The 144,179-nt window shown below is 43.4% G+C and overlaps 3 protein-coding genes across 3 annotated transcripts; 1 reads left to right on the top strand and 2 right to left on the bottom strand.

Moving 5' to 3' along the window:
- Window positions 1-16,980: 16,980 nt before the first annotated feature.
- LOC135507821 (ATP-dependent RNA helicase DHX15-like) lies at window positions 16,981-31,185 on the bottom strand. The gene is made up of 14 exons (XM_064927500.1): window positions 30,999-31,185; window positions 29,342-29,678; window positions 28,447-28,640; window positions 27,682-27,841; window positions 26,312-26,530; window positions 25,900-26,067; window positions 25,581-25,667; window positions 21,010-21,159; window positions 20,601-20,709; window positions 20,182-20,373; window positions 18,391-18,513; window positions 18,019-18,209; window positions 17,691-17,860; window positions 16,981-17,480 (listed from the first exon to the last, which is right to left on the bottom strand). The coding sequence occupies exons 1-14, from the start codon at window positions 31,058-31,060 to the stop codon at window positions 17,363-17,365; spliced, it is 2,280 nt and encodes a 759-aa protein (XP_064783572.1). The 5' UTR covers window positions 31,061-31,185; the 3' UTR covers window positions 16,981-17,362.
- Window positions 31,186-41,780: 10,595 nt separating this feature from the next.
- LOC135507331 (uncharacterized protein C4orf54-like) lies at window positions 41,781-46,418 on the top strand. Its single transcript, XM_064926891.1, has one exon. The coding sequence runs from the start codon at window positions 41,786-41,788 to the stop codon at window positions 46,412-46,414; it is 4,629 nt and encodes a 1,542-aa protein (XP_064782963.1). The 5' UTR covers window positions 41,781-41,785; the 3' UTR covers window positions 46,415-46,418.
- Window positions 46,419-87,240: 40,822 nt separating this feature from the next.
- Window positions 87,241-126,709, bottom strand: LOC135507820 (microsomal triglyceride transfer protein-like). Its single transcript, XM_064927499.1, has 17 exons — window positions 126,025-126,709; window positions 124,007-124,197; window positions 122,559-122,702; window positions 119,939-120,046; window positions 117,465-117,721; window positions 116,988-117,138; window positions 116,408-116,565; window positions 115,870-116,038; window positions 111,414-111,521; window positions 110,468-110,680; window positions 106,982-107,193; window positions 97,901-97,998; window positions 95,947-96,068; window positions 91,561-91,788; window positions 91,086-91,210; window positions 88,722-88,892; window positions 87,241-88,578 (listed from the first exon to the last, which is right to left on the bottom strand). Exons 1-17 carry the CDS (start codon window positions 126,083-126,085, stop codon window positions 88,431-88,433), a joined length of 2,664 nt encoding a protein of 887 aa, XP_064783571.1. The 5' UTR covers window positions 126,086-126,709; the 3' UTR covers window positions 87,241-88,430.
- Window positions 126,710-144,179: the final 17,470 nt, after the last annotated feature.

Here is a 144,179-nt window from a genome sequence, read left to right as displayed (position 1 = left end):
GTAATTAAATTCCTTCAACAGCTATGTAGGCTAGTGATGATGTTTACTTAGTAGGCTAGGCTACTGTAGGCTGGTGATGATGTTTACTTAGTAGGCTAGGCTACTGTAGGCCAGGCTACTGTAGACTTAGTAATTGCTTGCATATTTGAGCAGTTTTGTAGGGCTACACAAGTGAACTAAGGAATAGTAGGCATATTCCTCTTGTGGAATTACAAAACACAACTCAATTATGCAATTAAAAAGCAATTACTCAACTGAGCAAATTGATCAATATTAGTAGTGGCCGGCCATAATTAATAGCAATTCCATCTATCTGGTCTAAAGAAAAAAAGGTCAAGCCAAAATGCTGAAATATCTGCAGCACTACAGAATGAATGCCTTTGTACGTGAAGGAATTGAATTCCTTGAGAGAAAATATTGAAAAATGGAACATGTTCAAAAATGGTGTTTGAAAGTAAAGTTGCTTGTTTACTGTCAGAGTCCAGGCCAACCCAGACACTCTCCATTCAAGCAACTGCTTATTCCTGATTCACTATTGGTTATTGTCCTAGAAATTCTAAACAATATAACAATATTTCAAATCATGACCAAAGTTAGAAAGAAGTACTTGCCACTGGCATTCAGGTTGAAAGTATTCAAAAAGTATTCAAGGGGTAGGCTTTATTTCAATAGTTGAGAGTATTTAATACAGTATCTTACAGACGGCATATTTAAAAAGGGATAATTCTTACAAATGCATGAAGTAGCCTCAGGTCACCAGATACGTTTTTAATGAGTTAGGGTTGAAAAAGAAGGAAAGTGTCACTTTGTCCAAAATGTATTACTTCGTTCTAACTTTTTATGTTAGGTGTGTTCACACATCCCAAGCCTAAGAAATATTATATCTCACATTGTGTTTAGACAATACTGTGACCACAACAGCTTATTATAACTTGAAAATCAACAATACAATAGCAGTGTACTGTATAATAATGTTTATGTATTTAGATGAAACTCATAGATGATACAATTGGATTGCATTGCATTTATATAGCACTTTTCAGTAAGTTCCAAACCTTTTATTATTGTAAGAGAGGGACTCTCGTAGTGTAGGGGTCTAACGGTGTTCTAACGGTGGTCTAAAAGCGGTCTAAAGGTGGTCTAATGGTGGTCTAACGGCGGTCTAACGGTGGTCTAAAAGCGGTCTAACGGTGGTCTAACGGTGGTCTAACGGCGGTCTAACGGTGGTCTAACGGTGGTCTAAAAGCGGTCTAACTGTGGTCTAACGGTGGTCTAAAAGCGGTCTAACGGTGGTCTAACGGTATTCTAACGGTGGTCTAATGGCAGTCTAACGGTGGTCTAATAGTCTAAGCCACTGCATCCAGAACACACACTCTCTCCTCTACATTTCCTCTCTATATCTATCCTATCCAATAAACAAAACAAAGACATGTGACGAGTGCTACTTTCACTGCCAAAAAGAAGAAAAAAAGAAGGGGACTCTCATTCAAAGCAGGAATGCCATTGTGTCCTCAAAAGGAAATAGAGAATGTCAGTTGTTCAGTGTTTTGTTTGTTTAAAGTAGTGTGGAACCTGATCGTGTTCCTTTTCAGAGTGCTCCTTTTTTGGGGCCACAACAAAAACATGTACTGTTGGGGGAACACTGATATAGAGTGTTCATCTTCCTTTGTTTAGTTTTTTACGTTGATGGTCAGTAGGTCTGCCCCAGATTTTAAATCAGACACTGTAACTAAACATTTATAACTGTTGTTATTATCTGATCTAACATAATTCATCTAACAATTGGTAATGTGTGCTGTTTTGAAACAACATTTGAGGAGGGAATAATGATTTGTCAGGTATGATATACACTCAGTGGACAGTAGGATCGAGTTACCTCTGAATAAAGCTGTGGAATGTTTCTCCCTTGATGGACCTTTTTTTTACTATTATTTTTTAAGGGCTAGATTAGTTTTAATATTGCAGATATATTGTAGCTTCCATCAATGTAATTGTCTGCATCACTTCTAATCCACCATTTATTTTTTGGCAAATATATATACACTGCTCAAAAAAATAAAGGGAACACTAAAATAACACATCCTAGATCTGAATGAATGAAATATTCTTATTAAATACTTTTTTCTTTACATAGTTGAATGTGCTGACAACAAAATCACACAAAAATTATCAATGGAAATCAAATGTATCAACCCATGGAGGTCTGGATTTGGAGTCACACTCTAAATTAAAGTGGAAAACCACACTACAGGCTGATCCAACTTTGATGTAATGTCCTTAAAACAAGTCAAAATGAGGCTCAGTAGTGTGTGTGGCCTCCACGTGCCTGTATGACCTCCCTACAATGCCTGGGCATGCTCCTGATGAGGTGGCGGATGGTCTCCTGAGGGATCTCCTCCCAGACCTTGACTAAAGCATCCTCCAACTCCTGGACAGTCTGTGGTGCAACGTGGTGTTGGTGGATGGAGCGAGACATGATGTCCCAGATGTGCTCAATTGGATTCAGATCTGTGCCTTCCTCTTGCAGGAACTGCTGACACACTCCAGCCACATGAGGTCTAGCATTGTCTTGCATTAGGAGGAACCCAGGGCCAACCACACCAGCATATGGTCTCACAAGGGGTCTGAGGATCTCATCTCGGTACCTAATGGCATTCAGGCTACCTCTGGCGAGCACATGGAGGGCTGTGCGGCCCCCCAAAGAAATGCCACCCCACACCATGACTGACTCACCGCCAAACCAGTCATGCTGGAGGATGTTGCAGGCAGCAGAACGTTCTCCACGGCATCTCCAGACTGTCACGTCTGTCACATGTGCTCAGTGTGGCGAATTTGCCGATCTTGGTGTTCTCTGGCAAATGCCAAACGTCCTGCACGGTGTTGGGCTGTAAGCACAACCCCCATCTGTGGACGTCGGGCCCTCATGGAGTCTGTTTCTGACCGTTTGAGCAGACACATGCACATTTGTGGCCTGCTGGAGGTCATTTTGCAGGGCTCTGGCAGTGCTCCTCCTGCTCCTCCTTGCACTTAGGCGGTGGTAGCGGTCCTGCTGCTGGGTTGTTGCCCTCCTATGGCCTCCTCCACGTCTCTTGATGTACTGGCATGTCTCCTGGTAGCGCCTCCATGCTCTGGACACTACACTGACAGACACAGCAAACCTTCTTGCCACATCTCGCATTGATGTTCCCTCCTGGATGAGCTGCACTACCTGAGCCACTAGAGTGAAAGCACCACCAGCATTCTAGTGCTGGCGGTGTGCTACCACTAGAGTAAAATCACTGCCAGCATTCAAAAGTGACCAAAACATCAGCCAGGAAGCATAGGAACTGAGAAGTGGTCTGTGGTCCCCACCTGCAGAACCACTCCTTTATTGGGGGTGTCTTGCTAAATGCCTATAATTTCAACCTGTTGTCTATTCCATTTGCACAACAGCAAGTGAAATGTATTGTCAATCAGTGTTGCTTCCTAAGTGGACAGTTTGATTTCACAGAAGTGTAATTGACTTGGAGTTACATTGTGTTGTTTAAGTGTCCCCTTTATTTTTTTGAGCAGTGTATATATATACACTGTACATACTGTATACAGTACATGTATGTATACAGTTGAAGTCGGAAGTTTACGTACACATAGGTTGGAGTCATTAAAACTCATTTTTCAACCACTCCACAAATTTCTTGTTAACAAACTATAGTTTTGGCAAGTCGGGTTAGGACATCTACTTTGTGCATGACACAATTCATTTTTCCAACAATTATTTACAGACAGATTATTTCACTTATCATTCACTGTATCACAATTCCAGTGGGTCAGAAGATTACATAAACTAACTTGACTGTGCCTTTAAACAGCTTGGAAAATTCCAGAAAATGATGTCATGGCTTTAGAAGCTTCAGATAGGCTAATTTACATAATTTCAGTCAATTGGAGGTGTACCTGTGGATGTATTTCAAGGCCAACCTTCAAACTCAGTGCCTCTTTGCTTGACATCATGGGAAAATCAAAAGAAATCAGCCAGAAAAAAGTCTGGTTTATCCTTGGGAGCAATTTCCAAAAGCCTGAAGGTACCACGTTCATCTGTACAAACAAAAGTACACAAGTATAAACACCATGGGACCACACAGCCGTCATACTGCTCAGGAAAGAGACGTGTTCTGACTCCTAGAGATGAATGTACTTTGGTGCTAAAAGTGCAAATCAATCCCAGAACGACAGCAAAGGACCCTGGGAAGATGCTGGAGGAAACAGGTACAAAATAGTCTATATCCACAGTAAAATGAGTCCAATATCGACATAATCTGAAAGGCCTCTCAGCAAGAAATAAGCCACTGCTCCAAACCGCCATACAAAATCCAGACTACAGTTATTTTTGGAGAAATGTCCTCTGGTCTGATGAAACAAAAATAGAACTGTTTGGCCATAATGACCATCGTTATGTTTGGAGGAAAAAGGTGGAGGCTTGCAACCCGGAGAACACCATCCCAACCATGAAGCACAGGGGTGGCAGCATCCTGGTTTGGGGGTGCTCTGCTGCAGGAGGGACTCGTGCACTTAACAAAATAGATGACATCATGAGGACGGACAATTATGTGGATATATTGAAGCAACATCTCAAGACATCAGTCAGGAAAGCTTGGTCTCAAATGGGGTCTTCCAAATGGACAATGACCCCAAGCATACTTCCAAAGTTGTGGCAAAATGGCTAAAGGACAACAACGTCAAGGTATTGGAATGTCCATCACAAAGCCCTGACCTCAATCCCATAGAAAATGTGTGGGCAGAACTGAAAAAGCGTGTGCGAGCAAGGAGGCCTACAAACCTGACTCAGTTACACCAGCTCTGTCAGGAGGAATGGGCCAAAATTCACTCGACTTATTGTGGGAAGCTGGTGGAAGGCTACCCAAAACATTTGACACAAGTTAAACAATTTAAAGGCAATGCATGTAAACTTCTGTATGTAAACGTCTGACCCACTGGGAATGTGATGAAGAAATGAAAGCAGAAATAAATCATTCTCTCTACTATTACTCTGACATTTTACATTCTTAAAATAAAGTGGTGATCCTAACTGATCTAAGACAGGGAATGTTTACTCTGATTAAATGTCAGAAATTGTGAAAAACTGAGTTTAAATGTTTTTGGCTAAGGTGTATGTAAACTTCCAACTTCAACTGTACATACATGTACATACATACAGTGCCTTGCAAAAGTATTCGTCCCCCTTGGCGTTTTTCCTATTTTGTTGCATTACAACCTGTAACTTAAATTGATTTTTGTTCGGATTTCATGTAATGGACATACACAAAATAGTCAAAATTGGTGAAGAGAAATGAAAAAAATGACTTGTTTCATTAAATTCAACAAAAAATACACCGGGAAAAGTGGTGCGTGCATATGCATACACCCCCTTTGCTATGAAGCCCCAAAATAAGATCTGGTGCAACCAATTACCTTCAGAAGTCACATAATTAGTTAAATCAAATCCACCTTTGTGCAATCTAAGTGTCACATGATCTGTCACATGATCTCAGTATATTAATACCTGTTCTGAAAGGCCCCAGAGTCTGCAACACCCCGAAGCAAGGGGAACCACCAATCAAGCGGCACCATGAAGACCAAGGAGCTCTCCAAACAGGTCAGGGTAAAAGTTGTGGATAAGTACAGATTCGGGTTGGGTCATAAAAAAAATATCAGAAACTTTGAACATCCCACAGAGCACCATTAAATCCATTTTTTTTTTAATCGAACGAATATGGCACCACAACAAACCTGCCAAGAGAGGGCCACCCATCAAAACTCATTGACCAGGCAAGGAGGGCACTAATCAGAGGCAACAAAGAGACCAAAGACAACCCTGAAGAAGCTGTATAAAGCTCCACAGCGGAGATTGGAGTATCTGTCCATAGGACCACTTTAAGCCGTACACACCACAGAGCTGGGCTTTACAGAAGAGTGGCCAGAAAAAAGCCATTGCTTCAAGAGTTTTCGTCTGGTGAAGGAGAAGCGGACCAAAATGCAGCGTGGTATTTTTGAGACATGTTTAATGAGGAATGAAAAAACGAACTATACAAAACAACAAATTGAACGTGAAAACCTATACAGCCTATTTTTTTTTATTTTTATAAAAAATAATTTATTATCTTCAGTACCATTCATTCTTTACAACTCATAATTTACATACATACACAAATAATGATATTTTTAATTAAACTAATTAAATTAAACTAAACATAAACCCCAAACAAAAACCTCAGGGGAGCATCTTCCCTCCCCGTCACCCTACAAAACACCTTTCCCTATCTCCCCGTCCCTAATCTGTCCTTTTACAAATCTAAATGACACCCAGCCCTAAACCCCCCTTCCACCTCTCCCGAGCAGCATGCTGCCCCCACTTCCTCTCCTCCCTCTTCATCCTCCCCCTCAAATCTCCTTCCACTCTCCTCACTATCCCTTCCACCCCCCAATCTCTCCCTGTCTTCTCCATGTTCAGCCTTGCTTCCCACAGCCCCGTTTAAAGAGACTCATGAGAAGCCAGAGCAGAAACCTGTCCCTATCCGTCCCTCTCACTCTCCCTACACCCCTCTCTAACCTGGCCCACGTCAATACAAAATCCCCCTTTACCAAACCTAACAACCCCCGTACCCTAGCCCATACTACTCCGGCAAAGGCACAGTCCCAAAAGACATGACGCACAGTCTCCTCCCTGCCACAAGAGGATCTTGGACAGGTGGGGGATTGCACTAAACTAAACCGGTACAAGATGGAACGTACCGGCAAACACTTATGAAGGCTCAACCAATTCAGGTCCTTGAGCCTGTTGTCCAGACCCCGCACCTGCACTCCCTCCCAGACCGCTTCCGAGATGCCTACTACAGGCGCCCGACTCTCTGCCTTTCTGACCTCCTCGTACAGGTGCCTATGATCTAAACCTACTCGGGCAACTTCAACCTCAGGGTGCGCACGCAGCCACTTGGCCGCATGACCAAAGTGCCACGGCAGCTGTTCCGCCCGAGGACCCGTGTTAGACCACACCATTATGCTTCTCGCCTGATACGAGAAAAACACCCGCAGGAGGTAACCGGACGGGTGTATCACTGGCTGAGCAAGCTCCGTTAACAAGAAAGAAACAAAAATTGTGTCCAGCTTGAGGGGGAAATGTGGTACCCCCCTACCTCCCTCCCCGATGGGACAGATCATGCGTGCCCTGGCGACCCACTCATACCTGCCACTCCACATAAACTGAACCACAAGCTTCACTAGAGGCCTTCTCAGACAAGCCGGCAATGGGTAGATGTATGCCAAATACAAAAGCGACGGCAACACATCCACCTTTAAAACCAGGACTTTGCCCATAAAAGACAAATACCTAGCTTTCCACATTGCTAGCGTCCTCTGTACCACTGCAATACGCATGTTCCAGTTTAGCGTCGCAGAGCCGGAGGTCTCAAAATGGACCCCGAGAATCCTCAGGGCCCCCTCACAGAGAGATAACCCCCCAGGCACATCCGTTCTACCGCGCCATCTTCCGAAAAACTTGACGGAAGACTTTGCATGGTTCAGAACTGCTCCCGACGCTTCGAGTGAAATCCCCAAAGATGGCAAGGGACCTTGTCAGGCACGAGTCCTTGCACAACAACAAGGAAGTGTCGTCGGCGTACTGCGTCATCTTAACACGCAGTCCACCACTTCCAGGGATCAGCAGACCTTCCACCCCTGTGTCTGCCCTAATGGCAGCCCCCAGAGGCTCCATGTACAGAACGAAGAGGAGAGCCGAGAGTGGGCACCCCTGCCTGACCCCAGACGAGAGGTCAAAAACGTCACCCAAGTGACTATTTACACTAACTCGGCACCCCGCTCCGACATATAATGTACGAATCCATCCTATAAACTTCTCCCCAAATCCTAATCGACCTAACACTCTGAATAAAAAGGATCTATTCACGCGATCAAAGGCTTTCGCCTGATCTAGCGCTGCTACCATAAAAGGCAGTCCTCTATCTTCAACCCAAGCGATGGAGTCCCTGATTAACTGTAGGTTCCATCTAATAGAGCGGCCCTCTACCCCGCACGTCTGATCCTCATGAACGACATAGGGAAGGGCTGTGCGCAACCGGTCTGCTAAAACCTTTGCAAGTAGCTTGTAATCTACACACAGCATGGTCAACGGCCGCCAGTTGCCAAGGTCAGTTACTTCCCCCTTCTTATATAAAAGTGACAGCACACCAACAGCCATTGATCCCCCCGGGACCCCCGTCTCAAGGATGGCCTTCAAGACTTCGAGGACCACTGGTCCAAGTATACCCCAAAACTTGAGATAAAACTCAGCCGGCAGCCCATCCATCCCAGGCACCTTCCCTTTTCCCATCCTCCTAAGAGCGCTCTCAACCTCTTCTAGTGAAATTTGGGCCTCCATCACTTCTCTAATGTCCTCCGGCAACCGCCTGGACAAGTGTTTCTATTTCCCTTTCCTTAAATAAACCTTGGAAATGATCAGTTGTCACCCTGACCATATCCTCTGGTTCTCTAACTATACTACCATTTTCTTCCCTAACACCATGCATTACCTTCCTACTCTGTCTTGCCCTAACCAACTTAAAGAACATAGCAGAACAAGTCTCATTATGTTCTAGAAAGCCGCTATGCGCACGCTCCAGGAAAGCTCGAGCCTTCCGCTCCTGCAACTCCCTGAGCTGCGCCTTTAGGGTTGAGGATCTCTCCCAGTCAAACGACCCGCCGAGGTTGCCTGCCTCGAATTCGAGTTCAATTAACCTTTGGATACGATCCACCTCCCTCCTCTCCTCCCTTTTTTTCCTCTTGCAATACCCTATTATAAAAGCCCTAATCCTCACCTTAACTAAATCCCACCACTCTAACACCCCCTCACACATGGACCGGAGACCCTCAAGCCTCCTAAAGAAAACATAAAACCCGTCAACAAAAGCCTGCTCCTCCAGCACATCCCGATCTAGCTTCCAGTACCCCTTACCAAAGAGGCAGACCGACGACCCCACCTGCAGGAGCACCCCGTCGTGATCTGAAAAGAAAACAGGCAACAGCCGCCCAGACAACTTTCCCAAAGACCTGGGTACAAAAATATAATCGAGCCTCCGCTCAACCCCCCTGGAGTTACGCCATGTAGGACCGTCCATTTTCGGAGTAGTGTGCATACCACCATCTACCAGACCATTCGCAAGCCATTAGCCTAGCAATGGCGCCTGCACTGTTATCCCCCTCTTCCTAAATCTGTATTAAAATCCCCCCCTATCACTAATTTCCTATTTGTAACACACAGGGGCGTCAGACAGTCCACCATCTCCTTCCTGTCTGCCACCACCTGTGGCCCATACACCACCACTAATCTAAATTTACAATCCCTTATCGTGACATCCACCCCTATAACCCTCCCCTGCATTACAACAAAGGAATCTTCCACTTTTATCTCCCTGTGCCCACACAAAATCCCTACCCCAGATGAGTGCACCCCCCCTACACCCCAAACCGACTCTCCCTTGTCCCACTCCCTCTTAAATCTACTAACATCCCCTCCATCCCTTACCTCCTGTAAAAAACAAAAATCAAACCCCACACCCTCCAAATAACTAAAAACCACCCTCCTCTTAACAATATCTCTTAAACCCCTTACATTTAAACTAATAAAAGTAAAATTAGACTCCATGAAAAAAAATAAAACATGTAATACTCTCAAATACTAAACCCAGACAGAAAAAAAACAAAAACAGGAGACTCACCCAATGCTCCCCTGCTCCATATCTACCGGTGAGAACACCATCTGTAATCCCGACATCCCCCCCTCTTCCTCCATCACACCATCCCAGGATGCAGGAATAGTGTTTGGCTTCGGGGTGCCCTGCACCCTGGGTCTACCCCCATAATCCTCCCCCTCCCCAGTGTTGCAGCTGGTTTGGAAGAAAATTGGGGAGGCTGAGTCCCCAAACAAAAAACTCCCCACCTCCTCCTGTACCCAGTCTTGTTAGGTGTGTCCCCACCCAAATGAAGTTGAGAGTCTTGGGAAACCAGCAGCAACCCAGAGGTTTCTCCCACCCCCATCACTCTCTTGGCCATCCCCTCCCCCCCACTGTCGGCCAATCGCACCCTCCTCTTCATTCTCTTCTTTGGTGATGGCGGCAGTGGAGAGATACCACCCCCTCCCCCCGCCAGCTCCTCCACCATACCCCTCATCTCTTCCACCATGTTACTTTCCCCCCAGTCCACTTGCTCTTCCACCGTCTTCTTCTCTACCATTCCTCCCTCACTTTCTTCTCTCTCATTCTCCTCCACTCGGTTGCCTTCTTCCACCGCTTTTCCTGGTTCTCCTACTCCCGTGCCTTCCGTTTCCTTCTCTCTTCCATCCACCGCTTCTTGCTCCTCTTCCTTCCTTGTGGCCTTCCCCTCTGGACTTGTAGTCTTGTCATGAGGCATGTTTCCTTCCCCTCCTCTTCTTCCCCCATCCCCCGCTCCTGCTCCCCACCCAGCCGCAGACGCATATGACCTCTGATGGGCCGGGCACCCCCGCCACAGGTGTGCTGACGAGCCACACCCATGGCATGTCTTAGGCTTGTCACAATCCCTCGCCTCGTGATCCTCAGATCCACAAAATCTGCATTTTCTCATGCTGCACGAGGCGAAAATGTGTCCATAGGCCATACAGCGCCTGCAAAATGGGGGCTGACGTGCATAAAACAAAGTCCCCCTGTCAGCCCCAAGGGAGAACATAGCAGGAGGATGAAGGTATCCACCATGTCCCTTTGGGTCCTCCCTGAGGAGGGCCTGGAAACTTCTCCTCCCATTCCAAAACCCAAGGGAGTCTTTGAGGTGCCTAGCTGAGGAAATGTTATCCATGTATCTCCCCAGAAAAGCCCTCACCTCTTCATCCTTAACGTAAGGGTTGTACATGTTAACAGTTACAACCCTAAAGTTATTCTTCGCCAGACTTGATATTTCGTAGTGGCACATCGGCCTCTCACCTCCCACTGCTCTTGCCCTTCTAAGGATATCATCATGTTTTTCTTCCGTATATAGCGCGACGTCGTATGCTCCCTCCAACGAGTTGCCTTGGAAACAAAACACGTCCTTCACCGTCAGCTTTAGAATCCCCATCAATATAATTCTTTCAAAAGATTCTCGTCCTAAACGGCTCCAACTCCTTTTCCTTCCAAGCAAAACGAATCGTGTTAGCCAGCCCAATCCCAGGGATCGACCGTGATGATGTATTTAGCACCATCTCCGCAAGGAGAATGGCGCTCGTTCTTTTCTCTTCCAATACAAGAAAAAACGAAAATCCAAAAGTGACCGCAACTGTCCGGTGAAAACTAACACAGAGACAGGAACAATCACCCACGAAATACTCAAAGAATATGGCTGCCTAAATATGGTTCCCATTCAGAGACAACGATAATCACCTGACTCTGATTGAGAACCGCCTCATGCTATACACCCCCAAGACAAAACACACCACAAAAAACCCATGTCACACCCTGGCTGACTGGCAGATCTGGAAGAGTCTGGCTGACTGGCAGATCTGGAAGAGTCTGGCTGACTGGCGGGTCCTGGCAGACTGACAGATCTGGCGGCTTCTTGCAGACTGGCAGCTCCTTGCAGACTGGCAGCTCCTTGCAGACTGGCAGCTCTGGCTGCTCCATGCAGACGAACAGCTCTGGCTGCTCCATGCAGACTGGCAGCTCTGGCTGCTCCATGCAGGCTGGCAGCTCTGGCTGCTCCATGCAGACTGGCAGCTCTGGCTGCGCTGAACAGGCAGGAGACTCCAGCAGCGCAGGAGAGGAGGAAGGCTCTGGTAGCGCTGAACAGGCGGGAGACTCCGGCAGCGCTGTAGAGGAGAAAGGCTCTGGCAGCGCTAAACAGGCGAGGCGCACTGTAGGCCTGATGCGTGGTGCTGGCACTGGTGGTACTGGGCCGAGAACACGCACAGGAAGCCTGGTGCGGGGAGCTGCCATCGGAGGACTGGTGTGTGGAGGTGGCACTGGATAGACCGGACCGTGCAGGCGCACTGGAGCTCTTAAGCACCGAGCCTGCCCAACCTTACCTGGCTTGATGCCCACTCTAGCCCGGCCAATACGAGGAGCTGGTATGTACCGCACCGGGCTATGCACCCGCACTGGAGACACCGTGCGCTCTACAGCATAACACGGTGCCTGCCCGGTCTCTTTAGCCCCCGGTAAGCACAGGAAGTTTGCGCAGGTCTCCCACCTGGCGTAGCCATACTCCCTGTGAGCCCCCCCCCCAAGACATTTTTGGTGCTGACTCTCAGGCTTCCCTGCCAACTGTGTTCCCTCGTATCGCCGGCTCCTCTCTCCGGCTGCCTCTGCTCTCCTAAGTGCCTCCACCTGTTCCCATGGGAGGCGATCTCTTCCAGCCAGTATCTCCTCCCAAGTGTAACAACCCTTGCCATCCAAAACGTCTTCCCATGTCCATTCCTCCTTTCCCTGCTCCTGCTGCCGCTGCCTGTCACCACGCCGCTTGGTCCCGTTGTGGTGGGTGATTCTGCAACGGTTTTCGTCTGGTGAAGGAGAAGCGGACCAAAATGCAGTGTGGTATTTTTGAGACATGTTTAATGAGGAATGAAAAACGAACTATACAAAACAACAAACGGAACGTGAAAACCTATATAGCCTATCTGGTGACAACAAACACAGAGACAGGAACAATCACCCACGAAATACTCAAAGAATATGGCTGCCTAAATATGGTTCCCAATCAGAGACAACGATAATCACCTGACTTTGATTGAGAACCGCCTCAGGCAGCCATAGACTATGCTATACACCCCCAAGATAAAACACAACACAAAAAACCCATGTCACACCCTGGCCTGACCAAATAAATGCAGACAAACACAATATACTTCGACCAGAGCGTGACAAATAAGCAAACACGTTTGGTGTTTGCCAAAAGGCATGTGGGAGACTCCCCCAAAATATAGAAGAAGGTACTCTGGTCAGATGAGACTAAAATTGAGCTTTTTGGCCATCAAGAAAAACGCTATGTCTGGCAGAAACCCAACACCTCTCATCAACCCGAGAGCGCCATCCCAGCATCATGCTGTGGGGATGTTTTTCTCTCTGGTCACCCCCAAAGCCAATTCCTCCTTTGGCTGCCTCTCCTTCCAGTTCTCTGCTGCCAATGACTGGAACGAACTACAAAAATCTCTGAAACTGGAAACACATCTCCCTCACTAGCTTAAAGCACCAGCTGTCAGAGCAGCTTACAGATGACTGCACCTGTACATAGCCCATCTATAGCCTAAACAACTACCTCTTCCCCTACCGTATTTAGTTATTTTGCTCCTTTGCACCCCATTAATTCTATTTCTACGTTGCACATTCTTCCACTGCAAATTTACCATTCCAGTGTTTTACTTACGATATTGTATTTACTTCGCCACCATGGCCTTTTTTGCCTTTACCTCCCTTATCTCACCTCATTTGCTCACATTGTATATAGACTTATTTTTCTACTGTATTATTGACTGTATGTTTGTTTTACTCCATGTGTAACTCTGTGTTGTTGTATGCGTCAAACTGCTTTGCTTTATTTTGGCCAGATCGCAATTGTAAATGAGAACTTGTTCTCAACTTGCCTACCTGGTTAAATAAAGGTTCAATTTAAAACTAAATATAGGTTAAAGTAACTTTTGTGAAAGAACACAGTTTGAAAGATATGGCAAATAGAAAAACTGGATGGACATCAGAAATAGATGGGAGAGGTTGAGGGTAGAGGAAGGACAGGAGTAAAAACAAACATAATAGAACTATTGTAAAATAGACTGTGACCATAAAATGTATACAGTATGTATAAGCTGGAAGTAGAAGCCTAAGCATTGTTGTTCACTAGTTTACTTCAATTAGGGGAGGGGTGAGGGGTGAGGGGTGGTAGGGTTAAAAAATAATAAAGGAAAATATATATATATTTTAAAATATATGTATGTACATGTATTTATATGTGTGTATGTATGTACAATTGGCTTGCGACAGTATTCACCCCCCTTGGCATTTTTCCTATTTTGTTGCCTTACAACCTGGAATTAAAATGGATTTTGGGGGGGGGGTTGTAATCATTTGATTTGCACAACATGCCTACCACTTTGAAGTTGCAAAATATTTTTTTATTGTGAAACAAACAGGAAATAAGACAAAAAAAACAGATCTTTAGCATGCATAACTCTTCACCTCCCCAAAGTCAATACTTTGTAGAGCCACCTTTTTCAGCAATGACAGTTGCAAGTCTCTTGTTGGGGTATGTCTCTACAAGCTTGTCACATTTTTGCCCATTCTTCAGGGCAAAACTCCAGCTCCTTCAAATTGGATGGGTTCTGCTGGTGTAGTCATACCACAGAGTCTCAATTGGATTGGGGTCTGGGCCAAGAAATTTAAATGTTTCCCCTTAAACCACTCAAGTGTTGCTTTAGCAGTATTCTAAGGGTCATTGTCCTGCTGGAAGGTGAACGTCTGTCCCAGTCTCAAATCTCTGGAAGACAAACACATTTCCCTCAAGAATTTCCCTGTATTTAGAGCCATCCATCATTCCTTCAATTCTGACTAGTTTCCCAGTCCCTGCCAATTATTATTTTTATGTCACCTTTATTTAACTAGGCAAGTTAGTTAAGAACAATTCTTATTTACAATGACGGCCTAGGAAAAGGGACTCCCAATCACGGCCAGTTGTGATACAGCCTGGAATCGAACCAGGGTCTGTAGTGACACCTCGAGCACTGAGATGCAGTGCCATAGACCACTGCGCCACTTGGGAGCCTGTTCATCACCTCTAGCGTACCTACACCGTGGAAATACAATACTGCATTGTGCCTGTTCCCAGTGGAAAGAGAACCCCTCAATGGGTTTTAAAAAGGCTCAACACAGGCTATTATTTTTAAGGAAGCGCCTTTGATGTCTGCTCAAAATGTATTTTATTAGTGTTGTGGCTAGTGCACCTTTTTATTGTGTAATCTGCTGGGGGGGGGGGGCAACACCAGTCACCCCCTCCACAGTAACTGACTGGAACATCACAGTGCGATGGCAGGCAGATTTATTTTACCCAAGGCCAAAACAGAACATTTGTACAGATCCTTATTGCCATGAGGCTTTTTAACACAAACACCTAGTTTTTTAAATATCCATTGATGATGTGCTACTTTTAATGTCTGGTGTGTCCTTGTGTTTTTATGGTGTATTTACTGGTAATGTATGTATTGGCTGGTACAATTACATTTCCCCTCTGGGGGATTAATAAAGTACTATATCATCAGCTGCTGAAGCCCTATTGGGTTCATCACAGTGACGTCCACTGTAATGGACCTTCTCATGACAGTACAACGTTTCGTAATCCCAGACACTCAACAACCGGAAACGCCATGGAAAAAGGTAGCGGCATATATGTTTTATTGGAAATAATGACTTCTCCGCTAGTTGTAGGTTACTATTCAAGATACAGTGAAATAGCAAAGACACCCATAACCACATCAATGGATTACAGTACATTTTTGCAAGTGGGCGTTGAGGTCCTGGTTAAAGATAACACTCCCCAGTTCTCCGAAAGATCCATTTGCCGCAGAATGACTTCACACGTGACCAGTAGCCAATACCACACACAAAGCATCATTGAGGCCAAGAGGGCTGTAAAAGTCAAGGGACTGTTGAAAAAGAACAAGGATCCGTACAGGGCTGTTAGCTTACAGGGTCACAGGACTGCATCATGGGACGTTGCCTGCCGAGCTCCCTACTGCCTGTCTTGCCAGCTCAGCTCAAACCCTAATGGCCTAACTGGAAGGCCTTCGCTAAGAGGGTCAAACAGCTGAAACCAACACAAACTGTATACTTTAATTCGGAGACACCAGGCTGCGAGAAGGTCAACGTGTGTGGATTACAACCTCAAAGACACGAGCACCAGTGCTGCAGAAAGCAGATGCACCACGCTTCCATGTGGTGGACACAGGCTCAGAGGAGGAACTAGACACCTCTAAGCCCTTCCAGACTCAGCCAACACAGAGGGGGAAGGAGAGAGAATGCTCAGAGCCATGTGAATAGAATATACTGTTTGGGGGGACCTATACCCAGCAAAAAGAAAGACTATACAAGAGTTCAAAGTGTAATTTCATGCTTTCATACAGTTTCTGGACATGAAGTAGCATTGTTAAACACTTGTTTTCAAATTGCATTGAAGTTATTTTTCAATGTTATGAATGTTGACTTCTTGTTCATCGGAAGGAGGAAGATGTAGTAGTTATAACATGCACAGACTAAACTAAGTAAACATGCCGAAGCTAGAGCCTTGTGGTGACATTTTTTATACACAGGGAGCATCAATGTACAAGTTTAGGATTAAAATGTCATTTTCAGCAATGCTAATGTAAGGTATACTCAGGAGTGAAATTTAGGTGGTATGGTCCGGTGTCCCGGCGAAATAAATAGTGGGGGTACACCATACCAGTAAAATATAAGCCTATCACAACAATTAAAACAAAATGTTGAGAAAACTATAGTCAATTACGCCATTATTTAACATTACCGCATGTCAGCTGCATGAAAATGAGCAAATCTATTTCAAAACGTGCGATAAACTCTCCCAATTGCATGGTGGTTCTACGAGAACACTGAAGTGTTACCAAGGCGGAGATATGGAGACACGTGGCCCAGACAGAGAAGTGGACGCATCAATTCACGCTGTAAGTGGAGTGTGCCTAATGACAAATCGCTGAATGTCATTGCATGTTAATGTTTTTCTAACAGATGCCGATTTCCATTCATCAAATTGCGGGTGCACAGTGCACTGTTTGGATGTTGGAATTATTTAGTGAGTGGACAAAAGGTACACGGGTAGCCAACAGGAGTCTTTTGAAGTGATCCACTTTCACCCCTGGGTATACATAATGTATGTTATTTACAGGTTATTCATTTATAGTTAACAAACAAATATTTTAGACAATCAAAGACATCGTCAACGACCATGAGCTATTATTCATTATTTTATTCAAGTCAAAGCTCCTTTATTGAAGAAACAAGGACAACCTAGGCAAGTACACTTTTTTTTTCTCAGGGTTCACAATTTCCTAGAGGAACATCAACAATATCCACATGAATGCTCATGCTTAACATGTTAAATGTATTCCTTTTGAAAATCTCTAATCAGAATAGTCTAGTATTTGACTATTGATATCAATTTCATAAATGCTTACAAGTTATACACATTGCTATTGAATGGACAGAAAAACAACAAAAAGTTATAAAAATCATATCTTGAATCGAGAGAAACATTAAGATAGAATACAAACTTTAAAGTATGAATTGTGCCAAGCTCTTTCAAAGGATGTCTTCCTCTCTCCAGTCGCTGTTAATCAGTACTGGGAATACTCCTTTGTCTGGAGTTTGGCAACAATTCGCTCCAACTGCCTCTTGGCTTCACACTGTGGGAAGTTGCCCATTTCGTAGTACTGAGGAGCAACCTTCACCAGCCTGGGGAGACGAGATCAATTAAATCAAAGTCGCATAATACAATCAAAATATCCAATAAAAGCATTAATTAAAAGCCTATGTTTAAGTGTTAACGAGTAAGTCATAAGACATGAGTATTGAAACGTTGACGCTTATCAAAAATCCTTGTTATTCGCTAATCGTTTTATTTGTGTTGAGATTTGAGTTAAGACTTCATGACCACAAACGTACCATTCCGGTTTGATATCTGAGCAGGTGCGAATGTAGTTCTTGGTGGTGAGGACAAACTCATTGTAGAGCACCCACTCTGGCTTGTGGTCCAGGACGGTAGACGGGTGTAGCTGGACCACCTGGTTGTCCTTGACTGTGAGGTAATGGCCCGTGCGCTCCAAATGAGCCACCTAAAGCAAACAAGAAAATATGATATAATTTCAGAAAACACGCACGCAAAGTGAGATAAATCGTATTTGTTCACTTAACGATGAATATCAGGGTTAGGCTCAATTCCATTTCAATTCAGAGAGTTAATTGAAATGGAACCTGCCCTGCACAGACTGACCTGCATGAAAAAGCCTGTGACGAGCGCTCGGCGGATGTTGATGTAGTAGTCTCTGCTGGTGAATTCGGTGCTGCGCCGGGGCAGGTTGAAGCGGTCCATGATCCGGGACAGCTGCGAGCGCACGTTGTCGGCCGACATCAGCGAACGGTAGTTCACAAAGTTGTCGTAGCACCACTGTGTAGACTCGTGGTCTGAGAAACGACAACACAGATCAACCAAAGTTACAGGCAACGACAAGTAAGCCTCATGTTTCACAAAGTGACTTAAAGGGAGCCTTCTGTTGAGCCTTCTGTTGAGAAGTCCAAGACCATATCCGATTACCCATATTTTTATACCCTATCAAAATAAAATGTTCGTGGCACCCATGCTTACTTTGTTTGAAGGCGTGGTAGACGTTGAGGAGCGTCAGGTGGTCTCCGTCAATGTGGGCGAACCGCATCTTGGACTCGTCCGCCGCCTTCTTAGCCTCGGTGGGGCGGACGAAACACTGCGGGACTAGACAAGGTTGGTATGGGCCCCAACACAGACGCCCATAGGGATAAGTCAAGCATTCACAGAACAGAGGAACAAGGCCTATTGTAGCTAGAAAACTTCACAGAGAGCATAGGGGGACAGGACCAAGTGGTGTGTTTATGGAGGGGGGGCTCTTCCGACTGCATGTTGACTGGCTACTAGCTTGTCAAGGGGGTCAACACCTAACCACATCTGCAAAACAAAAGAGGTTTCACACACCTGCAGAGCGTTAAAAGAACATTGAACTTGAGAACAGTGTACTGTATATATAACATTCAAGAGAATCCAAGTCCATTTCACATTCAAGTCAATGGCTACATAAAACTGCCTTGACATTATAAATAGATGTCCTTATATGATGTCACTACCGACATACAGATGTGTGGAAGAGGAACATCAATACATCCAAATTGGGAGTTTTTGCAACACCACCGGATCATAGCTCATTCATGTTTAAAATGTGTATTTGACATTCAAGGTCGTCATTTCACATTCACAGACCAAATTCAACGGGAATTTCAGGAAACGTTACAAGAATCAAAAAATGTATGGCCTTTGTATTGAACTGGGATTTCTATGAATCTCCTAAATTGATATTGAATCGACCACCAAATCAAATCACAAATGTGTATGAGTAAAGCATGAGGGGAATGCCAATTTGAAATACTGTGAAAAGTCCAAACACTGAACATTCTATATGATAGAAACAGAAATCTCTCTTGTCATATTGAACGCAAATAGTTTCCCCCCAGTAGTAAAACCAAAACCAACATTGGCAAAGCTTAAATATAGCCTAATCAACCACCCACATGCAGATAACAAATAATCCTGTAAAATTTGAAACCTCACTTAAAACAAAAATAAAGACCAGGCCTTGATGAAAAATTATTTTGACGAGTAAGAGCATGACAACATCTTGACGATAAAAAATAACTGCCGGTGCAATTGGGCCAATAATACATCAAAAGAGACACCATTAAAGCAGCCATAGACAAATCACTAAACAAATGCAAAGAGGCAATGTTTTAGACCCATCTGAGAACAAAACATTGAGGTGCCTGCCCTGCACAATTGCACTAAGGATAAACACTCCCAGACTTCAAGCAGTTGGAAGAAACCTGGTCAACTTTTCAATTTGATACGGAATACAATTGGTTTTCAGTTTACTTTTCCATCAACCATTAAATTGCTAATGGTCATTATCAATCAAGGATCTAACCAGTAAGCCATCCAAATCCTTTGTGTAGACCCCCCCAAAAGTGTATTTTTCCCTGGGGCCCGCTAAGGCAGAAGTTTCCCACCATTGGCTTTTTGTCATCTCAAATTTTGATTTGAGAAATACTTACCAAATATTGTGACTCGTTAACTTGATCCCTCCATATAAATCGAATACTTTCTAGCATCTTTGCTAACTAGACCTGCAAGCCCCCTTAACTGGTGGCCACATCTTTACTTTTCAAAAAGAAGAATTAACTCGTCTACCATTAGGAATGAACAAATATCATTAACAAAGCACAGAGGAGACGATAAATCTAGAGATCTCCATCTTGCATTAAATTGGAACCCACAGTGTTAAGAGGGTGTCAACTGGTGCCAAGAGAGGGCACTGGGCGACTTTGGATGCCAGCCATCCCGGCCCTGGGCCATTACCTGACAGCATGGCGGTGATGGAGAGGATCTCATTGGAGCAGTTGAACTCGCAGCTGGCGATCACCATCTTGGCCAGCTGGGGGTCCAATGGGAACTCTGCCATCATGGAGCCCAGCTCTGTCAGGTCGCCGTCGTCGTTGAGCGCCGCCAAGTAGTTGAGCAGCTCCAGCGCCCGCATCAGGGTCTCTGGGGCTTGAGAGCACAAGGGAGGAAGCAAGAGGAGCAAGTGATCAGTACCGCATGTCACTTTTACTTTTCTGGCTGTTAAACAATCAATCAACAAATTATATTTTATGATAACCTGGTTGGTCAAAAGGTAAATCAAGAAAGAAGGCTGCCAGTCAGTTTCAATTGAAACAGTTTCAAACTAAAGTAGCACTTCCAACAGGCAGGTATTCCAGCCAACACTTGGCCCCCACCTGGTGGGTCCATGAAGTCAAAATGCACCAGGTCATCGATACCCAGCTTCTTCAACTGCAACACGACAGAACCCAAGTTGGACCGGAGAATCTCGGGATACGTGTTGTCCTGTAGTGGAATGGAAAACAGTCAGATCTGTAGAACATGAAGCCATTCTACTGGTATCATATCATCTGTTGTGTAACAAGGTCGGCTTATTCTGCCAAATCATGTGTTTTACAAGAGCTGAGCGTATTGGCCAAAACAGGCTTCTGTAAAATGCCCAGCACCACACGAGATACGTTAGACTATAAACATTTCCTTAATAAAGCCATTGTCCTCAACATTACCAATAAGATAACAATTTATTCAATAGTCCATTCAACCATGTACTTTGCCCCAACATTTCTACAATCCAGGACAGTTCACCTGCATCTCGGTCTTGTAGGCTTTCTCAGTGTATAGACGGAAAGTCTTCCCTGGCCGTGTCCTGCCAGCGCGGCCCGCCCTCTGCTGCGCTGAGGCTTTGCTGATCGCCGTGACCAGGAGAGACTCCACCCTTATACGAGGGTTGTACACCTGTGGGTTACAGAGTAGGCAACATTCTCACTCAAGTCTTATTTTATACAAATTGGTGGATGTGGATTCCACATTGGTTAATGTTAACTCAAAATGACAACTAGGTTCCAGTTTAACAACGTTTACTTCACCGTATGACCACAGTGCATAGTCGCCATCACACTGAAGCCACGTCCATCTCCAGTGAGACTACTGCGCAGGCGTACTAATAACAGTGATAGGAACGTAATAACAGAAATATAGGGACACCAATAATAGGGACACCAATAAAACAAAATAATAAAAATCATAAGTAGTATTTAAGTTCCCCATTACAAATGGATTGTTTGACAAAGTTTTTATTTGTATTATGCAAGCTGCCACTTTCCATTACTGAGTGCCCTTAGGAGCACAAGACCGGATGCTCCCTTTTTAGTTAGATAGTCAGCAAGCTGTTCCTTTGTGGCAGACCGGGAAAACAGCTTTGAGGTGTGGAATCACAGTTCGCTCTTAGCTTCAGGCGGAGGTCAGATGTGAATGTCCCTTGACAGCTGTTTCCCTGCAAAAATGCAGATTTGATGTCTATGGAATGAAGTTTCCATTTTTTTCTGGCAGATCACTGTCAGCAGCAATCTGAGTGACTCTGAGGCGCATGTTGTGAGTCTTTTGGGAGTTCTAGCCACTAGACATGCTTTAGGCACTATTCCATCTAAGGATTCTTTAAGGGTACACACCCACCTTGTTGAGATATTTTTGGCCAATTTCTTTGACTTCCTCAAACACACCTCCAATTACTGAGCTCATCTAGTTTAGCTGTCAAATGAAACGTCCTTTGTTTCAAGTACATCATAATTGAAAGTCATTCTGTTTTTTGGTTAAATTCTGAGATTATCTACAAGTGCCAGGTCAGCTGACCCTGTTGTACCAGAAAGTGCAGCAGGTTCAGAGTACTGCAATTTGTACCAGTTCTGGTGTTTTCTGTTGGCTTTCCCTGCTCGTCTAATGACTGTTGCTGTGTGTGGAATATCACTTTCTCTGTCCATGTATTCAACAGTTTCCCCAGTTTAAGATTGGAATAACCATGTTGTCTTAACATGCGGCTGTTGAATGTTTTCCTCATTTGAACACAACATTATTACCTTTGTCATGGTTGAAGGTCTCTGCTCCATTTCCTGTGTCAGTTTCAGTGTTCACATCATTGGATGTGACATCTGGTAGGTTTGGGTCTGTTAATGTGTCCTTTTTGTCATTTTTCAGTAGGAGGCTGATTCTTAGCAACAGCCCGTCAAGCTTGTTGATCAATTACATTTTGCAATTGAGTGATGCACCCTGACGATTGTGCCTCTCAAATATCACCACACCATCTTGGCCAATGACTACTCCCGGTCCTTTCTACTCTTGACAGGCAACTCGTTTGTGGTACACTTTGTTTCCAGTCTCGTATTTCTCATCTGTGGGTCGAAGCTGTTTACACAGAGCCCTACGAATTCTATCTGAACTCTGCTTCTGTGAATGCTTTTCTCACTGCATGTGGTGCTGTCCCACCCATGCACTCAAACTGGTCCCTTCTAGTGCTGGCGGCTTGTCAACCTGTACAGAGGGAAGATTAGGGTTTTGCCCCAACACTAGTTGTCATGGGCTGTAGCCATTAATATTGTGCATTGAGTTTATTGCCATCAAAAGCCCAATCTAGGGCCGTTTTCCAGTCACATCCATTGTCTTGCTTCTCTTTCAGCATAATCTCTGAGAGTGTCTGATTAGGTCTCTCCAGAAGTCCATTTCTCCATGGACTGTACGCAGCAGTTGTCTTTACTTCCATGTTGGATTTCTCTGCCATTTCATTATTATTGAATTCTCCTCCATTGTCTGTACAATTTCTGGGACGGGTCATGCACACTTATCCAGGAATGAATGAAGTGCTTGACGATTTCACTGGGTTTCTTTGTATTCACAATGCTTCCAGAACTGACGCGTGTGAAGTGGTCAATTATGTGAAGGTACCACACACTTGGTCCTAGCTCAAGTAGATCTACAGCCACCGTTTCATTGTACTTGGAAGCCAGTGGCAAACCAACAGCTGGTCCATTCAAGCTACCATTGAATGGAAATACTCTCATCAACATTATTCCCAGAACTGCCTAGTCATTTCTTAAGTCTGTCAACTGTAGCATGTCCAAACTATTTGTAAAGGTTTAACAATTTGTGTTTTTCCTCTGTGGTCATGTTCTCTGTGTCCTTCAGAATCTCATTTTTACATGGACTCTGTGTGTTGTCTTTGTCTAAAATGTTTACACAATTGTGGCCTGAGGTAGTAAGTTCAAGGGTCACTGGTTGTTTAAACATCACTGCCTTGTCATTTTTTATGTCTAGTACAGCCCCTGCCTTCTTGAGGGAAGCTTTGCTTAATAATAAGGGGATATCTGCAGAGATCACCTCGGTTTCAATGTGACACTGGGGTCTGACCAATTTTTGCTGGTATCTTGACTCTTGGTAGAATGGACGACTCTTCCCATCTCCAAATTTGAAAGTTCTGTTGCTTGGTGTGTCAATCATATTTTGTACTTATTTCATATTTAGTCCACTGACATAGCGATTCAAGCCATTTCGCGCCACAAATGGTGCGTATACATGCAGTATCAAATCACAGCAGATCATAAGGATTCAACCTATTCAACCTCAGAAGCAGATTAATTTTAAAAGTGTAATGTTACACTGCTCCATCTCTGTGTTTACATTTTCCTCTGTTAGGTTTAAACTTGTTCATTCTTATGGAGGACAGTTTTTAATCCAATGGTAAGTGCTTTGACAAATAGCACATTTTGATCTACTTCCATATTTGTCCAGTGGATTTGTGCCGGGCTATGGCGCCCTCTTCTGGTCGTCTTGAAAACGTGACATGTTGGCGCCTTTTCTCTGCTGCTCGGTGTAATACGCCACGTCACTCACTTACATTTCATCTGTTATTGGCCCGACAGACTTTAGTGCGGACTTCACTGACGCAAAAGCACTGTAGGAGCAGTAAAGCCAACGGTTTCTCCCACCACCCATACAGGCAGTATTTAGAAACTTGAAAGCTAACTGGGAGAACCATATCGTACTTGCGCATCCTATTGTACCTCTGTTTCTTGTAACAACTGTCAAAGTTTGAATATGCTTCGTTGTCACGGTCTTTCTCTTCTTTAGGAAACACAGAACCCAGTGCTCTGATTAAAGTTATCATACCGTCATCCTTGTTCAAATCCTCAGCGGATATTTCCAGTGCAGTGTCTCTTGCTCAAACGATCATACAACCGCAAGTGCTTGCTTTTTAACGTCCAGATTAGTAACCCGTGTCAAGATTCCAAGTTCATTTCCCCAATTTTAATATGACCTCTTCTCGCCGAAGCAAGGTAGCGCATTTGAACGCTAGTCATTAGCTCTCCTCTGCTACCAATGTTAACTCAAAAGTTTTCAGTTTAACAACGTTTACTGATCAATTGCTTTAAATTTTGAGGAATGATATTTCTTTAGCATGAATTGTCTTCAAAAATTTTAAGTGCGATTTTTTTCTGAAAGGATCGTAAGGGCGATAAAGAACTGAAAACGTAAACAGAGTATTGTGGTTGATATACTGTTTTAAAAGTACATTACCATTTCTAAAAAATAATAATAAATAAAAAGATTGTGCTTTCGTGATCCGTATTAAGTTCAAATTGCACTCAGCGCTCTCCATTGACAGACTGGGGAGAGCAGAGTGCCGACCCCTCTACTAAAGCCAAGGTTAGCAGAGTAAAAGTTTGAGGAAAACGCCACGCACCTTGATTCTTTCAAACAATTTCATTTACATTTACATTACATTTAAGTCATTTAGCAGACGCTCTTATCCAGAGCGACTTACAAGTTAAGTTTTACCTTTATTTAACCAGGCAAGTCAGTTAAGAACACATTCTTATTCTTCAATGACGGCCTGGGAACAGTGGGTTAACTGCCTGTTCAGGGGCAGAACGACAGATTTGTACCTTGTCGGCTCGGGGGTTTGAACTCACAACCTTCCGGTTACTAGTCCAACGCTCTAACCACTAGGCTACCCTGCCGCCCCCAATTTCCACTGCAATTGTGGTGAAATCTATTTCAGTCAAAAAAAAGATCCCATCTTGTCTTGCGTATTTTGTTTTGTTGACATTGGGAAACTTTACTGATTCTGTTTCTCGGTTTCTTGGAGGTCTGTCATGAGTTGTTTAAAGCGTCAGGTAATTAATCCGCATGAAACGGTTGGATGGAAACCTGGTTACTACTATCATTTTTCTATCTGCATTGTGCTTAGATTGTGGATGACAGAAAGTTCAAGTGTCACTTATTGAAAAAAGTACACGTTTTTTAGCACTAATGCCAGGTATTCCCTCTGGGTTTGAAATGACGAGGTAAGGTTAAACAATTATACAGGGAGAGAAGTAGCAGCCTACCTTTTGCTTGGCAAAACCGGGATCGATCACAAACACCACTCCGTCGATGGTAAGGGATGTCTCAGCAATGTTTGTGGAAACCACAACCTAGGGAACATGCATTGGGGTTAGCACTAGCAGACAACTGGAAATCTTTGGTGATAAATGAGCACCAATGTATGAAATCTGGGTTGTATTCAGTAGAGAAAAACTAAAATCTGTGTTCTGATTGTACAAGTTCAGGAAGTACCTTCCCATTTCACTCAGTTTCAAAACTTTTTTCTTCCTTCTGAACACAACCCTGTTTTTATAGTCCCGGGCATGATCTGCTGGTCAGTACCTTTCTTCCTATCGCACCGCTGGGCTTCCTGGGGGGTGCGGCCTCAAAGATTCTTTGTTGCTGCTGGGGGGGCAGTGTGGAATATAGTGGAATGACTTTGATGTCGCCGACTTCAGGTCCCAAGTCGTCGATCTCCCGTTTGATCCGTTTACAGGCCTCATCAATTTCCTGATAGTTCAGAGTCAGACAATATTCATGTTGAGCAGCAGACAGGTACCCTGAAAGTTAAACCTCCCCCAACCATTCAACTTATATTCAGGTGACAACCTTGGTGTTGTCAGCATCACGCTTCAACACTGAACTGAACCGTCTTGACTGCATATGAGAAGGGGTAGAGGTATAGCCCTTGACTAGTGCCCAGTGAAACAACTCAAACTATCTGGATTGCATTTGAGAAGGGGTGGAAGTATACCTCTTGTCCAGTGAGGAACAGCAGACAGTCCCCCTCCTCTTCCTCACACATGTGGATCTGAACGACCGTGCGGATGGCGGCTTCCAGGTAGTCCCGCTCCGGCTCAGGGGTGTAGAAGATCTCCACGGGGTGTGTGCGTCCAGGAATAGTCAGCAGTGGACAGCTGTCAAAGTACACTTGGAACTTCCCGGCGTCTAACGTAGCGCTCATCACAATCACCTGGCAAAAAACATATTCCTGTTAATGCTTTGTGGTTAAGAATTGTTGCAATGCCACTCTGTGGAGAATAGTGAAATCATGACTATGGGACCCAAAGAGGGACACATCTACATTTGAATAGGGATCTAAGATGGACAAGCAAATAACTAGGCTAAATGACATTGGGACTAACTAAGGTAAGTGAAAAGCAATCCAAAAACATAACCCTTAAAGAGCAAATGCCTTTAAAAAGCAAATAAACCCCTTTGAAAACAGCCTGTGACATCGATATGAATCAGAAAGTTATTCTAGTGTTGTCTAAAACAGTTTGGATAATCCGTGCATCACAATGGGTAAACGAAGGTTGGGTTTTGATTTGACAATGTCCATTTGTCCACTAACATGGGGTGAATAGCTGTGGTGATTGCTCTCGATCCAATAGTATAGACAGTGAGACAGACATACCCAGCAGCTCTGATGTTGTTTACATAAAACACGGTGTACATTTTTTTATTGACAATTACAGCACAAACACCTTAGTTAAATGTAAAATTTCGCAACTGAAGGATCCTCTGCAAAAAAAGACTAAATGAATTAACAGATTTCTTGAGTTACGGTATCTTAGGAGTCATTCTGGGGATTTTGCAGATATTAAATAGGCTTCAGTGTCTACAGTGTCTCATGGGCGACAAACATTAACCAAACGCAGAATCTGTCAGGAAACACCAAGACAGAAATCTCATTTTTTCTAATGAGCAACAGAAAAACACATGCGCCAATCCTCATATTCCGTGGCTCTTTAAGGCCTTTTGTACATTCATGGGGACTGGGCTACACCAGGGGTTATTTTTGGACTTGGAAATAGTTAGCAGTAAAGCAACATCTACAATTGACATGTGATATTTTTCGCTCCATGTAACTCATTCAGTTATGGTCAATACCATTTTAACTGCATCCAAACACAAGCAAATTTAGATTAAACCAATGAATCAAATTAATCTTCAGAATTGACTAAATGCAAATGCTAAAGATACCAACCTTGGTATATGCCCCCTTTCTCATTTGTCTTTCCTTGATTCCCCACCACTTTCTCAAAACACAGAAGATTCAAATCAAGGACATGAGGAATCGATGAAAGACTTGAGATCCCCCCCCGGACTCAGAGGCTGTACCTTGAGGTCTGACCTCTGTCGGACCACCTCCTTCAGGACTCCCATTAGGATGTCTGTGGCCAGAGTTCTCTCGTGGGCCTCATCCAGGATGATCACGCCATACCGCTCCAGCAGGGGGTCGTTCATGGCTTCCCGAAGCAACATACCATCTGTCATATACCTTAAAAGGGGAAAGGATACACATGCTTTGAAACATAGCAGATGCTGACCTAGTGATGGCTTGAAATCCAAAATGTGTGTTCATTGATCTTACGCCTCCTCAAAATGAATACATAAACAAACAACCTTTGCTCCCTTTTAGTCTGCAGCTGTAACACTATACCAAATCATTTTTGACCACAGTAGTCTAAAATAACTTCATTCTTATTAAAGCATGTCCAAAGAAATTTGAGTGAAGCCGTGTGTGTTGAATTGAATTAACTGGCTATAACCCAAATGCTTGGATCGTGTATTGTGGGGGTATTCAATTACAGTTCTGAAGGGCCAAAATGCTGCGTTTTTGTTTGACCTATGTTGTGTCCAGTAGGCACAAAACAGGAGAAAACTCTTGAACTGAGTGAAACGACAATTGGTACCATCTGAAGTTCTCCAATAACAAATGCTCATTTTCTAATTCAGTTGAATAACGTCTTGCAGCGCTTTGCTACAGGTGTGCCCTAATAATGATGATCCTGGTAGTAGGCGAGAATGAAAACCGCAAGTGTTTAAGCCTGGAATTGAATAACCCTGATGTAGCCTCTACTAACCAGACAAGCAGTTGCTTACTTCAGTATGGTCTTGGCGGAGCTGCAGTCCTCAAATCGTATGGAGTATCCCACCTCTTGGCCCAGCATGACGTCCATCTCGTCAGCCACCCTCTGGGCCACGCTCATGGCTGCCACCCTCCTGGGCTGGGTACAGGCCACTGCCTTCTTGGGGCCACCCAAGCCCTTCACCATGTCCACACACCACTGGGGGATCTGAGGAGGGGAAAGGGAGGGCATGTTATGGATGGTTCTGTCTGCTGAAACAAACATATTCCAAGGTGCATTGGTTTGGAGGGGGAGAATTGACTGGAATGCCAAATTACAAATCGCCCCTATACGCTACCTCTTCTGTGTTTGCAGATCTGAGGGAACAAAGTAGGTGTAAACACAGTGATGTAATCACTTGGCCTTCAATGGCATGTGGAGGGAGGGAGGTGGGGGGGGGTATTGCTTACTGTACACCTATCTGATTCCATCAGAAAACAAACAGAGGAAACAGGAGATCAAACTAAAAGTCAACCCAAACTGCATTTTCAGCTTCAAGCGTGAAGATTTGCCAATGCAAAAATGCAAACTAAGCACTTTTGCAAAGTAGAAACACAGAAAAATGTAAGGCTAGGGTTGACATTAAGGGTATCCCTATTTCCCAGGACAGGTGACCTGAGCAGGCGCGCAAGTTTCCCCAATGGGCAGAAGATCGTTTTTTAACCGATAACCAAAATGCTAAGAATTCTAGTAGTTTAGTCTTTCTGATTCCTCCCATGTGTTGGTGAAAATAACTTAATATTTTCAGGGGCAAGTGATCATAATCTTTCAGCCAACCCCCCAAAAATACTCCTGTCTTGCCCAATGGGCAAGAGCCTTTTAGCCCTTAATGTCAATCCCTGTTTAAGGACCTTCAAACAGAACTGCACCTGTGTGGTTTTCCCGGAGCCCGTCTCTCCGACAAGCACGAAGCTCTGGTGTCGTGCCAAGATGTCGTTGAAGCGCTCCTTGTACTCCCACACAGGCAGTTGCAGCCTCTTCTTCAGGATCTCATAGTAGCGCGGCGTGTGGGGCAGGTTTGTGAACGGGTTGATCTGCTGCTGCATGGCTGTCTGCTTGAGAGGCAGCATGCCTCCCCCGGCCATCATGGTGTTGGGGGGCAGGACAGAGGGCTTCACATCCCTATCTCGGTCCCGGTCCCGATCTCTGTCGCGGTCCCTGTCTTTAGAGCGTTCGTCACGGTCCCTGTCGCGATCTCGGTCTTTCCTAAAAAAATTGAAGAATATAAATAAGTCAATGATTGTATATTACTTGAAATAAAGTACACTTTAATGTAGTGGGACATTTACAAAATGTGCATAATGACAAAAACAAATTCAGTCATATTTCGGGTTATGTCTATAAGAACTATTACTCAAGAATCAGTGGATTTATATTATTCTTTGACCATTCAACAGCAGGACATTTGACAGATTACCATTTAATGGAATCCAAATCCAAGTGTTTCTCCTGGTCACCAAAATACTATTGTATGTAGATTAAGTGATAATGCAAGTTTGATGCAATATTAGAAAACGCAAGTGTTTGTTATTTGGCTATATTGCAGCTGAGAGGCTCGTTCCTGAACTTGAGAAATAGGCTGGCCAATTAATTGGCAAATAAAACCCAACTCCATGATTAAAGGAATACATTTGTTATTGTAAGTTGCCCACAAGATCCAACCGAAACTCAACCCCTCTGAATCAGAGAAGTGCAGGGGGTTGCCACATTGGGCACCTGTTGTTGTGGGTGATTAATTGCCTTGCTCAAAGGCAGAACGGCAGATTTTCACCTTGTCGGTTCAGGGATTCAAACGGGCAGCCTTTCGGTTACCTGCCACCCAGCTCGTGTACATAAACGGAGTTGAGCGGGGACGTGGGCTGACTGGAGCTCCAATGACAATGTGTCGCATATTTCTATTTAACTCGGCAAGTCAGTTAAGAACAAATTCTTATTTACAATGACGACCTACTCAAGCCAAACCCTAAACCGGACGACGCTGGGACAATTGTGCGCCGCCCTAAAGAACTCCCCATCACAGCCGGTTGTGATACAGACTGGAATCGAACCAGTGTCTGTAGTGGCGCCTCCAGCATTGAAATTGGGTGCCTTAGACCGCTGCGCCACTTGGGAGCCCAATTAAGGGCTATTTTTGGGGTGCCATGGTTTTTTATAAAAACTCGATTTTACATAACGTCGGAGCTCCAGTCCGCTCACTCAACTTCCTTGATGTAAAGACATCGTCGAATCGAGTTAACGTTACTTGGCTAGCCAGTTTACTCTGTATAACGTCAGCGCTAGGCCGCAGAACATCAACACGTGTCTTATCAACATGACTACACGAGCGTCACAAGCTGATTAACATAGGAAGCTCGCGGATATTGTAGCTAATCGTTCATCATCGCCACAAAGTAGCCAGCTAATAAATGATAACTAGCAAGAAGAAACATTAGCCGGTTGATAGCTAGCTAAACAAAACAAGCTAGCCGTTCGCTAGCAGCAACTTGCTACCCGAAAGAGAGTAGATGCATGAAACGAGAAGCTTACCCATCAGATCTCTTTTTATTTGAGTAGTCATCTCCTAAATCTAAACGGTGTCTTTTAGACATGATGAATAAACATAGATTAAAAAAAACAAGGGTATATTTAGCTACTTTCCTTACAACCGGCTAGCTACGGTGATCCGCGCGAGGAAGCAAATTCGGGTAACCCGGAAGCAGTTTGTTTTAGCTCGCTGGTTATGGTTCTGCTGAGGGTAAAATCCACAGATAGATTATACAAATATTTCACTGGATGTATAAATGTGAGACATCCGGTTGGCGTTTCCTCTCACTACCATATTTGGTAGTGAGAGGAAACCCAATAGCCGGCAGTGGGAGAAGATTGAGCTGAATGGATTTTGGCTGACATTCTGCTAATTTTCTCATAAATTAAACATTTGATCTCCATACAGTTTTCTGTTTCCAAAACTATAATCTATAACAATCAGAGTTAGTTAATCTCATACAGATGTTACTTTAATAAGAGAATACAGATCCTGGAAAATAAGCTGTTAATATCACAAAAAAAAAAAAAAATCAAATCAAATTTTATTTGTCACATACACATGGTTAGCAGATGTTAATGCGAGTGTAGCGAAATGCTTGTGCTTCTAGTTCCGACAATGCAGTAATAACCAACAAGTAATTCAACTTTAAACAATGCTATTGTTTAAACTAACAATTCCAAAACTACTGTTTTATACACACAACTATAAGGGGATAAAGAATATGTACATAAAGATATATGAATGAGTGATGGTACAGAGCAGCATAGGCAAGATACAGTAGATGGTATCGAGTACAGTATATACATATGAGATGAGTATGTAAACAAAGTGGCATAGTTAAAGTGGCTAGTGATACATGTATTACATAAGGATGCAGTAGATGATATAGAGTACAGTATATACGTATACATATGAGATGAATAATGTAGGGTATGTAAACATTATAATAGGTAGCATTGTTTAAAGTGGCTAGTGATATATTTTACATCATTTCCCATCAATTCCCATTGTTAAAGTGGCTGGAGTTGAGTCAGTGTGTTGGCAGCAGCCACTCAATGTTAGTGGTTGCTGTTTAACAGTCTGATGGCCTTGAGATAGAAGCTGTTTTTCAGTCTCTCGGTCCCAGCTTTGATGCACCTGTACTGACCTCGCCTTCTGGATGATAGCGGGGTGAACAGGCAGTGGCTCGGGTGGTTGTTGTCCTTGATGATCTTTATGGCCTTCCTGTAACATCGGGTGGTGTAGGTGTCCTGGAGGGCAGGTAGTTTGCCCCCGGTGATGCGTTGTGCAGACCTCACTACCCTCTGGAGAGCCTTACGGTTGTGGGCGGAGCAGTTGCCGTACCAGGCGGTGATACAGCCCGCCAGGATGCTCTCGATTGTGCATCTGTAGAAGTTTGTGAGTGCTTTTGGTGACAAGCCAAAATTCTTCAGCCTCCTGAGGTTGAAGAGGCGCTGCTGCGCCTTCTTCACGATGCTGTCTGTGTGAGTGGACCAATTCAGTTTGTCTGTGATGTGTATGCCGAGGAACTTAAAACTTACTACCCTCTCCACTACTGTTCCATCGATGTGGATAGGGGGTGTTCCCTCTGCTGTTTCCTGAAGTCCACAATCATCTCCTTAGTTTTGTTGACGTTGAGTGTGAGGTTATTTTCCTGACACCACACTCTGAGGGCCCTCACCTCCTCCCTGTAGGCCGTCTCGTCGTTGTTGGTAATCAAGCCTACCACTGTTGTGTCGTCCGCAAACTTGATGATTGAGTTGGAGGCGTGCGTGGCCACGCAGTCGTGGGTGAACAGGGAGTACAGGAGAGGGCTCAGAACGCACCCTTGTGGGGCCCCAGTGTTGAGGATCAGCGGGGTGGAGATGTTGTTGCCTACCCTCACCACCTGGGGGCGGCCCGTCAGGAAGTCCAGTACCCAGTTGCACAGGGCGGGGTCGAGACCCAGGGTCTCGAGTTTGATGACGAGCTTGGAGGGTACTATGGTGTTAAATGCCGAGCTGTAGTCGATGAACAGCATTCTCACGTAGGTATTCCTCTTGTCCAGATGGGTTAGGGCAGTGTGCAGTGTGGTTGAGATTGCATCGTCTGTGGACCTATTTGGGCGGTAAGCAAATTGGAGTGGGTCTAGGGTGTCAGGTAGGGTGGAGGTGATATGGTCCTTGACTAGTCTCTCAAAGCACTTCATGATGACGGAAGTGAGTGCTACGGGGCGGTAGTCGTTTAGCTCAGTTACCTTAGCTTTCTTGGGAACAGGAACAATGGTGGCCCTCTTGAAGCATGTGGGAACAGCAGACTGGGATAGGGATTGATTGAATATGTCCGTAAACACACCAGCCAGCTGGACTGCGCATGCTCTGAGGGCGCGGCTGGGGATGCCGTCTGGGCCTGCAGCCTTGCGAGGGTAAACATGTTTAAATGTTTTACTCACCTCGGCTGCAGTGAAGGAGAGTCCGCATGTTTTCGTTGCAGGCCGTGTCAGTGGCACTGTATTGTCCTCAAAGCGGGCAAAAAAGTTATTTAGTCTGCCTGGGAGCAAAACATCCTGGTCCATGACTGGGCTGGTTTTCTTCTTGTACTCCGTGATTGACTGCAGACCCTGCCACATACCTCTTGTGTCTGAGCCGTTGAATTGAGATTCTACTTTGTCTCTATACTGACGCTTAGCTTGTTTGATAGCCTTGCGGAGGGAATAGCTGCACTGTTTGTATTCGGTCATGTTACCAGTCACCTTGCCCTGATTAAAAACAGTGGTTCGCGCTTTCAGTTTCACGCGAATGCTGCCATCAATCCACGGTTTCTGATTAGGGAATGTTTTAATTGTTGCTATGGGAACCACATCTTCAACGCACGTTCTAATGAACTCGCACACCGAATCAGCGTATTCGTCAATGTTGTTGTCTGACGCAATACGAAACATATCCCAGTCCACTTGATGGAAGCAGTCTTGGAGTGTGGAATCAGCTTGGTCGGACCAGTGTTGGACAGACCTCAGCGTGGGAGCTTCTTGTTTTAGTTTCTGTCTGTAGGCAGGGATCAGCAAAATGGAGTCGTGGTCAGCTTTTCCGAAAGGAGGGCGGGGCAGGGCCTTATATGCGTCGCGGAAGTTAGAATAACAATGATCCAAGGTTTTACCAGCCCTGGTTGCGCAATCGATATGCTGATACAATTTAGGGAGTCTTGTTTTCAGATTAGCCTTGTTAAAATCCCCAGCTACAATGAATGCAGCCTCAGGATGTATGGATTCCAGTTTGCAAAGAGTCAAATAAAGTTCGTTCAGAGCCATCGATGTGTCTGCTTGGGGGGGAATATATACAGCTGTGATTATAATCGAAGAGAATTCTCTTGGTAGATAATGCGGTCGACATTTGATTGTGAGGAATTCTAAGTAAGGTGAACAGAAGGATTTGAGTTCCTGTATGTTTCTGTGATCACACCACGTCTCATTAGCCATAAGGCATATGCCCCCGCCCCTCTTCTTACCAGAAAGATGTTTGTTTCTGTCGGCGCGATGCGTGGAGAAACCCGCTGGCTGCACCGCCTCCTATAGCGTCTCTCCAGTGAGCCATGTTTCCATGGAGCAAAGAACGTTACAGTCTCTTATGTCCCTCTGGAATGCTACCCTTGCTCGGATTTCATCAACCTTGTTGTCAAGAGACTGGACATTGGCGAGAAGAATGCTAGGGAGTGGTGCACGATGTGCCCGTCTCCGGAGTCTGACCAGAAGACCGCCTCGTTTCCCTCTTTTACGGAGTCGTTTTTTTTGGGTCGCCGGCTGGGATCCATTCCGTTGTCCTGGTTGAAAGGCAGAACACAGGATCCGCTTCACGAAAGTCATATTCTTGGTCGTACTGATGGTGAGTTGACGCTGATCTTATATTCAGTAGTTCTTCTCGACTGTATGTAATGAAACCTAAGATGACCTGGGGTACTAATGTAAGAAATAACACGTAAAAAAAACAAAAAACTGCATAGTTTCCTAGGAACGCGAAGCGAGGCGGCCATCTCTGTCGGCGCCGGAAGTACAGGCAAATGCAAAGTAGGCATGCTGCAAGACTAAAAGCCACCAAAACCAAGTACGTCATCATCTTATAGATTGGAAAAACAAAAATGGAGGACATAATTGACAAAAACCTTAACAGTCTCTGGCAAAAACTGGCATTGCGTAAGGACTAAGAGTCCTCTTACTTAGATCTAGTACCTTTGATTGCATCCTGGAAGGCCATGTCCAGTGCGCCTTCCCCCTCATAGAAAAAATGACAAGGAAATGCACCATGTGTAGAATGCGAGCACAGCTTAGAAAAATACATGGTGAAGTTAACGAACCAAAAACCATAGCACAACGAAAAGAGAAGGGTTTCACTGGATAGTACTTTTCTTTTGGTGCCTGCAATCTCAACACTGTGCGTTACAGGGAAGACATCTTCCTCCCTCATGTGGTATCCTTCCTGCAGGCTCATCCTGACATGGCCCTCCAGCATGTCAATGCCACCAGCCATACTGCTCATTCTTTGCGTGATTTCCTGCAAGACAGGAATGTCAGTGTTCTGCCATGGCCAGCGAAGAGCCCGGATCTTAATCCCATTGAGCACGTCTGGGACCTGTTGGATTGGAGGGTGAGGGCTAGGGCTATTCCCCCCAGAAATATCCGGGAACTTGCAGGTGCCTTGGTGGAAGAGTAGGGTAACATCTCACAGCAAGAACTGGCAAATCTGGTGCAGTCCATGAGGAGGAGATGCACTGCAGTACTTAATGGGAGGCCCCGGTGCACAACTGAGCAAGAGGACAAGTACATTAGAGTGTCTAGTTTGAGAAACAGATGCAGCACAACTCCTCAACTGGAAGTACCATTAAATAGTACCCAAATTTCCACAACCTTCAGTGTTACCTTTCAAATGGTACCAAGAATATGCATATCCTTGCTACAGGCATAGATTTGGGTATGTCATTTTAGGCAAAAATTGAAAAAAGGATCCGTCCCTTTTTTTCAATTTGTGGAAAAGATCTTACAAAGATTTAAAAAAAAATATTATTTTATATTTTTTTGTATCATCATCTTTGAAATGCAAGAGAAAGACCATAATGTATTATTCCAGCCCAGGTGCAATTTAGATGTTTGCCAGTAGATGGCAGGTTAATGGATAGAGGGCAGGTCGGGGAGAAATGACCCCTTTCTCCACAATAAGAGCAGAGGCCCAGATTCCTCCTTCTCCTACGCCTTGGGCAAATGTGCAGAGCTCACCTCCATCGGCTCTGGCCACGTAGCAGGTGTAGCCATGGGCTCCGGATTTCACGCAGGTCTTCGACAGGACCGCAGAAGGTTGTCCAAACAAATCACCACGCTGATGAGCTGGTCGAGTGACAGATTGTCATCACGGCAGGCTTTCTCCATCTGTACCTCCTCCCGCAGTTCGCTGCGGAACACGGTAACCAGAGCTGACTCGTTTCATCCGGTGGAGGCCTCGATCGTCCAGAACTCCAAAGCGAACTCCGAGGCGGTCCTTGATCCCTGGTCCTCTCGGCCCTCCACAGGTTGATCAAACACCGAGCAGAAGAGGAGGGTGAAGCGCTCGTAGGACTCGACCTCGGGTCCGCCTGTTTCCCAGACCGCAGCACCCCAGTCCAGGGCCCGTCTGGTCAGTGCCGAGATGGCAACCCTGTCTCTCCTGGAGGCAGCCTCGGCGTAGCTAGTGAGGTACAGGTCAAGAAGCCCTTGCATCTCACTGGTGCGCCGTCAAAGGGACTGGGGTATTCCGCGGACCGGCTCAGATGGGACGGAGGCTGGTAGTGGTGTGGGGACTGGTGCCAGAACCGGTGTTGGGGACTGGAGGGACTGCACATTCCCCTCCAAACGCAGAATGGTTGCCAGCACACTGTCCATGGCACTGCCGAGTCTGGAGAGACAGTCACTCTTGATGCTGGACTGTCTCTACGATGGTCGACAGCTCAGTCTTTCCTGCTGTCTCCATTTAGTAGGTTGGTTATTCTGTCACGCTGTAAAGTGATAGGAGACAAGCGCAGGAATACGTAATAAGGGTTTTTATTTTCTCCACCCGAACAAAAGAACAAGGTGTAAACCTCTCAATAATACACAGTACAAGTGCACAATAACACGTAGCATGGAAGCCGATACAACAGCACAGGTGCTCACAAGACCAACGGACATGCTAACAATAACCGACAAGGACAATGGGGAACAGAGGGCACATATATACACATACTAATCAGGGGGAATGGGAATCAATCAGGTATATGTAATGAGACAAGACAGTCCAGGGTTGGTGATAATGAATCCAGTTCAGTGACGCCTAGAAGGCCGGTGACGTAGACCTCCAGAGCTGGTGAACGGAATGAGCAGCAGTACTAGGGGGATCCGTGACAACACCATAGAGACAAACTCAGTCAAGCCCCTACACCTCTCCCTCATGTTATCAAAGCTAGAGGGAAAGGAGGCGGGTGTCAAGATTTTAAATATACCCTATGAGTAACAGGAGCTGTTGTGCTCCCACATGCAGAATTTGGCCGTGTTCGAGAGCATCAAAACCGTGATGTATCATGGGTAAATTGTGACTGACTGATCTATAAATAATAATGAGTTGTTAGTTATGATGTAAGGTGATTTGTAGATCAGTCAGTCGGCAGTTGCATGCACTGGCGGCTGCCTTCCTTTTGCTTTCCCCCTTCACAGAACTGACCAGACAGTATAGGTGAAACCAAAGCAATATGGCGGAAACTAGGTGGTGCTATTGCATAACACCCCCCTAGCTGTATCAAGGTTGTGATGACAAGTGAACGAGAACAGAGGGGAGTGGGCATAGTTTTGGAATGGAATGAGGCCTGTTTCTAACCCCATGCCCCTCAGTTTGATGTCAAGTTAGAGGCACCAGGGGGACAGTCGTTCCTTGTTACGAGGCTGTGCCTGTGCCTCATCTGCATATCCTGTTTACTTTCATTTATTGTGGTGTCATGACGTAACCTGGGGGGTGGATCATAGCCCCCTCCCCCTCTCTCGCCACAGTTTTATGACTTTACGACAGGTCATAAATAAATACCTGGTAGAAACTGCCATGCAGTATTTAGGGAGAGCGAGAACAAAGACCTTATTTTGTTCAAAAATCCTATATCCCCAAAATGGGAGAACTAAACAATATTTATATTTTTGAGAATGTAGGAATGGTCCGTGGACACTTAAGGGACAGTTATGACAAGTGTGTTTCATTTGGTGATCTCATGGAGGACAGGAAACACACAGAACTGTATCACTTAAAGTGTACATTTCCCAGCTGTCAGGTTTACATCTAAATATTGTGAAACGTATGTGATTAAACATGAAACTATTTGTGAAAAGATGTAATGTGATGTTAACCTTCTAAATGAGAGTATGGGTTTTCATATAAAGTTAACCAAATCAATGGCCACGCCCACATGAGCAAAGACATTAAATCAACGTCATGGAACCTCCCTTTTCTACTTCAGAGTATAAGATCACCTATGACCAAATTTACATTTCTTGCCAAAGAGACCCATGGTAAGCCGGGTTTCTCGATTGGTTAAGAACTCAGAAAAAGCTGGGACATCGTCCCCACATTGGAATGGCTACAATTCTATAGGCCACGGAGACCATACAGCTGTAGTTTTGGCTACACGGCTGGAAATGGTTAAACTCTGAGACTATTGATCACTAAGAGCAAGGAGTCTGCAGATAGAAATTACGTAAATCTAGAGTGAGAAAACAGACAACCGCTGAAGCATCTATTCTGTGACAACATTTCCGAATGGTACTCTGAAGTATCCATTCTAACCACCAACAATCACGAAAGACATTGTGACTTCTGAGAAAGTTAACCAGAGACTCTGATGAACTCTACAAGACGATCGAGTGTTTAACGGAGAGACAACAATGACATACAGGTGTAAATATGTACATTGCAATTTATTCTCAAATGAGCGGCCGTTCATGTGCAAAGGATTAGCATTCAATGAATATAATTATAGACTGTGTGGAGTGAATCCATTTTGTCTTTCCCCACCCCTTTCCTTTGTTTATCAAGCCGTCATATTGGCTTAGCCCACTAGGGACTTTTCTATCATTGTTAGTAACCAATATCTACTGTTTGTTTGTTCTGTAATTCTGTGTGATTATTTAGTTAGTTCGTAAATAAATAATTAAGCCAATTTGTATATCGCTGATTCATGATTTTGGCTAGGGTTTGTGCAGATATCCAAGGGTTTGCGACGATCAGTAATGCGAATTGAGGTAATAATAATAATTAATTCATAGAACACTAATTGATCAGATATTAAAGAATTATAACTTTGTAATCTCAGCGTTTTCCGTGGTGCCCTGACTTCCTAATTAATCAATGTTTACATGATAAGTTTAATGTAATAATTAAACCTTGAGAACTGATTTGATATAAATAAGTCTTCACATTTAATGATAGTCACAGACACGACAGTGGTTTCGGAAAAATAAGAGGTGTGTGTGTGTGTGTGTGTGTGTGTGTGTGTGTGTGTGTGTGTGTGTGTGTGTGTGTGTGTGTGTGTGTGTGTGTGTGTGTGTGTGTGTGTGTGTGTGTGTGTGTTCACAAATTCTTAACAGGGCACTACATAAGCACTACATAAATGCCTCAGAAATCTTGTTTTGGAAAACAGCTGAGGGATGGGGCTGTAGAAATGCAGCCACTCTCAATTTCATAGACAGAGCTATGGATGCAAGCATTGACCATCCTGAGATCCAAATGATAGTTTCATCCTTTTTTTTAAAGTTAAACAGTGCTTGATTGCAATTAGGCCTACATTGTTTACAAACAATGGTGTAAAACAAGCTTACATAGGGTAGACAGTTAAACTAAAGTCATGAGATATTTATAAGCTGTATTCTTCAAGAATCAATGGCTATATAACATTAATTAAAAAGAATAATTAATGTCTTATTTCTCCATTAGGCCTACTGATTCATTACTGACCTCTGGGCACCAATCAATGATTGAAAAGTCAGAGGAAGACAGATCAACAAAGGAGCTACAACAGTAAAGCATCCATTCAGAAATCGTGCCAGTGAACATCAATGTTTTATATTAGAATAATGGTTATTCTGCAGAAATGTGTGTTTGATGTCCACTGTCCCAGATAATGTTTTTGGTATTTCGGGTGAAGACGTTTGAATACCACTGTTGTACCACTGTTGTACCAAAAAAATTCAGCAAGTTTATCACTAAGTTAATATACAGTCAGGTCGATCACAAAGTCCATACATACTGTATAAGATGAGAAAAACATATACCATTGTTGACGCATTGGATTTGGGTGAGTCTCAGTCCTTGCAGTGAGTTCCACGATAGAACCTATCGGACAACCTTCCTGGTTCTCTCTATTAAGAGTTTGCAGCTGTTGGAAATCGTGGGTGGAGCATTGATAACATTCAGCTGTCAAAAAATATTTTAAGTCCAATGTATTTGCAGCTACCACATAAGACCGGTTTGGTTTGGGGCCAACTGATCTATTTCATGCTCCTTTCCAATCAATCATAATGTCTGAAAATAAGAGCAGAAAGATATTGACCTAATTCGGGAGTGGTATTTATCAAGCAGCATGTAGCTGTTTCGGCTTCCAGTAGCCTAGCAATTATGTTAATTTGTTAGAGACATTGATGCTATGCATTTCTGATTTAAATCAGCTACCTTGCCCATGAATTAACAAATGCACATCTTCCCTTTCTTTAGAAAATCTTTCCTTCCGAATTGTATTTATTTATTTATTAGGTATTTATTTAGAAAGTATAGAACGAAAGAAAGAAAGATCTGGATAGAAGTTTTCGCTGTATTCTAGGGAAATTAGCTGTTGTTCTAGGAAAGGTGACGCACATTCCATGTCCTTGGCTGCATTTTGGGCATACAGTAGCTGATGCGACAATTCTCTTGAAAATACGAGACAGCTCCGTTGAACCACTTTAACATACTTCTAAAATATTTTTTTAATTAGGAGTTAAATTAGGACCTAATATTTTTTCCAAAAGAGTACTATGCAGTCATCGAGTGCCTGTGCTGTGCGGCACTGAGGTTTAGTCCCGTGCACGGCTGATAAAAATAGGCGTCTTCCACTCCCTTATCTTTTATTTTCTATTTGTTACATATGCAAGTGTATAGGCAATACTATAGAGTTTGATTTTTACGTTTTAGTATCTAATAGACTGCATGGGCGCATCAAATATGTACTAGAAAATACAGTAACACGTTGTGCGTAAGTAAGTCGCTGTGCGTAATTTATTGTAATTTGGCACAAGCGAGATCCTGTTCACGCGCATTCCATGCGGGTCGTTAAATCCACATAGTCATTCGTCTCTCTCTCTCTCTCTCTCTCTCTCTCTCTCTCTCTCTCTCTCTCTCTCTCTCTCTCTCTCAACCGCGCAATTGATTGTGCACGGCTACGTTATCAAAGAGAGTAGCATCAAGTAGATTAGCATGTAGACCTAAAATCGCACTCTGTGACGAAGGTTTGACCCCAGCCTTTGCCAATGTAGCTGACATGTCATCCGAAATGTCACTCGAGCGTTAAACAGACAACTGTCGTCGAGTGAAGCCGCGAAGAGCAACACCCCCATGTGCTGATTACGGACGTCGGAATATACTACAGAGAGTGCACTGGGGATTTCGAGGGCGACTAGACTGACCCCCTCTCACTCTCCCTCCCTCATTCCAGTCTCTCCCTCGCGCAGAGTTTTCCGTCCTGTGACAGGATAACATCGCTAACAAAGAGCATGTTCTGGCAGTAAGAAACCGCACAAATGGAAGCAGTTGAGAAAACTCTCACTTACCGAGACGACACCGGACCTTATAGAAAGCTGCTCCCTGGAAATGAAGACCAAAACCAGTGCAACACTAAGGCAAAAAGTGACGAATCCAATTATGTTGATTTGGATGATTTACTTGATATGAATTCAGAGTGCACAAAAACTGTTAAAGTGACTTTCACCGGTGACGGTAACCAGCTTGCAGTTTTCAAATGCAACAGTGATACGTCCGGAGAGAGGAGCCCCGGGGTTCGCGAGATTGATGACAATGTGGATCAAATCTATGAGGAAACATCGAAGGACAGGTGGGCAGATAGGCCTGTCTCGGAAGATCCCCCCATGGACACTTATTTGACAGAATTTAACAGCAATGTGGACTTGGGGAATAACAATACGACAGAACCCCAGAGCGAAATTGTGCCTCGTGATTATAATGTCCCTAGCGAGTGTGAAGAGTTACAATACACAGACATGTATTTGAACAGTAAAACCGAATCGGACGACGGTGAGAGGGTAGTATTGTCAGACCATTGTGCGCCTGATACGGTGATAGACGAATCTCACTACATTACAACGCACGAAATCCAACTGACAGAACTTGACCATGATGTCGATTATGATTTTGGACAGGGAAACTGTTGGGATATTGAGGACGATAATCTGGTTTATTCATTTGTGGATTATGCCTCTTTTGAAAGCGATGAAACAATTGAGGAAACTTTGATAGGCCTAGTGGATGGTAGGAGCCAGGCGAAAGTAAAAAGCAGCAAGGCGCAATGTAATGTGCACCAACGTGTTTCTGGTTGTGCAGTTGTCAGCACTGAGAGTGAGTTTTGTGACTCTGACAAATGCCCCAGCTCAGATGAAAGCATTTGTAAAAAACAAAACAGTAGTGGGAATTCGGCGGGGCAAATTCACCTGTCAATCAAGACGTCATCAAGAGCAATAAACGACTCTAACAATATCATTGAGAATGAAAACATTTGTTATAATTCCAAGCACATGGGAAACAGGAGTCACTTCTTTTTTACAAGCACTGACGCCAGAGCGGAAGCCTTGTGCGATAGATCCCAATATTTTATCCCAGCCCCGGGACGTCAACACTTTGCAACTAAATTAAGAGGGAAAGATGTTAACGAATATTCCAGCGGTGCGTCAAGTTCGATTAGTGAACTGGACGACGCTGATAAAGAAGTGCGTAATTTAACCGCCAAATCATTTAGGAGTTTAGCATGTCCCTATTTCGATGCTATAAATTTGAGCACTTCAAGTGAGTCTTCAATGTCAGAAAATGGGCTTGGCTTAAACAAGTGGTCAGCTTTCGTTGACCTTAAATATGGTAATATGTCACATGGCAGAGAGCAAAATCTAATCGCCCATAAGAGTGCAACTGCAACTTTTGAAATGAGCAAGAACGCAGACTATAAGAGTATACATGGTATTGCCATAAGCAATAAGAAAGTACCCCAAACCAAGATGTTTTCTTTGAATACAAAAATATCTAGTCCACAACATGCATCTTCCTCTACCCAAAACGTAGAGCTTACAGGCCCATTTGAACCAGGCAGTGAGGTTATCACTTTGACAAAGACATTGAATTTTCGCTGTAATGTTGAAGCGGGGTCACCTGAACCCGGGAAGTCTCCCAAATATTCAGAAAATGTGTTAGGAGCACGTTCCATGGATGAAGTTACCGGCACCTTGCCAGCCAAGCCAGGATATGAAGTGAGCTACCAACACAGTGACGCGGGTGATAGCATGGAAGGCACACATAAGAATGCAAGTTTCGCATCAAGTCTCTTAAAAAATGTAATTTCCAAAAAAATGCAATTTGAACAGGAGCGTAAGATGGAGAGGGGGGTGATACGGGACACGCATCCCACGCACTCCCCATGCTTTCAATGCAAGGATCAAGATGGGATAAGGGAGAGGGATACAGAGAGAGGCGTGCATAGTCAAACCTCAAAATCGGGTTCGGGATGTACAAGCAATTCTTCGGATGAACACGGGGCTGTGGACAGTAGACCTAAATCTTGTGACCCCAAGGAAGAGCGTACAAGAACATTAGCAAGCTTTCAGCCCATAAAGGAGGCACGACTAGATTCTCAAAGGGATGCATGCGAGCCCACAAGAGGATCCCTGAGCCATAGCCAAAACAGCGCATTCAAATCATGGAGGGATGGTGAGCCAGAGCCCCAAGATGAACATGAAATTCGTACCGTTTTAGATGGGACACACTCCACAACAGATAACACGGGGGAAATGGAGTTAGACACCAGGTCTGTAAGTAGCAAGCTAACTAAATCGTCACACTTGTTTGTTCCAAGTTCCCAGCGTCTCCCTAAAGATACGGAATTGAAAGAACAGGTGTCAGACAGTACTTTCCTCGGTGCACAAAAAGAGCAACAGGGGGACCGAGAGAGAAAGTTTAGACCTGACAACAATACAGGAATCGTGAAAGGATCAAAGGCACCCGAGATAAAAATACGCCTGAGGAGCGTAAAAGAAAACAAATGCAATCCGCTAAATATTGACAACTTGTTAACCCCTAATATAAGTTATCCAATAAAGTCAGCAGGTGACTCCAAATGTCAGGTGCTGCCAGCGTCAGACAGAGTGCCACACTTTACGGTTAGGGATATAAGAGACAATAAGTGCAAGTTTCAGACGCCAATTCATCAGGTAAGAGACGTACGTAAATTGGTCAAGAGTTCATATCGTTTAGTCTCAGTGGATAACAGCGAGATTAAAGGTGCAGTCGCCTCTGCAACTGCCTCATTACGCGAAGATAATAAAGCTTCTAAGAAACTACCCGGTAAAAAATCGCCTCCCTCTTCAATTGTAATAAAATGTCAGTCTGTAAATACAAATAGCAGTACTAAACAAGGTGTGCTTGGAACCGAGGCTCCAAAGCAGAGACAAATTGAGAACGATAGGTCATCCCCCAAACCATCTCCAGACTGTGCCAAAAATGAACCCACGTCGCTGCACAGGGCGACGGGCAGACCTCCAATTGGCTTCGCTAAGCACCCCAACACAGATCAGTCCGAGGCTAAACAGAAGCAGGAAAAAATGGTCGAGGCAGGTGAACGCAAACCGGAGTCGAAAATACCAAAACAGGTGGCGTTAGAGAAACTAAAGGCGGCAGTTAAAACAATGGAACAGCTTTATGTTTTTGACAGAAATGAATGGAAGCGCAAGAGCCAGGCTCCCTGGCCTATTACAGACAGTCATGTTCTGTCACTCATTGCTAAAGAGGAGCATGGTGGCCCGGAGGAGCTAGGTTCAGCAGGTGACAGAGAGAGGCTTATTACAGAGACAAACACAGACAGGCTGCCAGAAACATGCAACATTCAAGAAGAGAAAGGTTGTCTAAGAATAATCCATGTCCCATTCACAAAGAACACATTTAAAACCCAGTCACAACAAAGTAAAATGTTTAGTAACAAAAGTGTGTTTCATTTGGGGAACAGCATTAAGACAGCTGTCAGTAGCAGCAGCTTTGCTAGTAGGAATGGGCCACAACCCTGTTCTCCATCACATGCAACCTCTATGGTGAAAAGCATTAGCACTAAGACCCCAAATGCTCCTCTCTCATTGAAAATATGCCCCCCAAAACGAGCGCTGGTGGACAGGGGAAGGTTCAAAAGCAGCCCCACCACAGAGACAACACCACAGCCCATCAAATCTGGCAACCCAGACTCTGAAAACTACTTAACAATACCTGTAGAAGGCCGGTGTGTCGGTCAAGTGAAACTGCCCATTCATGAGCAGGTATTCCCAAGCAGCCCTGCTGCCAATCAACCTGGCATCACCGACACCAAGAGATCTGAGAATAATTCTATCCAGTCTCTCAAACGGTCCCCTGTTGTCATGGAGACGCGGCCCCTGGATACCCCCACCATCCCCACTACCGCCACCATCTACCACCACTCTCTACCAGTGGTCAAGCAAGGAGCCCCCCAGCCGCAGGTGTTCTGCTTCTCCCCGTCCATTGCCCCCTTGCCCACAACCCCTTCGGGGGGAGACCCCTTCCAGCCTACCCAGAGGAAGATGCTCTTTGATCCCACCACCGGACAGTACTATCTGGTGGACACTCCGAGTGAGCCAGTCACCCGGCGTCTCTTCGACCCTGAGACGGGCCAGTATGTGGACGTGCCCATGCCTATGCCACAGCTGCAGCCAGTGACCCCCATGTCCGTGTCCCCCCTGGCGCTGAACACGGGAGGGGTGTACTCACCCAACTACATGATCTACCCGGGGTTCCTCTCACCCATGCTTCCTGCACAGACGGTGATGACACCCCAGGTCGCATCCTACGTGGCATCCCAATTGGAGGACGAGAGCGGGAATACTGCTCACAGGAAATACACCCTGGTGCGTGGGGGGGGGCAGGAGGGTAACATGACGGGGGCAGAGAGCCCCTACTACAGTGCTACTGGAGGGTCAGTGCCAGCATCAGTGCCCGTCACCTTGGGCCACCACGTCACCACCCGGGGGAGTGCGGCCTTGTCAGAAGGGAAACCACCGGTCATCAGCATCACGTCTCAGCAACGCCCGAGAATCATTGCACCAGCCTCCTTCGATGGGACAACCATGAGCTTTGTGGTGGAGCATCGGTAACCACCAAGGGAATATACACAGTGAGTCACCTTGAGTGTTTCCTTCTCACTCATGCTTGTACCATATCTAAGCTGTACAGTCTGTGGCTGGAATACAACCTTAAATTACTTGTATAAATATTGACAACATGCAAAGACCCCAATCTGTATTGGAATACCACCAAGCATGCCATTAACATGTTTACATAGTGTCTTTGTTTACAATCTACAGCCCTTTTAAAATCCACTATGTACTTCTCAGTAGTTGGTATTCAGATTTACTTTATCGTAACGTGCTTTGCAGTTGTGGTTCCCTTGCACATGCTGAATAAATGTAATTCAACCACTGAAAACCCTCCGACTTGCTGGCCAACAGATTTTCTCTTGGAGTTTTCATTCAGTAGGGCTTTCAGGTCATTTATCTTAAACGTTGCTTTAAATACGGTGTTTCTTGTAGTTAGAATTTTGTCGACACTCAATAGAATATCTAGCTAGACGTTACGGGTTCAGAATATTAGGGATCAATGAAAGAACACCATCTAAATAGGCTATGTGTATTTAATCTCCGTTTCAGCACCAATTGGTAGACTAAAAAAAGACTGATCTTTAGATTATTTAGATTTAGGAAAGTATTTATGAATCATAAAAAACAGGCTTGGAGATTCTTTACTCACGAAATAAAGAAAACAAAGGTTTGATTAAAGATGCTCTGCCATTTCCCAACTTCTCAGAGCATTTCTCAGAGCATTGCGTATTATTCTGTATGTAAATCCGAGACACTCCATTCAGTATGATATGTTAAGTTTGGTATGGTTGCGTAAGATAGATGGTTAGTTTAGGCAAAAACTAAAGTAAGGTTGTTGGTCGGGGTGGATGGGTGGGTGTATAACTCGAATGTTTAGCAACCCAAAGCACAACTTTAGAATTTTAAACTACTTACTACTTTTAGCTACTTTGCAACTACTTAGCATGTTAGCTAACACTTCCCCTAACCCTAATCTTAACTCTTTTATATAACCCTTCACCTAACCCCTAACATTTTTAGCTAACCCTATCATTCGTTGTGCAAAGTCGTAACATATTGTACGTTTTGCAATTCGTAACATATAATACAAATTGTAATTTGCAACATATCATATGGAATGGGTGATGGACATCCACAAATTAATACATACCATATGAAACATTACATATCATACATATCATATGAAATGAGACCAAGTTACCTGGTTGTTAAAATTCTAATAGTTTGGCTAATTTAAGTTTATGTGACATAGTGTAGAGAATCATTGTACCATTTAAACCACTTTAAAATATATTTTCCATAACCAAAAAGATTGTATTTTCAGCTCTTTGAAACGGGTGTACAAAACCGAAAGAAAAAGACACAAAAACAAAACTAATGAACTGTAAGCATAAGAAATAGCACACATAGAACATATGTACCACTTCTTAGACTTGCTTTCAATGAGAATGACAGATCAATAACACAATAACGCACCTGTTTATGTGAAAATGGTCAGGTTGCCCAAAAAGTTACATATTGCAGCTTTAATTCTAAAAAATTGCCACATTCAGTTTTTCAACCCATGATAATGTTGAAATATTAGTGTACATAGAATTATAATAGGGAGAATAGTGTACAACAGTAGGCTATAGCCTGCACTAACCATGGAACTGTGCAATGACACGGCCAAGTTGTAACGAGTGCGCTAACAGTCGAGAAGCAAGTTCAGTGAGTGTTTTAATAAAATAAACGGAAAATAATACAAAACAAGAAACACACAGCACACAGAGTGACAAAGGGAGTGACATATATAGGGAATGTAATCAGGGAAGTGATGGAGTCCAGGTGAGTCTGATGACGCGGAGGTGCGCGTAACGATGGTGACAGGTGTGCGCCATAACGAGCAGCCTGGTGACCAAGAGGCCGGAGAGGGAGCACACGTGACACAAGTATTGCGCAATGCGTCGAGTTCAAACTGTTACGGCTTGGTCTGTGCTCCATACCATAGTATTTTAATTAGCCTACATGTCTTTTTTTTTACATTATGAATTGTGACTAATGATCCTCAGCAACAACCACCCCGCCATAGCGATTGAAGATAAACGAAACAATGTAATTAAATGGAATGATAACGTAGGCTTTACCAACTGAAGGGAACTAACAGTAAATTGTCAGTTGAATATGTGTGGTTATTAGGCCTACTGATGGTTGATACTGACAGTGGCTAAATATGTAACATGATAGAAATAGGAAACAGAGAAAGTCAAGGTAGCCTATAATTTAGACATTCAAGAGTGCCCATCCCTGAAAGTTAAAAGGCTGTCAAATTTCAATTCTGCATAATGGCCCAGCATTTCATAAACCTTTCTGTGAGAAAGTTGATATGTTTATATGCTTCAGTTTGCTGCCATACGACTGGTGTCACATTTGTCTCCAGCGATTATAAATTAAAATAGATCTAAAACAAGTGTAATTTATATTTACAATTCCCTTATTCAAACGGATTACTTATTTACCAAGCTATATCAAGTTGTAAATTACAGTGCATAGAGAATGTTGTTATTTCTATAGGAAACAAATCCAGCAGATGCTATTTACACTTGGAACCATCAGATTCGCTCGACCGTATTCATGGTTTCCGTGCGCGTAAAAGGTCAAGGTCAAGGTCAAAATACAATGTATCTGTAGACACAGCTCCGCCACACCTCCATTTCTTAGATCTCCACCCCGAACGAATATCAGGGGAATAGCATTCTATACTCATGCTTAAATTCAAGTTCAGAATATGCATAGAGAGAAAAGTGCATAAAAACGGAATTACGGTACATTTATGCGCACTAAACTCGGGTCGGAATCAGGCCCTATGAGATTTGTCTTTTTTTTTATCCACCACCTGAGAAATAATGGTTAAGATTTGGTTTGTGATTTGTGTTGTGAAATGAAGAAAATTCATAAGCATTTAATATGAGCCAATTTACAATTACCACCAAGTGGATTAAAGAGATTGAACGGAATATTAAGCATTTACACATTTGTAACATATTGTACGAATTGGAATTCGTAACATATACAAATTGCAGGGGGGGGGGGGGGTTATTTTTTACATTTAAATTGTAATTTAAAAAAATTGGTAAGTGGGTTTGCGACAATTTTCATAAAGCCTTTCATAAAGAATTGAATTAATGCTCCATTATTGCATTAGTATTAAAAGTGCCACGTCCCCCCTCAACCCCTCCCATCTACTTGGAAATGTAAGATGAATGAGCATCCTGTTCCCTTGTGATGAATGACAATCTTATGAACCTTTTTTACACTTCTTATGATATAAGTCCCCTGAATTGTATTTTTATTTTACGTTGCCTTTCAAGTTATCGAGTTTGTTTATTGAAATAAGAAACAGACAGGTGAGGAAATGTCAATTGTTTTGGATATATTTACCTTCGCTGGAGACAAATGTGTAATCAGCCATATGGTAGCTAACTGAAGCATATCAACATTTCAACTTTTCCACAGTGAAGTTTATGAAATGCTGGGTTTATTACTGGCAAGGATGACATTTGGAGACCTAAACTATAGGCTTCTGTAGCCACGCGCAAATTATATTAAAGGGGCAAACCTACCGAGTTGATTTATGATTTCTAGTATGTTTTAATTATATCCCTGGGCTTTTTACTGTATTATTAAAAAACGGTATCAGGCTAAACAATTAGCCATTTTCGGTAGCCACCATCAATTATACCCACATACTGTATATTTATAACTGTCACTTGAGTGCTCATTTCCTTACATTTTGCATCATTCCATGACTTACTTAGTTTACTTTTCTTTCCTCTGTCACATTTGTGTGGCTGTTCCTGAGGATCACCAGCAATTTTGGCTCATGTTAGTCTAATGTATTACAAGTTGTGCAGTCATTTAGGACTTGTAGTGTTATGAACTTGAGTGAAGACCCAAAAGCGGTTTTAACAGAAAACAGAGTTCTTTAATGAAAAAACAGGAATGGCATAAATCCTCTTCCAACGTTGTCAGCGGAACAAAAAGAACGTTAGTATAGTGCAGGTGGCACCTGCCAGGCAGACTCCGACAGGACAGGACAAGGTGGAAGCAAACGAGACGACAGCTTGCTTCTGGCATCAAAAAACACAAACAAGAATCAGACACTGAAAGTAGCAGGAACAGAGAAAGAAATAGAGACCTAATCAGAGGGGGAAGAGAGAACAGGTGTGAAAGAGTGAATGAGCTAGTTAGAGGAGATGTAGAACAGCTGAAGAATGAGAGACAGAGAAGGTAACCTAAAAAGACCAGCAGAGAGAGAGAGTGAAGAGAAAGGACAGGAACAGACATAACAAGACATGACAGTACCCCCACTCACCGAGCGCCTCCTGGCGCACTCGAGGAGGAAACCTGGCGGCAACGGAGGAAATCATCGATCAGCGAACGGTCCAGCACGTCCCGAGAGGGAACCCAACTCCTCTCCTCAGGACCGTACCCCTCCCAATCCACTAGGTACTGATGACCACGGCCCCGAGGGCGCATGTCCAAAATCTTACGAACCCTGTAGATGGGTGCGCCTCGACAAGGATGGGGGGGAGGGACGAGCGGGGGGCGCGAAGAACGGGCTTAACACAGGAGACATGGAAGACCGGGTGAACGCGACGAAGATAGCGGGAGAAGAAGTCGCACTGCGACAGGATTAATGACCTGGGAAATACGGAACGGACCAATGAACCGCGGGGCCAACTTGCGAGAAGCTGTCTTAAGGGGAAGGTTCTGAGTGGAGAGCCATACTCTCTGACCGCAACAATATCTAGGACTCTTGGTCCTACGCTTATTAGCGGCCCTCACAGTCTGCGCCCTATTACGGCAAAGTGCCGACCTGACCCCCTTCCAGGTGCGCTCGCAACGCTGGACAAAAGCCTGAGCGGAGGGGACGCAGGACTCGGCGAGCTGAGATGAGAACAGCGGAGGCTGGTACCCGAGGCTACACTGAAAAGGGGATAGACCGGTAGCAGACGAGGGAAGCGAGTTGTGGGCGTACTCTGCCCAGGGGAGCTGTTCTGACCAAGACGCAGGGTTACGAAAAGAAAGACTGCGTAAAATGCGACCAACAGTCTGATTGGCCCGTTCGGCTTGACCGTTAGACTGGGGATGAAAGCCGGACGAGAGACTGACGGAAGCCCCAATCAAACGGCAAAACTCCCTCCAAAATTGAGACGTGAACTGCGGGCCTCTGTCGGAAACGACGTCAGACGGAAGGCCATGAATTCGGAAAACATTCTCGATAATGATCTGAGCCGTCTCCTTAGCAGAAGGGAGCTTATCGAGAGGAATGAAATGAGCCGCCTTAGAGAATCTATCGACAACCGTAAGAATAACTGTCTTCCCCGCTGATGAAGGCAGTCCGGTGATAAAATCTAAAGCGATGTGAGACCACGGTCGAGAGGGAATGGGAAGCGGTCTGAGACGGCCGGCAGGAGGAGAGTTCCCAGATTTAGTCTGCGCGCAGACCGAACAAGCGGCGACAAATCGACGCGCGTCACGTTCCCGAGTGGGCCACCAGAAACGCTGGCGAATGGAAGCGAGCGTACCCCGAACGCCGGGGTGGCCGGCTAACTTGGCAGAGTGGGCCCACTGAAGAACGGCCGGACGAGTAGGAACGGGAACGAACAGAAGGTTCCTAGGACAAGCTCGCGGCGACGGAGTGTGAGCGAGTGCTTGCTTTACCTGCCTCTCAATTCCCCAGACAGTCAACCCGACAACACGCCCGTCAGGGAGAATCCCCTCGGGGTCGGTGGAGACCTCAGAAGAACTGAAGAGACGAGATAAAGCATCAGGCTTGGTGTTTTTGAGCCCGGACGATAAGAAATAACAAACTCGAAACGAGCGAAAAACAGAGCCCAACGAGCCTGACGCGCATTAAGTCGTTTGGCTGAACGGATGTACTCAAGGTTCCTATGGTCAGTCCAAACGACAAAAGGAACGGTCGCCCCCTCCAACCACTGTCGCCATTCGCCTAGGGCTAAGCGGATGGCGAGCAGTTCGCGATTACCAACATCATAGTTACGTTCTGACGGCGATAAGCGATGAGAGAAAAACGCGCAAGGATGGACCTTGCCGTCAGAGAGAGAGCGCTGAGAAAGAATGGCTCCCACGCCCACCTCTGACGCGTCAACCTCAACAACAAACTGGCTAGAGATGTCAGGTGTAACAAGAATAGGAGCGGATGTAAAACGATTCTTAAGAAGATCAAAAGCTCCCTGGGCGGAAACGGACCACTTAAAGCACGTCTTAACAGAAGTAAGGGCTGTGAGGGGAGCTGCCACCTGACCGAAATTACGGATGAAACGACGATAGAAATTAGCGAAGCCCAGAAAGCGCTGCAGCTCGACGCGTGACTTAGGAACGGGCCAATCAATGACAGCCTGGACCTTAGCGGGATCCATCTTAATGCCCTCAGCGGAAATAACGGAACCGAGAAAAGGGACAGAGGCGGCATGAAAAATGCACTTCTCAGCCTTCACATAAAGACAGTTCTCCAAAAGGCGCTGGAGGACGCGTCGCACGTGCTGAACATGAATCGAGAGAGACGGAGAAAAAATCAGGATATCATCCATGTAAACGAAAACAAAAATGTTCAGCATGTCTCTCAGGACGTCGTTAACTAGTGCCTGAAAGACAGCTGGAGCGTTAACGAGGCCGAAAGGAAGAACCCGGTATTCAAAGTGCCCTAACGGAGTGTTAAACGCCGTCTTCCACTCGTCCCCCTCCCTGATGCGCACGAGATGGTAGGCGTTACGAAGGTCCAATTTGGTGAAAAACCTGGCTCCCTGCAGGATCTCGAAGGCTGAAGACATAAGAGGAAGCGGATAACGATTCTTAACTGTTATGTCATTCAGCCCTCGATAATCCACGCATGGGCGCAGGGACCCGTCCTTCTTCTGAACAAAAAAAAACCCCGCTCCGGCGGGAGAGGAGGAGGAGACAATGGTACCGGCGTTGAGCGAAACCGACAAATAATCCTCGAGAGCCTTACGTTCGGGAGCCGACAGAGAGTATAATCTACCCCGGGGGAGTAGTTCCCGGAAGGAGATCAATACTACAGTCATACGACCGGTGTGGAGGGAGAGAAGTGGCCTTGGAACGACTGAACACCGTGCGCAGATCGTGATACTCCTCCGGCACCCCTGTCAAATCGCCAGGCTCCTCCTGTGAAGTAGAGACAGAGGAAACAGGAGGGATAGCAGACATTAAACAGGTTACATGACAAGAAACATTCCAGGATAGGATAGTATTACTAGACCAATTAATAGAAGGGTTATGGCGCACTTGTCATGTCTTGTTATGTCTGTTCCTGTCCTTTCTCTTCATTCTCTCTCTCTGCTGGTCTTTTTAGGTTACCTTCTCTGTCTCTCATCCCTCAGCTGTTCTACATTTCCCCTAACTAGCTCATTCTCTCTTTCCCCACCTGTTCTCTCTTCCCCCTCTGATTAGGTCTCTATTTCTTTCTCTGTTCCTGCTACTTTCAGTGTCTGATTCTTGTTTGTGTTTTTTGATGCCAGAAGCAAGCTGTCGTCTCGTTTGCTTCCACCTTGTCCTGTCCTGTCGGAGTCTGCATGGCAGGTGCAACATGCATTATACTACGTTCTTTTGTTCCATTGACTACGTTGGAAGAGGATTTATGCCATTCCTGTTTTTTTATTAAAGAACTCTGTTTTCTGTTAAAACCGCGTTTGGGTCTTCACTCAAGTTCATAACAGAAGAATCAGACCAAGAATGGACCCAGCGGCTCCGGACCCTTTTCACTCCGCCGTCGAGATCCAGGGAGCGATGCTAGGCAGACACGAGGAGGAATTGTCTGCTGCTCAACATGCCGTTGAGACCCTGGCCGTCCAAGTCTCCGACCTCACAAGACAGGTTCACCAACTCCACCTCGATCCACCGCCCACTTCCAGGGTTTCCGAGTCTCCGGAGCCCAGGATCAACAACCCGCCGTGTTACTCTGGGGAGCCCACTGAGTGCCGCTCATTCCTCACTCAGTGTGATGTGGTGTTCTCTCTCCAGCCCAACACTTACTCCAGGAGCGCAGCCCGCATCGCCTACGTCATTTCTCTCCTTACCGGACGGGCGCGTGAGTGGGGCACGGCAGTCTGGGAGGCGAGGGCTGAGTGTATTAACCAGTATCAGGACTTTAAGGAGGAGATGATACGGGTTTTTGACCGTTCTGTTTTTGGCGAGGAGGCTTCCAGGGCCCTGTCTTCCCTATGTCAGGGGAATAGATCCATAACGGATTATTCTATTGAGTTTCGCACTCTCGCTGCCTCTAGTGACTGGAACGAGCCGGCTTTGCTCGCTCGTTTTCTGGAGGGTCTCCACGTCGAGGTTAAGGATGAGATCCTCTCCCGGGAGGTTCCTTCCAGTCTGGACTCCTTAATAGCTCTCGCTATTCGCATAGAGCGACGGTTTGATCTTCGTCGCCGAGCTCGTGGAAAGGAGCTCACGTTCTCCGTTGCTCCCCTCTCCACATCACTGAATGTAGAACAGCTGAGGGATGAGAGACAGAGAAGGTAACCTAAAAAGACCAGCAGAGAGAGAGAATGAAGAGAAAGGACAGGAACAGACATAACAAGACATGACAGTACCCCCCCCCACTCACCGAGCGCCTCCTGGCGCACTCGAGGAGGAAACCTGGCGGCAACGGAGGAAATCATCGATCAGCGAACGGTCCAGCACGTCCCGAGAGGGAACCCAACTCCTCTCCTCAGGACCGTACCCCTCCCAATCCACTAGGTACTGATGACCACGGCCCCGAGGGCGCATGTCCAAAATCTTACGAACCCTGTAGATGGGTGCGCCTCGACAAGGATGGGGGGAGGGACGAGCGGGGGCGCGAAGAACGGGCTTAACACAGGAGACATGGAAGACCGGGTGAACGCGACGAAGATAGCGCGGGAGAAGAAGTCGCACTGCGACAGGATTAATGACCTGGGAAATACGGAACGGACCAATGAACCGCGGGGCCAACTTGCGAGAAGCTGTCTTAAGGGGAAGGTTCTGAGTGGAGAGCCATACTCTCTGACCGCAACAATATCTAGGACTCTTGGTCCTACGCTTATTAGCGGCCCTCACAGTCTGCGCCCTATTACGGCAAAGTGCCGACCTGACCCCCTTCCAGGTGCGCTCGCAACGCTGGACAAAAGCCTGAGCGGAGGGGACGCAGGACTCGGCGAGCTGAGATGAGAACAGCGGAGGCTGGTACCCGAGGCTACACTGAAAAGGGGATAGACCGGTAGCAGACGAGGGAAGCGAGTTGTGGGCGTACTCTGCCCAGGGGAGCTGTTCTGACCAAGACGCAGGGTTACGAAAAGAAAGACTGCGTAAAATGCGACCAACAGTCTGATTGGCCCGTTCGGCTTGACCGTTAGACTGGGGATGAAAGCCGGACGAGAGACTGACGGAAGCCCCAATCAAACGGCAAAACTCCCTCCAAAATTGAGACGTGAACTGCGGGCCTCTGTCGGAAACGACGTCAGACGGAAGGCCATGAATTCGGAAAACATTCTCGATAATGATCTGAGCCGTCTCCTTAGCAGAAGGGAGCTTATCGAGAGGAATGAAATGAGCCGCCTTAGAGAATCTATCGACAACCGTAAGAATAACTGTCTTCCCCGCTGATGAAGGCAGTCCGGTGATAAAATCTAAAGCGATGTGAGACCACGGTCGAGAGGGAATGGGAAGCGGTCTGAGACGGCCGGCAGGAGGAGAGTTCCCAGATTTAGTCTGCGCGCAGACCGAACAAGCGGCGACAAATCTACGCGCGTCACGTTCCCGAGTGGGCCACCAGAAACGCTGGCGAATGGAAGCGAGCGTACCCCGAAGGCCGGGGTGGCCGGCTAACTTGGCAGAGTGGGCCCACTGAAGAACGGCCGGACGAGTAGGAACGGGAACGAACAGAAGGTTCCTAGGACAAGCTCGCGGCGACGGAGTGTGAGCGAGTGCTTGCTTTACCTGCCTCTCAATTCCCCAGACAGTCAACCCGACAACACGCCCCTCAGGGAGAATCCCATCGGGGTCGGTGGAGACCTCAGAAGAACTGAAGAGACGAGATAAAGCATCAGGTTTGGTGTTTTTTGAGCCCGGACGATAAGAAATAACAAACTCGAAACGAGCGAAAAACAGAGCCCAACGAGCCTGACGCGCATTAAGTCGTTTGGCTGAACGGATGTACTCAAGGTTCCTATGGTCAGTCCAAACGACAAAAGGAACGGTCGCCCCCTCCAACCACTGTCGCCATTCGCCTAGGGCTAAGCGGATGGCGAGCAGTTCGCGATTACCAACATCATAGTTACGTTCTGACGGCGATAAGCGATGAGAGAAAAACGCGCAAGGATGGACCTTGCCGTCAGAGAGAGAGCGCTGAGAAAGAATGGCTCCCACGCCCACCTCTGACGCGTCAACCTCAACAACAAACTGTCTAGAGATGTCAGGTGTAACAAGAATAGGTGCGGATGTAAAACGATTCTTAAGAAGATCAAAAGCTCCCTGGGCGGAAACGGACCACTTAAAGCACGTCTTAACAGAAGTAAGGGCTGTGAGAGGAGCTGCCACCTGACCGAAATTACGGATGAAACGACGGTAGAAATTAGCGAAGCCCAGAAAGCGCTGCAGCTCGACGCGTGACTTAGGAACGGGCCAATCAATGACAGCCTGGACCTTAGCGGGATCCATCTTAATGCCCTCAGCGGAAATAACGGAACCGAGAAAAGGGACAGAGGCGGCATGAAAAGTGCACTTCTCAGCCTTCACATAAAGACAGTTCTCCAAAAGGCGCTGGAGGACGCGTCGCACGTGCTGAACATGAATCGAGAGAGACGGTGAAAAAATCAGGATATCGTCCATGTAAACGAAAACAAAAATGTTCAGCATGTCTCTCAGGACGTCGTTAACTAGTGCCTGAAAGACAGCTGGAGCGTTAACGAGGCCGAAAGGAAGAACCCGGTATTCAAAGTGCCCTAACGGAGTGTTAAACGCCGTCTTCCACTCGTCCCCCTCCCTGATGCGCACGAGATGGTAGGCGTTACGAAGGTCCAATTTGGTGAAAAACCTGGCTCCCTGCAGGATGCAGATGAACCGGGCCAGCGGAGATGGACCGGAAAGGTAGTGCGTGATCCAGAAGGAGAGGCCTGAGTAGTTGCGCTCACCAGTAGCCCTCCTCTTACTGATGAGCTCTGGCTTTTACTGGACATGAGGTGACAAAATGACCAGCGGAGCCGCAGTAGAGACAGAGGCGATTGGTGATTCTCCGTTCCCTCTCCTTGGCCGAGATGCGAATACCCCCCAGCTGCATAGGCTCAGCATCCGAGCCGGCGGGGGAGGGTGGCAGTGATGCGGCAGGTGGCAGTGATGAGTGGGGGGGGGTACTGTCATGTCTTGTTATGTCTGTTCCTGTCCTTTCTCTCCCTCTCGGGACGTGCTGGACCGTTCGCTGATCGATGATTTCCTCCGTTGCCGCCAGGTTTCCTCCTCGAGTGCGCCAGGAGGCGCTCGGTGAGTGGGGGGGGGTACTGTCATGTCTTGTTATGTCTGTTCCTGTCCTTTCTCTTCATTCTCTCTCTCTGCTGGTCTTTTTAGGTTACCTTCTCTGTCTCTCATCCCTCAGCTGTTCTACATTTCCCCTAACTAGCTCATTCTCTCTTTCCCCACCTGTTCTCTCTTCCCCCTCTGATTAGGTCTCTATTTCTTTCTCTGTTCCTGCTACTTTCAGTGTCTGATTCTTGTTTGTGTTTTTTGATGCCAGAAGCAAGCTGTCGTCTCGTTTGCTTCCACCTTGTCCTGTCCTGTCGGAGTCTGCATGGCAGGTGCAACATGCATTATACTACGTTCTTTTGTTCCATTGACTACGTTGGAAGAGGATTTATGCCATTCCTGTTTTTTTATTAAAGAACTCTGTTTTCTGTTAAAACCGCGTTTGGGTCTTCACTCAAGTTCATAACAGCACTAGCCAGGGATGACCCAAAACAACAGGTGTAAAAGGTGAACGAAAAATTAAAAAAGAAATGGTTTCGCTATGATTACCAGAGACAGTGAGGGTTAAAGGCAGCGTCTCACGCTGAATCTTGGGGAGAGAACTACCATCTAAAGCGAACAAGGCCGTGGGCTCCCCTAACTGTCTGAGAGGAATGTCATGTTCCCGAGCCCAGGTCTCGTCCATAAAACAGCCCTCCGCCCCAGAGTCTATCAAGGCACTGCAGGAAGCAGATGAACCGGGCCAGCGGAGATGGACCGGAAAAGTAGTGCGTGATCCAGAAGGAGAGGCCTGAGTAGTTGCGCTCACCAGTAGCCCTCCTCTTACTGATGAGCTCTGGCTTTTACTGGACATGAGGTGACAAAATGACCAGCGGAGCCGCAGTAGAGACAGAGGCGATTGGTGATTCTCCGTTCCTTCTCCTTGGCCGAGATGCGGATACCCCCAGCTGCATAGGCTCAGCATCCGAGCCGGCGGAGGAGGGTGGCAGTGATGCGGCAGGTGGCAGTGATGTGGAGAGGGGAGCAGCGGAGAACGCGAGCTCCTTTCCTCGAGCTCGGCGACGAAGATCAAACCGTCGCTCTATGCGAATAGCGAGAGCTATTAAGGAGTCCAGACTGGAAGGAACCTCCCGGGAGAGGATCTCGTCCTTAACCTCGACGAGGAGACCCTCCAGAAAACGAGCGAGCAAAGCCGGCTCGTTCCAGTCACTTGAGGCAGCGAGAGTGCGAAACTCAATAGAATAATCCGTTATGGATCGATTCCCCTGACATAGGGAAGACAGGGCCCTGGAAGCCTCCTCCCCAAAAACAGAACGGTCAAAAACCCGTATCATCTCCTCCTTAAAGTCTTGATACTGGTTAATACACTCAGCCCTCGCCTCCCAGACTGCCGTGCCCCACTCACGCGCCCGTCCGGTAAGGAGAGAAATGACGTAGGCGATGCGGGCTGCGCTCCTGGAGTAAGTGTTGGGCTGGAGAGAGAACACCACATCACACTGAGTGAGGAATGAGCGGCACTCAGTGGGCTCCCCAGAGTAACACGGCGGGTTGTTGATCCTGGGCTCCGGAGACTCGGAAACCCTGGAAGTGGGCGGTGGATCGAGGTGGAGTTGGTGAACCTGTCTTGTGAGGTCGGAGACTTGGACGGCCAGGGTCTCAACGGCATGTCGAGCAGCAGACAATTCCTCCTCGTGTCTGCCTAGCATCGCTCCCTGGATCTCGACGGCGGAGTGAAAAGGGTCCGGAGCCGCTGGGTCCATTCTTGGTCTGATTCTTCTGTTATGAACTTGAGTGAAGACCCAAAAGCGGTTTTAACAGAAAACAGAGTTCTTTAATGAAAAAACAGGAATGGCATAAATCCTCTTCCAACGTTGTCAGCGGAACAAAAAGAACGTTAGTATAGTGCAGGTGGCACCTGCCAGGCAGACTCCGACAGGACAGGACAAGGTGGAAGCAAACGAGACGACAGCTTGCTTCTGGCATCAAAAAACACAAACAAGAATCAGACACTGAAAGTAGCAGGAACAGAGAAAGAAATAGAGACCTAATCAGAGGGGGAAGAGAGAACAGGTGTGAAAGAGTGAATGAGCTAGTTAGAGGAGATGTAGAACAGCTGAAGAATGAGAGACAGAGAAGGTAACCTAAAAAGACCAGCAGAGAGAGAGAGTGAAGAGAAAGGACAGGAACAGACATAACAAGACATGACATGTAGCTCACATATGTAGCAGTTTAAACTTGTAGCCAGCCTGCGCACAGTTCATGACGACTGGACCGTTGTCATCACAGTTCTATGATTAGTGGGTATTATTAGGGTATTATTAGTGCATAAAGGCTTTCCAAACCTGTTTTTTATTATTATTCATGAATATTTTCCTAACGCTAAATATATAATATACAATATCAGAGTATTTTAAATCTACCAATTGGTGCAGAAAAATAGATGAATATGCATGTATTTAGGCCTTCATGGCTTTCTTTCATTGATTTTATTTATTATTTATTTAACCTTTATTTAACTAGGCAAGTCAGTTAAGAACAAATTCTTATTTACAATGACGGCCTACCCCGGCCAAACCCGGACGACGCTGCGTCACCCTATGGGACTCCCTTTCACGGCCAGTTGTGTTACAAATCAAATTTGATTGGTCACATACACATGGTTAGCAGATGTTATTAATGCGAGTGTAGCGAAATGCTTGTGCTTCTAGTTCCTACAGTGCAGTAGTATCTAACAAGTAATCTAACAATTCCCCAAGAACTACCTAATACACACATATCTAAAGAGGTGAATGAGAATATGTACATATAAATATATGGATGAGCGAGATGGCCGAGCGGCATAGGCACCTTCTCCACTGCTGTCCCTTCGATTTGAATAGGGGAGTGCTCCCTCTGCTGTTTCCTGAAGTCCACGATCATCTCCTTTGTTTTGTTGACGTTGAGTGAGAAGCTGTTTTCCTGACACCCCATTCCTAATGCCCTCACCTCCTCCCTGTAGGCTGTCTCGTTGTTGTTGGTGATCAGGCCCACCACTGTTGTGTCATCTGCAAACTTGATGATTGAGTTGGAGGTGTGCATGGCCACGCAGTTGTGGGTGAACAGGGAGTACAGGAGAGGTCTGAGCACACACTCTTGTGGGGACCCAATGTTGAGGGTCAGTGAAGTGGAAATGTTATTTTCTACCTTCATCACCTGGGGGCGGCCCGTCAGAAAGTCCAGGACCCAGTTGCACAGGGCGGGGTTGAGACCCAGGGCCTCCAGCTTGATGATGAGCTTGGATGGTACTATGATGTTGAATGCTGAGCTGTAGTCAATGAACAGCATTACATAGGTATTAGTTTTTGTCCAGATGGGATAGGGCAGTGTGCAGTGGGATGGCGATTGCGTCATCTGTGGACCTGTTGGGGCGGTATGCAAACTGAAGTGGGTCTAGGGTGGCGGTGATATGATCCTTGCCTAGTGCCTTAGACTGCTGCTCCACTTGGGATCCCTAATATTCTGAACCGTTTTCTCCATATATTGTAGTATCGTCCGCGGAGAAAATTCTAATTAAAGGCACACCAAATTTAAATGGATGGCTTTAGATAAATGTACTGAAAACCCTATAGGTTCAAAACGTTGGTTGAAAATACACTTGCACTTATGAGCTTAGATGGTTCTCAAATTAATCAGGTCTCTGCATATAAATACTTAGGGATATGGTTGGATGATAAACTGTCTTTTAAAATGCATATTAATGAACTTTGTAAACGGCTAAAAATCAAGCTAGGCTTCCTCTATAGAAACAGGACATGTTTGTCCTCTACAAATAGAAGACAAGTTGTGCAAGCTACTTTTATGTCTGTTATAGATTATGGGGATATTATTTACATGCATGGTACGGCATCAACACTTACATCGCTGGATGCTACTTATCATTGCGCACTTAGGTTTATTACGGGTGCTAGCTACAGAACTCACCACTGTGTTTTATATCAAAATGTGGATTGGACTTCGCTGTCCATGAGACGAGAACAACATGCTCTCGTGTTTGTCTATAAAGCACTTCTGAATAAACTACCTTCTTATTTATCATAACTCATCAATATTAGAATTAGAATTCCTAAAACCAGGTCTCAAGCATGGATTACACTTGAGGCCCATGTGATTTCCACAGAGTTGCAGAGTTGGGTATGGCTGCCTTTTCCTGTTACGCTCCTTGCCTATGGAATAGCTTGCAGACTAAACTTAAACTTGAGACTCTTGTCCCCCTGTCGCCCATTTTAAATATTTATTGGAGGATTGTTATTGTGGTATTGCTTGTAACTGTTTCGTGTAATGCAAGTTATTGTGCTGTTAGGGTAATAACTTATGTGTAAATGTAATCTGTTGCTGTATTTTTTTTGTGTTATCTGTGATTGTTTTGTTTGTCTTGTTTAGTTTCTTAATCATTGTACCTAAACTGTATGTGTAAACATGTATATGCAGGGCCCAGCTGTAAAAGAGACCTTGGTCTCAGTCTGTGTTCCTTGTTGAAATAAAGGTATAATAATAATACCGAATGAATACTCCACGAGAAAATCTGTTGGCCAGCAAGTGGGAGGGTTTTCAGTGGTTGAATTACATTTATTCAGCAAGTGCAGGGGAACCACACCTGCAAAGCCTGTTACGCACCTACATAGGATAAGTCTGAATACCAACTACTAAGAAGTACGTAGGAATGGTGTGTGTAGGGAAGGTGTATATTTCCTACAGTAAGTCTGAATCGGGCCCCAAATGAGTTATCTGGTATTATAGTTTATCAGTGCTTCTAAGTAATCAGTCACAGACTGTACTTTACGGTAGTATTTCCAGTAGTTTCCTAGAAGATTATGTGGTAACAATACTTTCTGGTACTTTAAATAATTATGGCCTAATTGATGTTGCTTGTTTTAGTGAATTCTAAAGAAAGAAGAACTGTATTTCTGTGTGATGTTTTCAGTTTGCCCTATACTTTCGAAGTAACATGTTCAGAAAGCATCTCAGAGTAGGAGTGCTGATGTACAATCAGTTTCTAATTTAGATCAAAATGTTTAAAAATTATATTGACTGGGAGGACCTGATCCTAGATCAGCACTCCTACTCTGAGACACATTGTGAATAAAGGCCAATGTCTGTACCGTTAGATACAGTGCCTTACTTCTGTCTCGTTGATGGTAGGTAATGAGTGATAACAGAGATTCCTAAAGGGATAGTTCACCCAAATTACAAAATGACATATTGGTTTCCTTACCATGTAAGCAGTCTATGGACAAGGCATGACCACCATGCTTTGGTTTTGTTTTTACCATGTAAGCAGTCTATGGACAAAGTATGACCACCATGCTTTGGTTTTGTTTTTACCATGTAAGCAGTCTATGGACAAGGCATGACCACCATGCTTTGGTTTTGCTTTTACCATGTAAGCAGTCTATGGACAAGGTATGACCACCATGCTTTGGTTTTGTTTACCTGATCACTGTTTCAAATGCGAACTTTTTTGCATTTGTGGCCCAAATCCAATGCAAGTCAAAAATATCATATTATCATTTTCGCTCTTCATATCCAATCAAGTATTAAAAAAATGTATTGTGGAACTCAATTAAGTTACATATAGTTTCAACTGTTTCAACAGAAACTGAACTGATAAATAATCATACAGGATAGTACATTGTATGTCCAGTGGTGGCCTGAAATTATTGACACCCTTGATAAATATGAGCAAAATTGACTGTATAAAATAAATTATTACATTATGGTATACTCCAAGTTTTTTTAACAATTATATTATTTTATACTAATACAATTTCTCAGATTTATTTTGTTTAACAAGTAATATTTTTTATCTCAAAAAGGTAGGGGTAAAAATGATTGACACCCCTGTTTTCAATACCTTTCAATACCTCACCTTGTGAGATTAATGACACTGAGCCTTTTTCTATTGGGATGTATCAAACTGTCGCACGCAACATATACGCATGTTTTCATTGATAAATCAGAGCCATATTAAATTTTGCGGGAATACTAGGCGCACACAAGGTCCAAGTACACCAAGACAGTCGTGAAGAGGGCACGACAAAACCTATTCCCCCTCAGGAGACTGAAAAGATTTGGCATGAGTCCTCAGATCCTCAAAGGTTCTACAGCTGCACCATCGAGAGCATCCTGACCGGTTGCATCTCTGCCTGGTATGGCAACTGCTCAACCTCCGACCGCAAGGCACTATAGAGGGTAATGTGTACGGCCCAGTACATCACTGGGTCCAAGCTTCCTGCCATCCAGGACTTCTATACCAGGCAGTGTCAGAGGAAGGCCCTAAAAATTGTCAGACTCCAGCCACCCTAGTCATAGACTGTTCTCTCTGCTACCGCACAGCTTCTAAACAGCTTCTACCCCAAGACTCCTGAACACCCCACCCCTCTTTTACGCCGCTGCTACTCTCTTTTATTACCTATGCATAGTCACTTTAATAACTCTACCTACATGTACATATTACCTCAATTACCTCGACTAACCGGTGCCCCCACACATTGACTCTGTACCGGTACCCCTTGTATATAGTCTCGCTATTGTTATTTTACTGCTGCTCTTTAATTTCTTGTTCCTTTTATTTCTTATTCTTATTCGTATTTTTTAAACTGCATTGTTGGTTATGGGCTTGTAAGTAAGAATTTCACTGTAAGGTCTGTTGTATTCAGTGCATGTGACTAATACAATTTGATACAATTTGATTTGATTTAATTTGAATTTGAGTATTTTTTGTATGCACACACCTTTGATAAATGAGGCCCCAGGTGTTTACATTTGTTTGATGACATGGAAATAAATATCTTTGGCCATGCATCCCAGTGATGGGTTTGGCATCAAAATGAGAATGCATGAGCAGAAAATAACCCATTCCTACTGTAAAATATGGTGGTGGTTCTTTGATGTTATGGGGCTAGTTTGCTTCCACTAGTTCTGGGGCACTTGTTAAGGTCAATGGCATCATGCACTTTACCCAGTACCAGGACATTTTAGCCAAAAACCTGGTTGCCTCTGCCAGGAGGCTGAAACTTGGCCGCAAGTGGATCTTCCAGCAATACAATAACCCTATGCCACAGGAAGTACAAGTGCTGAGGGTACTGTAGCACCCCCTAATCTTAAAAAAAATGTTATATATTTTTTAATACAAAAAAACCCGTTTCGCACACTAGTCCTGTATTAGCGGACCGATATAGCCATCTGTAGTTCTGGCTAAAACACATTTTCAGTGTGTCAGGACCACGGTTTCGAACCTGGGTCTCCGGAGTGAGAAACAGTCACTTAACCAACTGAGCCACGAATAGACAGCAGAACCCAGAAGATGAGGCAGACACAGCAGTAGTTAAGACGGTGTATTTAATAAAGAAAAAATCCTAAAATACAAAAATGGCAAATCCAAAAGGTCGTAGGTAAAACACAAAAGAACTCAAAAGAAACTCACCAAAAATAAACAAAAACAAAAAACAGAATACCACAAGAACGTCACCCGGAATCGACAAGAGCACACAGAACACTAGGGCAGGGTGCTAACATACAAACACAGAGCACAGAACTGAGGGAAACAAAGGGTTTAAATACAATCAGGGGAAACGAGACACAGGTGCAAACAATAATGGGGATCAAGGGAAAAACACAGGGACAAAAAGCACAATGGGGACATCTACTGACAAAAACCCGGAACAACCCTGGCCAAATCCTGACAGAATCTTCCCCCTAGGAACGGCTCCTGACGTTCCTACCAGCTCTCTCAGGGTGGAGGACCCTGAACTGACGAATGAGGTCAGGGTCCAGGATGTCTTTGGCAGGAACCCAGGAGCGCTCCTCAGGACCGTAGCCTTCCCAGTCCACCAGATACTGCCAGGACCGCTGCACCCGGCGGGAATCCAGTATCCGGTGGACGGTATAAGCCGGCTGGCCTCCAATTACACGAGGCGGAGGGGGAGGTCTGTCTGCCGGGACAAGGGGAGAAAAAACAACAGGTTTTAACAATGACACATGAAATGTGGGATTAATCTTAAGGGATCTGGGTAAGTGTAGGCGATAAGAAACTGGGTTAACTCTCCTGGCAACCTTGAAGGGACCGATGTATTTTTGGGACAGCTTGCGAGACTCCACCCGTAGAGGTAAGTCTCTTGTGGAAAGCCAGACTCTCTGGCCGGGGCGCAGGGTAGGCCCGGGACGGCGACGTCTGTTGGCTTGTTGTTGATACCTCTGTGAGGAACGTATCAGATTAAGACGGGTCTTCCTCCACATAAGCCGACAGCGTCTGACGAACCTCAAGGCTGAAGGCACTCTGACTTCTGCCTCCTGGTCCGGGAACAATGGAGGAGCATAGCCAAACTGACACTCGTGCGGGGACATACCAGTGGAGGAGGAGCGCAAGGTGTTGTGCGCGTATTCGGCCCAAACAATAAAGGATGACCATGTGGACGGGTTGTCACGAGTCATACATCGGAGGGTGGTTTCCAGCTCTTGATTCATCCTCTCTGTTTGGCCGTTGGACTCCGGATGATACCCTGAAGATAGACTGGCAGAAGCCCCCATGAGTTGGCAGAAGGCCTTCCAAAACCTTGAGACGAACTGGGGACCTCTGTCAGAAACCACATCTTGAGGAATGCCGAAGACTCGGAACACATGATTAATTACCAACTCAGCCGTTTCCTTGGCAGAAGGTAACTTAATCAGAGGGACGAACCTGGCCGCCTTTGAAAACCTGTCGATTATGACTAGGATAGTAGTATTGCCATGGGATGGAGGAAGTCCAGTAATAAAGTCCAATGAGATATGGGACCAGGGTCTGTGGGGAACAGGTAAAGGATGAAGGAGTCCTTGAGGGCGGAGGTGAGAAGATTTGCCCTGGCAGCACACGGGGCAGGCATTGACGAAAGTGGCAACGTCTTCTCTTATGGTAGGCCACCAGAACTTACGCTGGATGAACTCCAAGGTGCGACCTACGCCCGGATGACAGGTGAGGCGAGAGGAGTGCCCCCACAGAAGGACCTGAGTCCTCACTGCCTTGGGGACAAACAACCGATTGGCAGGGCCTCCTTTAGGGTCCGGTTCGCTAGCTTGAGCACGTCTCACGGTATCCTCAACTTGCCACGAGATCGGAGCCACAATCTTAGCAGCAGGAAGGACAGGCATGTCCGTGTCATCTCGAATGGCAGGAGCGTAGACTCGGGACAGGGCATCCGGTTTGAGATTCTTCGACCCGGGCCGATAGGTGAGGATAAACTGGAATCGATTGAAGAAAAGAGACCATCTAGCTTGTCTAGAGTTCAATCGCTTCGCCTGCTGGATATACTCCAGATTTTTGTGGTCCGTAAGCACTTGAAACGGGTGAGAAGCCCCCTCGAGCCAGTGTCTCCATTCCTTCAATGCCATCTTAACCGCTAGGAGTTCACGATCCCCACATCGTAGTTCCTCTCAGTCGGGGTAAGCCGGTGTGAGAAGAAAGCGCACGGATGAAGCTTCTTGTCTTCACCCCTCTGAGACAGGACAGCTCCAACACCAACCTCTGATGCGTCTACCTCCACCACAAATGGTTCATCCGTAGTCGGTAGTATCAGGATGGGAGCAGAGAGGATGCGCTGCTTGAGTCCTTGGAAGGCCGTCTCAGCTTCTCTTCCCCAAAAAAACCTTGCATTGCCACCTTTGGTTAAAGCTGAGAGAGGAGCTGCCACCAAACTGAAGTTCTTGATGAACTTGCGGTAAAAGTTTGTGAAGCCCAGGAAACGCTGAACATCCTTAACGGATTTGGGGGTGGGCCAATCCGCTACCGCCCCTACCTTCCTAGGGTCCATTTGGATTCGACCGGGTTCCACTACAAATCCCAGGAATTGTACTCGGGATGAATGGAATTCACATTTTTCCGGCTTAACGTACAGATGGCTGTCCAGGAGGCGTTTGAGTACTTGTCTGACATGCTTAGTGTGTTCTTGAAGGGAGCTCGAAAAGATGAGGATGTCATCCAAGTAAACGAACACAAATATGTTAAGCATATCCCTAAGCACATCGTTTATGAGCGCTTGGAACACCGCTGGGGCGTTGGTCAGGCCGAAGGGCATCACCAAGTATTCATAGTGACCAGTAGGCGTGTTGAAAGCGGTCTTCCACTCGTCACCAGGTCTGATCCGCACAAGATGGTATGCGTTCCGCAGGTCAAGCTTAGTGAAAACAACTGCTTCCTGGAGCAGCTCGAAGGCTGTGGCCATAAGGGGTAGCGGGTAACGGTTACGGACGGTTATGTCATTGAGTCCCCGGTAGTCGATGCAAGGACGTAACCCACCATCTTTCTTGGCCACAAAGAAAAACCCTGCTCCCGCCGGGGAGGTTGATGGACGCATGAGGCCTGCTTCCAGAGAGTCCTTGATGTAGGTATCCATAGCAGCTCGTTCGGGTGGAGATAGGGAAAAGATCCGACCCCTGGGGGGGCAAGTGCCCGGAAACAGGTCGATGGGGCAATCGTAAGATCTATGGGGTGGTAGCATGGTGGCCCTCTGTTTGCTAAACACCAGTTTGAGGTCATGGTAACACTCGGGAACTCGGGTCAGGTCGATGGATTCTAAAGACTCGGGAGTAGAACTCGGGAATTCTGGAAAATACAAGTAGCTTGGCACGTAGGACCCCACTGCTTGATAGTGCCCACAGACCAGTCGATGTGAGGGTTATGGCTGTGAAGCCAGGGGTATCCAAGGACGAGAGGGAACTCGGAACAGGAGATCAAATGAAAGTTCATCAATTCCTGGTGTTGTGAAACTGAAAGTCTCAAGGAGGTAGTGACATGAGTGACAAGTCCAGATCCCAAAGGGCTTCCATCCAATGTAGAAACCCTCATGGGGTCACTTAGAAGTTCAGAGGGAACGCCATTCTCCTTCGCCCAGACACCATCCATGAAGTTACCTGCGGCTCCAGAGTCTACCAAGGCTTGAAGGTGAAGCTTGTGGTTGTCCCAGGAGAGGGTGACTGGAATGAGCAGACGGGAGTTGGACGGATGGGAGGAGGTTATGTTTCCCGTTACAGTTCCCCCGGTCTGTACGGGACAGAGCGTTTCCCTGGAGCCCGGGACACGTGGAACGGAAATGGCCCGGTTTGCCGCAATATAGACAGCGTCGCTCCCTCATCCGGCGGTCTCTCTCAGCCTGGGAGATGCGTCCAATCTGCATGGGTTCCGGTGGAGCCAGTGATGATAAAGGTGGGGACTCGGAGCTGGGACTGATAGGAGCTAGAGGTCTACGGTTGAGTTCTCTCTCTCTCAGACGCTGGTCAATGCGTGAGGCCAACTTGATCAGGGACTCGAGATTGTCCGGTGGTTCCCGAGTGGCCAGTTCATCTTGGATAGTGTCGGAAAGGCCTTTCAGAAAGCACACCGTGAGCGCCTCGTTGTTCCAGCCACTCGCTGCTGCCACCGTGCGGAACTGGATGGCATAGTCCGTCACGCTGCGCCAACCTTGATGGAGAGTCAGGAGCTGTTTGGCTGAGTCAGAACCACTGCTTGGGCCTTGAAACACTCGTTTGAATTCCTCAGCAAAGGCAGAGTAGCTGGCACAGCAGGAACTATGGGCATCCCACGCAGCAGTAGCCCAGGCCAGGGCTTTTTCCGACAGCAGGGTGATGATATATGCGATCTTAGACCGGTCGGTGGGAAACGACGAGGGTTGCAGCTCAAAGGAGAGAGAACATTGAGTGAGAAACCCTTTACAAGCACTTGGATCACCTGAGAACCGTTGGGGAGGTGGAAGACGAGGTTCAGCCAGGGGGTTAACTGCCATGGGTACGTGAACTTGAGGTACTGGGACGGGAACTGTTGCCGGGGTAAGTCGATCAGATATTTGCTTAATGGAAGTCAGCATCTCCGACAGAAGATGAGAATGTCTAGCCATTAAGGCCTCTTGCTGAACCAGGGCAGCTTCGTGGCGTTGGACAGTCTCCTGGTGGTGGGACAGCGTGGCAAAAAGGTCCTGGGAACTGGCTGCCTCTGGGTTCATTTTTGGCTCTGTGTTTCTGTCAGGACCACGGTTTCGAACCTGGGTCTCCGGAGTGAGAAACAGTCACTTAACCAACTGAGCCACGAATAGACAGCAGAACCCAGAAGATGAGGCAGACACAGCAGTACTTAAGACGGTGTATTTAATAAAGAAAAAATCCTAAAATACAAAAATGGCAAATCCAAAAGGTCGTAGGTAAAACACAAAAGAACTCAAAAGAAACTCACCAAAAATAAACAAAAACAAAAAACAGAATACCACAAGAACGTCACCCGGAATCGACAAGAGCACACAGAACACTAGGGCAGGGTGCTAACATACAAACACAGAGCACAGAACTGAGGGAAACAAAGGGTTTAAATACAATCAGGGGAAACGAGACACAGGTGCAAACAATAATGGGGATCAAGGGAAAAACACAGGGACAAAAAGCACAATGGGGACATCTACTGACAAAAACCCGGAACAACCCTGGCCAAATCCTGACACAGTGCGGTTATCCTGAAAAGGTATTGAAAACAGGGGTGTCAATCATTTTGACCCCTACCTTTTTGAGAAAAGGTACTTGTTAATCTGAGCAATTGTATTCATATAAAATAATATAATTTCCCAAATATTTTAAGCATACTTTATAGCTCAGTATCTGAATAGTATTTATTTATTAATAAGTATATGAATAGCCAGATTGCTAAATAGTCAATGAATAGTCAATGAATGGTACCCAAACTATCTCCACTGACAAGCTAACTGCTAGTCCTTGCTAACTGCTTGCTTGCTAACCCGGTCTGCAAACTGCTAGCTTGCCTGCCCGGTCTGCTAACTGCTAACTCTTGCAAACTGCCTGCTTGCTAACCCGGTCTGTTAACTGCTAGCTTGCCCTGGTCTACTAACTGCTAGCTTGTTTAGCTCCGGCCTACTAACTGTTAGCTTGTTAGCCTGCTAACTGTCTGAATCGCCGTGTCCCCAGCCAGCCCAACCACTCACTGGATCCATATGTTCACTTGGCTACGCATGCCTGTCTCTAATATCAATATGCCTTGTCCATTACTGTCCTGGATAGTGATTACTGTCTTATTTCACTCTAGAGCCTCTAGCCCTGCTCAGTATATGCCTTAACCAACCATGTTGTTCCACCTCCTACATATGCGATGACATCACCTGGTTTAAACATCTCTAGAGACTATGTCTCTCTCTTCATTACTCAATGCCTAGGTTTACCTCCAATGTACTCACATCCTACCTTACCTTTGTCTGTACACTATGCCTTGAATCTATGCTATCGTGCCCAGAAACCTGCTCCTTTTACTCTCTGTTCTGAACGTGCTAGATGGCCAGTTCGTATAGTCTTTAGCCGTACCCTTATCATACTTCTCCTCTGTTCCTCTGGTGATGTGGAGGTTAATCCAGGTCCTGCAGTGCCGAGCTCCACTCCCACCCCCCAGGTGCTCTCATTTGTTGACTTCTGTAATCGTAAAAGCCTTGCTTTCATGCATATTAACATTAATAGCCTACTCCCCAAGTTTGTTTTACTCACTGCTTTAGCACACTCTGCCAACCCAGATGTCTTAGCCGTGTCTGAATCCTGGCTTAGGAAAACCACCAAAAAACCTGAAATCTCCATTGCTAACTATAACGTTTTCTGCCAAGGTAGGACTGCCAAAGGGGGCGGTGTTGCAATTTACTGCAAAGATAGCCTGCAGAGTTCTGTATTACTTTCTAAGTCTGTACCCAAACAATTTGAGCTTGTACTTCTAAAAATTCACCTTTCCAGAAACAAGTCTCTCACTGTTGCCGCTTGCTATAAACCTCCCTCTGCCCCCAGCTGTGCCCTCGATACTATATGTGAACTGATTGCCCCACATCTATCTTCTGAGCTCGTGCTACTAGGTGACCTAAACTGGGACATGCTTAACACCCCGGCCATCCTACAAACTAAGCTTGATGCCCTCAATCTCACACAAATTATCAATGAACCTACCAGGTACAACCCCAAATCAGTAAACACGGGCACCCTCATAGATGTCTTCCTAACTAATTCGCCCTCCAAATACACCTCTGCTGTTTTCAATCAAGATCTCAGCGACCAAACGACCACCCCTCATCACTGTCAAACGCTCCCTGAAACACTTCTGCGAGCAGGCCTTTCTAATCAACCTGGCCGGGGTATCCTGGAATGACATTGACCTCATCCCGTCAGTAGATGATGCCTGGCTACTCTTTAAAAGTGCCTTCCTCACCATCTTAAATAAGCATGCCCCATTCAAAAAATGTAGAACTAGGAATAGATAAAGTCCTTGGTTCACGCCAGACCTGTCTGCCCTTGACCAGCACAAAAACATCCTGTGGCATTCTGCATTAGCATCGAATAGCCCCCGTGATATGCAACTTTTCAGGGAAGTTGGGAACAAATATACACAGGCAGTTAGAAAAGCTAAGGCAAGCTTTTTCAAACAGAAATTTTCATCCTATAGTACTAACTCAAAAAAGTTCTGGGACACTGTAAAGTCCTTTGAGAATAAGAGCACCTCCTCCCAGCTGCCCACTGCTCTGAGGCTAGGAAACATTGTCACCACCGATAAATCCACCATAATTGAGAATTTCAACAAGCATTTCTCCATGACTGGCCATGCTTTCCACATCGCTACCCCTACCCCGTTCAACTGCCCGGCACCCTCCACAGCAACCCGCCAAAGCCCCCACCATTTCTCCTTTACCCAAATCCAGATCGCCGATGTTCTGAAAGAGCTGCAAAATCTGGACCCCTACAAATCAGCCAGGCTAGACAATCTGGACCCTCTCTTTCCAAAATGATCTGCCGAAATTGTTGCAACCACTATTACTAGCCTGTTCAACCTCTCTTTCGTATCGTCTGAGATTCCCAAAGATTGGAAAGCTGGCGCGGTCATCCCCCTCTTCAAAGGGGGTGACACTCTCGACCCAAACTGCTACAGACCTATATCTATCCTACCCTGTCTTTCTAAGGTCTTCGAAAGCCAAGTTAACAAACAGATTACTGACCATTTCAAATCCCACCATACCTTCTCCGCTATGCAATCTGGTTTCAGAGCTGGTCATGGGTGCACCTCAGCCACTCTCGAGGTTCGAAACGACATCATAACCGCCATCGATAAGAGACATTACTGTGCAGCCGTATACATCGACCTGGCCAAGGCTTTCGACTCTATCAATCACAACATTCTTATTGGCAGACTCGACAGCCTTGGTTTCTCAAATGATTGCCTCGCCTGGTTTACCAACTACTTCTCTGATAGAGTTCAGTGTGTCAAATCGGAGTGCCTGTTGTCTGGACCTCTGACAGTCTCTATGGGTGTGCCATAGGGTTCAATTCTCGGGCCGACTCTCTTTTCTGTATACATCAATGATGTTGCTCTTGCTACTGATGATTCTCTGATCCACCTTTACGCAGACGACACCATTCTGTATACTTCTGGCCCCTCCTTGGACAGTGTTACCTAACCTCCAGACGAGCTTCAATGCCATACAACTCTCCTTCCGTGGCCTCCAACTGCTCTTTAACGCAATTAAAACTAAATGCATGCTTTTCAATCGACCGCTGCCCGCACCTGCTCGCCCATCCAGCATCACTACCCTGGACGGCTCTGACTTAGAATACGTGGACAACTACAAATACATGGGTGTCTGGTTAGACTGTAAACTCTCCTTCCAGACTCACATTAAGCATCTCCAATCCAAAATTAAATCTAGAATTGGCTTCCTATATCGCAACAAAGCATCCTTCAATCATGTTGCCAAACATACCCTCGTAAAACTGACCATCCTACCGATCCTCGACTTCGGTGATGTCTTCTATAAAATAGCCTCCAACACTCTACTCAACAAACTGGATGCAGTCTATCACAGTGCCATCCGTTTTGTCACCAAAGCCCCATACACTACCCACCATTGCGACCTGTACGCTCTCGTTGGTTGGCCCTCGCTTCATACTCGTCGCCAAACCCACTGGCTACAGGTTATCTACAAGTCTCTGCTAGGTAAAGGCCCGCCTTATCTCAGCTCACTGGTCACCATAGCAGCACCCACTCGTAGCACGCGCTCCAGCAGGTATATCTCACTGGTCATCCCCAAAGCCAATTCCTCCTTTGGTCGTTTTTCCTTCCAGTTCTCTGCTGCCCATGACTGGAACGAATTGCAAAAATCTCTGAAGCTGGAGACTCATATCTCCCTCATTAGCTTTAAGCACCAGCTGTCAGAGCATTTTACACTGCACCTGTACTTAGCCTATCTGTAAACAACCCATCTATCTACCTACCTCATCCCCATACTGGTATTTATTTATTTATTTTGCTCCTTTGCACCCCAGTATCTCTACCTGCACATTCATCTTCTGCCGATCTACCATTCCACTGTTTAATTGTTATATTGTAATTACTTTGCCACCATGGCCTATTTATTTCCTTAACTTACCTAATTTGCACTCACGGTATATATACTTTTTGTTTTCTTTTGTTCTACTGTATTATTGACTGTATGTTTTGTTTATTCCACGTGTAACTGTGTTGTTGTATGTGTCGAATTGTTACGCTTTATCTTGGCCAGGTCGCAGTTGCAAATGAGAACTTGTTCTCAACTAGCCTACCTGGTTAAATAAAGGTGAAATAAAATAAAATATCTTGCACTGACCCTACGCACACTCACTATTTTGACACTCCCACTTAAAGCCAACACACATTCAAATAGACTACGCACACATACATAACACAACACAAACACACATACATACACATTACACACACACTTTAAAGTCATCATTTGCTGCTGCTACTCTGTTCTTTATTTTACTCTTATTATTATCTATCCTAAGTCCCTTTACCCTGCCTTCATGTACGTATCTACCTCAAATACCTCGTACCTCTGCACATTGATCTGGTACTGGTACTCCCTGTTTTTAGCTCCATTCTGAAGTATTTTACTGTTATTCCTCGTGTTTGAATTAAAATACTAATTGAATAATTATTTTTAAACTGTGCGTCATTGAGAAGGGCTTGTAAGAAAGCTTCTTTTTTTTTTAACCTTTAACAAGACAAGTCCATTAAGAACAAATTCTTATTTTCAATGACGGCCTAGGAACAGTGGGTTAACTGCCTTGTTCAGGGGCAAAATGACAGATTTGTACCTTTTCAGCTCGGGGATTCGATCTTGCGATCTTGAAATTGAAATCTTGAAATTGCGATCTTGCATTTTAACGGTAAAGTCTACACCAGTTGTATTTGGCACAAATAACATTTCGTTTGAATTATTTATTTTATAAAGTCATCTTTATCAATTGTGTCAATCATTTTGGAACACACTGTATGTCCACATACAATCCACTAATGAAAGTCACAGTTCACTCCAATGTTTGTCGAAAGTGGTCTTATGTTATTTACAGAATCCAGCCACATGCCTTGCGCAAATGAACTGTATAACATCAGAGTTCTACAATTGCCATGGCGCCTAGTGGCAGCCTAGGCAAAGAGCTCATGTAAATGTTGTACATATTTAATTGTTTTTATGTAAATACTTTTTACAAACTTCATTTTTCAACAGCTAAAAGCGTGCAGATCAAGTCTTGATATCATGAATTGGAATCCTGCCTGTATCTTGATGAAAATCAGCAAGGCCAATAAGCTAGCTAATGCTAGCTCGCAGGTGTATGTTCCATTACAACACCTTTGGGTAGTTTTTCAACAATGGTGACCCAAGAGGAGGCTATGCATGCAGAGTTGACAGGGGGACAGCCTTTTCATTGCTTAGGGGGTACTTCTGAAGTAAGGAGTGGGCTGTACTCTGTGAGGAGCTCATCACAGAGTCCCAGTAAAAAAGAGCTGCAAAAAGGCTGAGACGCCCTGCCACCAACTCCGGTCCCCACCTCCGCTGACTATCAGATCATCAGATCCTTCCAGATCATCAGATCCTCTCATGACTGCGGCTATCCATCTTCTGAAGGCTTCAAGAAGCACTCAAACAGACTTGATCTAGCTACTGTTGTATATTTCTTTTTAAATTGCTCGTTTATTTTGCTTAACAAGCGTTTTGAGATTCTGTCTATAATGAAAAGAGTGAGATTATTTTCATTTGTCAAACAGCAGCCAAGCATCAATCATCATGTCACCAGATTTTTTTTTTACATTTTATTTTATTTCACCATTATTTAACCAGGTAGGCCAATTGAGCACAAGTTCTCATTTACAACTCTGACCTGGCCAAGATAAACAACACAGAGTTACACATAAACAAACGTACAGTCAATAACACAATATAAAAATGTATGTACAGTGTGTGCAAATGTAGAAGATTAGGGAGGTAAGGCAATAAATAGGCCATAGAGGCGAAATAATTACAATTTAGCATTAACACTGGAGTGATAGATGTGCAGATGATGATGTGCAAGTAGAGATACAAAAGAGCAAGAAGATAAATAACAATATGGGGATGAGGTCGTTGGGTGTGCTATTTACAGATAGGCTGTGTACAGGTACAGAGATCGGTAAGCTGCTCTGACAGCAGATGCTTAAAGGTAGAGAGGGAGATATAAGTCTCCAGCTTCAGTGATTTTTGCAATTCGTTCCAGTCATTGGCAGCAGAGAACTGGTCAAATAAGATCCTCAATATTTATTGGAAAGGAGCATCAAGATCATCACCTTGCGCTTTCACCACCCTGTGAAGTTCATCATCATTTATTTCATCTGTAGCCTAATAAACATTCCCCGAGTCGTAGTCGGAGGACCACACAACATGTCATCGTGTGACTCCAAGTTTACTTCGATATGATGGTTATTATATCAATATTTGCACATAAGAGCGTTTTCATAATTAATTTTATAGACACAAAAAGATCCCACCTTGTTTAGTGTATTTTGTTTTGTCGACATTTGGAAAGTTTATGACAAATGTGCTGTTTCCATCAGGCCTGTCATACATTTTTTATATCCGGCATATACTTTACGTGCATAAAAAGGTTGGATTGGAAACCTGGTTATTGTGACAAAATACAGCTTAAATGTTGAAAATGTATTTCACACAATTTTATCACTTCCATCTACATTTAACTTAATGACATTTTCGTGGGGGGAATATACTCAAATTTGTGTTCCTCAATACCAAATGTATCATATATGTGAAGGGAGATTTCCATTGGCACTGTCCTTTGTGTATTGACGTTTGTGGATATATTGAAACTCTAAATCAATTCTTCAACCCTACGCACCCTCCCCTACCCCTTCTGTCCTCATCCTCTCTTTCACACTCACACAAACACACACACACACACACACACACACACACACACACGTGTCGGTGTACTGGGACGATTGCATGAGGGATACATGTCAGCTGGGTCAATGGCTAGGGAGTCAGATGGGGTTGAGTGGTAGCATTGGGCATGGCTGGGATAGCGACGGGAGAGAAAAGGTCAGGCAATGTAAAGTATTTGTTGTGCTGATGCAGGAGGGGGACAGCTGCTGGGAGAGATCAGATGCTGGAGGGGGGGGGGTAGATTGGTGAGCGAGGCTGCAGCAGGTTCAACTTTTTATAGGTCGCCCCTCTCTCCTAAAAGTGGAGGAGGTGGAGCGGTGCTGACCTCCAGCTCTTACGTAAAGGGGTTACATACTTTTACTACATTTCACTCTATCTTTTAAGGGTCCCACTTTACATTAAGTTGCTCTTATTCCTGTATAATAACACCACACTGAACCTCACACCCAATATTTTGACCATGTCCACTTTCGCAATGATGGTGCTGTGAATTAAAGGTTAACACTTTATATGAAATGTTAGACCTATTTAATAACGATGTAATTACTCAAGTAATAACGTTGTGTTATCTTATATTATAAGTTAATATAGTAGTTGCTTTGTAATTGCATGGTCATGAAGTTAAATGGCTATTGATAATGAATGACAAAAGTTGCTGAACTTGCCATCAGAAGGCAACTACTAAATAACTTTCATATGGGTGGGTGGGTCTAATCCTGAATGCTGATTGGTTAAAACCACATTCCAGCCAGTGTCTATTCCACAAGTTACCACCAGCTAAATCTATGACGTTAAAATGCCTCTTCCATCTTTTATTTAACCTTTATTTAACTAGGCAAGTCAGTTAAGAACAAATTTGTATAAAACTTGTTGTCTGTCTCTTTGACATTTGCAACATTATATAAAAAATCAAATTCAATCTCCAGCTGTCCCATAGTAATGAACTTGTTGGGAGTCGTGACGAGACAGACAGGCAGGCAGCTTTTCCCAGCCAGTCGAAATCATGAATCAGTATCATTTTTATGGATATATACAAAGAACAGTCAATAGAAAACAGGTCAAAGGAAATGAAGTGTAGCTAGTTTGCAGTATTTTTGTCTTTTCAGCGAACCGAAGTGATTGTGCTTGCTGTGTTGTTGGCTAGCTCCTCTGAACAGTGTCCTGACGTGCATCATTATGGATGTATCCAAACAAATGTCACTAGAAAACAGCTTAAACAAATGCAAATGCAGCTACCTTGTTGTTATTATGGCCACACTGTTTGACATGACTGTAAGTCAGCTGTAGTTGCCTAGCTAGCAAGCAAGGAATAAGAACGTTGCCAGCCAGTATGGCAATGGAATGTTTAGAAAGAACAACTGGGTCGCGTCTATAGTTACAGAACAAAAAGACTTAATGACTGGGTCGTGTCTCCGGCAACCGAACTGATAGAAAAACGACCAGCCCGCTTGGGAATCAACCCTAGATATGTGTCAACACAATATCTTGTAGAAGGATGAAGTAGTATGAATTAAATTAATCAAAATAACTTTTTAAATGAAAATATGTAAATAAACGTTTTGAATATGTTGGTAACCTGTTGTTTAAAAGTGATAATTCACACAAAGACTTTGTCTCAGGCCTAACAACACTGTGCCAATATATCCTCCAAACACTGGCTTCGAGGGCATTATCACTTAAATAACAGCATACTATTTCAATGTTATTGCTGTAGCATGATGTACTACAGCAGTGGATCCCAACCTTTTTTGGTTACTGTACCACCAACTTAATTTTGCTCTGCCGGGAGTACCCTAGAAGTACCCCCTCTTGTGCATTTTACCAGTAGGCCTATGGTCTCCTGAGTCTTCTCAAGTACCCCCTGTGGTTAGGCCAAATACCCCCAGGGGTCTTAGTACCCCTGGTTGGTAACCACAGTACTACAGCATGCACAATGCTCTGTGTTACATATCCAGTTTTATCTTCATAAAGGGCATCCCTAAAGCTAACATAGTGGTGTCCTGTCTCTTTATCAATACAATTAAATAATGAACCTTATCCAAGCCAGAAAAGCCCATAGGACAGGAGCCTATCTCCTGTTTCTGTAGCGTGATGTAGCTTGGTGTACACCTGGACAGGATGCCAGTATATCACCGGGCCTCACCCCCAATCGATCTACTTAATGCCGAGTGCCAAGCATCGGGTCCCATTTTTAGAGTCTTTGCTATGACACACCGGGATTGAACCCCCAACCTTCCAATGTCAGGGAAGACACTCTAAACACAAGGCCACTGAATTAGCCTCTGAACACAATTTATTGAGTAATTAGTATCACACAGGTATAGTTAATGTGAGTGTTTAATTTACTGCACCATTGTTGCAAAAGTGGATGTGGTCAAAATATTGGGTGTGAGGTTCGCCAAGAAAATAAAAACAAATTCAAGCCTTTCCAAATGAACCCTTATCATGATGAAGTTTTATTGCATGTGTCCTGACCCCCATCCTTTGTTGTTTTTCTACACAGGAGTGCTTCTTGAGGAGCCTGTCCTGTGATAAGTAGATGTTTCATGGTAATCTTCTCACACCCTTCTTCGAACCCAGTCCACCAAATTCCACCTGAACCCACCATGTTTCCAAGCCCAACACCTGCCACCATCACCATCACCACCCCATCCAACCCTATCCTGCCGGTGGTCTTTGCAGCACGTTTGTATCTGTAAAGCTATGCTTCATGCCTACTACTTGTTTGTAAGGTAGCTAATTGATTTGTAAAACTGCTTTCAGATCTGTATTTAGATTACAGAACATTCCTTTTGTTCAAAAGCAATTGGATTCAGGCACTGCAATATTGTGATTCAAAAGGAAATAATATAGACTGTTTTCCAATTAAGATTCTATAAAAGTTACACACGTGTGTGCGTGCGCGAGTGTGATTGTCCCAACAAAAATATTTATTCAGTAGACGTACAATAGACCCTATTACACCATACATTGGAAAACATTTGCATTTGCAGGGGGGTTAATTCTAATTCAATGCATCATATAGATTGAAAATCCAATCCAGGAATTATTTTTAACGAGGGAGTTTTTTATTCTCTAAACTGAGGCGTTTCCTTTTTCTCTTGGCTCTTTGGTGACCTGGAGAAGTAGTAACAAGATCACACTTCTAACTGCACCCTTTGTTTCCTCCTTTTGCAGCTAATAGCCACACAGTTATTGGATTGTATGATTTGATGTGCTTTTATATGACATTTGTATGGCACTCTCCTTGTATGCAAATACTATGATGATAGACTTAAGAGAAACACACTAAGTGTGTTGCTGAGAAAAGCTGGAGCTCTGGGACCTGCCACATATTTAGTGGTTGTTTAGAGTCAGAGGTTGGCTATATAGTATATTTGGGGCAAATGTTTCCCAAGTAGCTTTACTGTAGGCTTAGGGGAGCCAGCTATAGTTGAGACATTTTATGGGATAACCTCCTCTATAGGTTTTGGCTAACTTTTACACTCACGTGTAAAAGGACAATGACATGGGTTAGGGTTAGTGTGTGTATGTACTGTATGTGTTTAGTAATTGTGAGGTATTATGCATTATGTGAACAGAAAACAGGCTAGCGTGTTACAGAAGAACTCAGACAAATTAGAAATGCATCAGTCATTCATTCATACATAAGCATTTTTCATTTAAGATTTCACAATGTTTTGGGTGGTTACCTACTTGTAAACAGGAACAGGAACGGGAACGGGAAAGGAATTGTCTTTCCCTTTGATCCTTTCCTTAAATGGCAATTGTTTAAAAAATAGTGGATACTGCTAATTCATGCCCATTCTGAATAATAATTGTAAAAAAAAATTATATTCATATTCAATCAGGACCAGGGTTGGGGTGAATTCAAATTTGAATTCAGTCATTTCAGGTTATGATTTGAAATCAAATTAATTCATTGAAAATTGCTCATTATTAAAACAAATTGGTATGTGGACTTTTACATTTATTAATACAATTTCAGCTCACACCCAGGGATGAATGAGCTAACATGAAATTGACTCCAAATGTAAAAAATATACTCATTATTTCCTTTTGAACAATTTTTGCAGTGCAACAATAGACACTCACGCTTAGAGCAATGGTGCTTTCTTCAGTTTTTATTTTATTTTTTAAGTTCCATGTTTGAATATGCATATTGTAGGTTGCTGTTTTTCTTGTTTTACACATTAGAAAATGCATTAAAGGTATTTTCAGCTGCTGGTCAGTCTTTGAACCTGAAAAATATATTTGAGTTTTGAGTCTGTGACAACGTACTGTATAAAAAAGTACCCTGTGAGTTGATTCAACTGTGGAAGAAAGTATAGTCACAGTACAACCCACTGGGCCATGGATCTATAACATTTAAAAAATGTTCACCTGTTACAAAAGGGTGGATTAAATTGACTAACGGTATTTCACCTTTATCATGCAAACATTTGGATTCAAACGTCAAATATGATAACTTTCAAAATGTCAAACCAGAGAAGACAATTTATTTGTATTTTTATTTTACATATAATTTCTTGTGTTGTTGGTTTTTCATATACTGTGGTATGTAAACTGAATTTCCTTCTTAAGGGGGTGTAATTGCTGTTGGGCACATTAGTGCACCAACCAAAAGCAGTGCATACTGTAACAGTTGAAGATTGGTTGATGATGTTTCTTGTCCTTCAAAAGGAAATTTGTTACGCATTAATCCTGATGAATTATTGAATAGTAGAATGAAGTCTAATTGAATCCTGACACAAAGTAGCACATTCTACTGAACAGTGCATTCACACTACTTACAGTGCCTTCAGAAAGTATGGACTTTTCCAAAATGTTTGTTGTGTTAAAGCCTGCATTTAAAGTGGATTCATTTGAGGTTTTGTATCACACACAATAGCCCATAATGTCAAAGTGGAATTATGTTTTTAGAAATGTTTTTTTATTTTTTATTATTGTCAATTACATGGCTCACTCTGTGTGCAATAATAGTGTTTAACATTATTTTTTGAATGACTACATCCTCTCTGTACCCCAAACATACAATTATCTGTAAGGTCCCTCAGTCGAGCAGTGAATTTCAAACACAGACCATGGAGTTTTTTCAATGCCTCCCAAAGAAGGGCACCTATTGGTAGATGGGTAAAAAAAAAAGCAGACATTGAATATCCCTTTGAGCATGGTAAAGTTATTTATTACACTTTGGATGGTGTATCAATACACTAAGTCACTACAAAGATACAGGCGTCCTTCCTTCGTAACTATGTTGTGTCTAAGGAAGGAAACCGCTCAGGTATTTCACCATGAGGCCAATGGTGACTTTAAAACAGTTACAGAGTTGAATGGCTGTGATAGGAGAAAACTGAGGACAGATAAACAACATTGTAGTTACTCCACAATACCAACCTAATTGACAAGAGTGAAAAGAAGGAAGCCAGTTCAAAATACAACTTTTCCAACAAGGCACTAAAGTAATACTGCAAAAAATGTGGCAAAGCAATGCCCTTTTTGTCCTGAATACAAAGTGTTATGTTTGGGGCAAATCCAATACAACACATTACTAAGTACCACTTTCCACATTTTCAAGCATAGTGGTGGCTGCATCATGTTATGGCTATGCTTGTAATTGATATCACAGGCTTAGCTCAATTTTCTCAAAAGTGGGGTTACAAGTTTTTCAACTTTCAAAGCAGAATTACTTTCCCATTTGTTCCTCAACTACAGTGTATGATATACAGTTTTTCTAGCTGTGAGTCTAGGGAGTCAACTTTAAAAAAAATACTAAAACAATGTTACAAAAAAACAAATCGAGGGGGTCAGTCACAAATATACTTTCTTTACATGAGGCTCAGATCTCACTGTGCCCCTCCTAGAGGTTCAATCTGCTTTCCACCAGACACTGGCAGATGAATTCACCTTTCAGCAGGACAAGAACCTAAAACATAAAGCCATATCTACACTGGAGTTGCTTACCAAGAAGACAGTGAATGTTCCTGAGTGGCCGAGTTACATTTTGACTTAAATCTTCTTGAAAATCTATGGCAAAGTCCTCAAAATGGTTGTCTAGCAATGCTTAACAACCAATTTGACAGAGTTTGAATAATTTTTGTAAGAATAATGGGAAAATGTTGCACAATCCAGATGTGGAAAGCTCTTAGATACTTAAATAGAAAGACTCGCAGCTGTAATCGCTGCCAAAAGGGTTTCTACAAAGTATTTACTCAGGGGTGTGAATACTTATGTGAATGAGACATTTCTGTATTTAATTTTCAATAAGTTAGCAAACATTTCGAAAACATGTTTTCACTTTGTCATTATGTGGTATCGTGTGTAGATGGGTGAGAATATTTTATTTATTGAATACATTTTGAATTCCGGCTGTTAAGGCACTGTGTAAATATGTGTATTTCATTTTGAAATGTTAGATGTTCTTGTCTAGCTGACTACAACAGAAATATGTGTAACAGTGTCATTAACATGTCATTATCTTTAAGTCTTTTCATTGTATTTCCATTTCTGAAAAATTACAACCTGTCAGTAGCTCAACTTAGCAGATGTTAGAATTTCAGAACTTACTGAGTTATAATTTGTCACTAACATGAACAGTCATGATTTGACATTATATATGTTAAGTGTATGATATCATTATGTGGACTAATAAAACTTAGTCAAAGTGATGACATAATTTAGTAAAGAGCTACCCAGTCACACTGTAGCATAAATTATGAGTAATTGAATAAGCAATCTCAGTTTACAACTTCACCTAAGCACAATACCCCTCCCCAAGCCCATGAATCTAACGGCTTTCGGGTTCCCTGATGCCCAATGAAAGAAACATTCAGTATATATGCTTGCTTTTTGAAAGATGTTGAAAGATGGATGGGGAAGTAATGTTGAGATGGGAGAAATGTACGTGAACGAACAAGAGAGAAAGAATGGCGCTATTAAGATTGATTGGCTACATTAGCCTTGGAGTCTGCAAGACAGTCATACAAAAGAGACATTATGTATATGTTGCGTACGTTTTCTGCTTTATGGACTTAAAATGGCGGCCTAAGAAGGAGCACGAGACCGGGAGGTCAATGCAGAGTTTGTTTGTTAGATGAAGCAGTGCCGTGTTTGCACTTGCAAGGTGACAGTGATGAAATATGACAAGTCGACTGAGGTGAAAAAAATGCACTGTAGGCCCAAAAGCCTACAAGTGTTTGGAATAAATCAAATTGCAAGCTAATTAATATTGTCCATTGCGTATGTTGCTCATCATGGTTGTCTTGCTTGTGCCCATTTTCTTTGCTAAGTTACTTCCATAACATATTGACAGTGATCAAAACATTGGGAATCACAGCTATCTTTAAACACACAAAGTGGTGTCCCAACCAGTGTTAAGTCAATTTGTATAATTTCTGTTGCTGGTAATATGATTTCACCCCCAATCCTTTCCAGCAACTTTCTGCTCCACTGAATGAGCAACATGAGCTTTCTGCTCCTAGAAAAAAATGAATCCAGAGCAAAAAAATGTATCCTGCCCTGGGGTGGCAGGTAGCCTAGTGGTTTGAGCGTTGGACTAGTAACCGAAAAGTTGCAAGATTGAATCCCCGAGCTAACAAGATAAAATCTGTCGTTCTGTCCCTGAACAAGGCAGTTAACCCACTGTTCCTAGGCCGTCATTAAAATTAAGAATTTGTTCTTAACTGACTTGCCTAGTTAAATAAAGGTAAATTAAATAAATAAAAAACAAGAGCAAATAGATTTTCTTCAGAGAGACACATAAAAATGTTTGTTGTCTGCTGAAGAGTGCAAGGTTAGCTTTCTGACGACCCTGAAACCTCACCCGGCCCGGGCTTAAGTTCAACCTGACAGTTTGCTGGTGTGTTTACATTGTTGCCATGGAGGCAGTGAGACTGGCAGACAGCCCTTTGCACCCAGCTGCTCTCTGCACTTCCTAAAGAATCTCCATTAAGCCCCAGTTGTTGTGCTTGGATGCCAACCTGGGGCTCTGATGTCACAACTGCGACACAAGGCCAGACACGATTTATTGCCTCACCCGGGTCAGCAAATGGGCGCACAACTCACTCAGTGATCCTTCACACACACACTTACTCACTCTCATGTCATGCTGAATTCCAAATCAACCCATGGGCCTTAATCCCGAGCCACTCCGTAGATCTGAGAGGATTGGATAGGTGGAGGCGATATGGTGACATTTCCACACAGCCAATCATAAGGCAAGATGAAGCGATTTCCATGACGCTGATATCTCAGATCAACAGGACTGCCTGCAGTTTAGGGGTTAGGGGTCAATTTGGGATTCAGAATCAATGCTCTCCCCTGGTTGACATACTTTGCTTACGCTACATACCATCAACACACAGTGTCAAAAACATAACAGGACTTGGTTTCCCGCATTTGATGGGTTATTTTTTAGACTATAAATCATTACTAAAGTGCAATGTTAAGAGGCTTGTGAAGTATTTGTAACCATATCCTGTAAATATACATTGCTTTCAGAAAGTATTCATACCCCTTAATTTATTCCACATTGTGTTGTGTTAAAGCCTGAATTTCTCCCATTCTTCCTTGCAGATTTCTCAAGTTCTGTTAGAAGGGGAGCGGAGGTGAACAGCAATTTTAAAATCTTTCCAAAGATGTTCAATGGGAATCAAGTCTGGTCATTGGCTGGGCCACTCAAGGACTTTCACATTCTTGTTCTGAAGCCATTCCAGCATTGCTTTTTCTATATGCTTGGGGTCATTGTCCTGTTGGAATGTAAATCTTCCTTTGCACTCTGAAGCAGGTTCTCATTAAGGATTTGCCTGTATTTGGCTCCATTAATTGTTCCCTCTAACCTTACCAATCTCTGCCAATGAAAAGCTTCCCCATAGCATGATGCTGCCACCACCATGCTTCACGTTAGGGATGGTGTTAGATGGGCGATGAGCTGTGCCTGGTTTTCTCCAGAAATAGTGCTTTGCATTCAGGCTTCAGAGTAAAATTTGTCTCATCGGACCACAGAATCTTTTGCCTTATGCTCAGAGTCTTTCACTTGCCTTTTTGCAAACTCCAGGTGTGTTGTCATATTCCTTTTTCACAGGAGTGGCTTCTGTCTGGCCACTCTCCCATAAAGACCAGATTGGTGAAGTGCTGTAGAGACTGTTGTCCTTCTGGCAGGTTCTCCCATCTCAGCCAAGGAACTCCGTAGTTCTGTCAGAGTGGCCACCTCCCTGACCAAGGTCCTTCTTGCCCGGTTGCTCAGCTTGGTCGGACGGAAAGCTCAAAGCAGAGTCTGGGTAGTTCCATACTTTTTCAATTTGTCAATGACGGAGACCACTGTGCTTTTGGAACCTCTAGAAATGGTTTTCTACCCCAGCTATATGCCTCATCACAATTCTAACATCTTGCAGATCTACAGACAGTTCCTTGGACTTCATGGTACGGTTTCTGCTCTGACATGCACTGTTAATTGTTATAGACAGGTGAGTTTCTTTCTTTATAATGTCCAAACAACTGAATTGGCCAAAGGTGGGCTCCGATCAAGTTGTGGAGTCATATCAAGGATGATCAAAGGAAATTGGATGCACCGGAGCTCAATTTGAAGTGTTATAACAAAGGGGCTTGAATACATACATAATCCTGTATTTCATTTTCAATACATTTGCAAAAAAAAAATTAAAACATGTTTTCACTTTGTCATTATAGGGTGTTGTCTGTAGATGGTTGAGAAAACAAATTATTTAATCTATTCTTAATTCAGGCTGTAACACAACAAAATGTGGAATAAATCTAGGGGTATGAATACTTTCTGAAGGCACTATCTGTAAATATCCCTTAAATGTACTGTACTTCTTCCCATACCTTTCTACTATGATTGGCATGCGTTAAAATGGTCAAACTGAACAAGCAACACAGGAAATCTATTATCATTATCATCATAATCATCTAAAAATTCAGGTAAACCATTGTTCTGATAGCTTATCCAAGTGGGCAGAATGGCCATGTACAGGTCAGTAATGTTAGTGGGAAAGGTCAAAAGACATACAATTTCCATTCTGGTTTTCATAGCTTTATTGAAAATAATCTTACACCTGCACACTAGTGTAATGCCAGAAAAGCACTGCAATGGAACATAGTGGTTCCAGTACACTCTGTTGTTGTTGGTCAAGTACAAACCCTAACAAACTGATCTCAAACTATGGTACAAAAAAATATATCAAAGGCTTAATGTAATAATTATAATATCAAGTCACATTTCATATGGGACACAATTATCTAAATAGGATCAATTACAAATGTGTAAATAAATTAATCAGACACTTTCCTGTTGATATACATGTTTAACATCCAGAAGTTAAAAATCATAGAAATGAATTCAATAAATTAACCCTGTGTTATCTGGTCTCATGTAACAGCTCCTTCAAGCTAGCTACAGAGTGAATTAAGTACTGTAAACATTATTTTACATTGTTACGCAATGACTTAACTGTAATTCAATCTTTGCAGTCTTGGAAACCACATCCATGTCTTCAATTAAACAAACAATCTAGAAACTGTAATGTGAGCATTTATGTAAATGCCAGTAAATTCAACCACAGCATCAGCTCACCCAATGATATGTACCATATTTACATAGGTGAATATTGTGTTGTATCACTTAGCTATATTGAGAATATGACACTCATATACCCATATAAATAGATATGCAAACAAATTCATAAAAAGGCACCAAAGAAATTCCTGATTTGAAATAAAACGTTGAATTAAGAATGTAAACATGCATGTGGTGTGATACAGTAGGTGTTCCTGGAAAGCTTTAACATTTAAAAAATAATAATAAATAACTCTTCAGCTAGAATGTCAAGTAGGACTCATTGGAAGAATAACCCTATTACACTATTGTCACACTAAATGCATTGTGGAGATCGAAAGGGAGATAAATAGTAGTAAACAGCTAGCAAGTTAGCCGCTAGTTAGCGATTTTGCAGTAAACAGAACTCTGATGTAAGCGATTAAATAAATGTATGCAATTTCCAATCAGATCAACAAAAGAGGCACAAGACAGTTCACTTTTGCCATTTTACAAATGGTCATATCTTAGCTAGCTAGCATCCATTTATCCGCCTCATACAACACACTGTTTACACTATGACGTAATAACAAAATAGGATTGTTGGGCCATAACTCTCTACACTCTGCAAAATATCTTCCATCTTCTTACCGATGGATAAACACGGAGAAGACTACCAGTCTGAGTCAAACACCCTCTTGCACATGTTGGAATTCTCCTGGTGGAGAGGGAACTCCGAGCCAGGCAACAGCTGCTTGTGGCCCCTGCGCGACACGTAGCTCTTCCCTGATGGCAGGCTCTCGTATTTTGTTAGGAACTCACTGCAATAATGGACAATGTCAATTCATGAACTATGTAATCAGAGACTGTACAGGTGGAATTATGAGCCATTTTCTCATTCCTAATTCACTGAAAATACAATGTAGAATTCACTAGGCTGCAATTGGTCTTAGCCCTGGCCTACCTGAAGGGGAAGGTGGTCTTGTCCATCTGCATGCACACCAGGAAGGGGTACTCCGAGAACTGGACCGTGGTGATAAAGTCTAGAGACGCCTCTGTCTCAAAGCTCACTTCCATCCCAGTGCGCACAAAGTCCATGTCCACGGTCACATTCCCGGTCACCACCATGGCTCCCCTGCAAATAGACAATTACAGATGACAAATAAAAATGGGTAGATGAGAACAATGTGTTTTTTCTCAAATAAAGATACATTTGCATTTGGCTAGCCTTTGACCAGTAAGATGCCTTTTAACTCAGACAATTAACAGGGGTGACAAAAATCTCTTACAAACTTGAGAATGTCTGAATATGAAACCGCTATCGTCGTATTTCTCTGCTTGAAATCTCAAAATGGCCACTGCCAAGCCGTCTGAAAAACCTGTACGTCTCTCTGTGGAAGCATGCCTTTGGCCTAGATGTCACATGGGTTTGTTCTGCTCACTTGGGTTTGTTCTGCTCCTATAGATAGCCTGCTGGTCTATTATCAGAGGAGAGGATCCATACACCTGCCTCTGCCATTCCCCTTGTTGACTTTGAGCCGACACAGAATGCCACCTAAAATGCCATCGCGAAACAAAGACCAGGAAAGTCTATCTACAGTATCCAGATCAGCGTTCCAACTCTAGGAAGTCATGAATCGAGCAACCTTAATGTCTTCAACTAGTATATTTGGAGGAACAATCCCAATGGCACTAAGATCAGACCAACCAAATCACTTCTTGGATAACATTTTTTACAAGACAAAACAACTTGACATTGTCAAGACCACTAGCCTCAAATAGGTGATGCAAGCACTGGAATTAAATGTCTCATAGTAGGATTGCTGATCTTGGATCAGTTTTGCCTTTTTGAATAAGATTACAGCATGGACAGGGGAAACCTGATCCTAGTCTGATAGCATGCTATTCACGCGCCATTCGTTTGGGGTGGAGATCAAAGAAATGAAGATGGTGTGGTGGAGGTGTGTCTACAGATACACTGTATTCTGACCTTCACTCCCTCATAATTCCACCATCTTTATGCGCAATGAAATGATGAATAAGGTCCAGGAATCTGTCGGTTCCATGTGGAACATCTACTTTGTTTTTTTTTAACAAAAGTAGTAACACCATTCTCTATGCACTGTAATTTACAAAAAAAATGGTAAGTGCTAGGTAAATGAGTAAACCTTTTGGATAAGGGAATTGTAAATATCAATCAATCACAATAGTTTTAGATCTATTTTACCTTATGTACGCTGGAGACAAATACAAAACAAGTCATATGGCAGCAAACTGAAGTATACCAACATATCACCTTTTCCACAGTGAAGTTGATGAAATGCTGGGCTTAAACTTGAAGGCTTCTGCGCAAATGACAGTATAGGTCCAAACCTACAGAGTCGATTTATATTGCATTGATCCCTAATATTCTGAACCGTTGTCTCCATACATTCTACTGAGTCTGTAGAGAAAATTCTAATTTAAAAAAAAGGTACACCAAATTTAAAGGGATGGCTTTAGATAAATGTACTGAAAACCCTATAGAATGAAAACTCCATGAGAAAATCTGTTGGCCAGCAAGTGGGGGGGTTTTCAGCAGTTGAATTGAAATGTATTCAGAGCTCAAAAAGGGAACCACGCCTGCAAAGCCCGCTACGCACCTGCATAAGGTAAGTCTGAATACAAACTTCTGAGACGTGCGTAGGAAAGGCTTGTATGTACTAAATCTGAAATCGGGCCCCTTAAGAATACGGTCCCTGATTCCTGTAAAGTCTTAGAATCTAGATAGGCGCTTTACAGTTCCATCACTGGATTATGTCATATATTTATCTACTGGACCGATGATGTTTTCTGGCCATTGTGTTTGAATTGACAGCAAGCGTCAGTCAGTCAACTACTCTAATCTAGTGCTGAATGAAATGATGTCACCTTCACATATATCTGATGGAGACAAGAATAGTCACGGAGACAAGAATAGTCACGTAGCCAGACGCGAGCTTGCTCTATGAATCATTGGATGAAATTAATCAGGTGTCATTTTTAGATTGTGCAGTTAACGTCAATCTGTCAATCATGTATTACCCATTGAGTTTGTAAATGCTGCACATGTAGACTTAAGCATAACATCACTTTAAAAGTCAAGTATAGTGACCTATTCCATAAAAACGCATTGGATTGAATCTTGGCCTTTTTCTCTAATCTGAGCCCACCAAAAGATGATTATTCCAAATTATCCAACAATAAGCATGACTAAATCCATTCAGCTGGCAACATTTGAGAAGAATGCTCCAACTGAAAGTGTTTTTGGTTGCATTCTGCCCATCACTATTGAACCCAGGTTCCCTACTTGTTGTTGACGCTGGTCTTTGACTCCCTGTACCACAGGCTGACCTCCATGCCTCCTGAGATGTCGATGGCCAAACCACCCTGGAACTCGGCATTGGCCTTCAGCCCAGACTGAAGCTGGATGACCTGAAATGATGTAGGAGAAGAGAGAAAACAGGAGTGAAAGCACAATAGCCGCTTGCCCAGCCGGGCCAGTGAGTGCTAGTGTCAGAGAGGTTTGAAACCAAGTGGCTGAAAAAGGCAGACAACTAAAATGGGGCCTAGGCAGATACCGACACCTATAATAGTCTATATGAAGAAATTTGTAAAAAAATGTCAGGAGGTATCAGTGACTGTATATGATACAGAAGAACAAGTTGAATGAACTCAAAGTTAATTTGTGTGTTGTGATTTATTAAAATACATTTTAAATAAAGTTTGATTGACTGATTGTTTGATGGATTGACTGACTGATTCATTGATTTAAGAGTGCCAACCTGGGAGTGGTCAGTGAGCAGGATCAAGCCCTTTACGACGTTCATGGGCTCGCCGGACATGGAGAACATCTTGGACATGAGGTCACTGTAACCCTTGAAGAAGGTCACAGGCCGCAGCTGGACGTCGAAGAGTAGGGCCGACATCCCAGCGAAGGACTCCAGGTCCTCCTCGCCTTCGTCCGGCTTGGCCGCAATCAGGGACTCCATGCCTTGCGCCTCAATCGCCACCTGGACAGCGAGAGATAAAATATGGCAATCAGAATCTAAGTGTCAACAAGTCGGCAATGCTGGTTGGTCCACCTTCCTTAGTTGAGTGCAGCAAGTCAGTGTAAGGTGGAGTTTCCCCTAAACACTGATCTTGGGTCAGTTTGGCATTTTTCCCAATAAAATAAGCTGTACCTAGGGCAAACTTATCCCAAGAGCATGCAAGATCTTCGCTTCTGCTCTTCTACATGACTACATATACAGTGGGTATCATAAGTATTCACCCCCCTTGGATTTCTTCACATTTTATTGTGTTACAAAAGATTTCATTGTCATTTTTGGTCAATGATCTACAGAAAACAGTAACACGTGTTACAGATTATTTGAATATTAAAACACTTATGTTCCATGATTAGAAAAAGATTCACCCCCGAGTCAATACATGTTATAATCACTCCTTTGACAGCAATGACAGCTGTTAGTCTCGAAGAGCTTTGTACACCAATATTCGCCCATTATTCTTTTAACAATTATTCAAGCTCTGTCAAGATGTTGGGGAGCATGGCTAGACAGTAATTTTCAAGTCTTGACAAAGATTTTCAAGCAGATTCAAGTCAAAACTGTAACTTGGCCCTCAGGAACATTCACTGTCTTCTTGGTAAGCAACTCCAATGTAGATTTGGCCTTGTGTTGTAGGTTATTGTCCCGCTGAAAGGCAAATTCCTTATGCAGTGTCTGGTGTAAAGCAGACTGAAGCAGGTTTTCCTCTAGGCTTTTGCCTGTCCTTAGCTCTATCTCTTTTCATTTTATCCTGAAAAACTCCCCAGTCTTTGCAGATGTCAAGCATACCATGATGCAGCCACCACCGTACTTGAAAATCAGGAGTCAGTTACTCAGTGATGTGTTGTGTTCGATTTTCCCCATACATTAAAGCTTTGCATTTAGGCGAAAAAAAGTGTATTCCTTTGCATTTTTCCTTTCAGTATTAATTTAGTGCCTTGTTGCATACAGGATGCATGTTTGGGAATATTTTTATTGTGTATCTTTTTAATCTTCTTTCCATTCATTTAGGTCATTATTGTGGAGTCACTTCAATGTTGTTGATCCATCCTACATTTCTCCCCCCCCCCCCCATCACATTCATTGAACTAGCTATTCTCCGTAGCTATTCTAAAATTGCCAATGGCTTCATAGTGACACCCCTGAGCAGATTCCTTCCGATCCTGCAGCTCAGTTCAGAAGGATGACTGTATCTCTGATATGTCTGGGTGGTTTAATACATCATCCACAGCATAATTATTAACTTGACCATGCTTAGAGATATTTAATGTCTGATTTGACATTGTTACTCCTCTACCGATCACTGCCCTTGTTTATTAGGCTTTCGAAAAGCTCCCTGGTCTTTGTAATCTGTGCTTGAAATTCAATACTTGACTGAAGGATCTTACAGGTGCTGTAAAAATGTCAACCGCTATTATTTCACACAAGTGATTCAATGTAACTTTTTGTGATTTGTTAAGACAAATTTGACTCCTGAGCTAATTTAGGCTTGCATAAACAAAGTGGGTGAATACTTATGCAACGACTATGTTCGTTATTACGTTTTTATAATAATAAAATATTATTTTGACTTCGACAGAGTATTTAACTTAGGTCAATGACAAAAAAAAGACCACCCTTGGAACGCAACAAAATTAGAATACTTTTGATACCCACTGTATAATATTAAAATGATCGAGGTAAAACCCTATAACAGAAAATCGCTTTGGATAAACGTTTCTGATAAATGACATAGAATATAATGACACAATGATAGTGACATAGTGCCTTCAAAGTATTCACACTTCTTGACATTTTCCACATCTTGTTGTGCTAAAGCCTGATTTAAAAAACAAATACATATATATATTATTTTCACAAATTAAAAGCAGAAATGTCTTGAGTCAATAAGTATTCAATCCCTTTGTTATGGTGGGTCTAAATAAGTTCAGGAGTAAAAATGTGTTTAACAAGTCATAATAAGTTATATGGATCTATTCTGAGTGCAATAATAGTGTTAAACATGATTTTTGAATGACTACCTCATCTCTGTACCCCACACATACAGATAATTGTATGGTCCCTCAGTTGAGCAGTGCATTTCAAAACACAGATTAAACCACAAAGAGGAGGTTTTCCAATGCCCCACAGAGTAGAGCCCCTATTGGTAGAAGTAGACATTAAATATCCCTTTGAGAATGTAGTGAAGTCATTAATTACACTTTAGATGGTGTATCAATACACCCAGTCACTACAAATATACAGGCATCCTTCCTAACCATGTTGCCAGAGAGGAAGGAAACCGCTCAGGGATTTCACCATGAGGCCAACAGTGACTTTAAAACAGTTGCAAAGATTAATGGCTGTGATAGGAGAAAGCTGTGGATGGATCACCAACATTGTAGTTACTCCATAATACTAACCTAATTGACAAGGAAGCAAGCCTGTACAGAATAAAAATATTACAAAACATGCATACTGTTTGAAAAAAGGCACTAAAGCAATACTGCAAAAAATGTGGCAAAGCAATGCCCTTTTGGTTCTGAATACAAAGTGTTATGTGTTGTATTGGATTAGACCCAAACATAACAGAGTACCACTCCTCATATTTTCAAGCATAGTGGTGGCTGCATCATGTTATGGAATGCTAAGGACTGGGGAGTTTTTCAGGATAGAAAAGAAACAGAACGGAGCTAAGCACATGTGAAATCCTAGAGGAAAACTTGGTTCAGTCTGATTTCCACCAGACAGATGAAGATAAATTCACCTTTCAGCTGGACAATAACCTAAAACACCTAAAAGGCCAAATGTAAAAGTAGACATTAAACATTATGATTTTCGGGAATATATATAAATAAAATGCTAGAATTTTTGTTCCCACTTTGACAGAGTATTTTGTGTAGATCGTTGACAAAAAAAGACAATTAAATCAATATTAATCCCACTTAGTAACAAAACATTTGGAAAAAGTCAAGGGTGTGAATACCAGGGTAATACCACAATTAACCACGCCATCCCAGGACCTCCACATTTCTGTCTGTAATAAAGCCACCTGCACACTCAAGTGAAATCTAGATTAGAGCCTAAGGAATGCATTTCAATTGACTGATTTCCTTATACGAACTGTAACTCAATAAAATTGTTGAAATTGTTGCGTTTATATTTTTGTTCAGTACAGTTATAGCTAGCTACCTGGCTAATATCCAGCCCTTGAGATACCTAGCTTACTGAAATATCTGTGACTATTTGCCAGTTCTACACTCATTCTCAAAGAGTTAGGTGGTTTTTGTTTGGGGGATGTCTGTTGACACGGCAGGAGTCAAGGAATGATAAAAAAAATTCCCACTGTCAGCGGTGTCTCTCTGCCACTTGCTACTGTAGGTCTCTACTGAGCTAGTTCGTTTCACCTTTCTCAGTCATGGGCGGAGTTTCCCGCTGGACAGAGTAGTGAATGAATGCGCTGCTAACAAGCCAATTCTGGGGGAGCAGGAGAACATAACGAGAATACATGAATTACTCAAGATTGCACTCGTTCGTAGAGGTAGGCGTGATTAGAACTCAGATCAAGAAGTCTCCTGAGCGTTGATCAATTCTTGGAACGCAATGATAAGGGGGTAAATGCAATTTCACAAATAAAAAGGTGCGTAAATTGCATTTACTCTCTACTACATCCCTGGTTGGGTCTGGCAAACCCCATTTATAAATATCAATATCCTGTCAGGAAGGATTAAGTCTACATTTGCCTTGCATTTTAGCTATCAAATTGACGTTTGGCGGCGCCTAATCAGTCAGTTCTGTACCTGCCTAGCACCAGTGTGGGTGGAATGAGTGAGCTTGCCTGGCAAACAGAGAGCGAAATACATGAGGAAATAAAACTTGCCTTGAAATTAGATCACATTTTCCTAATATTTTTCATATTGACATATTTGATCATTTTCTGTTCTCTTATTTTAATTCAAGTATTTTCAACTAGCAACTTGAGAAAATGTCTGACTTAAGGTATTCCAGTACTTGAATTTCAGAGTGCCAAATTCAAGTACTTTAAGCTCCTCAAGCACCTTGTGCGAACCCTAGAATACTTTCTGAAGGCACTGTAAATATAATAATTTCTTCATTATCAATTCACCAATTCATTCTCTTTACCTGGAGGCCATGTAGCATGGCGCCGTTACTGGCTCCGTAGATGTTCATGTTGCTCCTCCTGAGGACCCCCGAGCCAGAGTACAGAATGTCCAGACTGTAGGTGGTAGTGGCATCAGCGGTACCTGCAGGAAGTTGACTTAGTTATAAACATAATAATAATACAGTAATTAAAACAGAGCCTGTGACGGTGCCTCATGGCAGCAATGACTAATCAACTCTGACTATATGACATACAGTGGTTCCTCCTTTAAAAGTTGCTGCGTACTGCAGCACAGCTTACATGGTGCCACAGAATTCTATGGTACGTTATTTAAGTGCCAACCACGAGTACCATTAATGCTAGTTAGTGCTAGTTTGACCACCAGAGAGCATCTTTGAGAACCATTTGATAGCCTTCAATAGTGGCTGTACAAGAGAAATTAAAACCTTTTTTGTATTAACATAGTATATGGGACTGATTAATAAATTGTATTAATTAATTTGATTAATATTATTGTGTTTCTATTCCAAGAAAAAAAAAAGAAAAAAAAACTGAGTTTCTGTTAGGATGGAACAGAAAATATGGCGTTGTACAACGTGACGGTTGGGAGTAGGCTACAGTATTTGGCTATTTAGCTAAAGAATCCCTGTGTCGTCCGGGTACGCGGGAGACCGAGGTTCAATTCCCAGATGGGGAGGAAGGAGCAGGCTGTCCTTGTAAATAAGAATGTTCTTAACCGACTTGCCTAGTTAAATAAAGGTTACACTAAGAGCATAACATTTCTACACCCTAATTGTTGTCTAACTAATACCCAAACAGAGATTCAGTCAAAATAAAAACCTCAAGATCAGTCCCCATGCTTGTCTCAGAGCAGCGCGAAATGGTGCTAAAATAGTTGTAGGCTTTTGCTTCAAATCCTATTGCTTCTAACTTCAATATGCTCTTAAAAAAACAAGACCTACACCACTTTTAACAGCACATTAATTAACACTAGTGAGACTCATGTCGCCTACGGTATGCCTACAGTATATCAAAAAATATGACGTGACTCTCCGCCAATAATTACATATAGAGGATTGGGGGAGTATAAATTTAAACCAAAGCCACATCATGGGTCTCCCGGTCGCAGCTGGCACGGGTTTCAAACCTGCATCAAGGCTTTTTGCACTGCGGGAGTACCCATCCACAAAGTATATTATATTTACAGTGCCTTCAGAAAGATAATAGTTCATTTGCATGGCATAGAGGGACTTTGCAATTAATTGAAATTCATCTGATCACTCTTCATAACATTCTGGAGTATATGCAAATTGCCATCATACAAACTGAGGCAGCAGACTTTGTGAAAATTAATATTTGTGTCATTCTCTTCTGGCCACCTCCAATTGACTCAAATGATGCCTATCAGAGGCTTCTAAAGCCATGACATTTTCCTAGCTGGAAGCATAAATATGCCATTAGTTACATCGTTTTAGTTTGAACGTGCAGACTGGCACTAAGAACAGTGGGAATGTTTCCCTAGTCAGCGCCATTATTAGTGCAATGCCCCTTAAAAAGTGTTGCTCTGTGCTACCCAGTGTGGTGGGGGTCCACCCCCACTCCTCCTTCCTCATGGGCTAGGTCCGTCTTCTGTGCACAGCTCTGCAGGCACATTCCGTGCCCCCCTGTCCTCGTGCCTTGAACCTTCTATTTAGTTTTATGTCGCCCATTCATTGTCAGGGACACAGTAGGACCCAAAAGCATAATCAGTGTTCTAACTCTCCCTTGCGCTGGTCTGGAGTAATGAAGTGGTGGCACAGGGTAGCGTACCACAAATTACCTCTAAGTACCGCAGCATAATCGCAAAACTTTTAGTGGAGCAACCACTGTAGCTGTATCGATTATTCTTTCAAATGGACTCAAATTCCTTCATGCGGAAATAGTTTTTCATTTAAATTGAACAGGAGAAATGTGTGTGTGGGGGGGGCTACTTACGTGCCATGAAGCCAGAGAAAGCAGAGGATGACCCAACCTTGGAGAAGCGGTCATAGTTGTGGGAGATCATGTCCTTCATGGCTTGCCGTAGTATTTTGCTGGAAATTGTAGCGACCAATAGAAACAAATGGTAAATAATTAAGTATTTCAATTTGGAGTAACTTTTATTGGAAATAAGAATGTAATGTTTTTAAAACACTTCTACATTAATGTGGATGCTGCCATGATTACGGATAATCCTGAATGAATTGTAATGAGTGAGAAAGTTAGAGGCATAAATATCATACATTCTCAAAATGCTAACCTCCCCTGTTATTGTAATGGTGAGAGGTTGTCTTGGGGGTATGATAGGTGTCTATAACTTTCTAACTCACTCATCATATTCACGATTCAGTCAGGATTATCCATAATCACACTAGAATCTACATTCTTGTAGACCTGTTTAGAAACATATTCTATTCTTATTTAAAAGTGACTTCAAAATGACAGAAATTATTAGTAAATAATGTATTTTATTGGGCACAAAATAATATGAAACACAACCAAAACAAACAAATGCATCCTACATGTTTGTAGAGTCACAACGTTGATGAAATCATTGTGTGCTAGGAATATGGGACCAAATACTGGCCATGTTGACTCCAATGCCTCCCATAGTTGTGTCAAGTTGGCTGGATGTCCTTTGGGTGGTGGACCATTCGTGACAGGAATTCAGGACCAAACTCTCAACTTTTGACAGCTTCAATACACATATACAGAGTGTACAAAACATGATGAACACCTGCTCTTTTCATGACAGACGGACCAGGTGAATCCAGGGTAAAGCTATGATCCTTTATTGATGTCACTTGTTAAAAATCGGTGTAGATGAAGGGGAGGAGGAGACGGCTTAAAAAATATTATTTAACCTTTGAGGCATGGATTGTGTATATGTGTCATTCAGAGGGTAATAGGCAAATTATTTAAGTGTCTTTGAACGGGGTATGGTAGGCAGTGTTGTATTCGAGACCACCTAAAGCGAGAATGATTCAAGACCAATTCCGGAGCAAATTGAGTCCGAGTCAAAACCGAGGGGAGACAGACAATACCGAGAGAGTGACAAGGGGTCTGAGACAAGGTCAAGACCATGATTGTAATTTTGTCAAATCATCACCATAAGGGTTCAAAATGTCCAGTATGTGTGTGTTCCTATTTCAGAACAACATATGGATTCTTTAGAATTTCAGAATAGTGAAAAAATGCATGCTGGGGAAAATAGAGCCACCAAACACTGTGGGGAACAATAGGCCTTCTACGCCGTCAGAGAAAGGCTAAGGATTTTAAAATAATGATTATAATAATATAATAACGTTAATTATATTATTTTCAATGATGTTCTGATTTAATGTTTTCAGTTTTTGTTGGAAAGGGTCAACACTGAAGAGAAAAAAAGACCCAATCAGTATTTTTGCTGGTCTCTGGCGAGATAACGCTAGCTTGCCAAGTCAGCCATTGGCTATGCCATCAGAAGAATTGGATCCTTTTTTGTACCCCCCAGGGCTATTGAACTTATCCCAGATTCCGCTCCAAGACGCCGCCAGCGGAGAAGAAGGTATTCGGAGTGGAATTCTAGTCCGACTCAGGTGGTGGGCACACCTTCCACCGCTTCCAAGTATATTACTTGCTAATGTTCAGTCTCTGGAAAATAAAGTAGACGAGCTCAGGGTGAGGATCTCCTTCCAGAGAGACATCAGGGACTGTAACATACTCTGTTTCATGGAAACATGGCTCTCTCGGGATATACTGTCCCCGTCCATACAGCCAACAGGATTCTCAGTTCATCGCGCAGACAGGAATAAAGAACTCTCTGGGAAGAAGAAAGGCGGGGGTGTATGTTTCATGATTAACTACTCATGGTGTGATTGTGGTAACATACAGAAAGTCCTTCAGTCACCGGACCTAGAATACCTCACAAGAAAATACTGACTGTATTACCTTACCTATTACCTGTAATTGTCAGAGTAAAATCTCAACGGACTCTATGAAAGCTTAAACCAAGTTTATTCTTCTCAGAGGATGAATACAGCTGCATTAGACAAAGACACTGTTCACACAAGCGCTGATATTTAACCCTTTATCCGAGGCGGAGTCTCCCCCAAAACATCTGAACAAACATTGTATCTTTACTGCTTGGCAGGAAACTAAGTAATACGTCAAAAAAATATTATTTCCAACTTAACTTGACCTCAACTCTCTTCATCAGTAATCCATGTCGCTCTCCCCTTATCAATGCCTGCCACGTGATTGCTTTCCCTGCACTCAGCACATTCCAAGCTTAAATTGCACACACTATTTACTTTCCTCCTACAGATTAATTAACTTAACTTCTGGTGTAGACCCTCTAAACCAAAGCACTCAATATTTCAATAGGATACCTGATAATTAACCCTATCCCAAGTTTATGAGTTAGTACAAAGAATCAATCATCTTCCAAATCAATTATTTTAGGTTAGTCACAGCCGTGTGTATTCCCCCTCAAGCAGATACCACAATGGCCCTCAAGGAATTACACTGGACTTTATGCAAACTGCAAACATTTAACCATGGCAAGGAAACCACATATTCTGAAGCAGCATTTATTGTTGCTGAGGATTTTAACAATACAAATGAGGAAAACGCTATCGAAGTTCTATCAACAAATTGACTGTAGTACTCGCTTAGAAAAAAAACAACAAAGGCTACTCGCTTTTAAGGTGCCTACAAGGCCCTCCCCCGCCAAATCAGATCACGACTCCATTTTGCTCCTCCCTCCTATAGGCAGAAACTCAGAGGAAGTACCCGTGCTAAGGTCTATTCAACACAGCTCCGACCAATCGGAATCCATTCATCAAGATTGTTTTGATCACGTGGACTGGGATATGTTCCGGGTAGCCTCAGAGAATAACATTGACGTTTACACACCAGCTACACACAGGACCAATTTGTAAGTCGCTCTGGATAAGAGCGTCTGCTAAATGACTTAAATGTAAATGTAATGTACACAGACACAGTGACTGAGTTCATCAGGAAGTGTATAGGGGATGTTGCTCCCACGGTGTCTATTAAAACCAGAAACCGTGGATGAATGGCAGCATTAGCACAAAACTGAAAGCGCAAACCACTGCATTTAACCATGGCACGGTGACTGGGAATATGGTTGAAAACAAACCGTGTAGTTATTCCCTCCATAAGGCAATCAAACAGGCAAAACCTCAGTACAGAGACAAAGTGGAGTCGCAATTCAACGGCTCAGACACGAGACGTATGTGGCAGGGTCTACAGACAAATCACAGATTACAAAGGGAAAACCAGCCACGTCGCAGACACCCCGACGTCATGCTCCCAGACAAGCTAAACACCCGCTTCGCTGTTTTTGAGGATAATACAGTGCCACTGACGCAGGACTGTGGACAGTGGGCTCTTGTTATCCATGGCCGATGTGAGTAAGACATTTAAGCGTTTTAACCCTCGCAAGGCTGCCGGCCCAGACGGCCTCCCTAGCCACGTCCTCAGAGCATGCACAGACCAGCTGGCTGGAGTGATTACGGACATATTTAATCTCTCCCTATCCCAGTCTGCTGTCCCCACTTGCTTCAAGATGTCCACCATTGTTCCTGTTCCTAGGAACGCAAAGGTAGCTGAGCTAAATGACTTTCGCCCTGTAGCACTCACTTCTGTCATCATGAAGTTCTTTGAAAGGCTAGAGGGATCATATCACATCTACCGTACCCGACACCCTTGAACCACTTCAATTTGCTTACCGCTCCAATAGATCCACAGACGCAAATCACCATCACACTGCCCTATCCCATCTGGACAAGACTAATACCTACGTCAGAATGCTGTTCATTGACTATAGCTCAGCATTCAACACCATAGTACCCTCCAAGCTCATCATTAAGCTCGGGTCCCTAGGTCTGAACCCCGCCCTGTGCAACTGGGTCCTGGACCTACTGACGGGCCACCCCCCAGGTGGTGAAGGTAGGAAACGACTCCACCTTGCTGATCCTCAATACACAAGGGTGCATGCTCAGCTCCCTCCTGTACTCCTTGTTCACACATGACTGAGTGGCCACGCACGCCTCCAACTCAAATCATCAAGTTTGCAGATGACACAACAGCAGTAGGCCTGATAACCATCAATGACGAGACAGCCTACAGGGAGGAGGTGCGGGCCCTGGCAGAGTGGTGCCAGGAAAATAACCTCCCCTCAACAAAACGAAAGAGCTGATCGTGGACTTCAGGAAATAGCAGAGGGAGCACGCCCGAACCCGTGTCGATGGGACCGCAGTAGAGAAGGTGGAAAGCTTCAAGTTCCTCATCGCACACGTCGCTGTGCTCGTGATGTTACTTTGTACATTTGTCATTTTGAGTAAAAGTACGTTGATTAGTCATATTTGCTGTCCTGAGTCTGACTCTACACCAGCTACACACAGGACCCTTACAGCTTCTCCTTTTTCAAGAACAAGACGTTTCAAATTATCATCATATGGTGAGTTTTATTGAAGCACACTTGCAGTTCGAAAATAACTTGTGTGAATGAAACATTGTTGCCTTTAAAATGGAACTGACAGCATTTTATCAACATGAAATCTTATTAAAATATGTTTATATACACCCCCAGGAATAATTAAACTTTTAGTTTGACATTTTCTGACAAGCAACCACTTAGATATTTTCACGGTTATTTGTGAAAATTCTATAGCAAACGAGAGTGGGAAAATGGCCGTGGGTTAGGACAATTAAGACACTGCAGTAAATAAAACATCTGTGTTGTCCAGGACCAGGGTCTACACAGACCATTGTGCTATAGCCAAATCAGAGCTGACTCAATCATGGACACTCTTATTGACAGTGGTGGCTGCTTTGTGTGATGTATTGTGGTCTCCACCTTCTTGCTGTACACATTTACATTTACATTTAAGTCATTTAGCAGACGCTCTTATCCAGAGCGACTTACAAATTGGTGAATTCACCTTCTGACATCCAGCCAAATATATTTAAACTCAGTTTCACAATTCCTGACATTTAATCCTTGTAAGAATTCCCTGTCTTAGGTCAGTTAGGATTACCACTTTTATTTTAACAATGTGAAATAATAGAGAATGATTTCAGCTTTTATTTCTTTCATCACGTTCCCAGTGGGTCAGAAGTTTACATACACTCAATTAGTATTTGGTGGCATTGCCTTTAAATTGTTTCACTTGGGTCAAACATTTCGGGTAGCCTTCCACAAGCTACCCACAATAAGTTGGGTGAATTTTGTCCCATTCCTTCTGACAGAGCTGGTGTAACGGAGTCAGGTTTGCAGGCCTCCTTGCTCACACAGGCTTTTTCAGTTCTGCCCACAAATGTTCTATAGGATTGAGGTCAGGGCTTTGTGACCTCAATCAATACCTTAACTTTGTTGTCCTTAAGCCATTTTGCCTCAAATTTGGAAGTATGCTTGGGGTCATTGTTCATTTGATAGACCCATTTGCGACCAAGCTTTAACTTCCTGACTGATGTCTTGAAATGTTGCTTCAATATATCCACATAATTTTCCTCCATCATGATGCCATCTATTTTGAGAAGAGCACCAGTCCCTTCTGCAGCAAAGCACCCCCACAACATGCTGCTGTCACCCCCATGTTTCACGGTTGGGATGGTGTTCTTCGGCTTGCAAGCTTGAAGTTTGAAGGTAGGCCTTGAAATACATCCACAGGTACACCTCCAATTGACTCAAATGATGTCAATTAGCCTATCAAAAGCTTCTAAAGCCATCACAATTTTCTGGAATTTCCAAAGCAGTTTAAAAGGCACAGTCATCTTAGTGTGTATAAACGTCTGACCCACTGAAATTGTGATACAGTGAATTAAAAGTGAAATAATCTGTCTTAACAATTGTTGAAAAAATGACGTGTCATGCACAAAGTAGATGTCCTAACCGACTTGCCAAAACTATACTTTGTTAACAAGAAATGTGTGGAGTGGTTGAAAAACAAGTTCCAATGACACCAACCTAAGTGTATGTAAACTTCCAACTTCAACTGTACATATACCTTTATACAAACAAGTCATTTACCATACCGGCCTGCCATCATTCACTGTGTGTTTACAGGCAGTTGCAACAGCGCAAGTTTAGATCATTGGAATGCATACGTCAAAAGCCACAAAATACACCGGAATAGACTTCTGCAAATATTTAAACACCACGGGAGTCCTCGTGCATTTAGAAACTTCACAGTCCTATTGATCAAACAAGCATGAAATGGAAGGCTCTCTCAGTTATGCACATCAACAAGATCAACAACTAATACTAGCGAGAACAAGATGAGCTAAAATCTAACGAAGCAACATTAAATAAACGCTCAAATTTGCACTGATAAACGATAGGGAATTATAGCATCCTCATCCTTCTGCAGCTTGGCTGCCAATGCATGCTTGTCCCAACCAAGCTAACTGGCTAAAGTTGGCTATCTACTTAAAAAGGCACAAATGAGAGAACACATCACTCTGACCATAGGCTGTTTAAAATGTTGTTATCTAGACTGTTCTTGGCTAACTATATTTTTTTTGCCTAACTATATTTTTTTGACTATGTTTACTGACACCGGTCATATTCAGAGGGTGTTGCGCGTTGGTAAATTAAAATCAGCATTTCTGCGCTCTGGCACACTCAGACAAGTGCTTGGAAATCAGAGAGCTAGAGTGAATTTGCTAATTGGATAATAGGTCGCTTAAGTTCTTACAAGCTAAGAAAATAACACTTGCATTTCTAGCTGTGTATGGCCACCAAAAAATTACATGAGTGCCTTCAAGGCAGAGTTCCTCTGTCCAGTGTCTGTTCTTTGGCCCATCTTAAATCTTTTATTTTTATTGGCCAGTCTGAGATATGGCTTTTTCTTTGCAACTCTGCCTAGAAGGCCAGCATCCCGGAGTCACCTCTTCACTGTTGACTTTGAGACAGGTGTTTTGCGGGTACTATTTAATGAAGTTGCAAGTTGACGACTTGTGAGGCATCTGTTTCTCAAACGAGACACTAATGTACTTGTCCTCTTGCTCAGTTGTACACCAGGGCCTCCCACTCCTCTTTCTATTCTGGTTAGAGACCATTTGTGCTGTTCTGTGAAGGGACGCAGCTGTGTCCGAGATCTTCAGTTTCTTGGCAATTTCTCACATGGAATAGCCTTCATTTCTCAGAGCAAGAATAGACTGACGAGTTTCAGAAGAAAGTGCTTTGTTTCTGTCCATTTTGAGCTTGTAAATCGAACCCACAAATGCCGATGCTCCAGATACTCAACTAGTCTAAAGAAGGCAAGTTTTATTCTCAATCAGCACAACCGTTTTCAGCTGTGCTAACATAATTGCAAAAGGGTTTTCTAATGATCAATTCGTCTTTTAAAATGATAAACTTGGATTATCTAACACAACATGCCATTGGAACACAGGAGTGATGGTTGCTGATAATGGGCCTCTGTACGCCCATGTAGATATTCCATTCAAAATCTGCCGTTTCCAGCTACAATAGTCCTTTTCAACATTAACAATGTCTACACTGCATTTCTGATCAATTTGATGTTAATGCAATGGACAAATAAATGTGGTTCTCTTTCAAAAACAACAACATTTCTAAGTGACCCCAAACTTTTGAACGGTAGTGTATATAGGGCATCAGCCTCTAAGGTGCAGGGTTGAGTAACCGGGTGGTAGCCGGCTAGTGATGGCTGTTTAACAGTCTGATGGCCTTGAGATCGAAGCTGTTTTTCAGTCTCTTGGGCCCAGCTTTAATGCACCTAAACTGACCTCGCCTTCTGGATGATAGCGGGGTGAACAGGCCGTGGCTCGGGTGGATGATGTCCTTGATTATCTTTTTGGCCTTCCTGTGATATTGGGTGCTGTAGGTGTGCCCCCGGTGATGCGTTGGGCAGCCTGCATCACCCTCCGGACCATCACAGAAGCTCCTTTGTGCATGATTTCTCGATTGTACTACATAATTGATCAATCATATACCTCCACTACACTACTTTGATACGCATCAGTAGGGATTCAGATGTAGGGATACACCACTGGCCCTTTGAGTTTTACAAAAAGTGCACTCTCCTACATGAGCAAGCTGGTATTACGGTTGCGGTCCTTTCAGAACAACAAACTTGTCACACACTTAAGGCCTATATGTTCACCACTGCGCAAACACGTCTATAATCGATATAAATGCTGTTAAGATAATGTTACAAGAAAGCTGTTTCATGTGCTGACTACATTAAAGCTGATAATTATGAGTTTTTTACTCTGCTGGTCCCGGCAAGAAATTACAAGTCCTCACTGTCTGAGACCGAATCAAAACCAAGTGCAAATGTATCCGACACAAGACCGAGACACTCAATATGTAGCCTCGAGACCGGACTGCTAGTAGGTGCCAGGCGCACCGGTTTGTGTTAAGAACTGCACGCTGCTGGGTTTTTCACCCTCAACAGTTTCCCATGTGTATCAAGAATGGTCCACCACTCAAAGGACATCCAGCCAACTTGAAGCAACTGTGGGAAGCATTGGAGTCCAACATGGGCCAGCAAACCAGTGACACGCTTTTGACACCTTATAAAGACAATGCCCCAACGAATTGAGGCTATTCTGAGGGTGAAGTGGGGGTGGGGAGGCTATTCTTGATGTTTCGTATACAGGTCCCCTAAAATGGGGGGACTACATACATTGCTGTAATTTCTAAGACGGTTCAACTGATACGGATGGAAATACCCTTAAATTAAAGCCTGACAGTCTGCACTTTTACCTCATGTATAATTTCAAATCCAAAAGTGCTGGAGTACCGAGCCAAAACAACAAAATGTGTCACTGTCCCAATACTTTTGGAGCTCACTTTACTTTGTCTGCCTTCGATTTAAGTTGGCACAGCAGTGCCTGCTGGTGTAGCAGGTAACACCACTGCCTGCACCACATATAAACCACCCCAGTGTGGGTACAAATCCCAGCCCCACCTCTAGTCTCCCACTCATTTAGTGCCGTTTGTCTGAATAAAATGAAAACACCAATGAAATTACAAATCAAAATGTAAATCCCATCACCCACCTGGCAGGCATTTCAAAGTGGAGGATGTCATTGACCTTGGAAAGCATGTACTTGTTCAACTCTCTGGGCAGGTTTCCGATGGACAGGAGCATGTTCTTCACCTCCATGTAAGAGGGGTTGCTGCTGAAGACCACATCCGCAGCTGCTGCCCTCACATTCTTCTCATAGACCCGGCGGTTCTGGTGGTACACTCGGTTCACCGTCTGCTTCACCTGAAATATATATACACACAGTTGAAGTCGGAAGTTTACATAAAAATAGTTTTAATGACTCCAACCTAAGCGTTTCAACCACTCCACAAATTCCTTATTTTTTTGTGTATCGGCAAGTCGGTTAGGACACCTACTTTGTACATGACCCAATACATTTTTCCAGCAATTGTGTACAGACAGATTTTTTCACTTATAATTCACTGTATCACAATTCCAGTGGGTCAGAAGTTTACATACACTAAGTTGACCGTGCCTTTAAACAGCTTGGAAAATTCCAGAGAATGATGCCATGGCTTTAGAAGGTTGTGTGACTCAAATGATGTCAATTAGCCTATTGGAGGTGTACCTGTGGATGTATTTCAAGGCCTACCTTCAAACTCAGTGCCTTTTTGCTTGACATCATGGGAAAATCAAAATAATTCAGCAAAGACTTCAGGAAAAAAAAATGTAGACCTCCACAAGTCTGGTTCATCCTTGGGAGCAATTTCCAAACGCCTGAAGGTACCACGTTCATCTGTACGAACAATAGTACGCAAGTATAAACACCATGGGACCACGCGGCCGTCAAATCGCTCACGAAGGAGACGTGTTCTGTCTCCTAGAGATGAACGTATTTTGGTGTGAAAAGTACAAATCAATCCCAGAACAATAGCAAAGGACCTTGTGAAGATGCTGCTGGGGGAAACACGTACAAAAGTATCTATATCCACAGTCAAACGACTCCTATATTGACATAACCTGAAAGGCCGCTCAGCAAGGAAGAAGCCATTGCTCCAAAACTGCCATAAAAAAGCCAGACTACGGTTTGCAACTGCACATGGGGACAAAGATCGTACAAATGTCCTGTGGTCTGATGAAACAAAAATAGAACTGTTTGGCCATAACGACCATTGTTATGTTTGGAGGAAAAAGAGCGAGGCTGCAAGCCGAAGAACACCATCCCAACCGTGAATCACGGGGTGGCAGCAACATGTTGTGGGGGTGCTTTACTGCAGGAGGGACTGGTGTTCTTCCCAAAATAGAAGGTATCATGAGGAAGGAAAATTATGTGGATATATTGAAGCAACATTTCAAGACATCAGTCAGGAAGATAAAGCTTGGTCGCAAATGTGTCTTCCAAATGGACAATGACCCCAAGCATTCTTCCAAAGTTGTGGAATAATGGCTTCAGGACAACAAAGTCAAGTTATTGGAGTGTCCATCACAAAGCCCTGACCTCAGAGTGTGCGAGCAAGGAGGCCTACAAAGCTGACTCAGTTACACCAGCTCTGTCAGCTTATTGTGGGTAGCTTGTGGAAGGCTACCTGAAACGTTTGACCCAAGTGAAACAATTTAAAGGCAACGCTACCAAATACTAATTGAGTGTATGTTAACTTCTGACCCACAGGTAATGTAAGAATGAAAGAAATAAAAGCTGAAATAAAATCACTCTACTATTATTCTGACATTACACATTCATAAAGTGGTGATCCTATCTTACCTAAACAGGGAATTTTTACTAGGATAAAATGTCAGGAATTGTAAAAAAAACAAACACCCCAGACCACTTGACTTTCACATTTTGTTACGTTACAGCCTTATTCTAAAATTGATTTTTTTTAAACAAATAAATCTACACACAATACCCCATAATGACAAAGTGAAAAAAGGTTTTTCGAAATGTTTGCACATTTATTAAAAAACAGAAATACCTTATTTACCTTAAGTATTCAGACCCTTTGGTATGAGACACGAAATTGAGCTCAGGTGCATCCTGTTTCCATTGATTTCCATGTTAGAGAAACACACACAGTTGAGATGTTTCTGCAACTTTATTAGAGTCCACCTGTGGTAAATTCAGTTGATTGGACATGATTTGGAAATGCACACACCTGTCTATATAAGGGCCCACAATTGACAGTGCATGTCAGAGCAAAACCCTAGCCTAGGAATTGTCCATAGAGCTCCAAGAAAGGATTGTGTTGAGACACAGATCTGGGGAAGGGTACCAAAAAATGTCTGCAGCATTGAAGGTCCCCAAGAACCCAGTGGCCTCCATCATTCTTAAATGGAAGAAGATTGGAACCACCAAGACTCTTCCTAGAGCTGGCTGCCTGGCCAAACTGATCAATTGGGCGAGAAGGGCCTTGGTCAGGGAGGTGACCAAGAACTCGATGGTCACTCTGACATAGCTCTAGAGTTCCTCTGTGGAGATGGGAGAACCTTCCAGGAGGACAACCATCTCTGCAACTCTCCGCCAATAAGGCCTTTATGGTAGTGGCCAGACGGAAGCCAATCCTCAGTAAAAAGGCACACGACAGCCCGCTTGTAGTTTGAAAATAGGCACCTAAAGGACTCTCTGGTCTGATGAAACCAAGAATGAACTCTTTGGCCTGAATGCCAAGCGTCACGTCTGGAGACAACCAGGCACAGCTCATTACCCATCTAACACCACCCCTAACGTGAAGCATGGTGGTGGCAGCATCATGCTGTGGGATGTTTTTCAGCGGCAGGGACTGGGAGGCTAGTCAGGATCGAGGTAAAGATGGATGGAGCAAAGTACAGAGAGATCCTTGGTGAAAACCTGCTCCAGAGCACTCAGGAACTCAGACTGGGGGTGAATGTTCACCTTCCAACAGGACAACCACCCTAAGCACATAGCTAAGACAATGCTGGAGTGGCTTCAGGATAAGTCTCTGAATGTCCTTGAGTGGCCCTGCCAGAGCTCGGACTTGAACATCTCTGGAGAGACCTGAAAATAGCTGTGCAATGACGCTCCCCATCCAAGCTGACAGAGATTGAGAGGATCTGCAGAGAAGGGGAGAAACTCCCCAAATACAGGTGTGCCAAGCTTGTAGCGTCACACCCAAGAAGACACGAGGCTGTAATCACTGCCAAAGGTGCTTCAACAAAGTACTGAGTAAAGGGTCTGAATACATTTCTAAAAATCTGTTTTTGCTTTGTCATCATGAGGTATTGTGTGTAGATTGGTGAGGGGGAAAAACAATTGAATCCATTTTAGAATAAGGCTGTCAAGTAACAAAACGTGAAAAAAGTCAAGGGGTCTGAATACTTCCAGAATGCACTGTACATACAACAACATATACAGTGCACTTGGAAAGTATTCAGACACCTTGACTTTTTCCACATTTTGTTACTTTACAGCAGGTGACCACATACATCTCTTCTTTCGATATACCCTTTGTATGTATCTAAATATATGGCTCTGGGAATGGCAATCCAGCTTCCCGCATCCGGCACTTCCTCTGTGAATTTAGACGTCAAATGGCCTCACCTCGTCTGTGATGAGGGCGACGTCGTATCTCTGCAGTGCTGTGAGGGAGATGGTGCAGTAGGCTCCGACCTCCGACTCAGCATATTTGGAAAACAGGGGAATGGCCTCGGGCAGCAGGGAGTTCTTCAGCGCTAGCAGGTACATCTGAACGTCTGACTCCACCTGCGTACTGTCGGGACCTTCCAGAATCATCTTCTTCACCTCAACCACAGTCTGGGTTGTACATGAGACAAAAACACACAAGTCAGCCATTGTATAGTTCATTTTAAGAAATTCTTTGGTGCATTTCACAACAGGATCATATTTATTTTATTTAACTAGGCAAGTTGGTTAAAAACAAATTCTCATTTACAATGACGGCCTGCCCCGGCCAAACCCTAACCCGGATGACGCTGGGCCAATTTTGCGCAACCCTATGGAACTCCCAATCATGGACAGTTGTGATACAGCCTGGAATTGAACCAGGGTCTGTAGTGATGCCTCAAGCACAGAGATGCAGTGCCTTAGACCGCTGTGCCACTCAGAGCCCAAATCCATCTATCTTTTTGAACCATCAGACACAGCTACGTCTCACTACTATATTCCAGTCTGGCATTCCAATAGTTGTACTTGGTTCAGTTAAAAAAGTCCAATCAGTATTCTCTTGGTTGAAGATTATTCAATTGCTTAAAAGGGACATTTAAACTAATTTCTACTTCACATTCATCGAGACAATGCCTACGCATAAGTCGGTTAAAATTACATGATGCACAACAGATGATGTTATCAGAAACAGTTATCTTCATCCATCTTTTGAACTATGAAACACACCATTTTCACATAGGTTGATGTTGGGGTGGTGCTGGAGATGAATATTAAGTAAACAGAATGTGTGAATCCCTTTAAGAACGAGTTTTGTACATCTCCCCTCATTACAGACATAGGGTCAAACATATTCGATACTCACTGGTAGCTCACAACCCCCTTTCTGACAGAGCTTGTGCACAAGGGCACCCATGATGATCACCACCGACTCTTTGATGTCATTACTGACAATCTTGCCCTTTGAAATGTCCTGAAAAAACAATGCGTGTAATTAAAAATCACCATGCTTTATCATACAGTACACACAAAAACATTTTTTTTATATAATTTTGAAAGTCGTAGGTGGAAAATTCGAAGAGAAAGAAACAACTGCACCACAAATTCTTTGTGTACACACTATTGATCAAAAGTTTTAGAGCACCTATTCATTCAACAAGGGTTCTTCTTTATTTTTACAGTTTTCTACAATGCAGAATAATAGTGACATCAAAACTATGAAACAACACATATGGAATCATGTAGCAACCAAAAAGAATTGTTAAAAAAAAATGTATATATATTTTATATTTGAGATTCTTCAAAATAGCAAGCTTTTGCCTTTGATGACATCTTTGCACACTCATGGCACTCAACCAGCTTCGCCTGGAATGCTTTTCCAACAGTTTTGAAGAACTTCCCACATATGCTGAGCACTTGTTGGCTGCTTTTCCTTCACACTGCGGTCCAACTCATCCCAAAACATCTCAATTGGGTTGAGGTCAGGTGATTGTGGCGACCAGCTTATCTGAAGCAGCACTCCATCACTCTCCTCCTTGGTCAAATAGCCCTTACACAGCCAGGAGGTGTGTTGGGTCATTGTCCTGTTGAAAAACAAATGATTGTCCCACTCAGCGCAAACCAGATGGGATGGCGTATTAAGATGGGATGGCGTACCCAGCTGCATTAAGTACTGCAGTGCATCTCCTCCTCATGGACTGCACCAGATTTGCCAGTTCTTGCTGTGAGATGTTACCCCACTCTTCCACCAAGGCACCTGCAAGTTCCCGGACATTTCTGGGGGGGGAATGGCCCCAGCCCTCACCCTCCGATCCAACAGGTCCCATAAGTGCTCAATGGGATTGCTGGCCATGGCAGAACACTGACATTCCTGTCTTGCAGGAAATCACACACAGAACAAGCAGTTTGGCTGGTGGCATTGTCATGCTGGAGGGTCATGTCAGGATGAGTCTGCAGGAAGGGTACCACATGAGGGAAGATGATGTCTTCCCTGTAACGCATAGAGTTGAGATTGCCTTCAATGACAAGCTCAGTCCGATGATGCTGTGACACACCGCCCCAGACCATGACGGACCCTCCACCTCCAAATTGATCCCGCTCCAGAGGACAGGCCTCGGTGTAACGCTCATTCCTTCGATGATAAATACGGATCCGACCATCACCCCTGGTGAGACAAAACCGCGACTCGTCAGTGAAGAGCACTTTTTGCCAGTCCTGTCTGGTACAGCGATGGTGGGTTCGTGCCCATAGGCAACGTCGTTGCCGGTGATGTCTGGTGAGGACCTGCCTTAAAACGGATCTACAAGCCCTCAGTCCAGCCTCTCTCAGCCTACTGTGGACAATCTGAGCATTGATGGAGGGAGTGTGCGTTCCTGGAGTAACCAGGACCTGTCCCGCAAGCACCCTGTACCTGTCCCGCAAGTGTGATGTTCAGTCGTGCACCAGGGCCTCCCACACCTCTTTCTACTGTGGTTAGAGCCAGTTTTCACTGTTCTGTGGAGTTGTACACAGCGTTGTACCAGATCTTCAGTTTTTTGGCAATTTCTCACATGGAATAGCATTCATTTCTCAGAACATGAATAGACTGATGAGTTTCAGAAGAAAGTGCTTTGTTTCTGGCCATTTTGAGCTTGTAATCAAACCCACAAATGCTGATGTCTAAAAGGACAGTTTTATTGCTTCTTTAAATCAGAATAACAGTTTTCAACTGTGCTAACTTAACGCAAAAATGTTTTCAAATGATCAATTAGCCTTTAAAGTGATAAACTTGGATTAGCTGTTCCAATGGCACATTGTGTTTCAGGAGTAATGGTTGCTCATAATGGGCCGCTGTACGCCTATGTAAATATACCATTAATTAATTAATTAATTAATTATTGTTTACAGGAAACTCAATCAACAATTTATGATGAAGGTGAGTAGAAAATGGACTGTGGGTGAAAAATACTTCTCTCATGGGCAAAGAAACTCAAAAGGGATGATGATAGTGGCAGTAATTTTGATCCGAATGTGCAAATTGTCCAAACAGATCCACAAGGTAGATGGATGATTTTAAATATGTTGTTATTGGACCATAAACAGATATGGCTCATTAACCTTTACGGACCAAATAATGGTGATCCACGCTTCTTTGAAAATATATATATATAATGAAGTATCAACCCTGCAAGCAATACAATATTATCATGGTGGGCGATTATAATAAGGTTTTAAATACCTCAATGGACCGTAAAGGAAATCACACTATCACCCTCATGCTTTTAAGGAAATCACAAATATCATGGATATATTGGAACTAGTGGATATATGGAGGCTTAAATATCCTGACCTAGTGAGATATACATGGCGGAGGCTTAATCAAGCTAGTCGTCTTGACTTCTTTCTTATGTAAGTCTTGTTGGCACCGAAAGTGAAAAAAAGTGTTGATAGGGGACAGAATGCGGTCGGACCATCAGATAATTGGCATATATATATATATATATATATATTACTCTAACGGAATTTCCACGTTGGCGAGGATATTGGAAATTTAATCAATCATATTGGATGAGAAATTGTTTTTAATTAGGACAGAGGAATATATAACTGCTTTTTTCGGGCATAACATAGGTACAGCAAATCCGCTTATTGTACAGGACACTTAAATGTGCCTTTAGAGGTCATGCAATTCAGTACTCATCTCTAAAACAAAAGCAATTTAGATCAAAAGGGTCCATATTAACAAATGAAATTGAAGGACTAACAGTACAGTTAGATAGCAATAAAACCTGTACCATAGAGGCACAGGAAAAACAAAAAGAAATGGAGGAACTTACTCAAGAAAGATCCAGTGTAATATACTATATTAATAAAGCAAACTGGATGGAACAATGGGGGGAAAAAAATGCACCAAATTATTGTTTAATCTTCAACATAGAAATGCTACAAAAAAATAATTTAATGAAACTTGTTGCAAATGACAGTCACCTATGATTCACCAAATTATATTTGAAAGAGGAAGCAAAGTACGTTAGGGATATGTTTTCGTTTCAGCCTCCTCCATCTCCTCTAACCGGAGCTAATTGTATGGATGTTTGCCCTGATGATGAGCATACGGGTACTTTCAAACCAGAAAAAACAGATCGTTTTTTACCTAAGTAATTCAATGATTTTGGGAGCAGAGCATTGGGGGAGCAGTGTTGTGTTGCAGTGCCCGTCAGAAGTCAATGACATATCTGTCTAACCAACTGAAAACATTGAACGGACTTTTACCGAATAATTTCTCCCCATCCCGCTTTGTTGGACATGCATTTCATTCATTTTGGTTTGTAGAGTTTAACTTCTTCGATATAGGGGGCGCTCTTTTAATTTTTGGATAAAAAAACGTTCCCGTTTTAAACAAGATATTTTGTCACGAAAAGATGCTCGACTATGCATATAATTGACAGCTTTGGAAAGAAAACACTGACGTTTCCCAAAACTGCAAAGATATTGTCTGTGAGTGCCACAGAACTAATGCTACAGGCGAAACCAAGATGAAATTTCATACAGGAAGTGCCCCAGATTTTGAATGCGCTGTGTTCCAATGTCTCCTTATATGGCTGTGAATGCACCTACACTTTCTGTCGTTTCCCCAAGGTGTCTGCAGCATTGTGACGTATTTGTAGGCATATCATTGTAAGATTGACCATAGACTACATTTACCAGGTGTCCGCTTGGTGTCCTCCGTCGAAATTATTGCACAATCTCCAGCTGCGTGCATTTTTCCATTTGGTTCAGAGGAGAAAGGCAACTGCCACGAATTATTTATCATCGAATAGATATGTGGAAAAACGCCTTGAGGATTGATTCTAAACAACGTTTGCCATGTTATGGAGTTAATTTGGAAAAAAGTTTGGCGTTGTAATGACTGATGAACAAAACGGAGCGATTTCTCCTACACAAATAATCTTTTTGGAAAAACTGAACATTTACTATCTAACTGAGAGTCTCCTCATTGAAAACATCCAAAGTTTTCAAAGGTAAATGATTTTATTTGAATGTTTTTCTTGTTTTTGTGAAAATGTTGCCTGCTGAATGCTAGGCTTAATGCTATGCTAGCTATCAATACTCTTACACAAATGCTTGTGTAGCTATGGTTGAAAAGCATATTTTGAAAATCTGAAATGACAGTGTTGTTAACAAAAGGCTAAGCTTGTGAGCCAATATATTTATTTCATTTGCGATTTTCATGAATAGTTAACGTTGCGTTATGGTAATGAGCTTGAGGCTATGATTACGCTCCCGGATACGGGATTGCTCGACGCAAGAAGTTAAGCAAGTGGCAGCCATTGGCCACTCACCACCAAAGCCTGGAGCATTCTTTCGTTGGGGTGCGAGGCGAAGCCGCAGGCGTACAGGAACCTTTCCTGCAGAACCAGGCCTTTGGGGTCGGCAAAGTTGAGGAACTGCAGCATGGCGTCCAGGGAGGCGGGCGTCTGGGACGAGGTCACGGCGTCCACCACCTGAGGTCTGCAGACCCCGACAGAGTTGGAGAGAGGCAGTGAGTCAGAAGTCTAAAATGTCGCAATATTCCCTATATAGTTAACTATGTGGCTCTGGCCAAAAGACCCACAGGGCGGGAGACAGACAGCAAGGAAATGGAGTGACGAGTCACTACATCTCATAAGAAAGCATCACAGCCTGAGGGAGAGAGAAAAAGACAAAACATACATAAAAAAAGAGATTGAGGAGAGCGAGCGATAGAAGAGAAGTGAAAATAGAGAGAAGGAGTGAAACGGAAAGGACAAAAAGAGAAAAAAAGAGGAGAGTGAGAGAAAGAGGCAGACAAAGAGAAAGAGAGAGAGAGCGAGAGAGAGGTGGGTAAGTGCTAGGCCTTACAGGGCAGTCTTGGTGGAGCTCTTCAGCACTTGGAGGATCTCGTCCTTGGAGGCTTTCCTTATGCTCTGGATGAGAGCCAGGAAGCGTCGGGGAGCGATGGCCTTTGACAAGCTATCTGGTTCAAACTGCTTCTGGACCTCTTGCCAGTGCTCAAACAGCTAGCGGGATGAGCAGAGAAGAGGAAAAGGGAAAAAAAATGCTAATTTCTTAATTACATGTTTGATCAGCAAGGACATGCATCGATAGTGTGGTATAGCGTTGGTAAATTCAGACTTCACAAGGGCTTTTCACACTATTGTAACACCCTGTACTGTGTTGGTTCTGATTATTTCATTCTAGCACCATTCCAGCAATCAACCAGGCCAGCATCATACAGTTTTCCTCTGCCCTTTTTAATTATTCTATAGCAAATAGTCATTTTTGAAGCATTTAATTTGGGAGTCAATACCATCAATGTAAAAGCTGAATTGAAAATTATATTGAAGGTAATATTGGAATCTTTCAGAGGAAAAAGTCAGTGTCCAAGGTTGAAAACATCGTGAAGCACTTTTTTACTTTATTGTTTCTCACAACCACTCACCGATTGACAGCCCTTGCATTGGGATTTGACCTTCTCAGCTGTTACACCAACTGCATACAATTTCTCATCAAGTGATTTGACAACACTGGCGACATTCTTCCCCGCCGCCTCAAATGGCCCAGTCTCAATTGTTACCAGCGTCAAGTTTTGCCTGAGGACAACATAAATTAACAAATCCAAATCAATCAGTTTCTGTTCCTTGCAATTGATGCTCTCAGAAAGCCTACTTAAAATCAGTAAGTGAAAAAAGAACATTACTTTTAGAATGAAAGAACGTGTTGGATTAATGTAGTAAACAAAAAGAAATACAACTATTGCCTCAATGTTTACAGCAGAATTTCACCATTAAAATTCCATTTGACTCCCTTATGTCAAATTTTTCTTAAAGCCGCATTGTTGGTTAAGGGCTTGTAAGTAAGCATTCCTGTTGTATTTGGCGCATGTGACAAATACAATTTGTTTTGTGTCACACCTTACCTGGACACTATTTTAGCGGCGGTGGTGCGGCGTGCATTGACTGCTAAGATGTGAGTCTCCTTGGCTGTGGCTGACTTAATGAAGCCATCCTCCAGGGTGAAAACTGTGACAGAGCTGGACTCCCCACTCACACCCAGGACCTGAATGTAGGTGGTGAAGCCGGTCTCTGCGGTCTTGCAGGTCTCCAAAGCCTTGGTCCTTGTCACCTGGCCTTGGGCAGCCTTGTACTCTACCGTACACCTCCCTGACACATCATTCTGTTCCCAGAAAGAGCAGTCAGCCAACAAAAAGTACTCACACAGAAAACCATAGAAAGACAGTTAAGCATTTGTTTGAATGATTTTCATTGAGAATTCATTGCAAACTTACAACTGTGTTTATGGTAAAATGTTATTTTACAGTGCATTATTATTTTTTGATGACATGACACCTGCTCATTCAAGGGTTTTTCTTATTTTTACAGTTTAGAATAATAGTAAAGACATCAAAACATTGAAATAACACATGGAATCATGGAGTACCCAAAAGTGTTAAACAAATCAAAATACATTTTAAATTTGAGATTTTTCAAATATCAAGGCAAAGGGTAGCTGACAGCTTTGTACACTCATGGTATTCTCTCAACTAGCTTCACCTGGAATGCTTTTCCAACAGGAGTTCAAACATATGCTGAGCACTTGTTGGCTGCTTTTCCTTCACTCTGCGGTTCAACTCATCCCAAACCATCTCAAATTGGGTTGAGGTCAGGTGATTGTGGAGGCCAGGTCATCTGAAGCAGCACTCCATCACTCTCCTTCTTGGTTAAATAGACCTTACACAGGCCGGAGGTGTGTTGGGTCATTGTCCTGTTTAAATACAAATGATAGAGCAAACCAGATAGGATGGCGTATCGCTGCAGAATGCTGTGGCAGCCATGCTGGTTAAGTGTGCCTTGAATTCTAAATAAATCACAGACAGTGTCACCAGCAACGCACCTCTACACCATCACACTTCCTCCTCCATGCTTCACGGTGGGAAATACAGATGCGGAGATCATCCGTCTCACAAAGTTTGGACTCATCAGATGAAAGGACACAATTCCACCTGGTTAAAACCTCTTACATCTATGGGGGCGCTATTTCATTTTTGGATGAAAAACGTTCCCGTTTTAAACAAGATATTTTGTCACAAAAAGATGCTCGACTATGCATATAATTGATACCATTCGAAAGAAAACACTCTGACGTGTCCAGAAATACCAAGATATTCTCTGTGCGTGCCCTAGAACGTGAGCTTCAGGCAAAACCAAGATGAGATGGCATCCAGGAAATGACAAGGATTTTTGAGGCTCTGTTTTCCATTGTCTCCTTATATGGCTGTGAATGCGAGAGGAATGAGCCTGCCCTTTCTGTCGTTTCCCCAAGGTGTCTGCAGCATTGTGACGTATTTGTAGGCAGATCATTGGAAGATTGACCATAAGAGACCACATTTACCAGGTGTCCGCCCGGTGTCCTGCGCCGAAATTGGTGCGCAAAAGTCACCTGCCAGTATTTTTCCATGCGATACAGAGAGGAAAGCAAGCTTCCACGGACTGCATATCAATGAAGAGATATGTGAAAAAACACCTTGAGGATTGATTCCAAACAACGTTTGCCATGTTTCGGTCGATATTATGTAGTTAATCCGGAAAAAGTTTGACGTTGTAGGTGACTGAATTTTCGGTTCGTTTCGGTAGCCAGACGCAATGTAGAAAACGGAACGATTTCTCCTACACACAGACGCTTTCAGGAAAAACTGCGCATTTGGTATGTAACTGAGAGTCTCCTCATTGAAAACATCAGGAGCTCTTCAAAGGTAAATGATTATATTTATTTGGTTATCTGGTTTTTGTGAAAATGTTGCGTGCTAAATGCTACTCAAAATGCTATGCTAGCTTTGCATACTCTTACACAAATTAGTCAATTTCTATGGTTCAAAAGCATATTTTGAAAATCTGAGATGACAGTGTTGTTAAGAAAAGGCTAAGCTTGAGAGCAGACGCATTATTTTCATTTTATTTGCGATTTTCAGAAATCGTTAACGTTGCGTTATGCTAATGAGCCTGAGGCTTTAGTCACAAACCCGGATCCGGGATGGGGAGTTTCAAGAAGTTAATGTCAGGTGGGGTGATTACCTTATGAAGCTGCTTGAGAGAATGCCATGAGTGTTCAAAGCTGTCATCAAGGCAAAGGGTGGATATTTGAAGAATCTCAAATATATTTTGATTTGTTTAATACTTTTTTGGTTACTACATGATTATGTGTGTTATTTCATAGTTTTGATGTCTTCACTATTATTTCACAATGTATAAAATAGTCAAAATAAAGAAAAACCCTTGTTGAATGAGTAGGTGCTCTAAAACTTTTGACCAGTAGAGTGTGTGTGTGTAATATATATATATATATAAAATGTTTCCACAATTTCCTGTAACTGTATATGCATTGGGCCTCATTTACCTCTATGACCTTCCCAGATCTGGATTGCACCTGCAGCAAGCTAGCCACACCCCTTTTCAAGTTCTTAATGGAAGCAGGCTCCGCCTTATAGCAGTAAAAGCTGCTCACCTGAAACAGAGGCATGGAACAACAAACAAGTCAATATGATACGAAACAGTGCACTAGAGTCAAGTGACAGAACAGCGAAATTAGCAGTACTTCTCTCTGATTAATATTATCAAAGTGCCTCAGATAATGATGAGATGTCAACAAATGGAAAAGGGTCTGATTGTGAAATGCATCTTGAGGGAGTTCAATTTCTCTTGGCAAGGTATGTGTCACCCTGATCTGTTTCAGCTGTCTATGTGCTTGTCTCCATCCCCCTCCAGGTGTCACCCATCTTCCTCCAGGTGTCACCCATCTTCCTCATTATCCTGTGTATTTATACCTTTGTTCTCTGTTGCCAATTCATTTTGTTTTGTGAAACCTAGCAGCATTTGTTCCCCCTGTTCCTGCTTTCTAGTCCGTCCCAGTTGACCATTCTGCCTGCCCTGACCCGGAGTCTGCCTGCCGTTCTATACCTTGGGGCAGCAGCGTGGCCTAGTGGTTAGAGCGTTGGACTAGTAACCAAAAGGTTGCAAGATCAAATCCACCAAGCTGACAAGGTACAAATCTGTCGCTCTGCCCCTGAACAAGGCAGTTAACCCACTGTTCCTATGCCATCATTGAAAATAAGAATTTGTTCTTAACTGACTTGCGTCACTGGATTATTGACCCCTGCCTGCCCTGACCCTCCCTGAATCACTGACCTGTTGTTTGCCTGCCCCTGTACTAGAAATAAATGTTTGTTTCTTCGACACGGTCTGAGTTTTACCTGAAACCTGACAGTATGGCCATGGCGTGACACAGGGGCCAATAAGAGTCATTTTCTTGGCAAGGAATGCCCATGGCAACCCAAGACACATTCTGCAGTCAGACACTATCAAACAAATGTCTTATTCACCTTCACAGCGTATTCCACTCAACTCAGGGCATCACACTGTAAAATCACACCAAGGTTTAGATTAAACCACTAGATTTATTAGGTTTTAGTTATTATATTCGTTGAAGACAATCATTCTTCAACCTTGTTTTGTCCATACTCAGCCATTATCAACTCAGAGAGATAAAGCTTCATTTGAAAAACCATGTCTAACATTGCAGAGACTACAGCATAAAAAGTCCAAAATACAATACAGAAGTACAAAGGTTACAGACAATAAATCACATTGTAGTAAAAACAAACAGTCACCCTAAGGTCACTTATCACTATTATCACAAAAGTTTCAAAATCATGTCACTCATTATCTTACACTCACTGGCCAGTTTATTAGGTACACAACCCTGTTCATGAAAATGGATCGCTCCTACAGACAGTGAGCCACATGGCAGTGGCTTGTAATTTAAAGCAGGCAGAAAGGCATCAAGGCAATCAGTTACTGTTCGATTGAACATTAGAATGGGCAACAAGTGACCTAAACAACTTTGAGCATGGTATCCTGGGTTTTTCCACGCACAGCTGTGTCTCGGGTTTACCGATAATGGTGTGACAAACAAAAACATCCAGTCAACGGCCGTCCTGTGGGCGAAAACAGCTGTTGATGAGAGAGGTCCAAGGAGAATGGCAAGAATCATGCAGGCTAACAGGCGTTCAATCTGCATCAACTGCGTGATGCCATCACGTCATCATGGACCAACATCCCTGTGGAACATTCCTGTTGAACGCAAAGGGGCGTCCGACCCAGTAGTAGATGGGTGTACCAAATAAAACTGGCCAGTGAGTATATGTAGTCACTTATTATAGTTCGTAATACTATGAGATACATTTAGTTTCAATATATACAGTCCCGTGCTAAATTCGCAATATTTTCATAACAGATTTAGCTGATCACAATGCATTCAACACTGATCAACTGGTTCACCTATTCACCTCGTCTGTGTCATCCAGGAACGGCACCTCTTTGCCACGCCAATGCCCCCACACTTCTCTCGTGAGATCTGATAACAGGCCGGCCAGCAATCTGAAGGATGGACCCTTGCCCTGTACTCACCATCTGTCTGGTATTTCCCCTTCCAGCGTCACCACACCAACACATTGCCAATTACGGTTCCATTAATAGTCCCCAGCAATACAGATGTCATCTATGATGCTCCAGAAATGGCTCCCATACTAGACTTAGTATTTATTTATTTTTTATCTTAACTGATTGTAGTAAAATTGATGGTTGATATAAATGTACAATTGCACAATACTTTTATGGCTATTGACCTATGAAGATATAACAGCAATAGTACTACAATGATAGAAAAACAGCTATTTGTAGTATACTTCTGGTAACAATTAAACATCCTACGACATCTACCTATGGCAGATAATCTCCACTACAGTATACCCAAAGCACATTCATGTTCCTAGTAACTGCCTTAAGTTAAAGCAATCATTTTGCATTATGCATAAATAAAAACATACAGTAACACTTTACTTAGCTGCAAGTATAATGCATGACGATGCAGTAATTATTTGTAAGACCTGTTATGAGTTTGAATGGGCCCCTTAATAATGTCTTTACAATAGAAACAAACCAACATCCACAGCTCTTACCTTTCCGTTTTTCAGGTGCACCATGAACGGCCTTTCCAGTGCTGCCAGCTTATTCTCTCCGAGAAGGCTTTGTGTTGTGGCGCCCTGGAATATGTTCTTCTTGGCTGAGCGTTGGGCCACACTTTTTATCTTCACGTTTGAGATCTGCAGATGGGAATGGAGGAGCTTGTTAGATGATTAGGACATTTCAAGCAGCTCAATATCAATATTCTCCATAGAATACAATGTTGGCACTTTTGAGATTACTGCTTTTGGGCCAGGCACACACAATTAAGCACAACTTAAGTAGTTAACAGAATTCAAATACTATTTGAACCCAGGCCTTTTTAAATACAATTTTAAAAACTCCCTGAGGGGCCTGTCGAAGAATTTAAATACTATTTTTACACAATCAGACCATGCTTATTTTTCTATTCTTTCCATTTACAGGAGACATTAAGAACCTCTTTCCCAGGATCATATCAATATGTGGTTGAGTTTCCTTTCACATTGTAATTAATATATCCCATTTAGCAGACGCTTTTGTCCAAAGCGACTTACAAGTCGGCTGGGGACACTACTGGGTGGCCCCAGCGGGAATCGAACCCACGACGCTTGGCGTTGCAAGCGCCATGCTCTACCGACTGAGCCACACAGGACTCTGTAAAGACAGCATACACACAATAGCATACACACGTACACGTGGATTTTGTACTGTATATGTGGTAGTGGTGGAGCAGGAGGGGCCTGAGGGCACACAATCTGAATGTATGGTAATGTTTTTAAAATTGTATAAACTGCCTTAATTTTGGAAGAGCAGCAGCTACTGGGGATCCATAATAAATATAAATACACAATATTGTGCATGCATAAACTCCAACATGTATCCTCCCAAAACAGAGTTTTTTTTTATTTATTTTTAATTCAATATACCAGGGAAACATGTAACCAGGTTTGACAAAAACTGTCTCTCAGTCTGTCCCTGAATGAATCCTAAATCAACCCCTAACCCCTACTCACTGCATTTGTGTAGATCTGAAAAGACTGGATAGGTCTAAGCGATATGGCAAAAATTCCAACTAGGCTAGTACAGCACTTTGAGATATCAGCTGATGTACGAAGGGCTATATAAATAAATTTGATTTGATTTCATATGGCGAGGTAGGGTTATTGCCATAAAACAGTTACACCTATCCAATCCTCTCAGACCTACAGAAGAGCATAGGGGTCTAGGGGCTGGAGTTCTAGGGGCTGGGGGTTTGGGGTTCAGGTACATCCAGCCAACACACATTTAAATTTGAGTCAATTAGCAGACACTCTTATCCAGAGTGACTTACAGTTAGTGCATTCATCTTAAGATAGCCAGGTGGGACGACCACATATCACAGCCATAGTAAGTACATTTTTCCTCAATAAATGTAGCTATCGGCAAAGTCAGGGTGAGGAGGTGGTGCGGTGGGATTACTTACCACCAGTTGGATGAGCTGGTCGTCCTTGCTGCTGGGGTCTCTCCACACTAAGTTGACATCCACGTCACTGGAGATCCTATAACCGACACTGCCATCCTTTGACCCCTTGGCCCTGTCCACCAGCACCTCGGTGGTGTAGCTGAATTTGTACAACTGGTCATTGTTCAGCCTGGGTCCAGCAGCACCAGCACCTGAAACAAGAGGGGGCATGCAGGAATCGCAGAGTGAGATCAAACGTTACAGTGATGAGTGACTTAGAGCAGGGGTTCTCAAATCAGTTCTCTTGCTGAGCCCCCCTAGGCCTTTTCAAACTGCATTCTCTTAGCCCAGGGCTATCTTTAACCCTGGGTTGAAATTAGCCCCGGGCCAGTTCAATGTCCATTTACACAAGCATTTGTTAACCCTGGCTAATTGGAACCAACTGTCACTTTTCTGGAGTAAAATATTCCTGTGTCACTTTTCTGGAGTCAATTGGGTGACAACCAAGGTTGTTTGCACTGGGCTGCACGCAGTTTGAACATGGCTACTGAGACCATGACAACTCACGGGGACCCCAAATGGTTGGGATTCACTTAGACCCGTGTTTCTCTATAGAAATATCAGTCTTTCATCAGAACAATGTCAACAAGCTGGTTAACACCAAATGACCCTCACTGCTGAGTGAGATGTCTGTCAAAACATCTTCTAAACAAAATAGTTGGTATATACCATTAAGCAGTGAATGAATTAAGGTATTTCCCTCAAATCATCTGCTTTACGGCAGTCAAATACTTCCCCTTTGTATGTCAATCATAACAAAAAGGCTTGGATTCATTTATTACTCTGTTAGATTTGTAAAGTTTTGGCTAGGCAACAATTCATTGTTTAACCATTACACACGTTACCTGGTCCCCTGGCTAACTGCTACTGGTTCGACAGAGAAAGATCAGGCAGGTGGATGAGACTGACACTTGTAAAACCATGTGTAGCTTTATGCAAAATACTTCCAAACATCTTATCCTCTGTAGCAGATGATTTAAAAACAGACAGTAATATTTATACATTCATACTGTCAGGCATCTTGGATTCAGAAGGTGAGCCCTTCATTGTGGTCCAATTGCAACTTGTAATAATGTGTCATTATTACGAGAACCCTTGTAAGCTAAACCTACTCTGGCCTACGTTTCTGATGGACACAACACTGGAGACAGAACGTTGTGGGTGGACTATTAAAGTCCTTGATTGCTCTAATACAGTGTAGCATTACAAAATAATTGACATTAAGGCCATGAGTCAAGACTGACGTGTCACTTTCGGGTTGCATCACCAATCACAAAGTGCTGAATCAAACATACAAAATCTGCCACAGACAGCTGTATTCAACCATTTTGTCAACTTCCTTAGCTTCTACTGACCAAGTTGAACAGGAAATCATTTCATTCATATCACCTATGATTAATAGAATTGACACCCAAAAAACAACTTTACCACCAGCTACAGTAATATCCACAATATCTACCCTGCAGGTTGCCTAAAATGTTCAGGGGAGTAATTACTATTGGTAGTGTACTTTATTATTATTTTTTATTTAACTAGGCAAGTCAGTTAAGAACAAATTCTTATTTACAAGGATGGCCTACCCCAAGCCAACCCTAACGACGCTGGGCCAATTGGGCACTGCCCTATGGGACTCCCAATCACGGCCGGGTGTGATACAGACTGGAATCAAACCAGAGTGTATAGTGACGCCACCATCACTGAGAAGCAGTGTCTTAGACCGCTGTACCACTCGGCAGCCCACCTTACATCACCAGGAAACTATTTGACTGTTGAATTTAGGAACAAACATGTGCTATGAAATTATGAATCTCCAGTGAATGTAATTTGTTGGTTGTTGCAAGACCATTCAAAAGGTTGACAGAAGTTCCAAGGTCACGGACTGCTAACATACTCTCTAAGCAAATCACACACCAACACAATATAAAATAACATATTCATCACACATATCCGTACATGAAAAAAATAAAAAAATAACTCACCTCTAGTAGAAGCAGAAAATGAAGATGTTATGCAGAGCAAAAGCACAAAGAGAGCTAACATTTTGCAATCTATTAGGAGCAAGAAGGTGGCCGCAGGTAAAAGTTGACTGGATCAGAGCTCACAGGCCAGAAAGAAAGGCTCCGCTACCCGAAACTATTCGAATTATGGTCATCGGCGTGGAGGGCAGAATCCAAACTCCACGCTCAAGTACTAAGTACGAGGTAAAGAGCAAATCATTAACTTGTAGAGCTGAGATTTGACAATCCCTTCGCAATGCCCACTGTTGGCGGGAGATGATACTTTGTACGCGAGCAGTTCATTTATGTTACGACATACCTAATGGTCATGACGATCAATCGGAAGAGAAGAGGACGATAGCCGTATCAACAGCGCATGCACAAGTGCGAATTGACATCGAGGTTTCGTCCTCAAGTAGTAGCCTATTATGATAAAAATCAGTGAGACAATTACATATAGGATAAAACAGTACCGCTAGTTTCACAGCTGTAGCGATACTGCCGAATTCTGCCCAACTTTCAGCAACAAGTTCAAAACAATAAAATACTCTTAACATTTTCAACGTACGACTAAAATATTGAAAACAGTGGTGACATTTACCCCTCGGTAGTGAGACGAAGTCATTTTGAGATTGAACCTTTCACCTAATTTAGCAATAAACACTGACATAGTTGCACACACCGTTGAAGGAAACGGAATAAATACGTCACTCTATAACAGACAGCATATGGGCCAATGGTAGGCGTTTGGCGTTCTGCCGTGTTTGTGTGGAGGAATTTGTAAGCACCGATTTGAGGTCAGTTTTACGTTTCCCAATCTAATGGTAAGGATGGATGTGGGGAGATGTGGGAGGGGACGCTGACTAATCCTTGACCTGTCACCCCTATCTACATCAAGGATAAATTGATCTGGGTTTACATTATGAATGATTCTTATCTTTGACTACATTGCGAGGGAAAGGGAAATAACAGTTCTAGAATTTATCAAGCAGTGAAGTAATTTACTTGACATTGAAGTCGTTTTTTCTCATAGTCTTTATTGGAGAATCCTATTTATATAAACATCAGTTCAAAGGTTTGGGGTCACTTAGAAATGTCCTTGTTTTTGAAAGAAAAGCACATTTTCTGTCCATTACAATAACATCAAATTGATCAGAAATACAGTGTAGACATTATTAATGTTGTAAATGACTATTGTGGCTGGAAACGGCTGATTTATTTTATGGGATATCTACAAAGCCGTACACAGGCCCATTATCAGCAACTATCACTCCTGTGTTCCAATGGCACGTTGTGTTAGCTAATTCAAATGTATCATTTTAAAAGACTAATTGATCATTACAAAACACTTTTGCAATTATGTTAGTGTAACAGTATAGACTTTAAGTCTGTCCCCTCGCCCCAAACCTGGGCGCGAACCAGGGACGCTCTGCACACGTCAACAGTCACCCTCAAAGCATCGTTACCCATTGCTCCACAAAAGCCACAGCCCCTTGCAGAGCAAGGGGAACCACTACTTCAAGGTCTCAGAACGAGTGACGTAGAAAGAGTAGTGGGAAGCCCCGGTGCACAACTGAGCAAGAGGACAATTACATTAGAGTGTCTAGCTTGAGAAACAGATGCCTCACAAGTCCTCAACTGGCAGATTCATTAAATAGTACCCGCAAAACACCATCAACCGTGAAGAGGCGACTCCGGGATGCTGGCCTTCTAGGCAGAGTTCCTCTGTCCAGTGTCTGTGTTCTTTTGTCCATCTTAATCTTTTCTTTTTATTGGCCAGTCTGAGATATGTCTTTTTCTTTGCAACTCAGCCTAGAAGGCCAGCATCCCCGGAGTCGCCTCTTCACTGTTGACGTTGAGACTGGTGTTTTGCGGGTACTATTTAATGAAGCTGCCAGTTGAGGACTTGTGAAGCATCTGTTTCTCAAACTAGACACTCTAATGTCTCTTGCTCAGTTGTGCACCAGGGCCTCCCACTCATCTTTCTATTCTGGTTAGACCCAGTTTGCGCTGTTCTGTGAAGGGAGTAGTACACAGTCTATTGTATTCATTAATAAGCATTCATTGATTCACTTTATTTTTTCATGCATTCGGGAAATAAGTGAGATAAATATACAGATATATTGACTACGGATCCTATTGTCTTTATAGTCTTTCAGATGATGTTATTCTATTTGTGTGAACAATTGTTAGTCTAGAAATACTAGTAGTGGTGCAGTATGTGGTAACACTTACGTTACATTGCCATTATTACTGTGTAACTACTTACAGTTCCTTGAGAAAGTATTCGGCCCCCTTGAACTTTGCGACCTTTTGCCACATTTCAGGCTTCAAACATAAAGATATAAAACTGTATTTTTTTGTGAAGAATCAACAACAAGTGGGACACAATCATGAAGTGGAACGACATTTATTGGATATTTCAAACTTTTTTAACAAATCAAAAACTGAAAAATTGGGCGTGCAAAATTATTCAGCCCCTTTACTTTCCGTGCAGCAAACTCTCTCCAGAAGTTCAGTGAGGATCTCTGAATGATCCAATGTTGACCTAAATGACTAATGATGATAAATACAATCCACCTGTGTGTAATCAAGTCTCCGTATAAATGCACCTGCACTGTGATAGTCTCAGAGGTCCGTTAAAAGCGCAGAGAGCATCATGAAGAACAAGGAACACACCAGGCAGGTGCGGGATACTGTTGTGAAGAAGTTTAAAGCCGGATTTGGATACAAAAATATTTCCCAAGCTTTAAACATCCCAAGGAGCACTGTGCAAGCGATAATATTGAAATGGAAGTAGTATCAGACCACTGCAAATCTACCAAGACCTGGCCGTCCCTCAACTTTCAGCTCATACAAGGAGAAGACTGATCAGAGATGCAGCCAAGAGGCCCATGATCACTCTGGATGAACTGCAGAGATCTAAAGCCGAGGTGGGAGACTCTGTCCATAGGACAACAATCAGTTGTATATTGCACAAATCTGGCCTTTATGGAAGAGTGGCAAGAAGAAAGCCATTTCTTAAAGATATCCATAAAAAGTGTTGTTTAAAGTTTGCCACAAGCCACCTGGGAGACACACCAAACATGTGGAAGAAGGTGCTCAGGTCAGATGAAACCAAAATTGAACTTTTTGGCAACAATGCAAAACGTTATGTTTGGCGTAAAAGCAACACAGCTCATCACCCTGAACTCACCATCCCCACTGTCAAACATGGTGGTGGCAGCATCATGGTTTGGGCCTGCTTTTCTTCAGCAGGGACAGGGAAGATGGTTAAAATTGATGGGAAGATGGATGGAGCCAAATACAGGACCATTCTGGAAGAAAACCTGATGGAGTCTGCAAAAGACCTGAGACTGGGATGGAGATTTGTCTTCCAACAAGACTGATCCAAAACATAAAGCAAAATCTACAATGGAATGGTTCAAAAATAAACATATCCAGGTGTTAGAATGGCCAAGTTAAAGTCCAGACCTGAATCCAATCGAGAATCTGTGGAAAGAACTGAAAACTGCTGTTCACAAATGCTCTCCATCCAACCTCACTGAGCTCGAGCTGTTTTGCAAGGAGGAATGGGAAAAAATTTCAGTCTCTCAATGTGCAAAACTGATAGAGACATACCCCAAGCGACTTACAGCTGTAATCGCAGCAAAAGGTGGCGCTACAAAGTATTAACTTAAGGGGGCTGAATAATTTTGCACGCCCAATTCTTCAGTTTTTGATTTGTTAAAAAAGTTTGAAATATCCAATAAATGTCGTTCCACTTCATGATTGTGTCCCACTTGTTGTTGATTCTTCACAAAAAAATACAGTTTTATATCTTTATGTTTGAAGCCTGAAATGTGGCAAAAGGTCGCAAATTTCAAGGGGGCCGAATACTTTCGCAAGGCACTGTATGTCATTACAGTGTAAAAAGTATTGTTGTAACTAATGATTACACTCAAATCCCATTTTAACTCCCTTTCCACCTCAATGAAACACGAATTCAAAATCTAATTCAAACCGAATCAGAACAAAATGACTACCAAAATGACCGATTGCTGAATAAGAGGTCTATTGAGATGCACAGGAGGGGTTCATTCATTAGGGCACAACGTTCAGTGTGTTGCAGATATGAATAGAATCACTAGAGCTGATACAACAACCTATTCAACATGACAGACAATGGTATCTATTCTACATCATACATTTCTATCTGAACGTTCAGTAACGTTGCAACTTCCTGAACCAGCCCCAGGTGTATTTTCAGAGTTGTGTTTTACGTCACGAGTGAGCCAGGTGCCTGTTGGGTATAGTTGGGCCATTCGGCCTGGAACACTTCAGGTGGTGTGTGAGGCATCAGGGCCCGCTTGGTGTAACGTAGGACCACCTTTTGGTTGAGGTGGCACACGGTGGGGCTACACAGGGTCCTCTGGGTACTCAGGGGTCTGGCAATGTGTCTCTGCCTGTGGGTCTTGGACTCTGCCCTCTCTGTGCCTGCATCCTCCAGTTTACCTGGGAATTGTGTATCATAAATAGACAGACAGACAGACAGACCCCCAGAAATTGAGTGAATCAATATACATATTAATTACTAGGTCAATGAATTATATTATTTGTCAGGACTTAACCTTGGAGACTCACCTGAGTCACAGTTTGGCATAATTTCTAGGGAATGATCTCTGTGAAGAGTAAACATAATATATTTTGTAAATACATTACAGGCTGTCCTTTTTGAATAGGTTAAATGTATTGGCCAGTGGGTAGCAGTATTTCTATACAGCACCCAATGCAGGGGTGCACAACTTCCAGTTTTTGTCCAGGGGGGAAGTGGCAGCCAAATATTGACATGATTCAAGTGGCCAGAAGATTGTTATAGCGGGATGTACTATTTCTTGGCAGCATGGCAATTTCATGCTCCATGACATTGCATCATCATTCATCCAATTTCAAATAGATTTCCTTAAGAACTAGGATTTCCTCCCCCCACATCACCAATGACTTTTTAGGTCGCATTTGGTTCTGGGGCTGTATACTGTGAAGTGTGCAGCCAACTTCCAATGTGCAATGATTCCAAAACATCATTTTTTTGCTGTGATCCACTAAAAGCTTTTGCCATCTTCCAGTGACCCAAAAACAACCAAAATGTTTCAACAATCAATCCTCCCAGTAGACAACATTTGGCATAGGTGTCTTACAATGCCGTCAATTTCTGGTTGGAAACACTAACCTGGTGGTATCCTCCTCACTGATCGAAGCCATTCTGGAGGCAGGAGGGAGGTTTTGAACCTCCTTCACTGTCAGCTGCTCTCTTCCCGGGGCCTCATAGGCTGAGACAGGGTCCTTTGCCAGGGCGGAAGACAGCAGACTTAGAATCTGGTCCTTTTCTGGACAAAAGTAAATACCACCACTGGTTAACGCCATGACAGATCAATGTTTACATCCTGATGGATCATAGTAGGGACTTGGGATTATGGTCCCGAATAACACTATTTTGGGGACTTTTAAAGTCTTTGTGTGAGTGTATCATATACTTTGTGTGAGGGTGTCTTGCATCTCACTCCTCTGCAATATCATTGGTTCATTCTGCCTGTGGCAATGCTAATTGCTGAGTCTCACTTTAATGTTGTGATAAAAATGTTTCTTGGTAATGTACCCTTTTGTTACTGTTCATTTGGATGGTGTTATCAAATCTCCTTTGGGGTATGAATAAAGAGCTATCTTATCTATCTAATCTTGTCTTTCCCTCTCTATGCTCTGCAGCTGGATTTCAACAACTGGAAAAGGGCTCTAGATAACAGTGACAGCATGCTAAATGGATTGGTGTATATGTGCAGTCCAGTGCACTTACCTCTTTGACCAGCTGTCAGAATCCATTGCTGGACATCTCCTATAGACTCAGTTTGCAGTATCTGACACAACATATCAATCACCTACAACATATAAGAGTATTCAAACTATGTCATAACGTGTTACAAGCTGTAACTCGAAGGCCATCATGAAGGCGCCCTATAACTGAAGTTGCAATTGTTTTTAACATTCCTTGCAGTATGTTATACAGTATGCCAATATAATAAAGACATTTAAATTATAATTTACTCTATCTGACAACCCACTGGGCACCCACTGGTTGTATAAACATTTGTTTCCATGTCTTGTCAATGAAATGATGTTGAACCAAGATGGAATAGACGTTAAATTGATGTCGTTACCCAGTGGGAAGTGCCTTGGAATTTTTTTCCAAACATGAATATCACTCGTGCTCACCATCAGCTGTAGTTTAAGGTTCCCCTCTCTGTCATCTCTAGACCCCCCGAGGGCTGACACACAGCTGGACTGGGGAAAGAAGGCAACACCACTTCCTGGAGGTCAGAGGGCAATGGGGTTACAACCAACAACCCTAATTCTAATATTAACCCTACATCTTACCTAAACCTCAAACCAAAAATGTTTTTCACCAGAAACAGAATGTACATCTATAACAATACTTACAAATGTTATAATTATTATTTTTTAAATAATGTGGGTATTTTACACCAAATTTCGATCTTGTCTCATTACTGTAACTCCTTAACGTGCTCAGGAGGTGAAGGTCGATTCATGCATCCTCGCTCCTTAACACCCGCCCATTTAACCCGGGAGTCAGCCACATGTGTCGGAGGAAATACCATTCACCTGACGACCAAGGTCAGCCTGCAGGTGTCCGGCCTGCCACAAGGAGTTGCTAGAGCACGAAGAGTCAAGTAAAGCCCCCCTGGCCAAAGCCCCCCTGGCCAAAGCCCCCCTTAACCTGGACGACACAGGGCCAATTGTGCGCCGCCCAAAGGGACTCCCGATCACGGCCGGATGTGATACAGTCCAGGATCAAAGCCAGGTCTGCAGTGAAGCCTCTAGCACTGCAATGCTTTGCCTTAGACCGCTGCGCCACTCGGGAGGCCCCAAAATGATTTTGACTGAGATGGTTTCCTCTTAAGTGTTAGGATTACATTATTAAACAACATTTTATATTTTGCAGCAGTATGCAGCAGTTGGGGTTGGGGTCAATACAATTTCAATTCAATCCCACTCCATCTTTCTCTCATCGATGGCAACATCTGGAGTTAAGAGCTCTCCAGTTAGGATTCAGCCTTTCTTGTGGTGGAGTTGAAGTGGAATTTACCTAGACCTGGCTGGGCAGTATATAATAAAAACATTTCATCTTCTGAAAAAATTATATTCCATCTCACCTCTTCCACCTGCTCCCAAAATCCCTGCCCTCTCTGTCAACTCTCGCAACTCCTCACGCCAGGCCTCGGTCACTTGGAAGAGAACAAAAAAGCAGCAAATGAATTCTCTGCTAGCACTGAGGACAGGAGATGCTCATGTTCATAAGCCTGTAATAAGGCCTACATATGCCTTATTCAAGATCTGACAAACACGCGTGACACCTGCATACATGTGATTTCGATGTTTACACTGTACAGTACTGTGATTATTTTGTATTTTTTCCTGTACAATTATTTTCATTATGTAACTTCATTTCCCAAATATAATGTCGATAACAACACATGCACACACACATATACAGTACACACACACACAAATACATAGATACATTTTGAGTGTCTTTAGGGCACAATCATGAACATAGTTTTAGATAATTGTTGTTTTCCATTCATCTTCCCTACCATTTTATCATTTGTATTGAATAGGCTGCTTTGTGCAGCAGTTGTAACATGATAGGGTAGATGGATACAATGAAGTGCTTAACCGCCACACTAATATCTGGTTACCTGTAGCCTGTAGCAGAATGCCCTAGAGTCTAGTAGAGGCGAGAGTTTCATTCTCACTCTACATGCCTGTTTTTACTTTCAGAAACACTATAATATCCAAGGCATAACATGCATCTAAAATACAAGATCGCCATCGCCATCGTAACTTAGTTTACCAGTACGTAGGTACATCATAGTAAACACAAAATAATGTACAATAGGCTACTCCACGGGAATACAGCTGGATGCAGCAGGGCAAGAACCAAAGCACATCCATTTGACAAGAGAACTACTTTGTCACATTACCATATCACAGGATCAATAGGGCTGGTTTTTTACATAAATGACATCACCATAAAAAAAGAGAGAAAGGTTCATATTTACAGAGACTTGCTGTATTGAAGGAGTCTTGCCAACTCCTATGGCCATTGACATGACACAAACAGATCTGAGGCCAGACTGCCAGACTGTCTGAACGTACATAACCTCAGAGAGGGGGAATCCGTCTGCTTCAGGGGAAAGAACTGGAGGCCCGTGAGGACGTCAATAGGGAGGTAGGTGCTGTTGGTGCCGATGGCCGCTGTCGGTATGTTTGACTGCAACACCAGGTTCTTCTCAAGGGACAAGACCCTGCCCAAGCAGTACTGGGGAAACTGGCCAAAGGTGACATCATTGACAGCACAGATTTGTTTGTCATTGATACCTGTGCAAACAACAGACATAGATTAAAAATGTGTTATATGAAGGATGGAGGCATTGTTGAATTATCTGTAAATTCAATAATATTGAGGCACTGTACCAATGCTACTCATCATCTGCTAGGTGGGAATGTGACTCAACTATTAGTAAATTAATAGACACTGTGTGTGTGTGCGTGCGTGTGTGTGTGCGCGTGTTTGCATGTGTACAAATGTGCATGCCTCTTTGTGTCTCTGGGTGTATCAAACTAACCCTTGATGTGCCTGACCCTCTGTGGGTGGGGGTTGTTCCTACAGAAGAAAGGGCTGTGGCTGGGCACTCCGAAGCGGGCACTGCTGCGGATCACTCTGGGCTTGTGGCATAGCGGGCTATCCTCTGCCACTTTCAGGGACACAGTGGTGAGCTCACGATTACCCAGGGAGAAGGGCGAGGTGTGGGGATGGCTGGACACACTGGGCTCTGGCCTGGTAGAAAGGTCTCACAGTTAAAGTGTAGTGGTAAGGTAGGCTAACTGTGTGTGTGTGTGTGTGTGTGTGTGTGTGTGTGTGTGTGTGTGTGTGTGTGTGTGTGTGTGTGTGTGTGTGTGTGTGTGTGTGTGTGTGTGTGTGTGTGTGTGTGTGTCCTAGGCTACCTGGCTAAAATGCTTGCTCGCTAGCCTAACTTCCTTTCATGGGCAACGTTAGCTAGTTAACATGAGCGTTCTACATCTAGATAAATATTGAACTTCTATCTTCTCAGGCTAGGGGCACAATGTATAAATTAATGGTTGGATCACCTTGATAATCATTGGCCGGTACGGAGAATTAAGTAAAACCACAAGTCCAAATCCCTTTCTCCATCAATGGCTAATTTAGGAAAGGGTCAGTTTTAACTAGCTAGCCACCGGAGGACAACAACACAACAAGATGTGAAAATTCAAGTTGTTTCTGACAATTAAGTATACTCTCAATGAGATTTGATAGGAGTGACGCCAAACCCAAACTGGATTTTTTTTTTTACCATTCACAGTAGAGCTCACTCAGTTTAGCTTAACGCTGATTGGCTATTATTTTATACTTTTTTTATCAAGGGAGGCCAAATACTCGCTGATTGCCCCAGGGGCGCCCCCCTCCTATTTACAGTGAAATGAAAAGAAAGACAGGACAGAGAAAAGAAAAGAAAGGGCGACAGTATTTCACCCAATTTTTCACAAAGAAAGGTGGGTGTAGTCCGTGAGTGGTGGAAATGAACCTGTTAGCTTAGCCCATAGTGAAATAGGCTACTTTTGCTCCCCTAGCATTAGTTACTTAATATCTTAATCCATCTTAATCAATGCAGGCAAACTTTTAGCAAGCTATTCATACTAAATCAGTTGTCCCTGAACCTGCCTGGTGCCAAGGCCAACAGATGCAGCTTCAGGCTCCGCAGCCCGGTCTCCCCATACCTCTAAACCAGCCCTACTCCCATCTGAAGTGTTTTCTACTGCTATGGACAGCATCATAAGGACACTAGGTTCCACACCACTGCAAAAAGTGTACGATAAGTTTCTGCTGTTCTGAAAGTTGGGCAGATTAGTGAGGATAAAGTCCCTTCTGTGTGCATACCACTGATCATGAAGTGTTCCACCTGAACACTGTATATGCTGCCCTCTTGGTCTCCTGAAAGTGTGCATTGCTTTACGTATATTTTGCACACTGCCTGTGACTGTTGCTCGTGGCGAGAGAGCTTTCAGTAAGCTAAAACTGATCAAAAAAACGATTTAAGGTCCACTATGTCCCAGGACAGGCTTTGCAGGGCAGGCTTTAAGTTATTCATTAATGTTAAGATAATTTTACCATTAAAATAACATTTAGACTGTACAAGATGGCCTTTAGCTCTTTTCTTATAGAGGGTATCAGTCTTGCATCAAATAGTGAATTCCACTGTATGCAGAATGTTGCGTGCATGTCTGCACAGTGTTATATTTTCACAGCTCACTGTCTAGTATGATCTAAAATAAGGACGCGCGACAACGAGGTTCTAGCCCTCGCATGTCCTACATAGGTACGGATACCCCCAAGAGACATCCTACTACATCTTCCTCTCCCATGAACAAGAACTCAACATGCATAACCACTGAAGCATAACTGACATGCAATTTGGAAACCAGTATTATTCTCTAACATGCTACTTCCCATCCTGAAACAGTATGAAAGCATTAAATCACACAGTATGTACATTAACTTAGGTACAGTCTCTTTTTGCTGGGTATGGTCCCCAACAGTATGTTTTCTCTTCGCGTAACATAGTCTTTCAGCCACATGGGTGGCTTCACATCCTTTTTTTCACTGCTGCACTATCTGTTGGCAGATGTGGTCTCGTTGTTGCTCCTCTGCAATCTGCTGCAGTTTGGTCTGAGATGCAGGTAGACTGTCCCTTATTGCATTAATGGACACCTGTACCTCACCCACTAGACATTGCTCCTCCTCGGATAATGGACGTTTAATTGGAGCCCTGGAGAGTGCATCTGCTGTGATCAGTGCCTTCCCTGGCACATACACCATCTTGTAGGTGAACCTCAGTAATCTGAGGCGGAAGCGCAGAACTCTGGGAGGCAAGTCGTCCAGTGCTTTTGTCCCTAACAGGGCCAACAGTGGTTTGTGATCAGTCTCTGCTGTAAACTGCAGGCCAATAAGGTATTGGCTGAGCCTTTCACATGCCCATGTGATAGCCAACGCCTCCTTCTCCACTTGAGCATATCTTTGCTCTGTGTCGGATAAGCTTCGGGAGATGTATGCTATTGGATGCCACTCCATGTTGTCCTGCATCTGTGTGAGGACCACCCCTAGCCCAAAGGATGATGCATCTGCTGATACTTTTGTCTTAGCGTGGGGACGGTACTGGGCCAGCACTCTCTGTGAGGCCAGGTCTCCTTTGATTTTGTCAAACGCTACCTGTTGCATGTGACCCCATGACCAGTCATTCTCTTTGGCTAGTAAGTCTCTCAGAGGTTTGGTTGTATCTGAGAACTGTGGGAGGAACTTACCCACATATGTGGCCATGCCTAAGAAGGTCCTGACTTCAGCCACATTCTGGGGTCTGGGCATATCTGTGATGGCGCTGATCTTCTCTGGGTCCGGCTCTATTCCAGCTGCACTGATTTTGTGTCCCAAGAACAAGACCTCTGATTGTGCAAAAGTGCATTTTTCATTGAGTGTCAGGCCAGTCTCCTGGAGTCGGGTCAGAACTGCTGTGAGCCTTACATCATGTTCTGCTCTGTCCCTTCCGCACACGAGCACATCGTCCACGTGGACTATGACTCCATGCTGGGACATGCGTCTTTGGAAATGCTCAGGACCGGAAGTGATTCCAAATGGCAAAACATTACAACAGTAACGGCCAAACAGTGTTATAAACGTTGTGAGTGCCCTACTCTCTGATGACAGCGGTATCTGCCAGAAACCTGAGCGGGCATCCAGCTTTGTGAAGATTTGTGAGCCATCCAACAGAGCCAGTGACTGCTCAACTGATGTTAAGATGTGTCACTCTCTGCAGAGTGCCTCATTCAATTTAGTCATGTCCACACAGATCCTTATTTCCCCATTGGCTTTTGGGACCACTACCATCCCTGCACACCAGTCTGTGGGACTCTCTATTTTAGACACCACCCCAATTTCTTCCATCCTCCCCAACTCTTCCTTTACTCTGGCCAATAAAGGGATATGTACCCGGCAGGGGGTGGTAAGGGCATAGGGGACAGCATCCTCTTTCAGGCGGATTTTATAGTCACCTTCTATCCTTCCTAGACCAGAAAACACTTTGGGGAATTTCTTATTGAAAACCTCACCTGGGTCCTCCAGTTCGCTCACTCTCTCAATGAGTTGCAATGCTTCAATTGCTGGCAGCCCCAGCAACGGTCTGGCTAGAGAGTCAATGACGAAGACAGGCTGGATGGCACTTTTGTCTTTACTCTCCAGTTTAATCACCAAGTGCCCTACCACTGGTAAAATGTTATTACTGGGCCCATACAGTTTTTTGTTTGTAGAGAGCAAAGGGCCATCTCTGCTATAGCTATACAGCCTAGTTGGGATAGCTGTCACTGCTGCCCCAGTGTCTAGTTAAAATGACACAACCTCCCGATTGAGTTTAATGTCTGAACGCCAGCCAGCATTGTTTTCCTTTACTTCTACCAGAAAGATGCTGTCCTGCTGTACCTCCTCTGAAACCTCATGCATTTGCTTTAATCGACAGAGCTGAAAAGTGTCCTCTCCTGTGACATTTCCTGCATTCCGCATCCTTTGGAAAGGGGATTTCCCACATTTGCGACAAACACTTGAACTAGCTACTGGTGCTGTCTGTGATTGTTTTCTCCACGTCTGTTCTGTGTTCCCCTCCGTTTTTTTTTAACTCTGTATGAAAATGCATGTATTTCCCCACTCTCTTCGTTCTGCAAGGAGCTGCTGTCGCGCAGTATCGTCTGCTGTCTTTTCACTGTCTCACTCTGCCTAACCTGGTTTACAGCTTTGGACAAGGTAAGCTGGGAATCCAACTGTAACTTTTCAGAAAGTGATATATTTCTTATTCCGACTACAATCCGATCTCGGATCAGCTCTTCCCTGAGCGCGCCAAACTGACAATGTTCTGCTAGTTTGTGAACAGCTGTGATAAAACTGTCGGTGGTTTCACCCTGCTCCTGTTTGCGCATATTAAACCTAGCTCTCTCAAAAAATAATTTTGTGTCTCCCTACAAAATGCGTTTCAAAACAAGTCTTTAACGGCACTGCAGTTAAGTTTCTCTTCCTCGGTCAACGTTGAAGCATTTAATATATCCTCGGCTTCATCACCCATAGAGTAGATCAGTGTATTAACTTGAATGCTACGGGCGGCAACAACGTCATACTCTTTTGGAACAGACTGCATCAGATAAATGGCCTACACATACAGAGACAGAGGGGCGCTGATGCTTTCTCCGGTGAGATACAGTACATTCAGCCTCTTGTGAATTGAAGGAAAATGATAAAACAAAGAGAGACAAAATATACATTATTTTATGTCATTTAAAAAAAATGATTGGTCAATTTTGGGGGGAAGCATGGAAGCCTTATGAATACACGCCACTGCCATAAACCCATGGATCGTGAATCTTTCTAATACGTTTGATTTTTAATCAAATTAAACGAAACACCATACATCTGTTTTTTTTAAACAAACAACAACATTTCTAAATTGGATCTGGTCAGAAGCATGATATTGTTCCATGAGCATGAGGCAATGTGCGCACACTACGCCTAAGGGCTCTTTGGAAGGAGACACACACTGCATTCGCATTTCGGAAATGCACTGCATGTTCAACCCATGGATAATTGGACATTGCCCAAACGTTATAATAAGATTAGCCTACCATCATCGCCTGATATGGCCTGTTAGCGACTTTTCCACGTATAAGGTAAACAAACGAATAGGAAAATAGCCTAGGCTGCAAGCGGATTCAGCACCAAGGACAGCGATCGGAATTCCCACGATTTGACAGTTAGGTCCAACAGATGAAAGTGGAAGGTGCCGTTTGTTTTTTGAATGATAAAGGAGACACAATAAGAAGTCTATTGTAATAACTTGGTGTTTCCTAAACAGACTTCCTACAGTCACAGACATCTTCCATTCAATGGGCATCGCACACAGGCCTAATGAGTCCACACTTTTCACAGAAGCTGAACGGGAATGTCTGTTGACTGTTTTTCTGCTCGTGATACTTTAATAAAAAAATTGTTATATAGGCTACTGACAACTGATTGGATTGACTGATTAAATGGGCAGTAAAGCAACAAGAGAAGAGGGTGGGTTATTGTTTTTCTACCAACTTATTATGCAATACAGTAGGCCTACCATCTACATTATTTGAATTTGATCTCGAGTGTGACAGGAAATTATTGTGTTACTGTAAAGTGGCCATGAGATCACGTTTTAAATATTCATAACAACCATGAGCCTTAAAAAGCTCAAATTAACAAAATGTTGGGAGGAAAAAGACCATTTTTAAAGTAGGTCAGTAAAAATCCAGTAGGTTATATGAATGACAGATAAACAGAAGACTCACGTATTTTCCCTGAAAGGTTCGAAAAATGGTCTCTCTGACATTTTGAAGAATCAAAAGATCTAATGGGAAGTATAAAAATATTGTCTAAATGAGTTTCAACAGAAATTCGCACATTGAGCCTATAGCCTTTAAGATGACAATCACAATCAAAGAAAAAGCCACTACATGCAACAAGCGGGGCTCACTTGCACTTGCCTTTGTGCCTTATTAATGTGGCCTCGCTGACAATATGTATTGTGTAAAGCCAGCACACATTGACAACCTACAGCCCCAATGCAACTCAAAATACAACCCATCATAACCTAATTAATCAGTATTCCCATTGTTTTATACGTGTGGAATAGGTAATTTACGTAATTCATCAGTGAAAATACCTTTTCGAAGTCAAAGGAATGTTCCATCTACTTCCGCTCTTCAGATGTGGAGTGCTCCATAAATACTTGGACTACATTGGCTCCATTGGAATTGACGCCATGGAAACGTGACGCGCGCGAAATAAAGACTTGATGTTAATAAAGGCTTGATGACGTTGAACAGATCTGCTGTATCAGTCCTCTCTCACGCTGGGCTGCACCCAGCTGTCACTGTATGCATGCCATTCCATTTTAACGTCTGCCCATCTCTAAAACACTGCTAACGTTAGCTAACCTTACAAGACAGGATATTTAATTTATTTGATTATTTATGAATGTATTATTGTGTATATGTTGATCTTACACGACAGTAAAAAAAAATGTTTTGGAAGTAAATGTGCACTTTTAAATTGGGTTGACTACACCTATGAAAAACATTGCCATAGCCTATAGTAAAATCGAATTATTGTATAGCATGAGAGACTCTCTGAATAAGGGACCATCTATCATAGAATATTTAGGACTGCAGAGACTGTCACAAACTTTAGCTTGCAAATGATCTAGCAAATTCGATGACTTGGAGGTTTAATCTCAACCCTACCCGCAACCTTACCCAGGCCAGGTAGCATTTGAAAACAGACCCTCAAGCCTTCAGCTCTCTTGTTCAGAAATGACATTGTTTTGATAAAAAGCAGTAGTGTAGCTTAAATGAACACTTTAAATTTAATTTGACTTCTGGAGAGAGAAAAAAGTATATGATACTGCAGTACAGTTTAATTGAATTGAATACTATTACAAAGCTTCACTTTGACATCACTGTCATATCATTACACACGCAAACCGTTCAGAACTCCATAACAATAATTAACCTATCCAAGGGCCTAGAGTCAACTCACCCCTATTTAAAAAAACACCAGCGCTGGCCACCAGTTCAAGACATAATATACTTTGAATAAACAGCGACTGCCTTTCAAAAGCAATGAATCCCTTTGAAAACTGCCTATTTGTCATCGATATAAGTCAGAAACAGTTATGTTAGTGTCAAAATTGACTACAAAGTGTAAAAAGGAGAATTTTGGTCATAAAGTCGTTCTAGTCTAAAACGGGTAAATACATGAAGGTTGGGTTTTGATTTGACAATGTCAATTTACCCACTAACATGGGGTGAACAACTGCGGTGATTAATCTCTATCCAATAGCATAGACAGTGAGACAGACCTGTCCAGCAGTTCCGATTATTATTAACATAAGAAAACAACATGTGACGCATTTTTTTACTTGAGAAATAATGTACCAAACACCTTACTTAGATGTAAAATATCACAACTAAAACATCCTCGGCAAAAACGTCAAAATTCATTACAGATTTCTTGAGTTATCTTATATTTATTCTGGGGATTTTGAGGAAGTGTCTCATACATAATTGGTCAGGAAACACACCTCCGAGACAGAAAACTAGTTTTTTTGAAGAGCAACAGAAAAACACTCGTGCCAATCAGCTTTTTCTGTGGCTCTTTAAATACTTCTACCGGCATTCATTACTCACTGTGGTCTTATTCCAAATGACAAGGTAGTTCAAAGTCATAATGCAAAAAGTAACATACTGTATTCCCAATATGGCAGATAGAAAGGTACTGTACCAGAGATAGATGAACACATTTTGGCCAGTTGCGACAAACTCGTTACAGCCAGAGTTCCAAATGTGATGCAAACAAACAACTTAGATTTGTCTGCTACAAATCGTTGCAGTTATCGTCACTGTAGAAAAGTCCCCACCCACTCCTGACATTTCAACCATTCGCCAATCATCCTCACTTCATGCAAGAAAGAACTTATGTCCTATACAGCTCAGGTGGTAGAGCATGTGCCTTAAAACGCCAGGTTTATGGGTTCAATTCCCATGCGGGAACAGCATAAACCAATATAAAAATCTATGCACTCACTACTATAAGTGAGTGCATCTGATAAATAATGTAAATGTATCCACACTAGTTAAGGGTGGCTACCTAATGGACTGTTTGTGGGTGGTGTTTAAGTCTTCTGGGGGCAGTGTAATGATGTACCCTAATTAAACTGCCTGTTTCTCATGTTCAGAAGCTAGGATATCGGTATAATTAGCATTGGATAGAAAACTCTGAAGTTTCTAAAAATGTTCAAATAATGCCTGTGACTATAACAGGCAAAAATCTATTTTTAAATCAATTTAGCTCCCGGCCATTCCTATGGTGGCCTATTGAATTTCCAACCAAAAAGGACCCAGATTGCAGTACCTATGGCTTCCACTGGAGGTCAACAGTCTTTATAAAATGTTTCAGGTTTGTTTATTGAAAAATGAGCAAGAAGTTGTAGTTTTTCCAAGGTGTACCTAATTAGAAAAGTAGTCTTGATGCACGCGTGAATGAGGTGCGTCGTTATTTATCTTCCCTATTGAACATACTATTCTCCATCTTAAATTTTAGCATTTATTTAGATGTTCGAGTAACTGAGGATTAATTAGAAACATCGTTTGACTTGTTTGGACAAACTTTACCAGTAACTTTTTGGATTTGTTTGCAAGCACGTTGAACGAGTGGATTAGTGAAGTCAATGGTTCCAACTAAACATACTTTTTTGGATATAAAGAAGAACTTTATCAAACAAAACAACCATTCATTGTGTAGCTGGGACCCTTGGGATTGCAAACAGAGGAAGATCTTCAAAGGTAAGTGATTTCCTCAGATAATCGCATGGTATGCTTTTGCCGTAAAACCTTTATGAAATCTGACAATGCGTTTGGATTAACAAGAAGTTAAGCTTTTAAATGATGTAAGACACTTGTATTTTCATGTTTAATATTACGATTTTTGGATTTTGGATTTCGCGCTCTGCAATTTCACTGTATGTTGTCGTAGGTGTCCCCCTAGCGGTTCATGCGCCCTAATTAAAGGGGAACTCCACCTGCTGATTTGACCTTGTTTAATGGCTCCTCAAGGATTGCTTCCAGCCATGACAGAAGCCAAACATTAGTTGGTTTCATACAGCTACCGTGCCAATAGGCATTTTGTCTGGTGCTAATGGGGCTACCTTGGCAAACATGTCAGAGTGGTCATACCTTCCTGTGTGGTGTCCGGTATACAACAGGAGTTCCCTGATCCTGTTGCAGAATACACAGGGGTTTTCACCCCCCATATTGACTGATACCATTCAATAATTAAAAAAAAGACAATACAAGTAAAATGAGTCTAGTGCAATTTTAATGTTGAGGGCCAGGTCTCTCTCCATTCAGAGGTATCAGTTTCAAGCCCATCTGTCATTCTGGACTTC

Source organism: Oncorhynchus masou, chromosome 21 (genome assembly GCF_036934945.1).
Source record: "Oncorhynchus masou masou isolate Uvic2021 chromosome 21, UVic_Omas_1.1, whole genome shotgun sequence".
Classification (NCBI taxonomy): Eukaryota; Metazoa; Chordata; class Actinopteri; order Salmoniformes; family Salmonidae; genus Oncorhynchus; species Oncorhynchus masou.
Note: the sequence above shows the minus strand (reverse complement) of the source record. Positions and strands in the feature narration are given on the sequence as shown.

What these genes read in the sequence shown, in the direction of transcription:
- LOC135507331 (XM_064926891.1), top strand. Translation starts at nt 41,786, where the DNA reads ATGGAAGCAGTTGAGAAAACTCTCACTTACCGAGACGACACCGGACCT.
- LOC135507820 (XM_064927499.1), bottom strand. Translation starts at nt 126,085, where the DNA reads ATGTTAGCTCTCTTTGTGCTTTTGCTCTGCATAACATCTTCATTTTCT. An exon ending in AAGGGGGTTGTGAGCTACCA is followed by an intron (nt 110,681 to 111,413) that starts GTGAGTATCGAA and finishes TGTACAACCCAG; the next exon opens with ACTGTGGTTGAGGTGAAGAA. An exon ending in CACTTTGAAATGCCTGCCAG is followed by an intron (nt 97,999 to 106,981) that starts GTGGGTGATGGG and finishes TACAATTTCCAG; the next exon opens with CAAAATACTACGGCAAGCCA.
- LOC135507821 (XM_064927500.1), bottom strand. Translation starts at nt 31,060, where the DNA reads ATGTCTAAAAGACACCGTTTAGATTTAGGAGATGACTACTCAAATAAA. An exon ending in CCTACAAGACCGAGATGCAG is followed by an intron (nt 20,710 to 21,009) that starts GTGAACTGTCCT and finishes ATTCCACTACAG; the next exon opens with GACAACACGTATCCCGAGAT. An exon ending in TCACAGGCTTTTTCATGCAG is followed by an intron (nt 17,861 to 18,018) that starts GTCAGTCTGTGC and finishes TGTTTGCTTTAG; the next exon opens with GTGGCTCATTTGGAGCGCAC.